The 119,990-nt window shown below is 38.0% G+C and overlaps 1 protein-coding gene across 7 annotated transcripts; it reads right to left on the reverse strand.

Annotated features, from left to right (window-relative positions):
• Window positions 1-201: 201 nt before the first annotated feature.
• Window positions 202-82,974, reverse strand: SNCAIP (synuclein alpha interacting protein). Of its 7 annotated transcripts, XM_062599795.1 has the most exons (12): window positions 82,634-82,771; window positions 48,012-48,114; window positions 42,455-42,527; window positions 31,795-32,657; window positions 29,963-30,142; window positions 27,105-27,218; window positions 21,451-21,576; window positions 17,400-17,569; window positions 10,891-10,983; window positions 7,301-8,363; window positions 5,488-5,558; window positions 202-790 (listed from the first exon to the last, which is right to left on the reverse strand). In XM_062599795.1, exons 2-12 carry the CDS (start codon window positions 48,066-48,068, stop codon window positions 709-711), a joined length of 2,892 nt encoding a protein of 963 aa, XP_062455779.1. In that variant the 5' UTR covers window positions 48,069-48,114; window positions 82,634-82,771; the 3' UTR covers window positions 202-708. The 7 variants fall into 7 exon arrangements, with proteins under 7 accessions (XP_062455779.1, XP_062455775.1, XP_062455773.1 ...); XM_062599791.1 differs by lacking the exons at window positions 5,488-5,558; window positions 82,634-82,771 and adding an exon at window positions 82,914-82,974 and having other exon boundaries at window positions 701-790; XM_062599789.1 differs by lacking the exon at window positions 5,488-5,558 and having other exon boundaries at window positions 701-790.
• Between the last annotated feature and the right edge of the window lie 37,016 nt (window positions 82,975-119,990).

Here is a 119,990-nt window from a genome sequence, read left to right on the forward strand (position 1 = left end):
GCATTTATGCATTTTTTGATTTCTTTACATTTTAAACCTGTTAAATGACCATTAAACATTAAAGAAATTCTTGACCCAACCGATTTTCTGTACTTAACTCCTGGTGCTGGATACCATCTCACTATCTCCAAAAAGAACACCAAAAAGACCAATAAACCATCTAAAGCTATAGGGAAGAAAGAATGAAATATGAGAAGTATCTGCATTCAGTGTGTCCTATTAACACTGTCTTTATTTCCTTTATACAAAAAAATAGAAAAAACAACAGACAAAACATACTAGAAAAAAAAAAAATCAATGCTTTTGCCTTGGTCTCATTGAGGAGCTGAGCAGGCAGAGTCCTGGCTGATACTTTTACAGTATCTGTCATTGAGAAAGGGAAATAAAGAAATATGACACTATATCCATGCAATAGAGGAAGTACAAAATGTGTTCAATGGCCCAACAAACATTTTGGAGGGTTGCCTGTGTCATAACAATTTTCAAACCATTACTCTTGCTCACCCATGCCTTTACACAGTACAGCTTACAAACAAGTTACATATACACATATATCATAAAAAAGTTTTGTATACGATCTAACTGCTACAAATTAAGGCATCCTAACAGTTTGCTGTTTTGCTGGTGAGGGGTATGTCTCATATTAGTGTTTTTCAAAAGGATATATCTCGGGCATTTCAAACAAAGTGAGACATCATGAGATGTGGTTTAGAGGAAGAACTCCTGCAGCTCTGGTTCTTCAGGACTTTGACTGTAAGATTTCTGGCTTTTCCTATTGATGTTATCATGCCTAGAGAGAAAAAGAAGAAAATTACTCATGGTAACAACAACGATATAAAGGGATCTGTCTTGCTTTTATTTACTCTGCTTTATCCAGTTTGCAAATTTTGAACTTTGAATTAATCTTCTTCTCTGGGCTTATTTCTCTAGGCATGGTACACATAGTACACATTTCTCAATACTGTAGATTCTTACTAACTTTCTTTTAGCTACAATTCTGCAATCAAAACTGGAAAACCACCGGAAAGACCAGGAGCTTTGTGAGTGAAATCATGAATCAGGACATTGTCAAAATGTTCTGGTAATGGGTAGAATGCACAAAAAATTCCTAGATCCTTTAGCGGAAAGTAACAAAATGATGAAAAGATTCATTACAACTAAGGAGTTGATTTGTAACTGCAAATGAAGGGAATGAGTGATATGCAGGCCTTAGTTTATATGTCTGCTTAAGTAGAAGATGGTGGCACAGGCAGTAGGAAAAATAGCAAGCAGTAATTCTACTTAAGCTTTTTTGAGGCAGGGCCTGTATCTCTTTCAACATTGTAATTTAGGTAAAATCTTAATTTAAATCATTAAGATTTTATTAGATACACAGATAAAGATCCTTCCTCTATATTGTATCTTCATTTCCACATCATGCAATTTTTTAAAAAAATCTACTGTTTGTGACACAAATCTCAGTTTTCCAGTTAAAGTAGAAAAACCAAATCCTGATCATTTGTAACATCTAAGTTCTCATCTAAGTTTTCCCCAGTTGTTTTCATAAGTCCTTCTTCTGAATCTCCGACCTGTTCCCTAATCTTCCCTTTCAGTGAAGGATTTTGGAGAAAACATCTAGGCCACAGCAACTTTCAAAATGGTTAAATGTCTTATTTTTAGCTATTACTGCTTAACAGCAAAACTCCTACTATACAATCATGGCTAGTTGGTTTGTTGTTGCAAAGGATAGATCTTGCAGGGAGGTTAAAAACCCACAGCAAAGTGTAAGGGGTATGTCTATAAAAAGCTTGCCTGAAGCTCACATATTTGTGACCCTGATTCTTGTAAACCAGATCGCTTTAATTTATGCCAGTCTACACTCACCACAAATTGCTAAATATCCACAAAAGACTGATACTTAGTATGTTTAAATAGACTTGTGGTTACTCCAGGATTTAACAGGAGCTGACCTTCTCAGAGACTGTACTTGCAGATCCAAATAAGTGGGCATGAGGCACCATGAGTGGAGTCTCCTCCACTCATCTCAATTACTGTGGCCTGTACACTGAAAGTAAGCGCAAAAGACAGAATTGAGTTTCATGAGGTAGAATTGGTAGAAATTAATTAGAGGAAGAAAATCAGGAGCATTTAAATGTTTCCCACAGTAATGTTTTGGCACTTACCATGCATTGCTGTTATCAACATTATATTTGAGTGTTAACTGTGGAGCTCTATTAAAGGATGGTTTGTAAGGTTAGGACAATTTCATTAACTATTGGGTTAGCTTAGCTTTGCAGTGCTGCAATACATTATGGGTGAGTCCCCATAGCTCTATCCAGGTAGAGGCTGTACTGGCACTCCACACACCCCACTTTGCAGCCCTATAGTTGCACCATGATCTTTAAGAGAGTTGTTTCTAGCTACTGCAGATATATCTCTAGGTGACAACACAGAACAGACATGTCTTTTACAACTGCCCCCTCTGCCTGTTGACCTGAGGAAAATACATTAGTAATATTACTAATTACTAACCAAATTTCTAGTATCTGGTGCCTGTGCCACCAGATAAGCACTCACCACCTCTTTACACAAGTGGCACTGAAATATAATCATAAGAGTTCACAACAGAACTACTATCAATTGTCTGGAACAAGGCCTAAATTATTTTTATATTGATTTTATACTGTACTAGTTTGAATCATTAAAATGTTATTAAGAAAAAGATCTTGTTTTCTAGCACACAGATTGAGATCAAAGTTGTAATTTATTCAACACTAGATCTGGCAGTGGAAAATCTGTTACACTAGACCCATTTATTATTTTAAGAGTGTCCCCGTTTATTATCTGACAGAATCCTGATGGCAAATTTTGCTGATTGACTCTGAAGTATTAGACATCTTCAGCTGTTGACAGCTGCAGCTGATACAAGGTTTTGTACTGTTAAGGTGAGTTAGTGCTCACTTTAATGTACTGCAGATCTGAAATGATTTAAAGTGTGGGAAAGAACAGTTCACTGTTCTTTCACTTACATGTAAGATGGAAATAACTACAAACATTTGTTTGGAACTGTAATACACAAGAAACTAGCAAATCTTTCCAAAAGAGGAAAAAATATCCCAACTCATCCTCTACAGCTCGCTCTTAGCTCTTATAAAAAATACGGTGTATCTAATTTTAAAAGGATACTAGAAAATGTAATATAATTTTCTACTATTAAGCTGTGAACAATTTGAAAAAGTAAAGTATAAGACCTCAAGGTAAGTATTTTGAATGAAGAAATAAAACAAACAAAAGAAATAGAAGCTGAACAAAAAACAGCTGGAATCTGGTGGACAAAAATGTCATTTGATTCCAGGTAGATTTCCTATAATGCTTTCAGATTTCAGAACTTGCTAACAAAATCCCCCATATAAGAGTTTGAGTTAAAATAAGTTTGGGACTGTATCCCGTAGTATAACCCATCAATACAATCACCTACAATGATTGTAGATGATTGCAGAAAGCTTCTTTTTTGAGTAGCTCTGAAATGATAATTACACAGTCTCCCCAGACCATCCAGAGAAAAATTTAGACTGTGTCCAGGGACTTGTAGTGCACATGATGGCAATGTTTTTCTAAGTTTCACAGTCTACAGGGCAACCACTCCTTTTGCTCATTCAAAAACCATGAAACAGACTAAAAAGTATCACAAAAGCTGGCTTGGAAATTTTGGGAACATTCAGGTCTGTGTTCTGACTTTTGATGACCACAATACATTTTCCATTTTTACGTGAATTTCGGAAATCTAACACTACACTGTGTTGCACACTATTTGCTGACTTTTGTCCTAGTAAGAGAACCTCTTCAAGCTGTGCCCTCACTGTATCCAGCGCTCCTTGTTTCCCGTTCCCTTCAGAAAGCCCCAGACTGCCCTGCTCAACCCCTTTTCCCCTCTCTTAAAGAAGAAAGAAAGAACAGATCAGGCACATACTTGCTCTTGAGATACTTTCTCTGCCACCACCTATACCAGTCCTTTCACTTTGGGGACGACTGGCAATTTCCCTTAAACTGACTCTCTCATTTTCCAAGTGCTCCACTGTCAGGGGAACACCATGTGGAGGAGCAGGCTGGGGACATGGTGGTTCAGCTGCGCCTGCCAGCATGGCTAGAATGGCAGGCCCAACCCCGACCCTCATTTTTCCAGCAGGCGATTCTGAAAGCTGCAGCCAGACCTGCAGTATCTCTTACAACGAGAGGTAAGAGGAAATGCCGTGCTGCCAGGGACTTCTCACACAGGAGGATTTACGTGAAGCTACATCCTATTACGAGAACTGGTTACATCTGTGAGATGGTTCTAACATATGGATGAGATTAATGATCTTGTATCTCCCCACTGTTTGGATGGAAAACTGGGCCTTTGACCGGAGACCACTCACAGATGCCACATGGAACTGCTCAGGTACAGTAGTTTTCTGCAGTGGAATTTCCCTGTATCTTTAGGAGAGAATGAAAACTCCAGAAACCTCACAGTTCTGTATCTGGTTTCACATACACTGTGTCAATGATTTCAGAACAAGACTCCCTTTTGAATTATGAAAATTCATAAATGTACCAAACACAAACGAAAATGTGTTTTAAATAAGGGAAGTTCCTGGCATTAGAAAACAAGTGAGTAAAGAAATCTCTTAGGCATTTAGAAAAGAATAACTTGAAAGTGATACAAGCTCCTGAATTAGAGAATGATTAATTTAAAATTTTCTGCAGAAGTACCTTCAAATGTATAGCTTTAGTGTGAACAGTTGTTTTCAAGCTTTATGAAAGGATTTACATCTCAGTTTAACAGAAAAAACCCTATTATCACATTAATTCTGGAATTGCTACAGTAGAACAAAAGCGACAGAGAAGCATTATAAAGCATTTGCTTATAAAACAAGTCAAGTACTGTTTTTTCCAACGTGTCTTTATGGATCTTGAAAGACTGGCATTTATCCGCCTGATACTCCCGATGGAATATATCTAAACTCAGGAGATTAAACATAGTTAAAGTTAACAGACTTTTTAACTTTAAAAGTCTGAGGGAGAACAAGGAAAATGTGCAAAAATAGGAGAGCACTGCACTTAAAGAACAGCATTCCACCTCACGTTCTTTTTTGTACTCTATAGTTAGAGAAGAACTGTAGTGTTTTTGCTCTCTTCATGAGAGGAAATTTAATTTCCACTCTCATCTAGTATTTGACTTCCATTCAACAGAGGCTGAATACCCAGCCAAAGTGAGCTAAACTCCTTGGTGAATTTATGACTTTGACTACTTTTTATACATGCTTAGAACTGAACTCTTGTAGCCAGTTCACTGGTGACATCAGCAAAAATCCATCATAAATTTCTATTTTCCTAGGAATTTAAATATTCATCTATTTTCTCTTGTGCATCAATCAATACTACTATTCAGCTATGAGTAATTTTAGCAAACATGCAATTAGAGGAAAAAAGTGACAGAAATACTGAACTTCACCATGCATAAGCACATACCAAGCATAGTTACACAGATGTTCTTCATTCAGCGTGCTAGAGGAAAGACTGGTGTAGATGAAGTAAGGCCCCTAAGGAAGTACAACATACAAATCGGTTGAAAACATGCAAAGAGCTTAACACATGCATAATATGGAAGTCTATCAAAACATGCAAATAACCACTGCAATTTTTTTATTTTTGAAGTTATAAAACAAGGCTAAATCTGTTGTTACCTCTTCAAGCTATGTGCAGGGGTTCTTTGAGTTGGTATTAAAGTTTTCTTTTTTCCCCCTACAATTTTGAGGTTTGGCAATAGCAACATGCAAATGTGGCCCTTTCATAGGTAACATGCATTTTACAGTGCAAGTGTCAATACTGTTAAGATTCGCTCACCTAGCTCTTCAAACTTCTTAGGGCGTCTTAGCTTATGAAAGCTATTTATGAGCTTACTGCCTATCAGAACATCTTTGAAGACAGACTGCCTTGCATTCTACCACTAAAAAATACAAATCACCCTTTCAAATAAATTTGCTGTTATATTATGAAAATATTTCTATGTTAAATTGGCAGTTCGTCTAGACAATCCATGAGTTATTTATAGGCTACAATCAGCAGCCCGTATTATGATTCTTGGTAAACTTTATTAACTGCACTTCTACTTCAATCTAGCTTGTTTGGTCTGCTTTGAAGTATTAATTTCATTTAACATTCTGGTATGACACTATTCTATCCACAGTATCCATTAATATGGAACACTTTCACTATTTTCTAATTTTCTCTTTCCACTTTTTTTTCCATGCTCATTTTATCTTCTCTATGCCTAAGATTTTCCTGTGTTTTTCTCCCACTACCTTGTCATACTTTTTACAGTATATAATTCACTATTCCTCCTCCTTCTCTTGGCCTGCTTTATGTTCTCTTTTTTTTTCATCTTGAAATTATTCCTTCACTTTCATCCACCTCTTCCCTCACTTTCACAGAGGATTAAATGATACGCCACTCCCTCTCACTCAATTCTTTATTCTATCTCCAGACATTCACACTTCTCTTTGCCATATACAAGCACGCTGTGGTCACAGTACTTCCTACCTCTATTTTCATTCAACATCTCTTCCTTTCTCTTGCAAGAGATATTTGTTTGGAGTAGTTTTTCTCCTTTCCTTGGCCTCCCAAGAGAGCCAGCCTTCTGACTGGAGCAATCCCTCTATTGTGATCCCAGAAAGAGCCTTGCCTGTGGTAAGGGGATGATCCAGCTTCAGCACATGTTACTATAGACCACCCATAGGTGGTCTGCCAAGAGCAGACTGCATACTGTGAGGAGAGGATGTGCAAAGGAGATTGAGTACTGATAGCTTAGGCACCTAGGGGATGGCTGTACCTCCCACAGAAGCAGGAAGGACCTCTTCTGCTATTTTTCCTATTTATATTCTGACATCTATTTTTATCCTGTCACCTTCATTGGTCATGGCTACAGGACAGGGCTAGTCCTTCAGTTATTTACTCCCCAAAAATCCCATGGATTCAAGTCTGACATTCTCACAACACTAAACATTCATTCCGGGTCAATCACATCTTTGTGGAGAGCTTTTGATAGAGAGCAAACATACTGCATGCACCAGAGCAGAGACTCTGCATACAAGCAGCACCTGCCTCTCCTTGAAAAAGCCTTCCAAAATTAAGACAGTGGACTGGCCTTCTACTGGTCATATACAGTAGAGCGTTTGTGGAAATCCTCTTGCTATAGTAAGGTAGGAATAAGCTGCTCTCAAAACTATTCATTATTTAAAAAGAAAAGAGAAGAAAAGGCTCTTCCTCCTTTTAGTGCACTCACTGTCTTGTTTCTTCCTTTTACGGGAGTTGCTGGATTTCCCTTGCTATCTGCTGTCTTCCTTCCTAATGAAGTAAAAGGCAGTGTTGATGAGGTTTTGATTAGGTTTGCTGTTTGACAGTTGTTGTTGTTATTCTGGTTACCACTCAGTGTCTCCATTATGGATCTAAAGGTTCCAAAAGGTCTTTTCAGCTGGTCCCCAACTGGTTCTCCAGTGCTAGGTGGTGCCCGCAAAAGTGCTTTACCCCGGTCTTTATCCTTTTCCTCATTCAGTTCTGTCTCTGTCAGCTCCACCTGCACCACAGGCTCCTCAAAGGTTACTCTGAGTTTCAAATTTTGGGAGGTTCTGCGCTTTGAAGATGGAGACTTGAGGGCACTTTTAGGGCTTGTGGCAACCTTTTGAGCAATGGCACTATCAGAGCTGGATGGAGAGTTGTCTCCAGAAAACTGGCTCTGAGATACAGTACCAGACTGATACTGGGATTCACTATCTGGATCGCTGCTCTCTGAAGTAGGGGAAGGACTGTGGCCATCCACAGACTTAGAAACTCTGATACCAAAAGGGAAGCGGCGCCCTGCTGCTGAAGTATGTTTCTTAATCATCAGATGCAAACTTTCTGTGCTCTCAACACTTTCTACTATGGGTTGAGGCCTTGGTTTGTCAGTTCTTTTCACAGGAGTGTTCTTATGGTCCTCAGAATTAGCTGAGTCTGTGTCAGACTCACTGAGAGATCTCTGCATAAGTTGCCTCAGTCTGGCTAACTTCAGCTCCCTTTTCTCTGGCAGAATCTTCTTCACATTCTTGGAGGAAGCATGAGCATCCTGAAATTCCAAAGAAAGCTTTTCCTGCATACAGACATTTTCAGAGATTTCCTTTCCCAACAACTGGCGTAGGATTTTATCCGAGTCCTCATCTTTTATCTTGGCCCGAGTGCGGCTAGAAGTTCCCAGGCTGCCAAGAATCTGAATCCCATCTTGGGTGTTCAATTTACTTTTTGGTAGAGACAATTCATCTGCTTCAGAAGGTTTCCACTGGGGTTTGCCAGAAGCAGGAGATGATGGTGAGCTTAAAAAAAAAGGGGGAGGAGAAAATTTCAACACCACAGGCAAATCAATGAACATACAGAATGTGAAACTGCCATTTCCAGTGTTCATGTCCATCCCAGCTTATTGTTACTCGTACTCTTCATCGTTACTCACACGGAATTCATTATTTTGATGCTAGAGTGAAGACTGCAAAGAGAAGGATATAATCCTGCTTCCATTCCTAACTGGGATTTGAATCTGTTTCTTTATTTTTTTTTTTCCTTGAAAGAATACTCCTTAAAACCAAAACTTAGAATGGTCATTTCAATACCAAAGATGACTTTCTGAGGATGGTTTTAGAGAAACTATAATTTCTTATTTCTATGGGGGCTAGTATGTTTTAAAAGGTTGGGGGGGGGGGGGAAACCCACAGACATTAAAAAAAAAAAAAGGGCAAACCAAAATGCTCTACTCTTCAAGTCACATCATAATACAAAAGTAGTTTATTCTAAATGCAGTAAAAATACCAGCTGTCTGTATAGCAGCGATTCCATATATCTTAAACTTCATCTGGTATTGATAATAGCCATATAAGACTACATAAAAAGTCAGGGTCATTCACACTCAAAACCTTTTCAGATATGAAATACTGAAAGCATGAAAAAGGTGACATGAATTTATTTCAGTACTACTAGAACAATAAATTAAATTTAGAACTGCAAATGTTACAAAGTGAGGATACAGCAGTCTCAAGTCTGATTCGTAAAGAACGTAAATTACAGAGCTCAGTTCTTTCCCCATGACATACCTGAGAGCTCGTGAAACTCCACATTCTTATTATAAACTGCCTTTCCTCTGAGCAAGGGTAAAGTGACAAAATTAAGGTTAGTGTGAGCCACTAAATCCATGAATCTCATTTCCTCCCATTTCCAAGAAAATTCTATTCTGAAGAGTCCATAGTTACAACAGTATACAAAATTCACATATATCACTAGCCACTTCAACTCATTATGAGCTTTTTTTTATTGTGGGAATATATGCAAATCAAAATGACGACACTAAAGAGTATATATGTATCTAGAAGCAACATAAGAATCTAAACCTATTAGAAGGGTTAGATTCTATTATATCTACTGCTGTATCTTTGCAAGATGATCATATCCACGAGTGAATTCTAGCTGGGAGGAAAGGCAGCAACTAACTATGAAATCAAGCTAAAATAACATAATACCACTTTCAAACTAACTCATTTAATTAAAAAGGTGTTGAAACCTACCCTTCCACAGAAATAATGAATGATGAGAAATCACCTCACCTTATCCAATACTGAAAGTGAGTCCTGGAGCTCACCACTACTCAGAGACAAAATCACCGGAAAATTTCAGCCAGCAAAAATTACAGAAACCAAACAAGCTGCAAGACAGCATTTGGTCCCATTATCTCTGTTAGGCTGGCAGACAGGGAAGACAAAGACCATGAGTCTACAACTCTTCCCAATGTGTTTTTTTACTTTAGCAAGAGTTTGGATTTGTTAGTCAGTTTTCAGTCTTTTCCTAGCCCATGCTCCTCTGTATAAATACATCTCTAAACCCAGTATCTTTATTTGTCACCTATTTCTGTAATGATTTGCATTTGCATGAAGCACTGACAGATTTACTTCAGAAATATGGAGCACTTGCTTCCCATAGCGCATGAAATTTAATAAAAATGGAACAGAAAGCAGTCATTGTTCCTACACATTCACACTTGATGGCCCAAAGCTCAGACCACTGATGTCAGCAGGAGCTTTTGTGTTGGGTTTATACTTTAACACGTATTTGGCTCCCTACAACTCTGAAACAAGGAAAAACATGGTATCTGTTTTCTAGATGAGAAACTGAATTAGAAAATAATGATGAATTGAGTCCTGTTTGTATGAGTTACTTTTCCCCTTTCAGCGTCTGCTTGAGATTGCTACCTAGAGTGAAGTTGTGTGCTTACTTGACTTACATACATCACACTGGAAGTTTATGGTAGAATCATTTAGGCTCCAGTCTTTAGGTTACTCAGTTTGTGTCTTTATCTGGGACTGGTACTGACAATATAAATTAAACATAAGAATTCTGTAGCTTTGACTTTTTATACAAGCTACTACAGGCAAAATTTAATGAGCATAAGAAGTCTTATTAATCTGAAAGCAGGTTTTGTTGGTAACTGGCTTTATAAATTACAGCTGGCAGGAATATATGGTGGACTACCACAAGGTCAAACTTTACAATTTTCCTAGGGGTTTCTATGATTCTCTGCTATTCATCTAATACAAAATATATTCTGTTCCACTGTAAATCTGATTTTTACTCTTCTGGGGAACAGGGACTATTAATTTCATACTCAAAATGTCCAATATTTATACAACTTCATGCACTGTCAAATTCTAACAGCTCAGCTTCAAGTCCACAAGGTAAAAGAAACAGACTTACTTTGACAGAACACATTTACTATTCAGACAGGTCACAGCTTCTCCTGAAACTGCTCAACACCAGGAAACTGCTCAAATCTAAGATATAGTAGAATTCCAGTCACGTTACCTTGGAGTCGTGGGCACTGACTTGCCCTCTGAACGCTGGGCTTCTAAAAGCTGCTGCAGTTGGTTCTGCAATGTCACACGTTCCACTGTCTGCCTGTAAAAAAATATAAGATTGTTTAACCTGTATCTTAAAATTGCCAGCCTTAGTACAGTACAGGATAAATGATACCACTTATTCAATTTCATATTCAAAAGAGAAGCTCCATTCACCTATAATTTAAGTAGGAAATAAGATAGAGATTTTAAATATTAACATAAACAAAGGCAGTTAGCACTCCTGTAAGTTGTCTCTGAACCCCTGTGCATTGTGCAATCACTGTACAACATCATCCGAGAGCTGCTTATTTACCAAGAATTATTTATTACACTACACACAAGCATAACTGTGGAATTGTAAGCAGCAGTTTGCTGGAACTGAATGACTCACAAAAAGTAGTATCCCAGAAACAAGCACATCATGTCAGAGTGAACTTAAGGTCACTTGGTTCCTGTTCAGTTCAATAAAGGAAGGGGAGCGGGACAGATTAAAAAGCCTCTTCCCACATTTGGTGGATGTCCTTTACTCAGTTGAACAATGGCTCTCAAAACTGCTCTTTTTCTCACTGCAAATGAACTCAGAGAGGAGCTTTTGCGTGTTGGGTAGCCATGGTCCAATCTATCTCAGACTGCAGGACAAAGCTAAGTATGTCCAGACACAAACTGTATCTGCTTGCTGCACAATCTTATCGAAGGTCCTACATGTGCTCTGCACCCACCTTATATTTAGTAGTGTTTAGATACTGCAGTTTATCACTTTCAGTGTGACGCTGTGATCTACGTTCAACAATTTTAGAAAGCAAATTTAGAAAGAAAAAGATTATATTAGAATTATAGAATTATAATTTTAGAAAAAAAAAAAGTTCTAATAGGTATTAACTGGCACCAGAATCTAGCAGAACATAATCTTATCAAGAGGCTAACGTATCTATAAACACAAAAGTTAACTTGAAAAATGTTCACTCAGTTTAATACGATTATCTTCTGCAAATCTTCAAGTACTTCTACGAAAATAAATGAATAAATCAATTTGCCACAAAAATTCTCCCTTTTCCTGCCTCATCCAACGCTGGCCTTCCATTCTAACATGTAACCACCACTTCAGCTTGTGGATTACAACAGGTAACATTTATTCATTTTGTGATATATTTTAAGTTCAAGCACCTCTAAATACTGTACAGATACAAGTACTGGGAAACTACTGGAAAAACAGAGACTTCCAGCTTTTCACTGCTGTGTACATCCTGTCTTTCACCTGGAATACAAACAGCACATTTAGTTTTACTTGCTTCGCTGTCTTTCATTTATGGATAAAGTTACATTATTCTGAGTGAGGCTCTGATTAGAAAAAATGACCATGTGAAAATAACTTTTTATCTGTTTCTTCCAGTCTCTGCTTCTGTTGCTGTAGAAGTAATATGTTTCAGTACTTTTAATCTTATTAGACCTGCAGAACTAATATAGTTCTCTGACAGTGAGCTGGATTCCTTCCTAGCTCACATACCATCAGCAGAATAGTTAACTAAGTTCCAAGCGCAGAGTCTTTATAGCTGGCAACGTCAACGCCAGAAAGAAGCCAGATGACTTTTTAGGCTGTGGGTTGTACTCACAGGGCTGACAAAAAAATAAACATCTTTACTTGTAAAATATCAGACTGGGTCTGAAAAGTACTAAAGAAATAAGAGTGGGATATTGACATACTGCCTTGCCATTACCATTTTGAATACAACCATGCTTTACATAGATCTTTCCTTCAATTTTCCTTCTTCCTTCCTCTCGCCTACACGTTCCCTTATACTATTTTAAAATCACTCCTACCATCTGTCAGCATTGGCTTACACTGTAACTCCCCAGATACCCTCTTTTGAGAGCCAGGGAAATTTTTATTTGAGATTAGATTGTGATTCATTTTATCTGTTTCACTTGCCTTTTATGATTTCCTCAACATCTATTTCTGTATGACTAAATAACAAGGAAAACTAACAATTATATATAGTGAGAATTAATGTGAAACATAATTCTTCCAGAGAGGTAGATAACAGGTTGTTACACCTTTAAATGTCTGACACCTCTTCTAATGAATTGCTGCCCTTATTCTAGGTAAATATTTTATTACTCTGTGAGAATTAGTTTCTTCCATTTTCTCAGTTTGACCATTTAGTATGTATTTTCCAGCACGCAAACCCACACATCCTTCCAGCACAATCCCTGAAGAAATATTATATCCATACATATATGTAGTGTGTGTGTATATATATATATAAATATATTATATATATGGATATACTATATATTATTTATATACATATAAAATATATATATATATATATCTAAAATAACATTGAACATTAATGCATCATAGCTTCTTGGAACAGCAATATTGCTAAGTAATAAAAACAGACAGATTCAGTACGTAAGAATATCACTGTAGTTTTAACGGTCAGATTTACTTTATGATATTTAATGTCCAAATTCTGAAGGTCTGTCTTAGTTTATATAATGTTCCCACAAAGCACTATATAAGAACCTTGGCATGTCTCCTTAGAAGACCCAAGTTTGCTCCTAATGAAGTCAGGGAGTTCAGTCACTGAACATGAAATATGTTGAGGCACTGGGCACTAATGAAATGTCTTTCATGGTATTCTGACTTACTGCTTTGTCTGGTTTCAAATAAAACAAACAATGACCACTCTATATAGCTGAAAATAAAACAGCTCACCTAAATAAATAAGATATAAACATTGTAAAATTTATACAGTTTCTTATTACACTTTTATATAACTATTATTACTGCACAAAAAGAAAAATCAAACAATATGCACACACCATATATTACCATTATAATCATTTTTATTTATTCAGGTATTTTTATAGCTATTCCTATAAAGTTTCAAGATAATTATGGATTTTGTATATAGACTATAGAAAAGTAGTACAACAGAGAATATTCAGCCACTTTCTGATCCTCATCTTTTGACCAAGGTTTGCTTTGATCATTGGCCTGCTAGAGATTTTGGCTTTATAGTGTATCAAAGAGATCACTAAGTGGCTGGTTCATTTATTGCTTTGCACATTCAGCTGCAATCCTTTGGGAATAAAGGGAGGATGGTCTGTGATCAAGTGGCATTGTAAAAGAAGTGCAGAGAAGCATTATTTTATGTCATTGGTTCTAACTGCATCTTCTCAGGCCAGGAAAACCTAAACAATACTTAGTATAGTCAGTGATGAAAAACATGTATTTGTGTAAGCAGGAATTTTCAGGTCTGGTATCTAAGGTTTTTTTAGATAATAAATATGCTACTGATGAGATCAGCGAGGGAATAACAAAAATTTTAAGACCTACGGAGACCTCAGGAAGTGAAACTGAAGCCAACATTTTACACAGGCTCTGTGAAGAACTTGTGTCACTGTCTTGGGTATCCTCTTTAGTTCAAAAAAATCCTACTGAATTGACCAAACCTCTGTACTTAGCAAGAGAGGCAAACCAAAGCCTTTATTCTAAAGCCAGTAACAGCAGCTTTTGTGGACTATTTTTCTTTTTACTTAGGAAAAGAATTTCTTGGTTCTCCTCCTCTTGCAGAGCATGGTCTCAGTTCATTCTCTTGTGAAGATTCAGTGGAACATTTCTAGCTATTGTGTTTTTCCTTCTCTCAAATACCAAGGCTTTTCCCTCTGAATAGAGACATAGACCCAACTCTAAATGTTTTGCTATACGTTTTTTATATCTTTAATCTGAGTTGCTTTGCATCAGAAGCCACAAAATGTGAACCTTCCATCGGATTGTAAACTTACTGGTTTTGTGCCTTTTTTCAGGAAGAGCTCCAAAGAGCTTGACAGACTGGGGTAATTTCTCTCTAGAACTGTTCAGTGTTGCATTGACGGCTAGAAGAGCTCATAAAAGTATCAAAGCAGCACCCCCTTCTTTGTTTTAGTGCCTTTAAAGGTAGGTGTTGTGAGGTCCTAATCTAAGGTAGTTTGTTCTGAAAGCAGTCTTGATGTGGGCTTTCCTTAAGGAAAGCATGCTCACGTGTGATGTTGCTCTAGTGCAACACTGATGACTCATCTTTCTGTGGGGATATACAGTGCTACCAGGTAGAAGTCCTTATGCCTGGCTGATAAGTACCCCCAGGAAAACGTCTGAAGACAGCTTACATGCTCAGCTTCTCTAAAGCATTTCTCACATTTAAAACAGCTGAAGAAAGATTGGGAGGCAGATCAGGACTTACTGAGTTGTCCTGAGCAGTCAAGTAATCTGTCATGATCCAGCCATAGCTTCTCCGCCTCTAGAACAAGATCCAGAAGTAGGTGGAGAAAATATAGTAAAGCCAGCACAGCTGCCCAAATCGGAGCCTTTCCAATGCCGTTTAAAGTACCTTAAACTGTAGATTGGTCTTTTGCCTGTTGCCATATGATGCTTTGGGGATCTTCAGAAGTGCTAGGGCCATTCTATCTTCCTACTACACTAGAGGTAAGACTCCTTGAAAAACTTTGCCAATTGCTTCCTTCAGGCCATGAGTACATCCTTGAATTTTTATGTAGCCCTCTGATGGGGCTACAAAACAGGGCAGGAGACTTCTTTCACTATCCTCTCTGACTCCTGAGCATAGGCCTCCGAACGCAATGCACAGCTTCCGTTAAGAGCCTACTTGGGGCCTGAGGCTGGTAGCCAAAACAGCCATGCAGAAGCTGCTCTTTCAAGCAGAAAATAGAATATTTCACTGCCTCAGTAAACTGCAACAGGGCCGCCCAAGAGACACGCACAGCCCTTTGTCTTCGTAAGAGAGGGAGAAAAGGCAGCTGCTGCACTTTGCAGAACTAAAGCTGAAGCCTGAAAAAATAGGCTGCTGAAGGGAAGCAGATATAATTCCAGCTGAGACAAGCAAAGGAACCCATGAGGAACCAAATAAGAATCATTTAAATGACTTCCTATGCTTGTAGTCCAAGAGATGACAGAGGGAGCTTAAAAAGTGTTAATGCTCTTGTCAGGAAAGTCAGAACTAGGCTCTATGTCTATGGGAGCCTGCTGACTAACAGAACAAGTCTTTCTTTTTCACATGAGAGGTAACAGTTAAATATCGAGAGAACACTGTGTAGAACTGAAACATGGAAAACTCATGGTTGCCATTTCTACTTCTCATTTTTACTTTTGCTAAGTTATAGGGAATAAAAATCTCATTGGATATTGAGATGAGTCAGGTGCTGACATAGGCTACTTAGAAAACCTCCTATGCACTTTTATATGGGGGTGTGTGTGTGTGTGTGTGTGTGTGTGTGTATACATACATATATATTTTTTAGCAAATGAACCAACTACAAAATATCTGGTACTTTTAAATGTCTAGTCTGACACAGTGTTCACTTAAACCATCAAAATTGTGAAACTTAAAATAATTTCAATTTCATTGTTTCATATTTGTGAAAGTTTAAATGTAAAAGAAGAGTGAATCAGAGAAAATGTTTCTATAACATAAATGCTTAGAGGTACCTACAAAAACAGGCATACTTAAATGTAGTAATGTACTCTATAATGACAAAGGGAGCAGATTGCTACTACATATTCTTTCTGTTGTAATACAGTAAAAATACATGCAGGTTTACAGCAAAAGTTAGAATTATTATTTTCAAGTTATGCAGTCTGCAATTCTAAAGTTGTTCCAACCACATGATGCTTTCATAAAATGATATGGTTGTTACAAAACATGAGATTTTCAAAAGCTATTTTCACGGTCTGTGGTAGTCAAAAAGCACTTGATCATGTCCTTAAGCAGGAACCAAAAGTTAGGTTAATGCAGATGGTTTCCGAGAGTTTCATCTTATGAGGTAATAGACATGCTCAGTCACAATAACTGTATCCACAGTAAAAGCAAACAGTTGCCTATTTAATGTCTCAACCTACCAGGTTCTTTATAGATCATTTATTAAAAATCATACTAAAATACTCCAGCCAGCCCCTATGAAGAAAAAATACAACACAAACATTTCCTGAGTAGCCACTGTGGGCTTTGGGAATCTTCCAAGTTCAAACAAAACTTCCAACTGCTATTTCCATCATTCCTCCCAACATCAACACCCAATACTTTAGCTGGGAAGAGCCACTCACTGTATATAATATATAAATGCATGCCATGTGAACAGAAAATACGATTAGCAAAGATGTGATTCCAAGGTATTCAAAGGGGAAAAGGGAGAGGATTGCTTACATATATACATATAAAGACAAGGATATTTCACACATACCTTCCACTCCCATTCCTTTCACATTCACAGCAAACTGCCACCAAGAAACAGCTGAAAAACTGAACTGCTAAGGAGGCAAAGGAGCAAATAGTTGGAAATGGCAAAGAGTCGAGAAATAAGGGAGAAGTATGAACTGTCAAATAGCACATGTAGAGAGAAGGTACACTGTTGATAAATTGAAGAGAAGGGACGGTAATGTTTTCCCAATGATCTCTCTGTTAAGATTTAAACACTTACTCCTTCAGTTGCTTAGTTAGCTTCACAACCTGAGAGGCCAATGACATGCAAGTTTCCACAACCACTAAGTAGCGGGAACACATGGTGTGTCCGTGTCGCTCGGCACTTTGTGAGGGTTTCTCTCCCGCATGGTTTTGCATAGTGACATTTGCTCCATATTCAACCAATGTCTGTTAAGACACAGAAGGCAACATTGAGAGCTGTAAACATAAATCAGCTGTGATTTTTGATCAACAACAAGAACTGCTAGGCCCAGAGCACTCCTGATTAGAATGTTTGAAAACGCTGGTCTAAGCTGATCATTTTTAAAAATCAATCGATCAACCAAGTCTGCATCACCCAGAACTCCCAATGCATACCACCACCAAAAAAAAAAAAAAAAAAAAAAAAAAAAAAAAAAAATCTATCATCTATCACTGAGGTGCAAGGCTAGCACAGCAGAGTGTGCTGTTCTTTCAGATCATTATTAAAAGACTATTTGTCCTTCCTCTGTCTTCTCTGTTCAACTTTAATTAATGCATTTTCTGCTAATTTGATATGTAGCATAGCATGACTTGTACCATTCATACTGTGATGGGGATCACCAAATGAAAACAGAACACATGCATTTTGATTCTCCATCGAGCTGTAATAATACATTTTTTCAGGTGAGCTTTCCTATGTATGACTGAACACTGTGCTAACTTTGCACATGCTGATGCAAGTACAGGAGATGCAAGCAAGTGCAATTCAGAGGACATCCATGCTAGATAAAAATCAAGGTCCAGGGAAGCACCAACACATTGGTAGTCAGTTTTTAAATGAATGGTGCTGAGCTGTAAATGCTTACAAGCTCTGGTGTCTGCTGTTCTGGGGATTTCTAGACTGCAGCACACTGCAACACATCCTAAGAATCTGAATTTAGGAATGCCTTTGCTACGATATTTGCTGACTCTTTTTGTGGTTTAGCTCTCAATTTTCTACCACAGCAGAATCCCTGTGTTTAAAACAATCAGCATACAGGTCTCAATGTCCTGATTCCTCAGCCAAGGGACATTTGGAAATGAAAGGTATGGCACACACTTTCCAACAACTCCAGTAGGTCACAGAGCCACAACTTCCTTTTGTAGGAAAAAAAAATGTAGAATGATATTTTTTGATGCTGAAAGCTTTGTACTTGCTTGGCTTTCCCCATTATCTTTTTAAAAGATCCTGAAATATTTGTCAGCATCCAGACTTTAGGTGAAATAAGAGCTCAGTCTGACATACACCTCTGTGGTACCTGTGCTCCTACTGGAGAACCCCAGCCTACATCTAGAGGTCTGTTCAGGTTGTGAGCATGGCATTTGGGTGACATCTGGGACTTGAATCCAGAGTGTTGTAAGGGAAAAAGAAGTTCTGCCAGGCTGACCTCAAGAGATGCAATAACTGAAATAAGATTTCAAACCAATCCTTCACTTTTTCTGGTTAGTTTGTAATGATCTCTGTTATATACTATTTGCTTTACTGTAGTGCCTAGAACAGGATTTAATTGTACTCAGCAATGTTCAAATATATACATCGCTCACAGCATTTTGGAAAAAAATGCTGAACAAAACCCTAATGTATCCAGCAACTACAGCATCATTAACATACACATATACACATGCAGGAGAGAAAGAAGGTGGCTCAGCTCCTAATTGACCTATCCAGGCAGAGCCAGGGGGTTGTAGTTTGCCTACAGCTTGATGTGGCTTTCTTGACTCAGAATAGCAGGCACAAAGACATCTGCTGACAGGAGAAAGGAATGGTAGTCTCTCTTGTCTACTGAATCTGTATAGAAAGAAAACTTCAGAAGAGTCTTGCACTGCAGCTCATGGCAGCAATTTGGGGTTAATTTGCTGGTAAAGAAAAGCAGGAAAGGGAGGAGTTATGACCTTGTAAAAAGCAATACTGTAATTCGGAAGACACCAAGAACGTCACTTGCTCATAAGAATAGTGAATAAGAGGGCCGAGGGATCACTGAAAGCCCATGACACTACCTCCTCTGTATTGCTACCTACACTTCCCCTTCTTTATGGCTTTTCCTTTTTACTCATTCTTCACTGTGCCTTGTTTTAAACTAGGCTGTTAAGCTCACAGCAGGCTTATTTTATTTCACAGCACAACAGAGTACTAGCTGCACTTAGCACCCTAAGGTGTTAAAGTGACATACAATAACTGAATATTTTTGCTGTGTATAGTTATTTTCATGATTTACTTCCCATGGCTTTGCTTCACCAACACAAAACGCTAGTTGTTGGTTTTCAAATTGATCTACAATAAAAGTTGTCACCACTCTGTTTAAAATATTTTACCCATTTCTCCTTCAAAATCATTGTACATCTTGAAGAGACACTGTAAAAATTAGTAGCCCTACACACAGATCTGCCACAACAGTGCTCTCAACTATTCCTTCCATCCTTTTTTTTTTCCAACTGGTCATAGCAATTGTCTGGAAAATAGTAATAAAAACACTAGCTTTAACACAAATGTGCTGATTTGTTTACTATGATTCTTAGAAGAGTTCGTTCAGGATTTCCAGTATTTTTGACATCTTCAAAAGAAGATGACAAAGACAGACTTCCCATCAGTTGAGAAAATGTAAAGGTGCCATGTCCTCCAAACCCATGCAGCTGTTTTCTTCTAAGTCTACTCCTTCAGCTCAGTTATCACCTATTTTTCTTTCTTTTATTGTGTGAGACTCAAAACTGGTTTTCACATAGTCTTCTCTGTATGTCCAAGCATATAAATAAATTGCCATCGTAATAAGCAGCTGTGCATCAGTAGATTCAACGTAATATCATGCATAAATATTTTTCGCTCTCTAAAAAGGTCAGCTAGCTGGACTTGGCTAGCTGTATTTCTTTTAAGATTGAACTAAAAAAAAAATCCCCTGCATTCACTATGCTCTAAGAGTTACTGTCTATCACTCATGTGCAGCAATAAGTTTAATATGTTTATCTGCACTCTCAAAGTCTCTGTAAATATCTGAGGTCTCAGACTCTCAGAATTACCACTGCTTCTTGGACATGTTTTCTCTCCCCTCTTGACTTAATCCCACCTTGAGTTCTTTTTCCTGGCTTTCTGCCATGTGGTTATCTACTCTTTTCTCTGTTCTTCTATGATGACTACCTTGTTTCTCAAGTATCTTTCTGTTAATTTTATTACACCCAAGTTAATTTTATTATTATTTCTTCTTTACTTTTCAAAGTGATGACAACAACAAATATTGAAAAGTATTCCTGAGAGTAATGATTCTTGTGACTCCCAAAATAATGGGTACATCCATGTTGTACAATTCAATGCAAAGTAGAAATGCTTGACCTAGCCATCCAGTTCAACTCTGTAGCCTTTTTGGTATGTCAACGCTGAACACTGGTACTATACAGGCAACTAAACTAGCTTTTTCAGATCCAACTCCTGAAAGCACTGTAGCTGTATTAGCCTTTTCAGCAGAGCAAATTAATCATTTCAGCAACTCTGTACAACAGAACTGTTTTGCTCTCAGTGATCAAAGTTATTCATTGAGAACTACCAGAAATCACTGTTACACTGTATTTAGTACAGATATATTCAAAGGATAAGGATGGCTTGCTCAAAGTAGAAATCTTTTAACATGGAACAAACCCTATCTGTTAAGACCTTATGCCAGAGAGCTGCAAATATTTATAAGAAAAAGAAACAAAGAAAGTGTCAGAATAGTAAGAGGAAGTTGGTATCAAAGTACACATATCTTCTCTGGCAGCCCTATTTTAGCATAAAGACATACTCATTGGCTACTTATGTATGAACAACATAATGACATTTTCTTCTTGCAATGAAAAGGTTACTTTAGATTTAAAACAGTAAAACTGAGGATAGAATTCAAAATATAGAGCTTTTTGGCATTTCAGTCCCAGTTCCACTGGTTTAAAGCTTTTTCTTCTGGCAAATTTTAAGGTATTAGGGTATTTTTCCTACCTCTAAGGTCTTCCATATTTATTTTAAAGGTTGTTAGGATTCAAGTTTGACTGAAAGTAGATCTCTGATGCAAACATAGCTAGTACTCTACCTGTATGCATCCTAGATAGCCATGCTGAGCAGCTACATGAACAGCAGTATTACCATCCTGATCAACTTCATCCAGCGAAATCCCTTGTTCTTGCATAAACTGAAGAAGCCACAGAAGGATCTTCTCCTAGGGAGAGAGGAAAAGAAAAGTCACAAGAAGTAAGAAATAACAAAGAGTTAAACATACTACAGGAACACTGGTAGCATCAACTGTTAATAAATCTGTCCCATATTTCCTATTATAAATCATTGCTTTCAATCCCTCTTAACTTTGTTAGACTTGGTGTTAACATGGGCCAAACTCTTGACTGGATCTTTCAAGGATATAAGTAAAAATACTTCATTCACTTTAATAGAAGACATATTAGGAAAAATATCTGCACCGTAACACATTCAGACAACTGTGCATTGAAAAGCATGAGTATCCACATGTTGGAGATGAGATGTGAGGCAAAACAGACTGCAGGTCAATTTGAAAATCTGCCAAAATTTGGTGAAAGTTCATAAGCTCCTTCAAAAAACTGCAACAGGAGCATGCACAGAGATCACAGAGCTGAGCAGCTAGATTCTTCAAAGCTATTATCATGTCCCAGCTCTGGGCTGTTGTGTAGGAGGAGAAGCAACAGAACTAAAAGCTGGAAATCTATCTATCCTGCAATCTTTATGCATTCAGCAGCGGACGACATGCATGTGCCTGCACGTCAAGAAGGATGGGGAGACTTGGACCACAAACTTGCAGGCAGAAGCCTAGGAGTCAAAACTGAGTTGAGGGAGAGGGAGAGAAAGGTGTACAAGATGTGGTGCAGGAATCTACAATATCGAAGAAGCACCAGTAGCTTGGAACGGGAAGAAGGAATTAAATTAGATGAGGATCTGGCAAGAATCTAGACATAGATGGGAAAGGTGACTAGGACTGAAAATCTGGGGAAGAGGAATTGGACCAGAAAAGAAGCTGTTCGCAGAAAAGAATTATGATCAGTCAGAAGAGGGACTGTGAACATACACATACCCACAAGAAGGCAGACTTTAGATTTCCTGTGCTTATTTCTTATTTTCCACAGTAGGTTTCTTCAGAAAACTATTCTACTCCCTACCCTAGCAAGCTTCCATGCTTCTCTAGATTAAATTTGATTGTGCCCTTCTGAATGTGATACATACTGAAAATCTATAATAATAATACATGCATTACATAAAAACATGAGTTCCCTTCGATGATAACCAGGTGTGTGCCTAGATTTTGCACCTTAATAAAGAATAAACTACTTTCTATCTCATTTTTTTAACCTAAACTTGCATTTTTTATCTTCAATTTATATCTTTTTAACATTTAATGCCATTTATATATTTATTTATATCTGTCATGTGCAGTACTGACTAGAAGCTCTAACTCCAAATGGTTTTGTAGATGCTGCTGCTGGCAAACATCAGTGCAAACAATTAACCTTAAGCACTTCAGTAGTTTTAGCTCTAAGTACATATTCACACATAGGAAAATGTGTATGCAAGCCTAAGAGTCTCACAGCTAAACAAAACAGTGCTGAAACGCAGCATCTCTAGGATTTTGAACAGTAATCACGTAGCAAAGAGAAATAAATACGGGGAAAGGAAGCTTTACCTATGTATCTTGGGCACAAGCCCCTTCTTGTATAAAAATAGCCATGAACATTTTCATGTCAGGGAAAAGAAGACAGGACCTCAGACTTTTTAGGTCTCCTCCAAATTATTCTGCCCATTCAAACACCTTGATATCCATTCACTACTTCAGATGGTTAGCTCTGGAACTTATCTTTTTTGAATTTCCCCTTTAACAGTAGTTCTGGTTTTATTACAGGGTAAAGGGACAGATACTAATACTTCTCCTTGGCTGAATGCCAAATATAGCTGAGAGCCAGCACAGAGAGATGCCTTCAGATCACAGATACCTTTTAAAATACTTATGAGCAATTTATAGAGCTGTCAGTGTTGTAAGCCAGCAGTGGAGAAGGATTATGCTATTCCTATGAATTGCTGTTACGTTTCAATAATAATTAAAAAAAAAAAAAAGCATTTTAGAGAAATTTCTCTGTAGAATTAGAAGACAACAAAAGCTTTGAAATTATATAATATGTATTTCTTCAGAATATAATAGGGATCAAAATGTTGAGCATGGTCTGTAATTTTATGACCACAGTCAGCATGGAACAAATTATGCTTTATAGTCATTTATCTTATCAGACACAGAAATCAAGTGCCTGGATGGCTACCTGCAATCATCTGTCTTTGGAAGTGTTTGTGCATCAGTCAGTCACAGGCACAACTTTACAGAAGGGAGGAAAAATTAGGGAGAGGTAATAACTTGTGTTTCACTCAAATGACTACATTTTCCCACAGATATATCCTTGACATACATAGGGAAAATTACCATTTTATTTACTTACATATAGGAAAAATGAAAACTTCACATATCAAAGGATATATATCCATACTACATATTTGTAATAAAAGTGTTCTTAGATACATTTTCATCAACTCCATTTATTTAAACAAAATGAAAGATAGTAAGAAAATTCATTTATAAGATTAAAATAATGGAAAATTATCATGTACTTGTTATGCAACAGGAACTGGCAAGTTATTCAGTACATTTAATAATTTTAAGACTTGCAGTTATCGTATATTGTAACTGTGATTAACAACCCACTGGCATATTCTGGATCTAAAAGTCAAACGTCCCCAAAGAGAAGATTCTAGAAAAATATCACAACATGTTATTTCTGTTTTCGGACAGGTTGCAGACCTCAGCTCTCACAGCTGACCTCTGGAGCAGAAAGAATATTTAACAAAAAGCATTTTTATTATTAAGTGGACTACAAACGGAAGGATTAGCATGGCGAAAAGCAGTGACTCTACACCTGATCCTAGCCTCATTACTTGATATTGATCATTGATATTGACTAAATTAGCTCCCTTTCCCAGTAGGTATTAGGTTTTCTGAATAGAGGACTGTGGGGTGAGTATAAAAGTCACAAAATATCCCTACAAAAATGACGTTGGATAGGAAAAAGCAAACATCCTGAGGTGCAAAAAAGTGCACTGTCACGCATTTGTGTGCATGACTGCCACACGCTCCTCCCCATTGCAGCCTCCAGCCCCTACACCACTCCCAAGTGGCGAATAAAATCCCTCCTAAGCCCTCATCAAGCTGCAGCTCTGGTTCCCTCTCCTGAAGCTTTAGGCTCACTGGTGGTCCAGAGGCAACAAACCCTCAGCACTTCCCATTCTCTCTAACATGTGCAGTCCTTGCTACTGCAGCATCGGTGTTGCAAAGAAACTACATCCCTGGGAAGCTCTTAGTCAGGACTTACTAAGCTCACCTGGGATTGCAGCACCACCTCCTTCCTATCACATAATGCCCATGCCAGACATAGCTGGTCTATGATCTGCAATACATCAACAACCTACACCTGATACAGGAACTTCCATCAACGCCGTTTTTCCTCCATACCCTTCCAAGGTTGCACAACTCCATAATTAAAAAGAAGCCGCTGCTAGGAGGTATGCAGACCAGGCTGCAGGCTGGCAGTAAGCTCTTCTCCTCACCCACCATATGAACTTCTACAACCCCTTCCCTGATGGAACAAAAGCAAATGAGACAGAGATGAAGAAAAGAGTATTGTCGAGCTAAATTTGGAGTCTGGCCATGGCTGTGGTTTGACTACGATTAACACAGGAGCTTTGATATAAGCTTCCTTTTGTTGCCCATACTAAATTATATTTATGGAAGAAGAATATGGCATGTATGCACAATGCCTGGTGAAATAATGGATGGGCTGACTTTGTTAGAAATGACTGAACAACAGGGCTTCACTGTAAAAATAATACTCTTGTAATTCTGCCAAGATCAGTGTTTACACGCATTATTTCTCGCATAAGTAATAGCAGAATAAATTAAACCTTATAGGACAGCACCAACTCTGCATTCAAATTTCTCAACAACTTTTTCTTCATACAGTTGGATAAAATAGTCTGGCTTCCTTTTAGCCTCAATATTCTTCCAGGTCTGCAAGATATTTAGGGATTATATACATATATATGAAAAAAAAGATAATTGACAATGCATGTGAACTTTCTTTGGCATTCAGTGAACTATGAAAATTTGTCAGTAATTTTTATACCATCTTTTTAGATTTCATGGGTGGCTGGTTGTAGCTGGTGTTTCTTAACTGGTGAAGCTTCCTTCCTGCTCTGAATAGAATACAGTTGCAGCGTGCCAGAGATGTTCCTGGCAGCAGGCACAGTAACTTCACTGAATTTAGTTTGTCTAAATATCTTTAGGGATGAGAGTAAAATTAGGCTTACTAAAATGAAAACATGAATGTAAGTCCACATTAAGCTTTCTCTTCCAAATTTTCTTCCTAATAACAAACACTCCTTTCTTAAACCCACTTCTGACCAGATACCCAAGTGCCTTATATTCAGTGTTAGATTTACAGGCCAAACTTGTCAAAGAAAGGGCAGAATCAATCAGTATCTCCTGCAGGGTTCTAATTTGCAACAGTAATGTGCACAGTAGGTAGGAGGTGGACAAGGAACACAGGTCTCTGGTCACTGTGTGAATGAGGGTGTCTGTGTTGCCTCAGGAAACACCAGGAAAAGGGGATGACTTCCAGCTCTCCAGCCTTCCACACCTGCCTGCTCTCCTTCCCTCTCCCTCCAGTAAATCCATTGTTGGATAGGACCAACAGCTAAAAGCAGAAACATGCCACGATCGTTGTATGACATTTAATAGGACAATCTCACTTGCACAGGGAAAAGAAAAAGAACTTTCTTAAGATGAGCTACATTTTGCTTTTTCTCTCTTCACTGGTAAGAGAAAAAAAATAGCATCAGGTGAGAAAGTGGCTCATCCACCAAAGAGATTACAAAACAATAATGGATCACTATTCCTTTCATGAGATCTTGGAGAAGATCCTTTGAAGAGGGGTTATTGCGAGGTCTGTTTAGGAAAAACAGATTTTGCAGGAAGAGAAAGTGGTGCAATTAAGTGGCGTATGTTTCCCCAGATGTTAGCAAAGCAGTGAAACACTGAACTTTTGAGGTTTCTCATCATTAGATTTACAGATAGGTTAGGTGCGGACCAGGATTGGTTTACAAAACATTTTTATATGTAATTCTCAATAAAACTGGCTAGAGCTAGACAGATGTTCAAATTTCACCACATTTCACTTCAGTGCCAATATACTGAATTCCTAAACTGTCACAATTTGCCAAAATTATTTGAGAGAATTCTCTCCTGGAAAGGGAATGTGAACCATTCCAGAGTGTTTGATGATTTTCTAATGTCGCCAAGAAGTCCTCCATGGACGAAAATGAGACGATTAAACTCCCTCAATGTTCTTCGAGTGATAGGTTAGCCTAATATGCCATCTAATCTTCTCCTTGTCATTACCTAGTTTCAAAAAAAAATGACTTAAAGGAGAAAATACTAAAAAAATAAGTAGATTAAATAGGAAAGGGATCTTGCTTTCTCGGAAGTGTTCTAGATCTTCTTACTTTGAAGTAATTACAAACACTTGCATTTAAAAGCCACAGAATGCTTATTTGGCTATAAAGATGTTTTTAATTGAAATTGTGGTATGAGCATATATCTGTAAAAAATGAGAATGAAAGCCATACCTGACCATAGCAACCTGCATAATGAATAAGGCTCGGGTGATCTTTTGAGCAACTTAATTCTGCAATAGCTTCTGTTTCGCTCACCATCCACCGAACGCACTCCAGCTGACCATTCTAAATAAATAAATAAAAAAGAAACTAAAAAATTCCACCTGCTTCAGTTCCAAACACATCTATTAAACAGAGAGAGGTTTGTTAGAACCACTAATGTATTAAAACACTCTAATTTGTTTGAAAGTTTGTTCTTTTATTTGCTTTCAAGTAACACACTTGTTTATCCCACTGTCTTGGATCAAATATAGCTTGGTTATTGATATTACTCTGTCAGTTTAAACTTGCCCTACATTTTCCCTCCTAAAAGTACAATTGTGTACACATATTGGTACAGAACCTTTGCTAAGTAGCACCACAGGGGACACCAGTTCAAGAGACAGCAAAATGGTATTACACACTGTCTACCCCCTACTCTCAGATCATTCAAAAGAAAACATAGTTCTGCTTCCATCACTCATGCAGCAAGGTTCAATGATTAGATGAGACCATTTGCTGGGCCAGAGTGAACAGGCTTTCTCCCTACACACTAAAATCTTCACTGTTTACTAATTAAATGCATGCTCAATTATTACCATGTATTACTTGTAGTATCTGAACACCTAGTCCTCATGGATTAGGACCTAACTGTGGCACTGTACACAAACAAACAAGAAGATGGTTCTTGCTCTGAACACCTTTTACCGCCTGGGCCCAAGATTCCCAAGCTGCCGTGCACATTGGTAGTAGTGCGCAAGTTACTATGAAGCGGGATGTGGATGCTGCACAAATAGATGAGCATTTTATTCAGAGTATGCTTGAGGCCCAGTGTAAAGGCAAGTGCTTTTATCAGCTGCTCTTGCTGCTGTACTGTCCCCTTTCAGTGACGAAAAAAGCGGTTTACCCATTTACCTGGGTAAATGCAGTTTGGCATAACCACATTCTGGCCTTCTTCTACTTGACTTTTCTATGGTAATTTTCATAAAGGCCATGTTATTCCTTACAGTTAAAACAAATGTTTCAAGTGCTTGGAAAAGACTTCACATGGGTCAACACATGAAACGAATAAAGCTGTTTGCATGCATAAAATGAAAAAAGATATCTTGGGAAGGAAAGAAATTTACATTTCAAGTTGATTATTTTAAAAATGAGGAAAAGAATGTAATAAACATTAACCCACTTTAAAATGATGTGGGAAAGAAAAAAATGGAGTAAAATGTTTGGCATTTGTCTTATTCCTTGCACATATACCATATGCATAGACACACACCACCACTTTTACTTGAGTGTCCTCTATTTTTCTCAATTTCAAAAATGAAGTAAAACAACAAAAACTACTATGTTCTTTTAATCACTCTAGAAAAACCCTCATACATCAAATCCGGGTTCAAATATTAGTTAGTACAGGTAACTTTATATATTTGTTGTTTTCCTCTGTATTACAACTGAGTAAAATCTTAGGGTACTTTTAAAATTAACATAATGAATTATCTACTAAATAACACAATTTTGCTAATTTACAGAGGATTTTCCACAGCCACTTTAAATAAAGTCAATCGTAAATATAGCAATATGACTGGCCATAACGCACAATTTTTATAAACTCTAAAGGAACTCTTTGCCTATTGTTAAAAAAGCCAACCTTTGGGGGGAAAAAAGATAAATATATGCTACTAGCTTATAAATACCTCATCTACATAGGTTAAAAAAACAAGAGAGAAAAACATTTCCAACTATAGTTATGCTCTAGACTGGCAGACTGTAGCTCTTCAGATTGGACATAGGCCAGAATACTGAAGCTAAATGAGGCATTTTATGCCGTATTTTTTAACAGTAGTTTGGTAGTACAAACCAGCTAGATATCAGTTTAATTTCTCATTCATACGGCCTGTCCCAGGGAGAAAAAAAAAAATTATACATATTTCTCTATATCCCTGACTCCTGCCCTAGGCCACTATGTCACTGGAATGACTGTCACCTCTCAAAAGATAAAAATGGTTTCTCACGGATCGAAATCCACCGGTCGTCTACCATTTTCTACAGTCTTTCCAAAAAGAAGCAACAATTAAAAACCCTTAAGAAACAGAAACACTTGTTTCTGCTGCCTGCTGAGGGAGAGCATTCAACCGTTCAGTCTTACTTGATGAAGACCCAGAATCAGTTTGGTTAAAATCTCAGCTTTCTGGTACACCACTAAATTTTACTATAACACAGCATCATTGTACATTTTCCCATTTTCCTACATAATAGGTCTTCCTGTAAGTTTGGGCATTAATTTTTGCAGTCTATGACAGGTTGTTCTGCAAGATACAATTTTTAACTTTGATGCAATTGCTCTAGACTCCCAAGAAGTTTCTCCTTCAGATGTGGCACACTGACAAAAACCGTTGTTAGAAATGGTCAAAGTATTACAGGTTTTGCAAATACATTCTCGTATTTGTTTTTCAAGGTTATATACGTATTTTAAAAAACCAAAAAATCCCAAGAAACTGTTGTATCATCTAAAGAAAGAATTAAGTCTGAATTAAACAAAAGTTCCTTGAAATATAACAGTCAGTTAAGTGACTTAAAAGTGAACGTATTTGCACAGAGAACAACATATGAAATGACAGTGGTTAACAACAGACATCGTATCTTGCAGAGTAATGTTAGTAAAGAGTAAATAGTTATTTATGTGGTACCAGTCAATTGCAGAAATGTTCTTTCTGCTCTAATTTAACAAAACACTTGAAAAACAACATTCTGTTGGATGTATTACTTACAGTCATCACAGAAAGAGTCTAAATCACCTTTATGTCACATTAGAGTAGAGAGCGAGACTAAGTTACCTTTATTGCTAACCCAGCTGGAGTTAGTTGTTCAACATTTCGTTCATTCAAGCAGTCTTCTCCCATCAAGGAAGTAAGATGTTGCAGACATTCTGCGTGTCCCTGTGAGGCTGCTACATGCAACAGATTGTTGTCATATTCATCATGAATCTTATCCAGATTATCTGCTGCTAAGTGTGGCTGTTAAAAAAAGAAATGTTTAAAATTTCATTATATCAGTTACAATTAGAGATAAAAACATACACAGAACATTAAACCGCACTGTCCAAGATATAAGCCAAAGATATTTTCCTATAGGCATATTCTTTTATAATTCTCAAAACTAAGAGCTTTTCACTTCCCTAGCTGCTATTAGAGAAAGGACAGAGAGGAAGGATGCCTACTGGCTTGATTCACTACGTATTTTTTCTCTTCAAAATGAAACTGCCATATAACAGTGCAAGGTCTTGTGTAGCTTTACATCCCTGTACTAGTTTGTTCAACAACGTAACTGCAAAAAAATCCATGTTTTTATAATTTCTGTGTACTTTGCAGTTGATTTCTTTCTTTTTCGGCATTATATTGATGAGTAATTGAACAGAAAACATCCATGACTCCTAAAAAAATTCATACTTTGCACACAGTAAAAGCAGCAGCTTGTACTAAGTACAATCTAAAATGTAGTTAAAACAAGACAGAAGACTTTTATTTGGTAGCTTGCTTGCATAATAAAATTTATATTATAGTATTCTCTTGGAATATTGAAAAAAGTAGTATACAACCATGACCTCATACATTATTCCTGCCCAAATCTAATTTTAAGACAAAAAAAGTGGATTGAGAAACTCCAGAAAGGAAATAGAGGAAGGAAGACAGAGTTAAGGAGTAACATTGATAAGGTCCTAGAATACTGCAGACTTGCCAGCATACAGCTCATTCAGTTTACCTCACTCAGAAGTTTTGGCCTGTTCAGAAAAAAAAAAAATATCTATCTACCTATGACAACCTCATTTTTTTAAAAAATCCCATTTTTAGGTGACTTTTTTCTTCTCTGTTTTTTTTCCTTACTGAGCACTCTAACATACTCTTCTGCCTCTGTCTAGACTTTGAATAAGTCTGCATTTGTCTTTGCTGCTGTTAATAACATGCCTTTGTGCCTGAGCTAGCTGTTAAACAGAAAAGCTGAACAAAAATCTAACAAAAACAGTTCTTACACACACACTGTGTTTCCAGCAGCCCTTCTGAGTGGAGATCACATGCTCTGCATCATTGTGCTAACTCGCACCTCGTTACTTTGGAAACAATCATTGATGAAGCCTGATCACAGCACTAGACCTAACTAAAAACTTCATTTGGGTCAGAGGCTAAGGAGGCTTTCGAGAGAGCTCCTGCCTGAGAATGCTCTTGCAATACACCAACACCAACACTCCTGAATAATAATCAGGATACAACAGAAGCCCTTCTGTTCCCATGGTCAGCCTCTAAATAGCAACTGAGGTAAACCACCAATAACTGAACAAAGTAATCCACAAATGTTGTGAAAGGCAGAACTCAATTAAGACTTAAAATTCATATTCAAATGACTTCAAGCTTTAAAACTCTGCATTTTGTATGTATAAATTTAATGCACTAGCTAGCAATCTTGTCCATGTTTACATGAAATGAATATATTGTTTTTGCTACATATTTCATTTAAAGATGAAATCTTGTTGTTTGGAAACCCACATGCTCAAATTCTAAAGGACAAATAGAGCAGCAGTACAAAATATGCACTTCATCAGCTTTGCTGGCTTTATCAACTACATCACTGAAACGTCTTACTTTACATGGACTATAAAAAAGACAATACTTACTAGTAACGATATTTGGCCTTCCTTTACAATGTTTAAGATGCTCTTACTTTTTTTCACCTCTTCATTCCTCTCTTCCAGGCCCCCTGTGCTGCTCCAGTTCATATTCAGTTCCTCAAGCTGCTTGTTTTCTGCCACTGCAGTCTGCAGGTGAAAAGTCCTCAGGTGGCAGTTTGGCATACTCTTCTCAGTTTTATGAGCTTGAGGATCAACAGATGCCCTGCTGAGGAAGCCCTTGCCCTGGGCTTCAGATTCATGGACGGAGCTACACTTCGCTAAAGGCTGGGAAAGCTCCAATTCTTCGGTTAAATGCTTGTGTTGCTCAAGGACAATGGGCTGCGTTTTTCTCAGCTGAGAGCCTTTCACAGGGGACAAAACACAGAACTGTGTCATGCTCGTGGGCAAGTTCTCTGCATTCCCTGCAGAGCAGCTCTTTCCACTGAGACCGTTCACTGTTGAACATACACCCAGAAGTTTTTTATCAGGAGTCACCTTTGTAAAAGGAATAAGTTGCTGACTTGACTTAATGTAAGGCACGTCCAAAATTTCATCCATATCCAGGTCATAGTGCTCGAGCTCCCCAAGCAGAACAGGAGGCTCGATACTTTTATTTTTAAGGCTCTCTCCTTCTCCTGGGCTCTGGTCATCGTTCGGAGGTGCAGACTGAGTATCGCTGCCTTTCTGGTATTCCCCCTTCTGGTTCTTTTGGTCATCGCTTTCGTTGTTCTCGGAGCTTTCTGGCTGATGCTTTAATGGGGAAACCCTCTTCACTGGTCTGAATTTGTTGCACATATCTGCAATGCCTGTTGGTTTCTGTGCATTTCCAATAACAGCTGAGACCCCACAGTTCCAGCTGGTGCTGGAAACTAGAGGAACAGAGCAATGGAATTGAGAACTGCTTACTATTACATGATACAGCATCTTTAAAGATAAACCCGGACAAACATTACAAATAAGAATTACATAATATGCTGCATTCACATCTAAGAAGATTTAATGACAACTCTATTACAACAGCTGAAGAACTTGACACTGCAGAAGAGTTCTTCAATAGGAAGGAAGTTTCTTACAAAGTAGTTTTTAATCAAGTAATGGTCACCAGTAAGAGCCTAGTGGCATGCATGCTGGCCTTGCCAGACTATACTAATTTGCCTTCTGCTATTTTTATCCCATGGAGATACATCAGAAGAGTAGGATGATTTTTTGGGATGCCAATAACAGGATGGGTCAGAATTCTTTTTCCTTGAATTTTTTATAGTGGATTTGTTTTAATAGCAGCAACAATTATCTTTCTCTTTTTAATAGCCTGTGTTCTCCAGAAGATGGATTTTTGTTCCAAACACCAAAAAACGTGTTTTCCTCTGAAAATTAAACCTAGTTAGGTATGATGTCTCATTTTCCACTTCTCTGTACCTTGGGCTTCTTAGTCAGACTTTCCACCCCATAATGTACATATATACACACAGGTGCACACACACAGCACGCATGCTCTGGAACTTCCAGTGCATTATCTCCAGCTCACTGCAGGATATAGAGTTCAACTAGGGAATCTGAATTGCACAGAAGAAAGGGAACTCAATGCACCTGAACGCTTACTCCTTTTGAACTTTTGCTCTTTCAGAGTCCCAGTTTATGATATTCATGATCTCCATAATCAGCAGCACACAAGCAGCTATTTCAGCAGGGTGACTCCAATAAAACCACTAAAGCCCTTAGGCTCTTTTTCCTTTTTATGGCCCTTTTAATGTATACCAAGACTTCATGCATTCTCAGAGTCAAGAAGACAATTTAAACAGCAGATTTATTACACATGCTAAATACATATCAGTGGGATCTAATTTGCGGTCAAAAAACACAATTTGCCATGACCACCTTTACCTTATTTCAGTAAAATATTAATATTTGAAGCGAAAGATCAGTATAGCTTAGTAGTTACAATGGTCTGAATGGTCTGAAAATCACCTTAATATTTTTGAAACTGCTTAAAAGCATATTTCCCCAGAAAAGAAATAAAAATTGTAATAATAAATGGCATGTAACTTAGTGGGCCAATACAAAGAACGCACTGTGCTGACTTATTTATGCATTGTATAAGATTCTAGGTTCAAAGCCTGCACACTTATGTTAGTTTTATTTACATGTGAAATTTTTTCCAAGTGATATAGGGAAATGGATACCATATGTTTCCCAGCTGTTTTGTTCTGACAGGAACTATTAAGCACTCTGTATGGAAATGAATTCTGCCTGAGTTTTATGAAAACACTGCTTTCAACACAGGGGTCTAGACAAAGAAAAAGTCATCAACATTTTGTTTGTCGTCACTTTCTTTAAGCTTACATTTATTCTGCTGCTAGGCTGAACAGGCTTTTTCCACTTTCTAAACACATTATTTACATAAACCACTGATGATAAAACTGTAAAATTTGGCACTGCAAAGAAGCAATGACCTTTGTTACAAATCTGTCTTTGATCATAGCAGTCATGTATTTCTCCTTTCTTTCATTACAATTAGAGTGGAGTAAGGCACTGCCATTTCTTTGTTGCTTTTCTCCCCAACATGTTGGTGGAGCAACTCTTTACAAACACTGGTTCTAGGAAAGCAAAATGGAACAGTGAAAACAATTAGCAATATTTTTATGAACTCAGGAACACACTCTCTGCTTAATTAGGATGATGAATTTACAGTGCATTTAGTAAAAGATTGGAATATGGCATTCAACAACATAGGCAGTAGGGAATAATGCGAACCGAACTAATAGACTCAATCCTTCTTTGAGCTGTTTTGTGCTCCTCGGGTGCTGTATATGCTGCACCCAAGCTTAGGCAGTTTTAGTATGGTTCCCCCTATAAATAAGATTGAGACCATGGGCCAGAGTGGAATCGGGCATGGCTGAAATCCTGAATCTTCTCCACTCTGCTTATGCATGCTTGTTCCTGAGGAAGCAGAAGCAAGCAGTGCCTATGTCCTCAAAAGCACCAGCAGGGCAGAGGTTGTTATGTGAGTAGTCTTTAGCAGCTACCCCAGGGGAAAAGCCTTTTGCTCATCTCTCCACACCTACGAAGTCAGGCAGGGGCCACTGAAAGTCTGGGTCAAATAAACACTGCTTGACTCCTTTATAAACAACAGCATAGGATGGTCTGTGTTTAAGGCAGGGGACTAGAACCTTGGGCAGCTAGCTTGATTCCAAAGTCTGTCAAATACTACTGATACTGTCTTGGATGAGCTACATTGCTTCTGTGCACCAGTATCTCAAGTATGCACTAAGGATGAGAGACTTAGCTAACAGGCATGGGATCATCCAAGTACAAAGAAAGAGGAACAGACAAACTGAGGAATTTTCACTGACATTAATAAAGAACTATAATGCTCTGATGGAGCTGAGGTGGCAAAGCATTTCCTTGACACTAAAGAAGAGAGTGTCCAATAAAAACCTGCAAGGATCAAATTTACAAAAGTAGTTATTGACCATATATTGTGCTCTCTGCTCTTAAAGAAGGCAAAACACAAAAAGGCTTGTAAGGTGTATTCACAGGGTTTTTCTTCTTCTTCTTTTTTAAATGCATCTTAGAGCTGCTTTGGCGCAAACAGTTTAAAAAGGGGACAATTAGGAAGCAACTTCTCTGGTGATTTAATTGCTTCATCATAACATTTGATTTTAGAAATCAAAATTTATCCACTTAGAACTTTCTAAAAAAAAAAAAATCTTTATAACATGTTTCCCATGGGAAGGATTTGCTCAGTTCTGAGCAGTCTTCAATGCCATCTCTGTATCCATGTAGTGGAAGGGTGTTGGGGAGCATTTTATGTGGTACATTAGTGCCTGTGAGTAATTATGAGCGTTGCCCAGCATCAAGATAGTCATACACAGATGAAACTTTACCCTTGTGACAGACAGTTTCTGTGATGCTTACAGTCTAAATGCTCAAAAGCTAGAATATCTTTAAATAGTCCTGAGCATAAATGAAGATAACAAAAGACTCAACTTTTACTCAGCTCAACAGGAAACATGCAACTGATATTCTTTTCTAAAGTGCATGCAAGAGGTCACCTCCCTGGCGAAAGGATGCAGTAACATCCTTTTATTGCTAATGGCTTCATGAAGTTCTCAGCATTTGTGACACAAACAGGAGGTGGCAGAGGGCTATATATCATGCATCAATACCATGATGAGATGAACTGGAGATACTGAAAAGTGGTACAGAAAAAGATGCTGCCATGCAAGATCTTCATGGATCCACCTAACAAGGAATTGAGAACTATTCCCAGTCACTGTGCACTGACCGATCGTGGTTCTGAAGGAATGGTCAAACTAGTAATTGTGCATTTCTGGCACCATCACCATGGACTCATTTAGGTTTAAACTTTGACCAGAGTTCTATAGTCGCGATCACTGCTGCTCAACAACTGGGCCATAAAACCAGCAGCAATGCAGGCAGGCAGCACAATGGATACAAAGATGTGAGCCAGTTGCAAATCAGCTGGCAACTGAGTCATGTTGTACTGCTAAATCAGATGGCAGCTACACAGCAATCTTTAATAGGAATGAAAATGAGTATCAAATCACTCCAGTTCTTCCGTGGGTTAGATCTGGCAAACTATTGCTACGCTGTAATCCTCACTGAAATCTCTAAGCATTTTTAGCCTACTATCTCTGTTCCTTCTCAGGATGAACAGCAGTATCTCATGGTCAGCTGTGCTAAACCACTGTTCAGGAGGAAAAAAACAGACGACTTTCCATTATCCCAACAGCTATCAGAATCAATCATCAAAGCCATTAATGCTGCTTCTGCTCAACAGCCTGATCTGCCTCCAGATTGGACTACCTCTAAATTCTCTGTATTTCAGCCTTTGTTTTCTGCAAACTCCATACCTGAGCAGTCACAAACCAGAGGAAAGCTGTGAGTAATGGAGAACAACATGCTGCTTGGGGCCTGGAGCTGACAGCCAGTTGCAGAATATAATGAAACTATCTGCGGCTTTTATAATGCCTAACAGATCTTTCAAATGTCTATGAATCTCTGAGGTTGAGGCTGAATCATGTTTATTTCTTTTTGACAAGGAATTGGAAGCGTTAATTGCTTCCCTAATTACACTTCCTCAAAATAACTAAGTTGCAATGTTTTTTATTGTAGCATTCATTAGGGAGAACAGGTTCTTGGGCAACCTGATGTAACCAGACAAGATGGCCTTCAAACACCCCTTCTGATCTAAGTTATTTTATGATTATAATGTAACCATCCTGCAAGAGCATAACCAGTTTGCAAGCGGAAGCAAGACAGCAAATAACATGTGAAACATGCAAAGACATAAAAGAAGAGGCTGAGTGAAGGCATTCACTCTAAGAACTTGTCAACACGTACCAGGAAATCTTCTGGTACAAAACAGTGGGAGATATTCCACACCATTGTTGAGAACACAGCAACGAGCTTCTTTGCTATTTAGGCTTTGTTTGTTTAGAAACAAGAGCAATCTCTGTTAGACTGGCTCCATTGCTACTAAAAGATGAATGGATTTGAATGACTTTCTTCTATCCGAAACACTTCTTCCTTGTTCTAAAATTTCCAGTCTGTGGGGTTTACTCCACTCTCCATCATCATTAAAGCAGCCTGGGCTTAGTAGTGACAACTGTCTATGTCTATAAAATATATTTTTAAAAACAGTAATTCACTGCATAATCATTTGAAGACTTGCAGCAAGTATATGCATAGTTTCACATGTTGAATTTTATTGTCCTTCAAAAGAAATGCCTGACCTTCTTCCTTGCAACAGGACTTTAGTAGAGCCTCTTGAATCAATTAAGACTTGTACTCATTCCAGGTCCGTTTAGAGTGCTGTGATTCTGACTTTGTTTACAGACACCAAGGTGTTGTCTGCGCTAGGGAAGTTTTCAAAAAAAAGTTCCTCACACTTTTAAATGCTGATTCATCTCCAACAATGGCAGCAGTATTGGATCCCCAGGAGATGGAGGAAGGGATGTCTTATACACACTGGCAAGATAATGAAAACCAGTTCTGACTATCTTTCTATTTACCATTTAATTAGTATCACTGAAATAATATTTAACAAATTTAACTGAAGGTGGCACTGTTTTACAGTTTTAATATATTAATAACTTCCAAGAGTACTTCTGGTTTCCTTAAAGCAAGTTCTACAGCATGAGAATCTGAACCAAAGAATGACCCTGCACAGAAAGGAACAGAGTAGGTCCCCTTTTATAAGGGAAATTTGAAGCCTTTATAAAGAAAGAAAGGGTTAGGAAATGACAGCAATGGGGATAAATAGTAATTCGAACTGCAACTTTTCCAGGTGATCCATATATTAATAAAAGGCTCAACAAATGAATCATTTTCTTATTTTGCCTTGAGGAAGAACACTGTAAAAGGTGTCATCTCTAAAACAATGAATGTAGACGAGGGAAAGAAATTTTCAAAATGGACAAATTGAGGTCTCCCAGTTCCAGACTGGGGTTACCCTTCTCCAGACTGATCTGGGGATATAAATGGGTACCAACAAGGGATGTTCTAATGAAAAAAATCAGAAGAGCTCATCGTGGCACATAATGTGTAAAACAGAAAGAGCAAGGATGCGAAAACAAGTTAGGAAAAGAGTGTGTATGGCTAGCACAAGTTTCAATGCATTCCTAATTCTAATTACTGTTTTTTTCTGAGAAAATCCTTCAGTCTTCTACAACCTTTTCAGAGTCTGGAACTACCCAATGAATTTTGTATTGCTTCAGATATTTACCTGGGGCATATTTGGAAGATAACTCTCAGAAATCAATGCTATACAAAATTCTGACTCCAAATCAAAGCTTTGTTTTAAGTTATAGTTAAAAAAGAAAAAGAAAAAAAAAAAACTACCAAGAGCATGGGAGAGGAATTGTGCGCAATCTGAAACACTGCAGAATATACAATTATCACATTCACTAATTAATTTTTCCAAATAGGAAAGCAATTGTCTAAATACTTTTGTGAACCACAGGTAATTCAGCAATTAATAAAGAAGTGCAACAGGGTATCTTCTGGAGACCAAAAGTGAACTTTATCAACATGTGAATAAAGATTTCAAGTAGAATATTGTCCTCATTTGAGGCATACATTCAAATTACAACCAAAAGTCATCCTATGTGACAGAATATACCTTAATGTAATGATATGGTTCAGTGAAGCTTGTTGAACACAGATGTCCTGAACCATTTGTTCAACTGCCCTTAGCAAATCCACCCAGAAAGCAAGTAACCAATTTCATGCTTAGTAAGAAAGGCAAAAAGAACTGATTTCTGTTTCAATTCATCATTCTATGTTAGTCAATACTGGAAACCAACAGATAGGCTGGCTAGACATTTTGTTTCAGAAGAAATAGGTAGTTAGATCCATATTTAAGTCATATTTAATCTGTATTTATGATCGTCCTTAATCACACATTATGGTCCATGTGAGATGAATAAGCTAGAATTTGCCCTACATTTTTCTCCAGCCTATAAATCTTGCACCTGGTAAGCTGGGGGTAGTGAAAAACATACTTTGATCTCAAGAATCCCTTGGAATTTTCCTGAATCAGAATTCCTATAGCCTAGGAAGATCACAGAGAAGTACTGAGATTGTATTAACAGCACAAGTTTCATGCAAATCTTGTAAAGAAGTGAGGAAGGAAATACAGCACTTTCCCACTGCCACAGATCCTCAGTTAGTCCAGCCCAGGAAAGGGAGATGACAATGTGAAGCTGATAGATATAAGCAGAAAGAGGGATATGAAGGGAAGTCTTCTCTCAGCCTAACCTCTTGTTGTTCAAAAGTAGTAATTTGACCAAAAATTACAGGCAGAAAGAAATGGGGGGGAGGGGGGAAGAAAAAAAAGAAAGAAAGAAAGAATATGTTGAAAAGTCTATGTGAAATCTATGAGAAAACACACTGACTGGTAAGCATGGGCATGTTTGCCTAGGATTAAAGCAGCTTGGAGCAATCTGAAAACAATGTAGCCTAACATTTTCCTATGTTACTAACATATTATTCAACATTTAGATGAGATTTCAGGGCTATTTACTAAACTTTGCTGTGAACAATGAATAATAAGGAACTCACATTTTCAGCAAGGTAATTAAAAACTAACTAAACTAACTAAAAATAACTAAAATTCCACAAAGAGCAGCTATTAGGCTTAAATCAGTTCAAACAATCTTGTGGTGAATATGGTTGTCTACATATTCATATATATATTTAAAGATAAAGCTTATTTTTCTGTATACTTCTGACCTAATTGCCTTAGTGAATTAAATATTCTTTAGAGACAAACTTCTCAGAGATTGTTATTTTTTTAGGCTATTAGAATCTCTACTTATGTAGTCCTACTACTAACCTATGCTTAACTTTTAGTTCACCTATAGAATTCTTGGATAGTTCTACTTCCACATTCTTCTCTATTTTAAAGAAAAATACATCTTTTAACTAAACAGAAGAGGGTATGAAGTAGAGGGCTGGACTACTTTATGGTAAAACCTCTGAGCTGCTCTACATATAATTATTTAAATTGTCAATGTAATATAAATATACAAGTGCCAGTCTGCCATGCATACTAAGGATTTATGATAAAATTTGTCTTGATCAAAAAGAGCATACAGCAACAATAACTTTGGGAAAGCACTTGATTCTTTTTTTAAATGGTCCACGATATGCATCATTTTGGCTACATCAAAGTCAACTATGAAAAAACAGAAGACGGGAACCTTATATAGTGTTGATTAATGCAGTTCGACTGATATTTCAGTGAAGTCTGAGCAGGGATGCAAAGTGATACCTTCCTGTTCAAGAGTGTATATGTTTATTCAGTGATAATTAGAGTGAAAAAAAATAAATTTTAGAATGATTTTCAGTTCACCAAAATGGGTTATAAATAGAAAGAAAAAACACCAGATTTTAGTACTATTTTCAATTTGCCAAAACTATTATCAGTGCTAAAAAGTCCTTTTTTTGACTCAGGAATTTTAAACAAAGCTCTGAAGCAAGTTTCGTTGGCAGGCTCCCTGGTGCTACTACTGTCTTCCAGCAATGCCTGCAGTTACTTCTCTCAGCTGCTCTTCAAAGCAACAGATGAATGCAGATGTAAAAAATAATCACTGGAAAATGTCTGACCGCAGAGGGGATCATGAAACAATTGAACAATGGACAGTAAGTTGTCCATGTCCAAGGGTCTTTTGGAAGAGCTCAAAACCAATGCTCCATCCTTGCTCTTGACTTGCTTTTTAATGTAAGGATAACCTCTGCAGTTTAAATAAACACTTCTTCAAAACAGAGCAGACTTGGTTAAACTGCCACTCAGACAGTCATCATAAAGAACAACCAGTAAAAAATGGCTTACTGGTTATTTTTGCTCTCTTTCTCCAGTTCACCTTGCCCTTGGAGCAACTGAGCCAATCTGTTGCTTTATCTCATACTGTAGAATCTACATCCCATCAGCACGTAATCAGCCGTTCAAACAGACAGGTAGAGAAAGTGAGTGAGGAGGAGAGAGAAAGAGTGCAAGTGAGGGCACAGAAACATTGGGGCAGAGAACAAAAGAGGGGGAAAAAGAAATAGATCAGGCGTCTTCTCCCTTTCCCCTTCTCTGCCTCTCTGCTTGCAGCAGGTAGCACTACGTGAGCAATCGCTGCCCGCCCCTGTGCAGGCGGTAACTTTCTGAGCGTACGCGTTAAGGAAAGCTTCACTTCCCGTTATTCCCCAGGGCAGTGGCACAGGGCAGCGAGGACTTAGCCTTTAGTGATCCTGGCAGAAGTAGGAGCTCTTAGAAAGTTTCAACTTAGTTACAAACCTCGGTAATTTACAACTCTCTGAAAGGAAATACAGAAATAAAAGTTGCCAAAATACAGCAGAATTCTTACTTCCCACGAACTTCAGGTCTCGGGTTTCTGTTATAAATGTCTTAGATTCAACAACATTAATGAAGTGCAATTAAAGCATCAGATGAAAGTACAATAAACTTTTCATAGCTCAACAAAAAAATGTGCCCCTCTCACCAATTCATTTTGGTTCATCAGAAAGGGAAAAACAGAAGAGGGTTAATCTGATTTACAGAACAAAAAACAACACTGAATGCACTTTTTGTCGGGGGGGGGGAGGGGGAGCGGAAGGGAGGGGTGTCCCCAGCTGGTTCTCATCTCTATGCCATGATTCTTCATTTAGTTTACACTATTAAACTCAAAAACTCTGCTTTAATCTTAACTATTACAGTATGCCTTAGAGTAGATTCTAACATGTAGCATCCTTGATAGAGTTTCAGACTCTGGCGAAACATCATCCCTCAAACTAGTCATAGCCATATGGGTAGTAGATGTATCCAACATTTTTTCATTGGCGCCTACATTATTACGTCTTGTCACCAATGGTTTCTCGGGTTTTCAAGTAAATTGTTGCATATACTGTGGTTTGGAGCTGCTGCGATGAAGCCCTACATTTATCTGTATAAAGCCAAATCCTTTTTTGGAACTTTTTTCCTTCTAATGAACTAACATCTGTTGGGGAGAAAAAAAAAAAGTCATGTTTCCAGAAAGCTGCATAAAAAAGAAAGAAAACAAAACAACAGAACACTGCCAAGAAATAATTGCTGCCAAGTTGAACACAGTTAAAAGCAGCCTAGAAAACGATGGGTGGACAGAAGTGGGCATCATACCTGATCTGTCTTCATTTTGTGAATCACACCGTCTACATAATTCTGGGATGGTCTTGAGAGAAGTTATGGAATACTGAAAGAAAGGCAAAAATGTATATAAAATAATTCATCTAAAAAGGTAAAAACTAAGACTTCAAGTGGTTCCAAATGTCATGGTCATAGTCTAGACTTACCAAGTTGAGGGTACCTTTGTCAGTCTGATGTTATTCACAAATGGTACAGAAGAAATCAGGAGGCATTGGTCTATACAACTGTGTCCCACCTCAAAGGATATCAAATAGGCTTTCAAAGCTACAGCAAAGCACCTTTCCACCTCAGATTTCTCTTTCCTGTAGATTACCATTGACCAAGTCACAAATATCCGTTACCTATCTGTTCCCTCCATGAGATGCATGGATATATCAAAGGCAAGAATAACTCTAGGCTAGATAGTAAACAGACTTGGAATTCAAGCCTTCACAAAGCAGTATGTAAAAGTAATGCAGAATATTTTCACTTTATAGAACTGATTTCAGTGTGCTGCATCTACACACACATATCAGGCCACAGGCTCCTTTCTCCAATCTAGGTTTTATTAAAGCAAACTTGCATTACTGCTTTTATGTGACAGATGCACCTGATATTGATCAGTATGTTATTCCCTGAAATCACCATTAAAAGGAAAAGAACAAGGATGGCATACGTTTATTATGTATTTTTCCTCTTATAACTTCTGGAATAACCTGTATAAGGCACATGAACCAGTGCTGTAAAACTACAAATTCTAACATAGAGAAATTAAGTTACTTAATACCAAATCTTCCTTAATCTAATGCTTAAGTCTTACAGAAACTTTCACTTAAATAAATGAAAATCATTATGTGTGTGGGAAAAAAAAAAGAGTCAACAGCTTTGCATATATGAAAGTATTAAAAATAGTACTTTGGAAATAAAAACAAAAAAGCATCTAGGATTAGCACAACCAAAAATTTTTAAAGAATATATAAAAAAACATATAGTTTCAAAGAAGCAGGTATTTTTAAATGACATGCTGTTGACCAGTGATGCAAAACAACTATACATTAAAAACGTCAGCTTTCCACATGCACAAAGAAAAAGGTCATATATTGTTCTGGCTTTCTGTTGACAGTTCATTATTCAAAGTTAAATTTGCTTCTAACAAACAGTTGGCAATATACTTCAAAATAATATAATGTAAACCTCATCTGACCTATTGCAGAAGTAATTTACTTCTCTCAGGCAAGTGAGTTTAAGACAGACTGTTACTCAATGGATCATAGTTATTCAGCCTCAAAAACTTCCAATGCCTTTTTTTCTCTTGACAGCCTGACTTAGAGAGGTATTGAGAAAACTCAGCTATGCCAGTAAGAATCTCTCATAAGCATTCCCAGTATCTAACACTGAACTTATTAATTAAAACGCATAGCCGCACTCCACAGAATGACTCAGTGTCTCCAATCCCCATTAAACATGGGGCTGAATATACGGCTGTGATGACTGCTCTAAGATCTGACAGTCCAAGGCAACAAACAGCAGAAGAAAAGAGACAGAGAGATAGATGCTACTAAATACAAATTAGTACAAGTTAAACACACACATGCACAAACACCATGTGCTTTGCTTCACTGTGGTTATTGTTTAATAAAGATTGAGCTGTTAAGCTATACATCTTGCTGTTTCAGCACAATGATTCAGAAGGCAATGATGAACTGGTCCAGCCAAGATCCTTAAGAGAATCCAAGGCACATGTCTCCAAGGAATATGGTAGCTTCGTAAGACCAGCTGGTACAATTTAAACTATTAAACAGTGTAATTCAATTAGAATTAGGCCTTTTGTACTCCATAGCTATGTGTTTTGTCAGGCACCCTCAAAAGCAGAAAGCCATTTTCCTTTCTTTTTCTACACTTTCCCAGAAGAACAAATTTTCTTTCTGCTTCAATTTTGCATTAAAATATATTCAGTTACCAGCCCCATCACCAACTAACAAAAATCTACTGAATAAGTAACACATTTGATTATGCATTTTAATCATACTGATTTGATTTCATTAACAGATCTCCTCCTACTCACCTCTGTCCTCAAAAGGCTTCTGTACATATACATTTCTGTCATCTGTATTTTGTGGTCAAGACAGAGAACTGGCTTTCAGTTGAGACACTATAAAGATGCCAGGAAGCAACTGAAATTACTCTTTAAAATGAACCTTTCCCAACCATAAGCACAATCCTTTGCCAGCTCTTCCCTCTGTAATTACTTTCTCTCATACTCTAGCTTTAGTTCCAAACTCAAGTAATGATTGCTAGCTTTTCTTCAGGCCAAAATTTCAGGCTTAACAGGAGTATCACAAAGTGACAGCAAGATGTAGAAATCACAACCCTGGTACATCGTTTTGGTCTCACTGCCATTCAAATAGCATTTTAATTTAATTATTTTCCACTTTTCAGTCAATAATCTTAAATTATTTTTACATACAAAATTAAGCCCCATTTCTCCAAAGGGATATTTATTCTATTTAGCCCCACTAGAGTAACCACATCAAAAAATTTAGGGCCATGTCCCAAGGCATAAGTGACAGTGTGAGAGAGAAGTACATCAGATTGGTTCATTAGTCAATGCATATTCTGCTTTCTGCTATTTTATAAAAAATATTTTGTGGTTGTTGGTGGAATTCAGTAACAGAAGTAAGAGTTTCTTACGAGGCTAACACTTTTAAGAGCATTCTGGTTGTTGTTTGGGGCTTTGGTTATTTGTTTCTGTTGGGGGTGGTATTCCTTTGCTTTTAAAGCATGCCTCCAACCTGACATTACAGTAAACCTCTTAGGAACATTTTAAGGTGGAAGAACAGCAAACAACAAACAAGTACTTGAAATAAATGCAGATAATCTGTTTTTCTTCAACAAACACTATCATTTCAGGGGAGAATTGAACTTCTCTCCTCAGACAAAACATTGCTAGTTGTGTAAACTGGACTATAGAATTTGAGTAAATAAAAATGTCAACCTTTTAAGACAGTTCTCAGATTTTAATATTCTGAACAAGTTTAACACAATATATGATAAAGAAAACATCAACCCCTAGCAAGGCCATTCCACAGAGCACTGCTCAAGTGCAAGGTACGCTTGTATCCAAGAAATTCCAGAAAGTTAGGTCCAGTCCTGTACTGCTGTCACAGAGCCAGTCTTTCATTCACACAGAGCTATTTGAATAATCAGAGCAATAACCTATGAGCTCAGCCCTGAACAGTTTACAAATATCTAGCATCAGAAGACCTTGTTATGTCATTTGATATTACTTCTGTAAAGCAATAAATAAATATAATCTTTTTAATTTGCATAATATGCAAGTGCAAAAAAGATCCTGCAATTCAGCTGAAAGATTAAGAAATCAGGTAGCTATAGCACCACTATACAACCTATAAGCAGGGAAAATTTTAGGTTGAAAATTAGAGCAGTGATGGGAAAAAGGGGGAAGTTTAAAATATACTTATTTTTCAAGTGTATTTGACATCTAAAGCAGTTTACAGGTCTTAATGTTTGTATTTCTTCCTTTGTGTGAATAGCTACTGACTCATGAAGAAATTAAAAATATTCAGCTCAGTGGCTTAACGTCACTATGAACATGTTATTATTTTTGTGTGATGTAAGCAACAGTCCCATAAACCTATTCTGTCTAAGCTACACTCAAATCAACCGTATCAGATGCACAGCATCATCTGAGTTTGCAAAATAAGCATCTTGTTTTGAGAAATGTGCAGTTTCATTTATTTATGTACAAATGCAATACTATTTAAAACCAAACCAAACACATTTAAGTCTCTATTTGCCTTTTAAAACAGATCCTGGTCTATTTTCTATGATTATTATATTCTGGTCCTTTTGGCTTAAACAGCCTGCAAGTATCAAGACTAAGATAGTGGCTGCTTTCTAATGCACATACTTTTTAAAAGTACATTATTATAGCAGTCTTCTTGATGCCATTATTTTTAGTCAATACTTTTTTTTTTTTTTTTTTTTTTTTTTTAATGGATTAGAACCAGAGGGCTAACAGGAACAATTTAAATTGCTACCACCAGTGCTGTGTAGCTGCTTAACAGTAAAATGTGAAGGCCAGGTATCTGTATATTATATACACTAAGAGATGAGTACAGTACTAGAATAACCAGGAATTCCATTTTTAATGTTGCTTCTGGCAACAAATCGTTTTTTCTCTAATTGTTAAAGGGGAGAGTAAAACTGCTACTTCTATAATTTGTGCTAGTTTTTAATTCAAGGTTCAGCATCACATCAGAGAACCACTAGCTAAAAGGCAGTCTGAGTTGTTCAGCAGAAGAGTGAGTAACTTAAGCCATCAGTATGCAACAACAGTCACAATGGGAGAGACATGGAGAGGTTACATCTATTATGTTTTATAGTTTTACAAAATTGAGTATAGAAACAGATACCAAGACATGATCTACCATATAAGAATGATAAAAAGAAAGTTGCCCAGAATAAGGTATCCTCTCAGGATTGGCTCATTGTCTTGTAATATCTCGGGTATTTGCCCTATTCCTCTTTCATAAGAATTCAGTGTTACAACAGGTAAAAATTAAATCTTCTCCAAAAGGAATCCATCCACAAATAAAGCATCTGGAATGTTTTAAAACAAATCAAGCGTCCCAAATGCTAAAGTGAAACAAGGTCCTTTGTTTAAATATATATATATATATATTTATATGTGTGTGTATGTGTGTGTGCATGCACGAACAGGCGTGTGTGTACACATGCAAATGTGTGTGTAAAGAATGTAGGGGTAGATAAGGGCATACTGTCTTTGACAGTAAACAAGACCTGAAGATTGAATTAATAAAGTCTGATAATGGTGGATTTAATTTATGTATTCAAGTCCCTAGTTAACCAGACACTGAACACATTAGCAGAAACACTGGCAGAAGTATTAAGAATAAGGGAATACAGTGTATCAGTGCTTCCTATAAGAAACACTAACTACTAACTTACAAGAACAATATTTTTGCTTACAATTACAGTTGCTAGGTGTAATACTAGGATCAGTCCTGTCTCTGAATCCCAGAAAGTCTTTCTGCCTCTCGCTGCACTCAACAAAGTCACAAGTAGCTACATCACATCTGTTTAGAAAATCTTGCTGGACTTGGGAGATAGTTGATGTGGGAAAGGGCTGAGTAACAAATTATATGAAGGGGGAGCAATTCTGAAGTGAGAGAGCAGAAAGGTATTTACTATGGAAATGCTTTACAAATTAAAAAAAAAAAACGGGCAAACTATCATTTTGGTTAATGTAACTCATTCAAGACAATAGAGTACATAAGCAATCCAGAAACAATACTGATTTATTAATTAGACTTGCAAGCAACTTTCCAAGGTCACAACAAACTTCTCTTACAAGATGACTTACTTTTATTCTGGATTCAAACTACTTAAACTTTCCCATATATGAGACAAAAAGAAATCTGGCTTCTAATAAGTACTGTTTGTTGATCATGACTGAGACAACTAAGACTGTTTCAACTTGAATTAATAAAGTAAGGCTTGGACTTACCGATATATCATCACTAAAATCTATTTCATCCAAGTCAAGGTATTCAGGAGCTTCCATTATTCTTCTATGGACATTTTGGCTAAGTCAGAACAGTAGCAAAGACCTAATTAAGAAAAGAAAAAAGGATTATCTACTAAAGAGTCAAAAACACACAAATGTTTTAACAGAGTTATTAGAACATTGAAAATACTTAATTTACACAGTAAAGTCTTTCATGACTTTATCTTAAAAGCTAAACATGATTTATCTCCTATAATCTGCATACCTGAAGAAGTCATTTCAATTATTAGGGCAGGATAGCTATGTAATAATTAAACTGGAAGTCAAAAAGACTTGGTCCTTCACCACTCAGTCCTCCCAGAAGTTCAATATAGTCATAAACATCTTAAGTTATTGAGCACCCTCATCTCTCATTGACTTGCAACTATACATATACATATATATATATATATATATACACACACACATATATATAGATAGATATGTATATAAATGATGTCTCTTCTCCTACAGATACTATTAGTTTACTGGCCTGATTGCAGCAGTTTGTGTTACTACAGTTCAGGAAGGCAGACAACAGAGAAGCATACTGCCCACAAAAAGTACAGTCCTATCACACCTCATCTACTTCTCCATGCAAGCAGACCAACATGCAATGCAGAGTATCCTTGAGTGGGAAAGAAGGTGGTGCTTCACAGACAGATGATTTCCTCTTTCCTCAGTCTGCAGCTGCACCTCCCCCAAAAGAATAAGGCAGGATAAAGCAGAAGTATATCTATGTGCACTGATTCTCAGGACTCTTCATGATTTCCTTACAGCAAAGGGAAAAAGAGAAAATTCTACATGGGAACAAAGCAGGAAATTTGACTGGAAAATTCAATATAACGAACTGAATAAATCGGAGCTTAAACAATTCAGAAGATCAAGGACAGTAAAACATTCATTTTTTAAAATCCTAACCAGAACAAAGGCATGCATTATCACTAAAGACAAGTACAACAGCAGGGAAAGTTGAAAAGGAAGCTATTTTAAAGTTAGCTGATAAAGAAAGACGATGATGCATTTTTAAATAACGTGAGGCACTACAGAAGTATTTAAGTATTATTATGGAAGAAAATTAATCCTTCTAGTTCTTGTATATAATAAAAGGAAATGCCTGAAGAAAAAAAAAAGCCCCACTTTATTCACATGACAACTGGCAAGAAATATGTTTATGAATAATGAAAATTCAGCTGTGCAGGTCTAAACAATATTATTGTATGAATCACTAATATGTGGTTAAGAATGCCCTAACATAAGGGTTTTGAAGAAAATACTTTTCTGCAGGTGTTGCATTCATTGGCAGTGAAAACCTCAATCATTAATCTCCTTCATAGCACCCTCATCCAACCACAGAGCTGGTCTTAAGACAGCTGTTCTTGAAAAGCTATTAAAAGAAGACTTGAGAAGCACACTCAGTTTTACACTGCAAAAGCTGGAAAAACAAATCTTTATTTATCTTCAAATTACTGAAGATAAAAGATTGTTCAGTATCATTTTCTCTTCAAATGAAAAAAAAGAAAGACTTTTCCTTAATGTATTAGGATATTTCCCCTCCTTGCAATGTAAGGAGTAGCTGGGGAGGAAGGCAATGTGTAAGAACAACCTCATCTACTTATTTTTGACTCTCACTGTGCTGGTTAGATTTGAGTGAGGCTGCAAGAAGGGAGATGGCTACAAAAAGGAAAAAAGAACAGTGTAAAGCTTTCACTCCAACTTTATATGAGAAAAAAAAAAAGTGGCTTTAACGTGAACCTAATTAGAAACTGTTCATTTTGAACAATCCCCAAATACTAAGTTTAGAGTAGACCACTATAATCACGACAAAATCCTTGCAGTGAAAGGAATCGGTGTTCTGCTTTATGAACAGAAACATAAAATTTCTGTGTATTTTAAACTTTGTGTTTTAACATGCTGTAATTGGGTGACATTATCGCTTACTTGTGGTAAAATACTCTGTCACTTATACCATCACAAAAACTAACAACCAGGTTGCTTTTGCAAGCAGGAGGCCTGGGCAGGAGGTGGGAGATTCCTGCTTTGTTTGTATGTGTACCTATTCTGTGCTCATCATAAAAAAAAAATCTCCCCGCTATTGTCAACTATTTGATAGTGAGCAACTTAAGAACTGAAACAAATTTTTGCAGACCTACTAAAATTTTCTCTACACTACAGATGAGCAGAAGGCAAGGGAATGGGGTGAAAATTAGTATGGCACAAGACTGCAAGGACACGCTTAACGGTGTTTGCACAGCACACTACACACCTCCCTAAAATCTAGCCAGCTTTGTTCCAGAGAGCAGGGAGAAATAGGAAATGCGACTCTGGTATGTTGAGTGATAGCTGTGCAAGCTGCTTGATGCAGAAAGCGAAGGCACGACCTTCAAACAGAGGCTAACCCAAGGACACAGAAAGCAGTGTACGCAAGAGTAACCAGGTTGGAGAAATGGGGACAAAAAAGAATGCACAGAAGGCTACTTTATTCCCTTGGGGGTAATTATATCACCATAAAAGTAATCAATGGGCTTCCACAGAGAACTTATGAAAGGAAAATTTCTGAAATCTCTTAACTATGAACATTGTCATCACCAATATAAAATTTCAGTATGAACAAAAGTGACAAAGTTGGGGAATGGTTTGAAAAAGAGTATTTTTCAGAACTTGCTTTTCCACTGGTTTAAAAAAAATGGAATTGTTTAGGTTGGCTCAATCAAATAATAACCGTGCTCATAGAGAACTGAAACTTAAGAAGGAACTGAATTGATACCCTGCTGTCCAGAACTACCTAGAAACAACACGCCATCACAAATGATGCCAGTAACAACTGCAATGAGAGAAGGAGCTTCATTCTCATTTTAGGAATTCGATCATCTACATTAGAGCAAGAGGTTCAGATAGCCATAATTTCAGGTCCCCATCATTTTAAGTAATATTATTTAAGATTCGTCATTTTAGACTTCTGTATGCCTCCGACTGTAGGAGTTGAGACTATTTTCACCAGACAGTGTTTTGTGGGATAATGGCTTTAAGTTCACTTTCATACCGCTGTCTCGCTCTCCAAAAAGTGAATATATAGTATTATCCAATGCACTAAAACACAATAAAACATAGAGTCTCTGCAAAAAGCAAGCACATTTGTTGAAACATGCCCCCACAATAAGCAACTTGGGCAGTTATCTTTTTTTCTCTCGTTGAAATCACTTCGGTGGGGGAGGAGGAACAGATCTTCTTAGGGTAACACTCTTCTTGAGGTAGGCTCTATAGCTCACCAATCTTGCTAAGTGTCCCCCACAGACGTAAAGACCAGCTGCCAGTTTATCACTGCGACTGTTGACACGACCTCAAACTAAGTCAATTTCAGAAGTAAAATAAACGCCAACCACATATGTGCTGTCTTACACAAGTTCCAGGATTTCAGAATACGCCCTCCAACATCCCACCAGGTGGTACACACATGAAGTTAAGAATGAGAACCAAAATACCAAAGTCCAAAAGACATCTATGGACCATACCACATGCAAATAGCTTGAAAACCAAGCAGAGTCACTTCACCGAATTTGAATTTTTAGCTTGGAATTTTAACTGGAATTTAACTGGAAAGGAAGCATGGCTTAGTAACAGAAGCAGACTATGCCTGGTTACCATAAATTTCAAAATTTCAGAAGATTTCATCCCTTCAAATTTAATATTTAGTTTCATATTGAAAGACAAAATACACCTCCTCTTGTATACCTCCTAATAGGTCTCAACTTCAAATGACCTAATCATTGAGTTTTATTACATAAATAAGCAGAAACACAATAAAAACTCTCTCTCAAGGTACAGAAACAGTTACTGTGGTCAAAAGCTGTTTCACACCTTAACCAATTCCGATTGCAGGTGCTTAGCCAGCCACGTCAACCAGTTTAAACATTTGTTTTTCTTTAAAACTTCAGTAGGTTGCACAGCCTAGTTAACTTCTACTACTAATTTAAATATAGTAATTTGAGGCTTCGATGCAAGTTTGCTGGATTTCAAAAATAGGTTTTTTTATTTTTTCAGGGAGGTGAGATTTTTTGCAAAACCCAATGCATTTGAACATGTGCTGGTGATTCTTTGTTTAAATGAAGGCTGCCTGCAAACTCCAATTCTTGTAATTCATTGTCTCTGTGAGGTTTTCAGGGAATATGAAGAGGTAACTTGACAAAAAGGGCAAGCAGTAAATACATGAAAGATTTGCAACTGCCTTCTCCCTTTGATGAAGAACGTGACCAGAACAGTCTCATTTTCCTACTGCTTGGCTAGAAGTCAGGAGCTGGCAAAATAGTCATCAGTAGCTGACATAATGACAATTAAAAAATGGTAGAAGGAAGAAATGCTTTAAAGAACTTAAAAATTCTGCAACAGTTTTTCCACTGAATATTTCCTCTTAGCTGTTAAATTTGCATTCTCTTCCATTGGTTGGTGCTACTGAGTATACAAGAAGCCACAGAGGCAAAAAAAAATTGTGCCTCCATCAGTGGCTGACTGCAGGATTGCATTTCACCTAGTGATGCACAAAATTCATCATGACAATCATGCAACACTGCCTCCCCCTAAATGGTATCTTCTACCTCCTGAAAATATAAAGACCATGTGAAACAAAGGCCAAAACTCTGAAGAGAAAACTGGTTACCAACACAAATACATTTTCTCTATGGAAAATTTCTCTTTTTCTGAAGACAGTCTTCAGTTATATGTAAAGAACAGGTAAAAGATTCATACATTTTACTCCCTAAAATATGCTTTTCAGTCTTTTCTTGATGTGGTGAAACTGGACAACACCTCAGAGAACAAATACTACAACCAAATAAGATCTCTCATGACCATACTTGGAGTCTTATTCAGGAGGTGCACTTCTTGATACAATTTAACATGGTAAAAACTACGCTACATATAATGCAAACCATATGGTGAGGGTAGTAGTCAGAGCTGTGATTATTTTGAGAGCTTTGCAATGGTTGAATCCAGCATATCACCAGAGGTATAAAGAAACTGAACAGCATTTGCAAGCAGATCATGAGCAAACTGGTCAAATTTAAGATAAAATTAACTGTAATTAAACTTGCAACTGCTAGCAATGGATGACAAGAGATGAACAATTTACTTCCAACATCAACATCAGAGCAATACAGATTATTTTCTCAAAAAAATGCTAGCAGAAACTTCTGATATTTACCTAAGCAAAGCTAGATGTTAAATATTCTGTAAAATTTTCATCCAGAAAAACGTGTTTCCTGTTTGGCAATTCAGCCTGCAGAAAGAGATGCACATATACATGTATTTATAAAGGTAAAAGAAAATCTGTCTGCTCATAGCACTCAAAGCTGAAAAGAAAACCCTGTAATACTTCATCCATACGTATTCAAGAAAAAGTATTTTTATTATTGCATGACATTTCCACTAGGAAATCATGAAGAAGTCATCCAACTAAAAATTAGCACACAAATGTGGTAATAGCAGCACTGGTATAATAATGTCTTGCATATGTTATATTGTAACAGATACTAAATAGTGATCAGATTGTAAAACAAAGCAAAACAAAAGAAATTATCTTTCTCCTTTTCAAATACAAGCTCTGTTCTTCCAAAACATAGCATCTCCTCTGCTATCATTCTTCCCAGCTAAAATTGATTTCTCTGACCTGAAATCTTGTTATTGACAAATATAAAATTAGGTGAGTGGGGAAAAAAAGAGCAAAGCAATTCACAGTAAAAGGGAAAATGAAGCAATGACATAATAGGTACAGAGAACAAATCAGAATTTCTGCAAAGTAAAAATCCAATGTAAACTGATGGCACGCACTATGCACAGGTAAAATATTTTTCACAGGGTTCTTTCTCAAGCTAAATCAAGCCTCCAATGTGGCTCAACATAGCCTCGCAAGTAGTCGTGCCAGCAAACCCAAGGGACTGCTGTGGGGGAGTGTGAGGATGATGTGATGTGGGACCAGCAGAAAAGCCAGTTCCACCACTGATGTTGCACTGTGAACCTATGGCCATAGTTTTAGCCAGGCTCAGGTACTTAAGGCAGTAAAGGGCCATACTGATGAGCATCTAATCTTTGCTGATTAACCTGAGTGAATGAAAACACTGGCATGACAGGCAGAAAGCAAATAAGCACCAGGTTCAGTTTCTTGCTCTGTACAAAGTTGTGGGTTTAAAAATAAAGGGAGGGGGGGCATAACTGGATTGCAGTGACCTATTTGTAACAAGGATGCAGCGAATCTGGTAGCTTCAAAAAATAATCTGATCCAGTATCTCAGTCAAGAAGAGTCTCAGTGCTGGACAGGAAGGATTAAATCTGCAGAGATACACAAGGGAAATATTTATTGCGCTCCCTCGCCCCCCCCAAACAACTAATCACTAGTAATTGAGAATATATCGTTTTAGTTATTTATGGATATATACACCACAGAAACAAACAAAAGATCAATTGTCAATTAAATATATACTTCAGTACATATTTAATCTTCAGTCACCCTAAAGAGATGCTGATAAAGGCCATGTAGTATGTTAGTTTTGAGATGCAGAAAGTATTACACCAAAATATTTGGGGATTTACTTAAACTTTCAATCAAATATAAAGTAAATCAGATGTAAATATTTCTATAGTAGTTGACAAAAGGCTAAGTTACCTTAAGTACACATGTGCAACAGTTGAATAATCAAGTTTTAAGCTTTAAATCCCAGAACACCGTAATAATAATGGTAGCCTTTAATTAAGGCATAACATTACTTTTTATGATTACAGGTCTGAGAAAAAGAAATTGCCTTTTCTTAAGCATCAGATGCTACAGTAGCTCAGTATGAACAAATTTCACAGGCAGAAAGGAAAGACTTTACTACTATAATTTCGGTATGCAGTACAAAGCAGTATCAAGCAATGCTTGAAACATGGGAAGTGTCTGAGTTTTATTCCATGACTAACATCAAGAAATATTAAGAGCATAAAACCAAGTTTGTTCCATTTCAAACAGATACAACAGTGCAATTTTTCATTATGTTAAATCTATTTAACACACAGTGAAAAGCTCAGCACCCAGCTAAAATCCACAGTTTAGGAAGGCACATTTTCTGTCAATAACTGAAAATAACTGGGACGTTGAATTCAATTCCTCCATTCCTCCTCTCCCCCCACTGTTATAGTGGAGTTCTACCAAAAATGTATTTGGTACTGTAACCCTAATTTGCTACACAGAGTAAGAAAAGCACTTTAATATATTCAGAACCACTACTATCCTTAGGAAACAGTCAAGATACACTGCTGATGTAAGCAAGAGAGCTTGGGCAGCAGGTCCTAACAAAACTAGTCTGAGCAAAGACCCCCTCCTTTCCAGCTGCCATACACCATCTTACTGCTTTACATACTCCCTGGTGTTCATCTGTGCGCTATCTTACACCAAAAACTACATGTTCTTTGGGACACGGATCATATAATGGCTCATTTGTCCAGCTTCTCACGTAAGTCTGTTCCCTGTCTATGAACAGGGCTCCATGTCACAAGAATAATCCAATTAAACAATAAATATGCTGCAAATTCGCTGCAATAGTCTTTGGAAAAGATCGTATTAGAAGCTTTGCCAAAGATCCACGTAACAATTGAAAAAACTTTATTCATCAAATAAAGATGATAGCTCTAGAGGCCATAAATGCAGAACATAAAGATGAAGCTGCAAGCTTTCTATGCTTTTCATGCTGTCTCTTTATGTCACATGCATGAACAATAATTTTTCTACTATAAATACATGTACTCTTACAAAACCCTACCTTCTCATTCATATTTACATTCGCTTTATTAACACCAAGGGGGAAATTACTTGCGTTTAATCAATACATATTCAAACAGATGACTTGAGACGGCAAAGTGACACACTGCAGCTCAAACTGGCTATTGAAGGACTCCCTTTAAGCTTTGGGCATTCAAATAAAATGACAACCTGATACACTGTGACACTATTTTGACACTAATAAGTCATATGAGGGTTTGTGATACTCTAATGCAGTCTGCAGTGCTCTGTTCAGCCAATTTTGTTACCTTCTAGGGCTCCCAGAGCCTTTTTTTCTAATTATGTGAAATAACATTGTTTCTATTACTTGTCCCACTCAATGTCTGGATTTTCTCTCACTGACTGAGCACCTCTTTTATACCAGTTTGTTTTATTTACTTTTCTTCCTTTTATATAAGCCAAAAATAATACATCATGCAAAGGAAATTATCTGCCCAGTCAACTTTAAAATACAAAAATATAAAAGGGGGGAGGTTCATTGGGAAAGGGAAGATATTTTAAGGAGCAAAGATGAATTTGAAATAACTATTTATTGTAAAAAAAGTGAAGTTAACAGTGAGACTGAAAAATGATGTGATTTATTTCAGTGAAGGAATGAATTCTGAGACTGGGATTACCTTATCCCTTATCACGTTTATACAGAAGTTTCCCTGAGTTCAAAAGTTTGCAGCAACGATTTATAATAACATAGTACTTCTAGAAGCAAGTCGAAGAAAAAGCACTGCTTTTAATCAACATACAAGTACTACAAGTTATACTGATAGGACAGGAATAGGGAATGCAAAGCACAAAGTTGTTCCAACAATCAAAAGATGCCATTTTTAAAATATAACTGCAAAAGAACCCCTGCATTACGGGCACGCAGAAACAATCCATCCACAGCCCTTGAAAGACACAAATACTGAGCCCAATTCTGTTCCTAATGAAGTCAATGCACATTCAACACTGGTTTTAGATGAGAACAAAGTAATTGTTTCCGGCTGAACAGAGATACACCTCGGCCAGTCATCTACGTAGGCCTCAAGATTGCAGATTTTTCCAACCTTGACCATAAAACAACTTTGGTTCAGACTCCATGGAGTCTTAAGAGAGATTATTTGAAGAAGTCACGTGGAGGTAGGAAATACTACGTGGTTTACCTGTTTTATCTTCTACTGTCATGAACTGCACAGAAAATCCACCACAATTTGAGTTAACATCAAGTATTTTTAACAATAACAATGATTGACGATATGCAGTCTGTAAGTACTCTGTATGTCAGGAGGCACAGAGTGAGGATAAAGTATGCCCGTTAAGAGTCAGTTCCTCACGCATTTTTATCACCCTGAATAATACTACACATAATTTACTTATTTCAAAAGCAAAGTATAACTTGGAGGATGACATCTGAATTTCACTAGGGTACATGAAAGCTTTGCCATTAACTTCTGTGTGCCTAAAACTATCCACCTCGAGGCAAGGAACATCTGGCTGTTAGGAGGTGTTTTCCTACAGTCTCCTCTACTTGCTTTATTAAATATTATTCCATTTAGTGCTCTCGTGAACAAGCATCTTATATCAAAAAGCGCCTAAATTTGTTTCTTCACTCCCAAAAGAAAACAACCTAACAAAAAAAGGAATCAGCATTTAAGGCTACTGAGTGGTATGCCTAGCTGAAAAGTTGTTTGCACTGTAACATAGCTATGGAAACATCTGATAAGTTCACTAAGAATAACTCTGAATTTCTCCTAATAAGTGCCATCCTTTCCACTCCACAGTTTTGTAGTTCCTTTGAGATTCAAGCATAAAAAAATTGGATTCAAAGCATTAAGTCAGAATGCATGCACTTGAGTATTCTGGAAGTGGGCCTAGAAAAATAAACTTGTTTGTTTTAATTAGCCTTGAAGGAGAAACCTTTGGAATTGGAAATTAGTATTTGTTATCTTAAACTGTAACAGCATACATGATTCAAGGACTGTACAAAAGTTAATGCACTGTCCTTGTATTCTCAATGAAACTATCAAAATAAATAAGAGGTCAGTGATCTGTTTGAAGACTGACCTTTGATTTGCTCTTTTTGATTAATTTATGTTTGTACTCCCTTCGAACCACTACAAGGCTATTCATTGAAAATACGAAACACACCACAATAATACAGTAATATGCTTTCTTCATTGTACTCTACCCTGTAAGACAACTTCTTTCAGACAGGATGATTTTCATGTCAACTGCGGAAGCAAAAACTATCCACAAACTTTCCCAGTAAGCTAATTCTTTCTACATTCCTTAAGATCACAAGTGTCCTAGACATTCTCTGCACATGTAGAAGGGAACAGATGACTGTTGCCTTTGACATAATCCCAAGCTAAACTGTAAGGAAGCATCATTTACTTCAGCTTCTAACAATCTTTAACTTTTGCCTGAGATCTGGAACATGGTCTGTCGCTGCCACTGCGACAGCCAAAGCAGCAGGAGAGGCAGTGCTTGCACAGTGGTACAGCTCCTGCCGAGCGCACCGCAGCAGTGCCCTTTCCTCTCCTCTAGGACACGTCATTCTACTACCTGCTCACAGGGACCACAGAGCACCTTTAAGCAATAATTTCTATAAGCTCATTCCTTATTGAATAATTCTCCACCGAAAAAGCCGACTTCCCTCCGAGGGAAGATAAAATGAAACAATGCACTGTTCATTTGTCTCAGCAATCTTTTGTTAAAGCACACCAAACTAGCCAAATGCAGAAAATATCCTGCAGTTTTACTTAAGCTGCTTCCATTTCTACTTTCATTTCACGTACTAAGCCACTGACTATCATTTCCTGCCAAAGGCTCATCCTATTTGGGCATGGTGGCCGTTCGCTTCATTCACTTAAGAAAGGTTTTTTAAATGGTAATGAGCTGCTGCTTCTTCCTTTAACAGTTTTATGATTATATATTTAACATAATTAATGATGTTAATGATTACATATAAATTAACGGTAATATATAATTTACATGTTATATTTAATATTAATGGTTTATATATGCACTATATAAGTACCATTTTATATTTAATCATGTCATTTTAAACTAAGACTTGTTCCCAAAATGAATTTGTTCAGCCTTTTGTGACAGTGTAACACTACGACGACAAAGTGATTCTACTCAATATGCATATACTAGTTTTCAAATTTCTGCTACAGCAGAAATACTAAGCCTCCTTTAAAAATATCTACATGTAAATTTAAAATTAACTCATCTGGAGATAGACAAAGTATTAAAAAAAAAATACTCAAAATATGACTTCATACCGTTCAGCTATGAAAGGGTCACTTCCTTCCTTACAAAAAGTTAGCATCTTCCCCACGAAAATACACTTTTTCTCATATGAAACATTCCAATGCCTTCAAAAAGAAGGATTCATGCATGGAACAGTGCACTTACAAAAAATTTTAACCCTGAACCTTGATTCATTAGAATATTTTTTTAGTCAACAAAAATCAATTTTCAGAAAAGTGCTACTTTCTCAGAAGGAAAAAGTGGGGAGGGGAAGGGAGAAAAAAAAAAAATCAGAAAGACCTTTCTAACAGCTTTATATACCCTAAAAAATAACCCATGGACTGAACAACATTTTCCCCCAAAATATCACAGAATCGCTCAGGTTGGAAAGGACCTATGGAAATCCAAATCCCCTGCATAAAGCAGGGTCAAAGTAGTAAATAAGTTAAAAATATTTTAAAGGTATAAACAACAAGGAAGAAGAGTCATTAATTATGATGGAAGAAGACAACAACAAGTTAGCATTTTTCTCTGAGAAAAAAAATATATACACACATTGGGAAAACATCTTATGGGTGACCCTTATTAAGGCTGTGAAATAAACTACTGAAGAAATAACAGAAATCTTGATGTTTGACACATTCCAAATTAGAGCAGAAAATGTATCTGAAAATACTATGTAGTGTACAGCCTACATAGTACACTGATGGGTGTATGTTAACCATTACTGCTTTCTCTAGTATTCTATATTTGCTATCTTACAAATTTAATACTTTGCTAGCTTATAAATTTATGTGAAATTGAGAAAAAAAGTTTACATTTCAAACACTTATTGAATATCATAATGCTAGTAATGTAGAATATCCAGTACTGATAATTAAACTCAAGGCAGAGATGATCACTGATTTTTCATCTTGTATACATTTCTACAGATTGGCATGATTTCACTGCTTTTTCATTTTAGTGTCCTGCTTTAAAAATTACAGTTTTTTTTTTAACAGAGAAAAGAACAAAAAGAGACAATATTGCTTAAAGCTTTTTAGTCTTTGTAGAAACAGAAATATATATTAATTGTTTGCATAAGCATCAAATAAACAAGCTGCAATTAGGACATACTTATCATTTCATTATGCTGCTCAATATGACCAAGATATCCTGTTTGTTTTGCCTGTTCAAAAAGAAAAAAAACCAATTATTAATGAAAGCAACCTTTAACAGCATTTCAAAAGGAAGCTGGTGCTGGTAAACACATGTTCTTATGGGAAATTGCCATAATCCTGACTATATCCCAGCAGGCTCAGAAAATATTTCTCACACAGTTCCTCCTATAAAATCTAGAACATATGTATGACAGACTATGTTTCACATCCTTTTAAGGAACTTGCTAGATTAATAAAGAGAACACAACTCTTATGTTTCTCCTGGAAAGTATGCCTCTTCCTACACGTATTCTGCAATATGTTTCTCCCCTATTTGCATGATTTCTCCACTTTCCTAAGTCTGTGAAAGAGCCCCTGAAAGCTCATCTCCAGACCCCCCCCCACACACACTGACAGCACCTTAATGTAGGCTACTTATGCAGTATAACCATCACATAATCCATTGATAAATGCATTTCACTATATTTGTGTCATTAAGCTCTTACCATACCTTCCAGGGCAATTATTTGAGAATCAATAAAGTTGTTATTCTTTATGTGGTTGCTAAGAGGTTTTCAAATTGATCTTACAGTTTTTTTATTACTATTGACTGAGATGTCAAAAAGAACACAAACAGATCAACACAGCTCCTTTACTAATTGCCATTCAGCTAAATATCTATAAGCCATTAGGGACATATAAAAGTCACAAATTTGTAAATAGGGAACACTCATTGTGAAAAATTTTTTAAACTTCTGCCACTTGCACAATGTAGATCACTTACTGCAATCTAAAATGGACAGCACGATTCCCTCAGTTCCTAGATATTTTTTTCACTACTTCTTTTCTGAGTTTTCTTCCTCTAGAATCAAATAAGGCTACTCAGTTAAAAAAAGGATGAGATCACACTAGACATGGGAGCATTCTGAATACAACCATAGAAAAATGAATATGCAATAACTATTCTGAACTTTAATTCTAAATATGTGGTCCTTGAACATACTTGATCTACTGCAATTATCAATAGATCTTACATAGGAATACAGGAAAACCAGAACAAGTAGCAGTCGGAAATTTGCTAAGATTACTTACAGTACATGCTGTCTCTGAAAGAGAACGTATCAACTCTTCTCATAACTGCTTTTTCCAAAACTGTACTGCACACCAACAGGCACACTTCACAGTCTTCCACTCACTGGAGCAATACTAACTTTTACTATTTGTGTAAGTTTACATCCTGTGTTTAAAAGGCAATAAAAATAAGGAAATACCAGGAAGGGGGATTCACTCCTGTTTTATACACTGCATAATTTACTATCCTTGCAAAAAATGGATGTAGAACTCTTCCATTCTTACTAGTAATTTATTCTCACTTACACTTTGTAGAGGTGGAAATAGCTGCAGAAGATACAGAAGCTACAGAAGGGGAAGAAAAAAAAAAAATCAGACCTTTAATGGATGTACAGAAATTTAGAACTGATGCCCTCAATGTCAAGGCACCACAGATGGTATGATCAACTTTTATACCAGTGTACTTTTCTTCACCACATGCAAAAACAGTGCAATAGCATTTATGCCAGTGTGTTTTCCTTCACCGCATGCAAAATAGTGCATTAGTATTTGGATACTTGTTGGCCACAATGACTTGCTACTACAGTTCAAAACTAGACCACTGCTAGTCCTACTGCTAAATTTTAAATCTATCTCTTGGGTTTAACTCCACACTATAAATTATTAGAACAAACAGTCAGAAAAACTTATTATTCCCATTTCTGTTACTTTCCATTCAGGATTGTATTCTCCAGACACTACTCAGACTCTTCTGTTCCATTACATGTGACTCCCTTAAAGCTAAGATCTTAAGTGCTCTGCCTAAAGGACTCCAGCTACTTCAGTGGGTGTCACTGTTAATTAAGGACAAATGGAAAAGAAATGAAGGAGCCAAAAAGTGGCCTTACTATCTGGAAAATCACCAGTATGGAGGAACAAGGGTGACAACAGTAGGAAATATTGGAGGAGGATAACAGGAAATGTTTGCAGCTGAGAGGAACAGGCAAGTGCTTCTTGTTCAAGCATATCATATGAGGCAGCTGAACGGTGCAAAAATCGGTCTCAAATGGAGGAAAAAAGTGGGATATTGGTTTCAAAGTTTTGAAGGTAACCGATAAAGAAAAAAGATGTTAGAAAGGATGAGCCTTTCAAAATTGTAAAAGTAGCATTCTAATTTCTTTTTAGATATCCTATTCAAACTTCCCTGAATAAGGAATAAGTCATAAAGGTATCCAACTAAATAGTGAGCTAGAGAGTGAGAACTAGGTAGTTTTACAATAGAGAAGAACAGACAGGTTCTTCATGAAAAACCAAAAAAAGGACAACAGAGATATAATTATGAAGTGACAGATTTGCAAGACTAAGTGTTCTTCCTCTCATCAGTAGCTTAATTTTCCCTCTACAGCTACTACATTTCAGCTCCATGCAGCAAGGAAGTGCGCTAAAAACAGATGGCTCTGATCTCTGGCAAGTGATAGCTGATTCCAAATTCTAGTTCCTACCTAGCCTCTGGCCTTCACAAGTAAAATTATGCAGCCATATCACACAGGAGGAGCTCTGAAAGGGAATGTGATTTATGTAAACTATATGCCTGAGTTGCTTATCACACAGAAAGCTCTCATCATTGAACTATCATCTTCATTTCCAGTTCTCCCAACTCCTCCACCTCCACTGAGATAGCCTGCACTGCACTCTTGAACTCTTCTGCAGTAATGACTATTAGGCCTACCAGGAACAGCTGTTATGTTTAGTACAATCTGTTGACAGCAATTATTGAAAGCATGTATGTCCAAATACCACAGTCTCCATTTTTTCCACTAAAGATTACAAGTAACATTTCTACTTCTAGTCCTAGGAGGGCGTAAAAGAACAAAATAAGAAACTGGGAATACATCTATTTACTGAGGAAAAAAGTCTCACTGAGAACATTTGGCAGACAACAGCTTAACTTCACAAGCAAATATTTAGTTATCCGCAACTGACAAGTAAGCAGAAACATTGACTGGTTAGATTTAGTTCAAAATCTGGGCACATAATTAAGCATTAATGTTATAATGTTTAGTTTTTAAGTAAACAATATTGTCATAGGAAAGTTCATGTTTGTGGATAGTAGCACTATATAATTTCTAGTTTTATTAACATAATTTTCTGCATCTATAAAACACATCATCTGTTCTGGCATGTGACCAAAGTACAAGTGTAGTCTCTTTACTGGAAATAAATGCAGTTGGCCAGGCGATGTTGTAAGACAGTTATTCAGGTTTTCCAACAAAGAAAAATTTCTGTTACTACCTATTTTCCCCACAAATATACTGAAACAAGCAACAACGCTCCAGGTAGGATCTATACGAGTTCCAGCAAGAGACGACAGCTTTAATATTATTCAGAAAAAATCAGCAACCATTGCAGTTAAGACATTATTCCTTTTAAACTACCCCAACCTCTTCCATTCACCTGTTGCAAGGTAAAGGAGGCATTACATCCAGTAAGCAGTGAGGAACAAGGATTTCTTGGCTCATATATCCTACTACACAGAAAGAGTTGCCAATCCCAGAATTTGCATTGTGGAATACTGCAAAAGAGTTTGCGAACCTTATCTGGTCCAGGATGTTCATATGGAGTTTCAATTCTACAGATGATTCACTGATCTTTATCATAGCTGTACAGCCTGGAAGAGAACTCAGGATTGCAATGTCAATTCAGCACTTAACTGCTACCCAAGAACATGATCTTAGGTGACTTATTATCTAGCAAATCTCTCTTCCAGTAAGTATGCTCTTGCTAGTCAAAAGTCAGTTGTAGTTCTTATGAACACTCTCAAAAGATGAGAGACAAGATCTTACAATTCATGAAGAACCCTGGGCGGGGCAAAGAAAAGAGTACTTAGTCTGCAACTCTCACAGCCTCCTAATTGGGTATTCAGGGTCACATAAAATGTTCTTTCTGTTACCACCATTAGTTCTTTCTTGTGAATAGTCACAATATCATAGAGTTTTTCTATGTGAACTATACCACACATCTTGGACTGAATAAGTGTTATTCAGACATACTTTGCAGGATTCGCTTTAAAGTGATTTATGGTGGATTCAGAGGAGTAACACAGGCAAAGGAATTCTGAATCTGGCTAAGACTTGAGATTCAACATAATTTCAATCTCTACCAGCCAAGTTCTGAATGTTCTGACAGTTTATGAAGAATTCTAGTCATTTAAAACAGTGGCTGTTCAAGTACTCCAAGACCCAGCACAGTCACAGGTGCAGATGAGAAACTGAGTTTTGTAGCAGTAACATCCTCTGTGGATTTGTGGAAAAGCACGTGGAAGCAAAGGAAGTGCAGCCCCAAAAGACCTGGATCACATATATACAAGTGAATGCCTAACAGTGGGATTCACAATGATATACATGAAGAACTACCACACTTCTCCTGCCATGTAATTAACACTCTACTCTTTAAGCTCAGTTGGAAACAAAAAGCAAAACATAGAAACATGAGGCTCTATCTTTGAGGAATCATGCTATACAAAAGTGGACTGATCAGACAAACTGCAAGAAAAGACAATCTTTAGTACCTCTGCACTAGGCATGACCTATTTTTCCCCGTAAAACCTGGGACTGAGTAGGAATTGCAAGCCACACACAAGTTTTCCTCCTTTTACCTGGTGGGAGTAGTCCCTTGATAGGAGAGCTGAAGACTATTCTGTGAAGTTAGCACTCCTAAACTCCTCCAGGGAACTGGGTAGAGTTCAACACTGCATCCTTCCTGTCCATACACTTGGCCTTTTTGTCTGCAGCAGCCAGGCACTATGGGAGGAAATGTGTGAGCTGTCATCTTTCACTCATGCAGACCTGGAAGCTGGGTGAACATACACAACTGATCTACAAGATGAGCTAGGAAGTACTACTGGCTACAACAGTTTGAACACAGTGCAAATATTCTATCATTGCAATGTTACAGAAACATACACCTTAATAAAAAAAGAACAAGGCACTATGGAACCCTGGGCATGGATTCACTCCACCTCATTTTAGGCAACTAGGAAGTCTCCACGAGGAGGCTAATCACAGGTTTGTTCCATAGTAAGTGTAAGAAGGCAGGCATCCATAGATAATTCAGCATCCATAGATAATTCAGACTTTAGGTAAGGTGGACTGTTTGCTCATGGTGTCCAACTATTTGTAGTTATCTGTGATAGAGGAGACCTATATGAGTTCTAACTTAGGCATCTCAGTTAAGTGCAATGAATCTGGACATCATTGCAAAACACGATATGCAGTCTGAAAGGAAAAATCCATCTAGTTCATACCAATTCAGTATCATAACAATAATAATAAAAAGCTGTTACATTTAACATAACAGAAAATTAGTATCCATGAATATACAATAAAATCTAGAATTGTTTCCTATAATTCAATTCTTTCTTTTGAATTTAACACAAAGACCTTCCTGTGAAATCACGCTAGAGATTGCCTTCCTTCCCCCCTCGCCCCTCCCTCCCTCCCCCAAGAAAAATAGGTAGTTTACCAGTTGACAACATGATTTTAACAAGGTCGCCAGATAGAAAAACACTTCAATGAAACTGGCTGGTCAGGTGTTTTATGTCCAACTTCACATGGAGTTCTGATGTGAAACTACTTACTTCATGGCTGAACTGTAATAGTTTCATATTTAATACATCATAAAAAAGTTTGTTTCATATGCCTCTCAAGTCAGTAACTCATCACAGAAGTTATAATTCATAAAGATTATACCAACTTCACTGAAGGGACTACTTGACTAGATTCACACAAAGAAATCCCTTTACTACTAAGGGGCTTATGGGAGAGTTTCCATAACAGATTAGGCATATCTGTAGAGCCATAAATGTTAAAGATAATAATGTGTCCTTCTAACTGACAGATTCAAATGCTAACAGAGGCCATCACCAAAATACTTACTAAATCACATTCTCTTCTGTAAGATGACTCGACTTTCCATTTGCCTGAAAGTTACGTAAGACTTGTGCAAATTCTCTAAAAATATAGCAGGACCATTTAAACAGTTATTTCCATGCTGAAGAAAATGGATCTAATTAAGATCCATGTGGTTTTTTTTTAGAATCAGCTGGCAGCCCACTATGACAGAAAATAGTACTGACTGTTTGTGTATAAAAGGAAAATAGGAACGCACGTAACAAGCAATTCTACTGAATACCATGCACTACCTTATATGCCACAGAGCCTACACTTCAGATTGACAGTGAATAGCTAAAAAGCACTGGCTGCTAAGTCCACTTACTGGACAGAAGGACAGCATTGTCAAGTCAGTAAATCTTAAAAACTGAACTCAGGGGCAGAGAATTGAGACCCTAAAAGTCGTGAAATGTATGCGCTTCCCAATTCAGATCTTTGAAAAACTACCTCTGACTCTAAAGGAAAGTAGGTGCTGATTATCCTTGTATTTTTGCCAAGGAATGAAGTAGCATTTCTGGCATTAGCTGCATTGGCTCCAAATCACCACCTCTCTCAGCCAGGACAGGGCACTTCGGCGTATTCCATAGGGTGTGTGTGAGGGATGCAATAAAAAATATAAATAAATAAAAAAAGATGACTATCTTTCCATTAACATAGAACTAAATTTAGTTTTCAGAGCTAGAAAGGGAATGACTTTCTTCCCTCTGTGGAATTATGGTGAGGTAAATACAATATTGGTTATTTTTTTCAGTTTCTCTGTTTTATGGAAGCCATTTCCCTCAAAGCAGATCGTGTATTATGCAGCCATCTGGGAGCCTCATGTCTAGAAAAGATTATGATTAGCAAATTTTTGCAATTTTTTGTAAATACTGAAATTTTTTAACCATCCTGCTTGGTTTAAACTACTCTTTTTTTTTTTTTTTTTGGTCTGTTGGTGCCGGTGAAAATTGTATTTTTCACACTGCAGTTGCAGATTTGGAACTCACTTAGGGAACATTACATTACACTATACCTGTAGGTAAAACATAGTTTTCACTTTCTTCTCCATTACAGTTATCAATCTCTGTGTTTTTAAACTTAAAAAGGAAGAAAAAAATAGATTTGTTCTTGGATCGCAACTTCCTGTTTCAGGATCACAAATCACAGCAATGGGTTGATACTGCAATCCCTTCTTATGCAAGTTCTTGTAAGATTGAATTTATGATTAATCACACTGCACTGTCCCAATAAAGCAAGCTCTGAAATTGCAAGACATCAACAACGTGTAAAGAGCAGCTCTGTTAAGAAGGTCTACGAGAGGGTGTTTTCTTTTTTTTCACCCTTTGCTTAAAGTGACGAAAATACCTGAGGGATATGAGATCAATGAATGGTCTAAAATTAAACAAAACAACTGAACCAAGGAAAGGAATAATTAGATTCCTATCAAGCTATGAATAGGAATACTAGAAGCACAATCTGGATCAATCAGTAATAAATAGAACATGCGTTACAGTGGGATCTCTGCCATTAATGTATTTTGAAGCAATTAACATACGAAGTCTCTTGTTTAAATTGGACAGCTAGTAACTAGTCCATTGTACCTCCTATATGCTATGAAAATATTTTCTTAAACAGAGCTACTCAAAGAAGTCTTCAAGTACATTTGTTTTGAATATCAGTAATTTAATTACAACACTAAACCTAGGTTAAAATAATACATTCACATACAGATCACAAGATTGCATATGACAAAACTTTCCCTGGAAAATTGTGATTGAGCAGAAACATCAAGAATTAACAAATCTGTACTTCAGTCATTTTAGAAGTGTGAACTCTGACCCCAAAATCTTCCTTAGCAAAGTAAGCTTAAAGATATCCATCTTTTTTCTCTATTTCCTGTAGAATTTTAGGGGAAAAAGAAAAAACCTACCAAACATTTTATTGCAAAATGAGAGTCCTTGGAGAAAATACACATACAGTGATATCTGTGATTACTAGAAAACAACCACTGCAAAATAAACTTCTGATTTTACGAATGAACACGCAGCAGCTGAACTAACAAAATCAGATTGAATGCTTTTTTTTAAAAAAAAAAAAAAAAACATTACCTCTTATACCAGTCAGACACAAATTTTATTTCATGTCACCTATCTGGACTACTTTAAATATCAATAACAATGCAGAAAATTCATAAATGTGAATCCTCAGGAGGGTTACATGCATCACTGAGAAGAGTAAAATGAACGGTTACACATCTGCAGCCTGAACTTTAACTGAATACAGGCAAATTGTGAATGCGCATTTTTCAAATGATTGCACCTATCATTTTCCACTGACTCATGTTTGTTGGCAGAAATGAATAATACATTTTAATACAGTATAGAGGTTCAACAATCACAAATATAGACAATATATATGGGTATATATCCATCTTCTATACGTACATAATACTAAAGCCATAGGTTGTCATCTGTTTTTAATACTAAAACACCAAATAATTTATAATGCAGAACTGTAAAATATATATAGAACACTGCATCAATCATGTACAAGTGCTGTCCAACAGTTCTGTAAATCCTCCATTAAACTTCGATTTGAGACTGAACCAAAGACTTACATGGATCAAGTCATGGTTGCTTGGACCACTGAAAGAAAGACATAAAATGCCTGTGCTATTTCATGTCAAGATTATTTGCAGTTCACTTTATTATTTCAAAGAATACTAGTGACTGAAATACAGTGCACTCCACATTAAAGCCAATGCTTATTCCTTTTCCTTAATTCAGGAGGCAAAGTACTAAATGACAATTGGGAGATCAGTTTACAGTGCTCCTAAATTATTTGACACGGTCTGTATCCTGCTAATGTAAGCAAAGAAACAAGAGAGCTTTGTGCAGCTATTTAACTATACTGTCATATAAGAAGGAATTAACTATTTGAATACTAACAAAGTCTTGCTTCACATATACTCATTTCCCATCAAGTATTCCAGCATGATTCCATTATAAACCATTAGTCAAAACAACAATCACTATTTGTCCTGTATGGAATATGTACAAAAAAAACCCAAAGATTCAACCCCTTTATCCTGAATGCTGCTGAAAGCACAGACCCCAGGCATGACCTAAACACACTTCATGATAACCTAAAACTTTACCAAAGTAAAGAAACACCACTTGAGAAGGTGTATGCGAGTGTACACACTATGCTTGTATTTACTAGAGCAAAAAATTGGAAACATGAATTCTGAGGAGAATAACACTGAGAAAATTAATGGTCATTTACCATTTCCAATCAACCCGAGAAGAAACTGATACATACGGACATGCATGTTATTTTGCTTTAACCACAATTTACTCCAGGTACAATTTGAAAAGTACTGTGCCATAAAAGTTTTCACAACTTCTAGAGTATTTTGGCAAAGGTAATGAATATTCAACATCTGTAGCACTATTACAAGTTCATGAACTACAGAAATAAAAAAAAGATGCTGTCTTTGGTAGCCTAGTTCTCGTGTAAAAATCCAAAAATAATACACCCTTGTAATGGCATCCACGAGGAACCAGATATTTGGCCCCAAAATAAGACAGAGCAGCAAAGGGCTTATTGCAACTACTACTACTAATGCAAGCTCCAGCACTTATGCTAGGATGAAATCAAGCATAGCAGAGCTCAGTCTTTCCAAACCATGCACTGGTTTGGGAGGAGGTGGGGAATTCTGTGTCAAGGTCTCTAATAAAGCAGATGTGACTCACTGAGCTCATTTTAAATCAGAAACTGAGGTCTCTCACTTTTCCACTGAATCAATGACAACACCATGTGGGCAGTGATCCTTCAGAAGAGGCATCTATTTACAGTAAAACCATTTCAGTTAATTCATAGCATTTGACAGAGTGCTGGTTTGTAAATACAGTGCTGAAACCCTTGCTTTGGTCTGTCTGCTTAATGCCATGCAATGGCTTTATTAACTTTATCTCCTACATTGGCACTGATCAGAGAAACAAAAGTGAAATTAATTTAGTCAGTATACCACCCTTACAAATCTTCCTAACTTCTTGCTTCAGAAGAACACATTTCATCTTTAACATTTGTTTCAATGGACAAAGTAATCTGAGATATCTTTGCTCAATATATTTTGAATGTGATAGCATCTGTTAGGTCGTGTTTTGTTTTTTGATTTTTAAGATCAAAAAATAGCACCTTTCAAACACTTCTCTGCCTTTTTCATTTTCCTCATTTAAATTCCTCAGTCCAAATTCAATAATCATCCATTAGTATTTCAACACCTTGTAATCCCACAGTGGTTTGCGCAATTACGTTTAACGATATCTTGGGAAAGAACTAATGCCAAATGGCATTCGCTTAAGTTTATAACATTCAAATGTTGTATTAAAAGTTAGTAATTTAGAACTTGCCTCATTTACATTTACTTGCCAAAACATATATCCTGCATTTACTCCCATGATGACTTTTTGCTTCAAGTTAACTTTAATTACAAATTCAAGGGAAAAGTCTTACACAATTAACACTCCTCACAAGAGTCACAGTATGTCAGGTGTATCCACCACTTGTGTAAAATCTTGTCTCCCTATTCACATGTGAAAGGATTATTTCTCTGCAACATGACCAGGGTCAAACCATTTTCCCTTTTTGTGCTCAATATTCTATTATCAAATCTTCACCCTGCCCGGCTTTCTTTCTTTTTTTTTTTTTTTTCCTTAAAAAAAAAAGTCAATAAAATTTGCTAGATGGTTCAATGGATGAATTCTAACAAGCAAAGTAGCAAAGTATACGGGATACAAATTGAAATACTCTAAATCTCAGATTGTAACTTCTCAACAAAGTAAAGTGAACCATACTTATACTCAGGATCTGAGGCATTGGTGAATAACCAGCAATAGATTTTTATTCCGAGTGAGTTAGCCTCAGGCAGGGCACATTATGAAGAGCATATGTCTAAGCATATTGTGGCCATGGGCCAAAAAAAAATAACTTGAACTTAGAAGTTCTTTCATAAAAACTTGTCACGCAGAACAGCCCACTTTCATTTGAGACTACTTAATGAATTACATACATGTGGTTATATTCATGTATTATTACAGGTATATTTTAAAAATAATGAATACTATTAAAAAGCATTTAAACAATTTTACTGCACGTTAAATTATTCACTTTTTTTCATAATTTGTCCTGGCACTTGACCATTAACATCTATGCAAGTATCTTTATTTTGATAAGTATTTTGATAAATTTAAAATGAAGAAAGAACAAACAAGCAACTATTTTTCATCTGGTTTTATAGACAAGCCTATGGTTTTTTTGCTATAACTTTTTAAAGTGTAAACTATGGTAAATTTAAACATTGTCAAAAATAAAGATAGCAAGAACTTTCGATTCAGTTGAAGTTTAGTGGAAACTGGAAAATTTAGTGACAAACAGTTAAATTATTCCTGATTTACATCTGTGATACTGAGATCAGAATGTGGACTTCTGAAATTCATCTTCTTTTTAATTACAGAAATCAGAAAAGGACTGCAACTGAACTTCTGCACCTACACAAAACCGTACCTTGTAGAGCACTGGTATGTTGGTATTTGTTTTAAACAATATAAGCAGCAGATATGACTCACTATTAGCAATTAATGGTAGACATATTAATGCTCTAAGCAAAGGATGGGATGAGACTGATGGTAGAAATGCTAACTATAAAAGCAGTAATTATTTTAAGCTGTGATTTTAGAAAGTCCTGTCTTGGAGACTCCTAAAACACTTTACAAATATTAGATATTTGAAACTCAAAGAAATAAATATTGCTACATCAAAAACGAGAAAGATATAAGATTTATGAATATAGGGTATTCCTTTGTTCATCCCTTTGTCCTTGTGATACAGAATCTAATCGCATAATTGCATTTTAGTGTTTTACAAAAGGATCCCTGCCTCATGTAGGGCACAATCAATACTACTTAGAAAATTAGATTGTTATTTCTGTTTTTTTTCCCCTCCCACCATCTCACATTTAGCTAGCTTGTATTATTAATTTTATTCTATGCAAGCCATACACTGAATGGAAGATCATTTATTTCCTCGCTGCTTTTTTCAAGGATGCTCATCTGTATTGTCTGGGTGTCTCAGAACTATTCACTAATTCATTCATAAACTCCATTACAAGATAAGAAAGTATTATCATCCCCATTTAGAAAATAGAAATGGAAACACAGGAATTTGCATGAAGCCTCTGAAGGACACAGGAGAAGTGTGAGGATTAGAAATAGCATATGAAGCACCTGCGTATCTGTCAATATCTTTCTATTGATTACTGCCATGAGTGCGAGTCAGCTCTCATTGACTTCAGCTGCGGTTATGAGTGTTCCTTTCTTACACGTATCAGATGAGGCACCCCAAATGTGAAAGCGCACACTTTTTATAGATACCAGTCACACAACTGTTTGAGTTGCTTGCCTAGTATTATACGAGGACATCATCACAGAGGCAGGGATATTAGCTGGTCTATATTGCTTTGCCTGTATTAGTTAACGTCAATTTTTTTTCTCTTCCCACTGTTGCTTATTCTGTTATCTATGTGCTTTCTAGCACTATTTCCAATGAGTCAAGGCCCCCTGCTAAACATCCCTGACCACAATCAAACCTGCCAGAAAGGGAAAGAGTAAAGTCAGCATAAAGTTGTATGGTAAACTAAACCTCTCCCATTTTTTAAACTTAAGAGTACCTAACCTCATAGCCATTATAACAATCTTTCAAAGCACTTATGTTATTCCTGATAGCAGCTGTTTTTCTTCAACAGTTTGATCAGCAACAAGACACAACGGGTTCTCCACTTCCAGCACATAATCAGCTTTCAGCCTATAGCAGAGTCCTGTGGAAAGGCTCCCGTAGCATCACAGAGGCCCACAGAGGAAACTGAAGAAGGCTAAGTACACACAAGGAGGTAATCTCTGCAAACCTAAGTCTGAAGACCACGGATATTAATGACTAGCTCACAAAAACTGTCCCATATCCAGCAAAAGAAGTTTCCCATAGAATCTATCTGCAAAAAAAGGTGGAAAGTAACATTACAGGCTTCAAAATGTTTTACCAGTTATCTGCTTCAAACTATGAAGGTGCTGGAGCTGTTTAAGAAAGGGCCAAGACATTTTTATAATGAAAAGCATTAGGCACTGTTAGATCTCCACATGTAAAAAGAATGTTGCTATAGAGTATCTGCTACTCCAACTTCCTAAAATCTTTTATCTTTATTTTATAGGTGAACAAATGAATAAGTTATTTATTCAAAAACACCCAGTGAAACAATCAAGCTTTGTAGCTATATACTTGCATTCTTGTGCTGCGTCTAATGTACTGTTCTTTTTTCTCAGGAGGGTGTAAAGCTCAGTCATAAAAGATACCTTTTTAAAGAATAGTTTAAGGAAAGATGGGGGAATATTTTATTTATTTCAGTTCATTTATCTAGAGACAAAATATTTTCTTGGCAGATAAGTGAGCTGCAACATTCCATCAGACTGAAAAGCTCAGCTTCACCTTCTTCTTCTATAAGATGTCTAGTGTCACAGAAACATATGCCTTGTTATAGACTATTTTGTATTTTTTTTTTTTTGTTTGAAAATAATCACATTTATGCGATGTGTTTTTATGGCATGAAAGCATTTGCATGAATTCATCTTCCTATGCCCTAACTTCATTTTCTAAGTCATTTTTCTATCTTGTTTTTGTTATTTAACATGAAAATCACACAGTAAAAGAATTTTATACTCAATAGATCTTTTCAGACTATATACTTAAAAACAGATTAGCGCTTTTTTTTTTTTTTAAATGAGGAAGGGAAGTGTACTTCCAAATTAAATATATATATATATATATATATATATATATACACACACACACACACTAAAAGCTGATGGGGAAGTGTACTTGCTGTCATCAAACATAGCTGTTTGCAACACAACACCTTTATCATAAGCATACCTCACAGACAGGACTGTGGAATAACTCGGTAATTAATCTGACTGACAAAGTAAAACTAACCCTTATTCCACAATATACAAACAAACAAAATATATCAAGAAAAACTCTTCTTAACAGTGAAATGTAGAAAAATACACAGTAACTTCTCTTAAAAATAAATACAAATCCTTTATTAAATTTGAGCTGTGCTTTAGATATAACAAATATGCTTCATATAAACTCACAAGTAGGCACATTACTGCCCTTTCTGATATTTCTCACATAATTTTGCAAAATTTTTCACATAAGTGTGCTCTAAAATGCTAGCTTTATAACACTGCTCAGTCAGCTTGGACTCTTACCTGGATTTTAGCTTTTACAAAAACTTGTGGCCTGGGTTTGAAGGTTCTATAATGCAGAGCTAAATTATCACACTGGGAATAAAGATCACAACATTAATTTTGCAGTAGGAAATGGCCAGAAATCTCTCCTACACTCTGGCACACTTTCTATAATTCTGTACAAAGAAGAGATGACAAATTTCAGCATAAACAATTAAGCTCACTGGAAAAGAAAACTAAATTGTCTCAGTGCACAGAACAAGAGGTATACGCTCAAACACAGGCCCTCTACAAACAACATAGTGGAGAAGCAGTAGGCAATTCACAAAATCATGAATTGATTTCAGCACATGTAGGAATCTCCATGTTAGTGCTAATTTAGATAGTACAGTTAAAAATAGCAGTGAAGACAGATGAAAACAGACTTCAACATGGCTTAACAATCTGTCCAGCAGGCTCGGACAGCTCTTTCTTAAGTCTAGGTTGGCATGTCTTCACATCACTTATAGATTAAAGCTAGTATAGATCTATCCACATGTGCTGCAGTCATATCTCTCAACTGCGGTGTACCCATCCAGAGAACAGTGCTACTGCAGCTATAGTCATCTAAAAACTGTATTTGCAAACAGAAAAGCTTTGGAACATACATGTAAAGCATATGGGGGACCTGATGAAGAACATATGCTTGAGAGAGTGTCCATTTTAGTAAACTGTATCAGCTGGGCTAATTCCTCTCCCTACACAATTTGTTTCCTTGTACCCCTAGGGAACACAATAACAAGCACTCGCCTTTTCTGTGCAGATTCACCCAGCCAGGCCAACTTAACCTGAAGGTGCAGGCACTGTGACTCACACAGCTTTAGTATTACACTCTGCAGGCAGCTGGAGGTGACTGTGTTAAAGGAAGCGTAAATGGCACTCATTCATCTTCATGAGGCGCTAATGCTGTATGCCTAAATCCTAATCTAAGCAGGCACATTATTTATCTACTGTTTCAAGGCCAGTTGTTTCAGAAGAACATCAAGATATCAATAATGTCTTTATTCACTACTGTTGTTAATAGGGGCAGAACTTACTGTGATGCAGCAGCTGATGGTAAGTCTTTTAAGTTCAGGACTTTACCTCCAAATTTATCAAATTTGGATCAGCTTCAAAGTAAGAAGAACCAAAGTCTCTTGCAGCTGTGAAAATCGTTTCTTGCATATCCTTGCCTCCCCATCCACTCCCTCACCTTCTCAAACACGAACATCATTCATCAGTGATGCAAATACAGATTAGCAATATAAAAGTGTTCAGCACATGGCAACTTTGGGATCAGTGCACAACACCCAAGTATCACAAACAGAACAAACAGCAGCAACACTGAACTTACTTTCTTATATGGGAGAGTACCAGTTGGTCTGGACTACAAGGAACTGCAAACACAAAGAAGCCATAGAGGCCCCTCAACCACGGTTTATCACAGTTTGTCTACAAAGTGACAAAAAGGATTTATGCACATTCTTAAACTGAGTGTGTACCGAATGATTTGCTCAAAGGAGATTTCGTGTGCATTTTGCTAAATCATGACCAGAGCACAAGTTCAGAAGGAATGTAGTTCTTCAGCATCTTTAGATACCTTAAGAGGAGAATATAAAAATACACAAGCTAGTTTTAACCCAAACAATTAAAACTCTGCTAGCAATCTACCCACAGCAGCCAGGATTACATAGGGGCTAATTACAAGAGGAAGAAGCAGGCTAGTGAAATACAGAAAGTTCTAGGAGTAGTGATAAGAACCCCATGCTTCTTTCTTTCCACAGAAAGCCTAAATGCATGCACAGTCATGCTCTGCTGAGCATTTCAGACCTGGGCACCTCAGCACATGATCACAGCTGAGAGTCCAGACACTCAGGAAATGCTATTCAAAGCATTCCATCCAAGACCTGATTCACCAAGTGCTTTAACAGGGAGTGCAGAAAGGCAGTAAGTTAAGTCATCCACTTGGGGAGCATCACAGAAGAAACATTTTCATTACATTAGCAAACAATGTGCTTCATTTATGACCCTCAAAAACAGGGGTGTAAAGAGGTGGGTAACAGTTTATTAATTATCTCTGTTCAGTCTTGGAGAATGAGAGCTGTATGTGCCAAGTATAGCATAAAAATCTGACTTTTCAAAGCACTACTGAGTAGTTAAGGTAACTGCTAAATTTGGGTCCTATTTACCAAGTGCGGATTCATAATGCTGAACAATAAATGACTTAATATTAATTCCTGAGGTCTTTGTGCTCCCAAAAGAGCTCAGTACAGAAATCCTTGAAATAGATATTTGTAAACAACCACCCTGAATCTAGAATTAAAGAACCAACTTATCACCAAAAGTAGTATCACTACCATTTACCAAAAATACACGATACACTAACACAGATGAAGATTAACCAACATAAGTGTATATGCTACATGCATAACCTACATGCACAAACTACATGCATAACCTCCAGACTTTAACTTTTGGAACTTTACCATTCACTCTGTAGCAGTATATCACAAATTTATTTCTTTTTTAACCTGCAGCTAATCAGTTTGCCAGTGTCTTTTTTCCAAGATCTGGACTGTTCACTCATAATATCTATTACTGTTATCATAATTAAATTTTTAAAAAGTCAGTTCTTCTTTTCCTAAGGATAACTCAATGCACCATACACAGATAACTATAAGCACACATACAGAAAAATACAAACAAACTCAGCCTCCTGAAAATTATGCCATCAAATTGTTTTGAGCAAACACTGCATCAAGATGTTGTAGAACGTATCACATACAAAAGGGCAGTGAATAGCTGAAGCCTTCTTTTCCTAACCTGTTGCTTATTTTGTGGGTACACCGCCTCTCATTATTCACACCTACCACGGCCCATTAATTGAAACATGAACAATGTCAGCAAAGGGATTGAGGCAACCATGATTCTACAGATACAGAGTCAAAATCATTGATGGAGTTTAAGATTACAGTACTTATTCACAGTTGCTTATATTTAGCCACTATAAAATTCCCTTACCTCTAATTTAAAATCTGGTTTACATTAATAAAAAGCAAGTAATTAATGATGTAAGTATATCTCCATTTCCTGGTGATTCCATTTTGTAATTCAAGATAAGTTTTTTGCCCACGTCCTAGCAACATGCACAAATATTATACTTTATCCAGTGCTCAAAATACGAGTTTCCAAAATGATACTATTCTAGTACTCAATATAATTAAAGCACATACCTTAAGAATATCTGAATATATAAGAGGAGAAAAATCCCAGCTGATTATAGTTAGTCTAAGCAAAACAGAAGTGTGGGTCAAAGAATACATGGAGTTTGTTCACCTTGCTAGTACTCTTTTGCTTCCAAATGCCCTACATTTCCAAGTTTTGTTTTCCTTTTAAAAATGTAAAAAAAAAAAAAAGTTATAAAGGTTATAGAGAACATTTACATAAATTCTAATAACTCTCTCATCATGCTGGCAAATTTAATATTGAAAAACTTGAGCCAATTCTTAAGTAATTCTTATGCTCTCCATAAGTTTACTACTGTTACTACAACTGGAACTCCCAATGTAGCATACTAAAGGCAGAATATTTACAAAAAAATATTATAAAACAAGTTGTATTTTAGTACAAAAGAACATGAGATGTGTACATGAATGTATAAATATGTCAGTAGTTACATTTTTTTAGTCTGGGTTGTTTTAATGTATTTCCTTAATACTTGAGAAAAATGCCAGCCATTATGGCTAGATCCCGCAGAAGAATTACATGGGTGAATAATCCATGGAGCAACATAACTACAACACAATCTTGTGCATAGTGCTGGCATACAGGTGTGAGAAAGCTATGCAGCACAACCTAGTTTCTATTCACAGACATAAACAAGTTTGCTAAAATGGAGGAGTTGAAAGGAAGTGTTAAGTTCCGGATAGTAATTTCATTTTAAAGGGTAAATTCCAGATTGATAGAAAAACAGTAATACGGATAGGATATGTGTGTGTCCACATGCACACAGGAAGAACAGAGAGTTATCCACTAGGAGAGGCCCTGCAATACATTGTACTGAGTTTAAAAGATAAGCGAGACAATGCCTTTTTCTCCAATGTAAACAAAGAAAAAATAATGCCAGCATTTTGAGTGCAAACAAGAACTGGTGGGAGGAAAAGGAACATGGTTTGCTCTAAGCACTTCCTTTACAAACCTAAGGCTACATTTTAGCTAGGAAAACAATCGCACTTTCAAGTGTTATTCAATTATTCTTTACAAACTGAAAATCCACCAAATTCACATTCCAAATAAACTTCTGTAAATGCTCCTTAAAATACAAAGTGATACGCCTAATGAATGATTATCCAAACTACCAAACTATGAAAGCTAAATTGTACTTTTCTTCTCTTTGGCAACTGTAAAAATCTTCATACCTGTGAAGCACATCCAACTTCATCTTAAAAGATGAAATTCCAATTACACCTTAGACAGGTAAACAGCTGGTGATATTTCTACTACAATTCTTGATATACTGTTTTTCTCCCTCAGTTAAAAATTCTCTCGGGACTTTAAATCAGTAAGTTATCTGATGTATACGTTCTATTTTAATGTTTCCAATAGTTCCATTGTGCATATAAATCTACTGTACAACCACATTTGCATTTAAAGAGAATTCCCTTGTGTTTATTATGCACCTGCTCCATGTAAGCCTATCTCCTCTGCCTTCTTTGAGAGACAAAATACATTTGCCAGAAAAAGTGCAACCCTAGACACAACCTTCCAAGTCCTCTTGCTGATTATCTAAGAAAATGTGTTTATTTCCTTTAATTTAGTTATGGTCCTCTTTTGACAACAGTTGATAACAACAACTACATTCCCTTCCAAAATCTCATGTTTAAAAAATGTTGAAAATTATATTTTTTCAACTTAGTAGTGAAATTACACATTTCAACTCTATAAAAGCACCGTATTTTAAGTAATACATGGTAAAGCATTGGCTGAAAAATATAAGTTTTTCTTTACTTAACATTAACTAATGTGGCTGCAGGAGGAAGAGGATAGAGGGAAGAACCTGGTATTTTACTTTTGTCTGTACCCTGAAACAGATGTATGTTTATTTTAATAAAGTTGAAATCAAAATGGTAGGTTCTTCCCTCGCACAGGGCTGCTTCTGGCTCAGTGCTGCCACAACTTGCTAGTATCTCTTCAGTGCCTACACAGTGTCTACCTGCACATCTCCATCTCAGAGGACAGAAAACTAGAACGAATGCACCGGGCCTGCCATGCTTTCCTCTTCCTGTTTCAGATCAGAGTATTCAAGCAGGACACAGATGCTGAGGATGTGGATACAAGAGGTCTAGAAAGTCTTGGAAGAGGACTGTGTGAGAACAAAAGCCGTAACAGTGCAAGCAGTATCATACCTCACATATATGAGGCAAGAGGTGATCCCAATATACCACAGCCCCCTTGTGCTACAGAGCTCACCATGGGGACAGGTTTTAGCTCCATAAAGACCAGACAATTGGGAAGCAGAAGGGCAGTAAGAGAGACTTCACAGATCCTTGAAACTGTTGATGTCTTCTCAAAAATGATTACATAATATGAAGACACTTGGTGCCACAGTGATACTGTTGTGGGTTTCAGATTCATGAAAACAATAAATGAAAAATCACTTAGTCCCCACACTCAAAGGAGGGACTGCATCTTTAAAGACACCACTCAGTCACCTTGTCCAACAGGTCTATCTTTTTTACATGCGGCTTTTTATAAACGTAGAAGCAGTTTCAAAAAAAAAAAAAAAAAATCAAGTCATACTTATTTACTATGTCTCTTTCTCTCATTACAGAAAAAATGTTGGTAAGTTTCTGTTTAATATAAATTTACTACCTATTATATGATCTGCTTATCATAGAATCATTGAATCAGTAAGGTTGGAAGGGACCTCTGGGGATCATCTAGTCCAACCTCCCCACTCAAGCAGGGTCACCTAGAGCATGTTAGACAGGCTTGCATCTGAAAGACTGCTTATCTCCTTATTCTAAAAGGCCACTTATAATAGTGTGGCCAACTCACTCAAGCTAGGACTTCCTAACAAGCCAGTTCCTGAGAGTATCCTCAGATTAGGAGATTATTCTGCACTGCCTGCTTCCTCTGAAGTGGTTCTCTTTTATCCGTCTTTTGGCCAAGCTACAAGCCACATTTGCTTTCTACAGCACACTGAGTCAAGGACGCAGATTAGAAACCATAAAGATCTGAAAGATGACTGAACTGCTGGATTATGATGTAGTTAATGACTGGGTGAAAAAGAACAGCCTGTTTGTTTAGGTCAGTTTTTGACGTGAGAAAATGTGCAGAAATGCAATACACTACAACTTACAAAGAACACTGAAAATTATTCCTTTTTACACTAGGCATGGGTGCCATGCCTCTGTGCTAACTCAAGGCATGTGTATAGGAAAAAATATTACATAATATCGGAAGCACAACTACAGTGGTGAGATAAGGGTTTTCTGACAATAAGTTACCTCAAACTAATTTTCTTATTCACATAAAAAGTCTTTCTGAATGTGTCTTAACTCCTTCTTGAGGGATACCTCAACTCTGCTCTTAAAATTAGATTTTCAGTTTAGATGCAAAAACTTCAGTGTGGCCCCAGATACAGCGCGCACAGGCATACTCACACCCTTAGCAGCATTAAAGAGAAAACTGGGCGGCTTACCATGTTACCAGGCAACTCCACAAGCTATTTGCAAGGGATCTTCAGCTGAAAAAGCTCACATCTATGAGTGGTAATAAGGTGATGGATCATATTATTTATGGCTCCTTAGGAGTATATACAGTACACATACTTATTGGCCTTGCTTAGGGCAGGATCCCATGGAAGTCAGCAACAGTACACTGTACAATGACTTAAATACATGCACATAATTGAACATAATTACTGGTTGCAGGATCAGAGCTATTTACACAAGACAGAAAATCCTTTTTATTTTCCAGTGCTATGATCGAATCCCTCTCTTCAGCTTTTTAAAATCACGAATGGGTCCAACAATCCTGTGATTGGCTTCAGAATATTTTTTTTAACTTTTTCTGGTTACTTTCTGTGGTTGAATTGTTTAGGTATACAATGAGGCCATGCTTCCACGATTTTCTATGGATTCATAAGGACTGGGAGGGGAGGGTGGGTTCCCTTTTCTTTCTTTTTTTTTCTTTTTTTTTTTTTTTTTTTTTTTTGGAAAAGCAGTTGTGACTGATTAATCTGTCTCTTAAAGCTGTGGCTTTAAGCCAAACATCGAAAATCCCATGAGGTGATAACACTGACAAAGAAGCTTGATCCTATTTGGGAACTAGTCTGTATTCAGTACAATCAGGTTCTGATCCTAAAGCTTTTCTTCATATAAAATGCATTTGCTCACATAAAAAAAAAAAAAAAAAAAACTCTCACTGACATCAGTATGAAAAAGAGAAAAGAGGTTTGCTCTCTCGTGTTGCAAAAACATACTCCTGGACTGACCACAACGTAGCCAAAAATGCAGTTTTTCTAAGAGCTAACTTAGTATTCGCTTACATTAACATTTCTCTGCAGTTATAAGCAGGCAACTTCTACTTAATTCTCTTTTAAATTTCAATATGCGCTAGTGAAACACATACGGTGCTTAAGGCTATTTCCCCACTAGGGACGTCTGGCTCTGAACAGAACAGAAATAAATTTGCATCGGCCTCAGATTTCACAGAGAAGCTGCACTAGAATGATTTTTACAGTGGCACTTCGCAGAACTGACATCATGTATATACTTAGCCCTAATAAAACCCCTCACGTTCAGCCCTGATTTCACCGGGAAAGCACTTCCCCGGGGCCGGCGGCAGCGCTCCCCCCGCCAGGGGAAGGGGCGCGCTCCCCCGGCCCGGCCGGGCTCCCCCTGCCGCCGCCGCCGCCCCGCGGGAACCGCCCTGACAGGAAAAGCCGCCCCGGGCACCAACCCGCCCCGGCCCGGCCGCCAACGGTCACCGCTGCCGCCGCGCCCCGCGGGGCTGCGCGCCCCTCCGCGGGCAGCTGCCGGGGGTCCCGGCGCGCCCCTGCCCGCCCGCCGCTACGCAGCCAGCAACCGCCCCCCCTCACCTCAGCCCTCCGCGCAGCGCCGCTCGGACGCGGCCGCTGAACCGCCGCCGCTGGGTGATGGAGAAGGGGAAGGACCCAGGTGCCGCCTCGCGGCTGCCTCCCGCCGCCGCCGCTCCCCTCCGGTGCGGGGCTCCCGCAGCGCCCCGCTCCGCTCTCCGCTCCCGCGGGCGGGCAGTCCCGCCCCTCCCTCCCTCAGCCCCGGCCCCTTCCACCGGCGAGCGGCCCCGCCGCAAACTTGGCGGAGGCCGCCTGGCTGGGGCTGCCGCGGAGCGGGACTCACCGCGTCCCCGCCGGCCGGGCGCTCCGCGGGGCAGCGGGCGCCGCTCGCTCCTCCGGCGGCGGCGGCGGCGGCGGCGCGGGGAGGCGGGGGGGGCAGGACGCCGGCGGGGGGGCGCGGCGCGGCTCCGTGAGGCGGCCGCCGGCTGCCTCGCTGCCTGCGTCACAATACCGCCGCAGCCATTCCGCGCTCCGGGATCTCGGGGCGCTCGGGAGGGCGCGGGGGGCGCCGCCACGTGACCGGCGCGCGGGGCGCAGCCGTTGGGGCGCGGGGCGCAGCCGTTGGGGCGCGGGGCGCAGCCGTTGGGGCGCGCGCGCGCTCCCCGCCCCGCCCCGCCGGGCCGCCCCCTCGCCCCGTGCTCGGCGCGCTCCCCCCGGCAGCGGCGGCGGCTGCCCCCGAGCGGGGCCGGGGGGCCGCAGCCTGCCTCGGTGCCTGCGCGCCGCGCTCGGGGCTGTCGAGGAAGCGGCGCTCTCTCGCTTTAAGAAAGGCACTTAACAAAACGTGCTGAAAGCGGTAGGTGTATCCCCCTGCGCTGCAATTTGTTGGCAGCATCCCACGCGATTTTTATACGCGTGTAAAAAGCCGCCTCAAACATGCGAAAATACTACGCTGCTGTATAAAATATTAAGCACATGGCGCTGTGCTGCACTAAAAATACCTGAAAATATTGAGCTCCGTGCGCTCACATCTGTTTAGAATAAAACCTTGCTTTTTTTCTTTTTTTTTTCTTTTTTTTCCTTCACCCCCCCCCCCCCCCCGTCGCCCCCGCCCCGGTCTCCTCGAAAGCCTGGAGCGCGGGGGCTGCGGCGGGAGGTGCGCACCTGAGCGGGGAAGCCGGCGGAGGAGGGGACCCTCGGCGGTGCTGGAGGCTCTTTTACGGGCGTTTCTCCGCCTTTTCGTAATTCAGCCTTCTTGTGCCGTGTTTTCACAGCTTTTTTTTTTTTTTTTTTTTTTTTTTTTTTTTTTTTGCCTCGTGTTCTTATGCACGTTTTCCATCTGCCTCTTAAATGTTCCCTTTTTTATACCTTTCCTTCTCTTTTCCCCTCCCCCTGTTTTCTGTGCTTTTACATTTCAAAAGATAAACCAGAACCTCTTAGATTGTCTGATAAATATTGCAGAGATTTCTCTGCAAATATTGCAAAAACCCCGGAGATGCGAATAGTGAATTAAAGTGAATTTATGCTAGTTTGGCATTATGGACAACTACTGTCCACAGACCAAATGCAGCACACCCAGCACTGCTGCAGGTATGCCTAAAACTATCAGCTCCTAATACTATTTTGGGTAGCAAACTCAATGGGGCTCTGTGCTTCCGATAGGGATTTGTAATGAAAGTACTAACCATAACATGGCTATTGGGCATAAAATGGCAATTGCTAACTCCCACTTCCACTTAATCCTGGGACACAGTCATCACACAGTAACAACCTCGACACACTTTTTCATCTGAACCCAGAGACTTGGAGATGAAAGGCAACACAGTACTCCATGATATTTCCCTCCAGCTATCTAGGCACTGCAACTTCATTTATTTTCAGATATTTTTCAGCTCATTTGATACACTTGCCCAAAGTGGAAACACTGTTATATTTCTTTCCTCTTAAATTGCATTTTTAACGTGTAAAAAAGGAAAACTGAATGTAGATTACAGTGAATCTGACCATGTACACCAGGAAAGTGTACAGGGAACACCACTATCTTAACCACATAAAAATGGTCTACGTTGACTGAGGTTAAAAGGTTTATTTTGGAAATGTCTTTTGCTTTTATGTCTTTTGCTTTTATGAAAGAGTATATTTGGACACTGCATATTTCACACTTGTACTTAGATGCAGATTAAGTAACCATTTGGGGTATTTGTAATGCATTTGATTAGGTGGTTTTCTAAAGGAATGTCGGTCAGCTGTGTGCGATTAAATGGTTTGATAGGAATACAGGTCAACTCCAGAACACAATGTCATATAGCAGTATGGCCTGCTTGAAGAACAGCATTGATGAAAAACCAAAACGAGAAAAACGTGGTTTTAATTTAGAGGCTATAAATACCATCCATATGCAAATATAGCCTCTTAGATAAAAGCCTGCCAAGTGTCTTTGTATGTGTTGCATATGATAGGATCTCAATTAGAGCTGATAACCCTGTTTATATATCTACTTCTGAACTCACTGCTGGAAATTTTGTTTGAATAAGAAGTGCTGATTAGGCTATATGCCTGTACAAAAAGTAAATTATGATATACAAGTTCAGTTCTTGTAAAAAATTCAGGATGTGTTTTTACTGCCAGTTGCATGGTACCATCATTATTTTTGCCTAAAATCACTGGACATTAGTTTTGTTTTTTCATGTGCACAAACAGTGCAAAGTTTTGTTGAAATAGCTGAGTCTTCTCATCTATAACCTTATTTGCAAAGGAGAAAGACAGATTGAAAATGTGTTGCACATTGTTTTTCTAGAAAGTTTCTCCAAGATCATTTCACAGTTTTTGAACCTCATTTTCCCCACCTGATGCTGCTAAGGCTGGTATTTGCATAACTATAAAGCTTGTGGTTGAAGGCATGCAGGAAAAGTCAGATCCTTTACAGACAAGCAACACTTTGCAGAACTGAATTCTGTGGCCCCTTGCCAAGTGCCTATCACAACAGTCCTTCCACTGATGTTAATGAAAGCAGGGAAAACTGTTCACTAGTTTTGAAACTCTTATGAGAGGTGACCTTGAAGCAGATTTAACAGCAAATGCTGTACTGCTTGATAATACTGCCCATGAAAGCATGAGCGTATTTCAGTTAAGGCATGAAGCCCATATAGATATGTCCTGCAAAAGTTTTGCTCTTCTTGTGCAGGACCAACTCCACTTCTTCCATATTTTTCCTGGAAATGTGCAGCAATCCTGAGGCAGGAAAGGTGATGGAAAGGAGACAGCTGGATCTTGAAGAGGTGACCCCAGTGGAGTGCAGTACATGGCCACTTTTCTTCAAGTGCAGCTTGATTACAGCAAGGTTGGGAATCAGCGTTCTGTTGTACAGATAAACAGCTGCTAAAGCCCTAGGGATTTTCAAGTACTTCATATACAAGAGCAGCCTGTGGACTTCCAGATGGTGACCTAGGATTGCTGGGGTATGATATCTCCACTAACGAACATCACCTATGGCTCCATATTAACTGAAAGCTAGCAACTACTGCGTGTCTGCTGAAATAACAAAGAGCAAAATTTTAACTTGGTCATATGATGATCTATGATGACTCACGGTCATTTGGAGCAGTCATTGTGGCATTTAAATGTTTTCTTTAAATAAGATCCCATCCAGCTTTGAGGCTCAGTAAGAATAGCTACCATTCTGAAAGCACTGCACTATTTATGTACTCATTTCAAAACAGTAAGCCCAAAACAGGTGTATTGTTCCTACCTTCACCTTCAGTTTCTGGGCGGAGATAAATGGGACAAAGATCCAAGTTAACCTTACATTAAATTTCCAAGAATGAACCCCCAACCCGAGTGGGTTTTTTCCACCTTCATTTTTTTCTATACAATATATCAAATGTTTGTTTGTACTCAGTACTGTTTGGAAAGACATTTCCATTCTGAAAAGCCTGTAAACATACAGCAAATACATGTACAGGCATTGTTCTGTTTGATTAAGAGAACAAAGAAAACGTCATAAGCTACTAGAAGTACTGACTGGCAGTTGTTTAGCTGATATTACAACAAACAGTCTCATTTCATGAATCTGATGGTAGACTTATTTTTCACTATGTAATTGCTACATCTGAAGGAACCATGAGACTATGTATCTGAGACTGCAATAAAAATGAATTATTTTTCTGCAGTGTTTTTGTACTATTTTTCATGTTGTTCGTAATGTCTGAACCTGATCTGTTAGCCACACTGAGGCAATCTGCTGTCAATAAATTTCAGAGAGCAAGAAGCTGCCTTGAGAAGAACGCAGGGTGAATCCCCATTCATTAGGAGAAATGGGATTAAGAAAACCTGAATAATTAATTTGAAAGCATCTTTTAATGCATAGAGCTTTGCTTCTGGGATTACGCATGAAAGTATTTTCTGCAATCTTAAGAGGTCATTTACTTGACAACTACCGTGAGGGAAGAAATCTCAAACCTGGGTTTTATTAAATGCTTACTGACTTGATATATTCTGTTGTGTGAATCATACAGAGAATTTCACAACATGATATCCAAGCTCCTGCTCATACATTTAGCAGAACTGTGCAGGAAAACTGAACATAATACATATGGCTGAAAAGCTAGCACAAGGCATTACTGGATCAAAAGGTCAGAAATAATTATCATAATCAGCTACTTTAGCTTCTGGCATAAAAGCCCCAAATTCCTGTCTGAACTAAAGAATATTTTCAGAAAGTGATCTAATCCTGGTCACTACACTCCTAACTACATTGTTGTAATGGATAATTAGCTTCACTGCTAGATTATGTATGCTTAGTCCAATTTCTTGCTTGGCTCTTCGAGTCAAACTTGACACTGACTTTAGTTACACCTTTGCCTACAGTAAAAACAAAACTCTGTTCTCAGGAATTTTCTTACCATTCATATATTTCCAGTATCTTTTCAAGCCATCTTTCAAAAATTTTTTGGATAGATAAGTAAAGTGTTCATTTGAACTCCCTGAGACTGACAAGCCTACAACTTTGAATTTGTGAATATTTGAAGTCACAGATTTTCATTTGGAAAATAAATCTTGACAAACTGGAAAAAGTTTTAAGTGTGGTCCTCAAAAGAAGTTACAGTCTGTAATATATCTCCTTTCTTCTATTTGATTACTCTGCTAGCTATACAAAGATCACATGTAGATATAGCCGCACAAACAGGTTGCCATAAAATAAACTGACTGGACCCCGGATTAACAGATTATATTCTCTACTCAGTAACTGCCCTGGTGCAGCTTCTTCTCTCTCCAGTCATAAACCCAGATTGCTTACTATGGGAATGCTCTCTTGCCAAGGGGCAGGTGGGCTTGCATTTACCGGAAGACAAGGGCACGTACAGACGCAGATCTTGTAAAGCAGCTGGATCCTGTAAGTTCCTGTATTAGTTTATGGCATCTAACTAGCTCGTGGGAATTCCTTCACTTAGCAACTACGTTGTACCGGGAATACATGTGCAGTTCGTTGTCAACTGTTACACTCTGCTTTCCTCCCATCCTGTATGTATGACCTGCATTCTTTGATATGACCTAATTAGAGAAGAGAAACAAGGGGGAAAAAAAAGGAGGAGCTGTTTCTTTATATGACTAGATTATAAATATGTTGTATGGTGCCAATTTAGAGGCAAGATAAGAAGTCAGAAGTCTCAGAGTTTAAGTAAGTTCAATGTTGATTTACACATACCCTTTTCAATTCAGTAGGACTATGAATGAGTCATTAGAGGAAATCCTGACTCTGCAACACATTTAATTGGATTAAAACCAAACAGTGTATTTTACTTGGGCCTTAAGCAAAAGCTGTACCATTATAAACCTATTTTAAGTGCTAGAAGTAAATTCTAATCATAGTAATCCTACAAATTAATGTGAAATTTTACAAACGCTAATCAATAATAAGCCATTGCTAATTAAACTGTCTTGGAGATGCCCCAGTTAATAACATGATTCTAAGATTTTTTAAATATACACTTAACTGTTAATCACTTGACAGAAGGCTGTATGACCTGAATTAGATCAAAGCAAGACATTTCAAACAACCTTTAAATAATTGCTCAAATAACAATATGGACAAAAATCTGGAGAAATCTCTGGAAAACATCTGATTGTATAATACAGGCCAAGGAGAAAGGCAAAGGAAGACCTCTGGACTATTTTATAATGAATCTCTATCCAAGAGAGGAGGACTATTTATTATTAAAACGGTAGGGTGAAAAAACTTTAAATTCAGGAGTCAGTCTGGTACTTCACTGCTGAAATCAAGAGTTCTGCAAGCAGTCCAGGGTAAGCAGGTTGGGGGTCACAGAAACAAGAGGAGCAATTTTTAAATGGTGAAATAGGTGGCTCTTTTCTCTTTCCTAGGCCAACCGGATCTCAGACAACACACACACGCATCTCTCTGTCTATCTGTATGAAAGGAACCTGTCACGCTGATAGACAAAAGTAGCCCCTGAAAATCAGTTCTTGGTAATAAGCACCAATTCTTTCTCTCTCTAAATTCTCTGTGAATCACCAGAAGACAGAAGGATTCTTTGTTGAGTTAGCCCACAGGAAGACACTTTAAGCAGTAGTCTGCATTGCTTCTTATGTAAAGATGCTAATATAGTTACGGTCACTCTCATAATGAGCCTTTCTTAAACAATCTCTCAAAATGTTCGTGTCAAGGTCAAAGATAATATATTGGTAAAAATAATAAGAAACTTTCAACAATGGCATGGTAGTAGATGGAACAGCAGCTGCATGGAAGTAGAATAGAGGCTTTCATGGATAAGCATCAGCCAAGAGCCTATGGGCGCCTTCACTAGAGATGCTGCTTTCTCCCAGGAAGCAGCCAGTTCACCTGTAGCATCATAGAAAAGGCAGTCTCATTTTTGTGGTGACCTGTCGAGGGTTTTCACTTCCCTCAACTGCTGCCAATATCAAGGTGCTTCTGAACATAATCAGAGCTCTTGTCAAGAAAAAAAAATAATAATAATAATTCCAAATCATATGAGCTGATTCAGCACATCTACGCTCACCAGAGCTTACTAAAACACCTTCCCACCTGAACTTCCATATGATAAGATCTGAAATAGTAATAAGAACAAAGAAAAGCACAAGAGAATCGTATTTTCATCTACCATAATTAACCCAGCAAATTACAGATTTTTAAGTCAGGACTGCTATACATTCCTAGTGAATAAAGGGAATTATTTTGTGACTCTTCAAACTGACTTAACCTAAGTTGACTACTTGATGGCTACAGAAAGCCTTTCTTCTTCTTGCCTAGAGGCACTTAAAACCAACATCTTTTCAGATAGTATTTTCCTTTGGCTTTGTTTCATTTTGCTGTTGTTTTCCTTCTCTGTTTTAATTATTTATCTGTTTGCCATCTCTGATATCTAGTTCACAGCTACTTAGAAGGTCTATGAACTAAAGAAGAAATAATTCAGGCTCTTTTTCCTACAACTCTGCCATTGCTGCTGAATAATAGGTAGGCCTATTTGTTTGCAATAAATCACTTGTAAAAAATCACAATTGTAAAATCTTATTGGATTGTGGTACTCTTTGTAAATATACTTGACAAGCAGATAAAGACTGGGGGCAAAATAGACCAAAATCTAATTAAGAAACAACATGTTGTTCTCCATAAAGAAGAAAGCATATTTTAAAAGCAAAAGCTCAGTTTAAGTCTAAATTTACTCCCTCTGAACTCAGAATAGCAATTCTTCTGACATGGTCAATGATACAGGATTTAATTTCTCCCTCTCCCTACACACAAACATGCAATTATGAACCAGCAACATCATGATCTGGTAATTACCGTCTGAAGTCATCATTTAGTTGTTCTGATACCAAATAGGGTTTCTGCCAAAGAAAACTTTGTTAGTTATTCAAATAGCATGCACTAAGCATTCAAAAGACTTTGAAAACTCAAAACAGCAGACATGTCCCAAGAGATTCACAGCTCGTATTGTCAATCCACCCTCCGTCCCATGATCGTCACTGTGATTTACAAAAATAAAACCAGAAAAAAAATATGGGCCAAACAACAGCTGTTCAAAATTGGCATAGCTTTTTGCAGTCAAGGAAGAATGACGCTGGTTTACACCAGTGGAGATTCTATCTCTGATGGTTCATTTTCTTTCTAATATGTCTATAAGGATGACAGTAGCAGCCAACAATAATGCATCTTATGCAGTGTTCATATTTTCTCTGTCTTTATCCTCTTATCCTTGTGTACTACATTAAAGTTCTTTTTCTGTCTTCTCCAGATGCATTTCCTTTTCTCCTCCTCTTTCCTTTGTGGTTTTTCCCTTGAGCTATTACTGTTACTTGAACTGGTAAAGGAATAAATTCCAAATTTTTCTCCAGAAGAGAACAGATTAATTTATGTGAATCTCTCTTGGCAGAGTGTTTCACACCCATGGGCCACCATAGAAGTACCAGCTTCCGCTCTCAGTGACAGCTTCGTTGTTCTAGATTGTCCTTGTGGTGGTGTGGCAGAGTAATAAGAGGAACTCCAGAATACGCAGGCTGTTGAGAACTTTGAAAATCAAGACACAGACTTACATTTTTTTTCCTTTGTTTATCTCTTTGTCATTCTAGAGCAATGCATAGGAGCTTGAAACTTGTCAGCTGGCAGGTCAGAATTTGCCCGACTTCCAAGGAAGCCTTATGTTAATGCCTAGCTGGTGCATTGCATACAATTTCTCCTCCCAGCGCAGGAACTGGAAGCTGCATAACCAGACTGTGCCTGTGCTGTGGATGCACTAACCTAGCAGATGGCTCCTCAGGAGCTGCTAGCAGCTGGTGTAGTTTAGAAATGCCTTTTGGTCGCTTTAAACCGTTTGGGAGCTGGCAACCAACACACAGATCAGGCTATTCAGCCCTCCTCCCCACATACCCTTTTATGTGATTGCCAAGTCAAAATTGAATGCCTCAGCTAATCTGAATCAAGAATTTGGAGTTTAACCCAGAAACCTATTGGATCAGATGCTGTATCTGAGTTTGTTAGGTCCCTGTTTTACTAAGATAGGCTGCCACATCTTTTACCCCGTGGAAAATTATTCTAGGTCAGATATGGTACAATGCAATAATGAAGAATGGAAGCTCACAAACTCATTGATCATCCTAGCCAAATATCCATCTGCCAAAACAGGATGTCTCCTGGCCAGCCACAACGATCAAGGTACTCTGCCAGTTATTGCTTTTATGATATCTAGTAATAGTAAAACATGAAAAAGCCAAGTCTGAAGTCATCCAAAGAGTCACTTTTATCATTTAAGGATGCTAACAGCAAAAGCAAAATGTAAACAATAGTTCAAACACTGGAGACCATGAAGATAATAATGAATTAAAAAAGAAAGGATTTGTAAATTTTTAGAAAAAAATAGACAAAACTAAAAGCGTATCTGTATCCTGACACTGGTAAGTGCCAGAATCCTGCATCTCCTTTTGGAACCACTTCACTTAGAGAAGGCAATGGAATGTACAGTCTCAGCATCTGTCAAGGTTAAACACCCTGAGTTCACACAGCTTTTCCAAATGCATGCTGGAACATGAAGGCAGGCAGAAACCTGAGGGCAGAAAAAGAAGGACTAATGAACAGAGAGAAATAGGAAGTACTGATAGCAAACTTACAGACAGAAGAGGGATTATACAGGACATTGAGTGTAAGAGGGTGAAAATTTGATTATGACATGTAAGAAGGTGTGGAAGACAGTCAGCAGATCCAAAGAGAAGATAGGTCAGAGCAGCGTTAACTGTTAGTGAAATACCTTAAATGAATTTCAGTCATATGGACTAATTACAAAAGGTATTGTTCTTTCGTTGGGACAACAGAAAGTAGTGCCCAAATGGATGCCCAAGTGACATTTATAAGTAAAGAAATTCATGTGTTATTTTCATCTGTTTTTCATAGATCCAATTTTGTTCCCAATGTCAAATCATTGTTAACTGTCTATTCTAATGTTGCATAGAAATAGCACGTGTCCCTGGACTGCTGGGATAGCTTTTCAATGCCTTATTGACTTTAAGGAAATAATAAAGCATTCCAAGTAGTTGGACATGAAAAAATTCTGACCCAGCACCGAGGTGCATATCTAAGACATTGTTCTTTGCCTCTCTAAGTGTTCTTTCAGCCAGCTGCTATTCTACATCAAATATCCCTGACCCAACATATGTCTTCCATTTGCTTTATTTGCTCCTTTATTTCCAGTTCATGTCATTCTTTCATATGTAACACTAACCAAGAATAAACAGCAAGAACCTAAACAACAGCAGCATCAGTAAAAAACCCAAATCCTGTATCTAACTACGTAGGTAATTCTTGTCCAAAGGAAATAAGAAATTTACTTGCCACATCTTATTTCTCTGGGGTGAATGTGATCTATTCATCATCCCTGCTCTCCTCCCTCTTTCTTTAGTTCTTTTTATTTCAATATCTCAGCTGAGGAAACTTGCATTTCCATACTTTAATTCCATATCTATCCTTCACTTCCCACATGGTCAGCACAATGATGATATAGGAAATAATGTCAAAGTATGTATTCTGCTTCAAGCTGAATCTCTGTTTCATTCTAACTGCACAGTAGCTTCAAGACAAATGTATTAGAGTGTTTGGTGAACATGATGCAATGGAATGAATTTAAGTTTTTATCCTGCTATGTCAATTACTACATCAACAACAGACAAGGCAAATTCCTCATATTTTTGAACATATATGTCTATTGGGCAGTGCTGTCTATTGTTACTATTTCTGAATTAGAGTCAAACTGTATTTCCAATAAGTAGTCAGTAATATAGAAATTATTACACATCTTGTGAACTTCCTCATACACTGAAATACTGTTCCATAAGATAAGTAGATGAGGATTTAGGGTCAGAGTTATGGTTGCCTACCCAAATCTTACTATTTTTAAGACTTCAAGAACAGTAAGTATACAAAAGTTTTTTTGATTTTTCTTTATCTATAGTTAGTGAATTTAATTCACTATTTCTGAATGCTCAAAGGTGATGGAAGAGTTTGACTGCAATGAAGAACACAGGTTCTTCATTTCTATTTGTTGTGAATGAGACACCTAACATCATAATTCCATCTTTAATAAGGTATGCAGCAGGTATGGAGCAATCCTACCTCTCAAGGAGTACCTACTATTAATTTTATGTTCTTAATTGTTGTTTGCTTTGTTTTTTTTAATACAGCTATTCTGAATGAACTACTTACTGTCACTTCATACGTGGGTAGTGGTGAAAAGAAGTGGGTCAACTAAGCTAAAAGAATCCTATTCAGTGAGACTCTTCTCTCTTTTTTAAAGGATGTTACAGGACTCAAAGTGAGCTTTTGAAAGTATTGCAAACTCCCATTCAGAGTAAAATTCTGGCTTTATCAATAAGAAGGCAGAATTTCCACTGGCTTCACTCAGGTCAGGATTTTACTTTCAAAGACGTCACATTTCCATATTGCAGGAGTCAACTCATTTGCCACTTATCCTGTGTTTGCCCTTTGCATCTCCTTAGAGGCAGACTCTTAAAGGTCAGATCTGGCTTCTGAGGGAGACAGAGTGCACAACACTGCTAATATAGGAAGCCTTTTATTTGATGTAATTCTATACTTCCATAATGAAACGGTTCTCATTGTTTAAAATAACAAGATAAATTCAAGTTTGTAGGAATGGAGTTAGACTGCAGATCAGTCCTGAATGTTCAGATCCCTCAGTTCTGCTAGACAAACAGTTTTAAAAACAATGCTTTATTTTACAGTGGAATTTAAGCCTGGACTCTTTTTTTTTTTTTTTTTATTTTATTTATTTTTTTATTAGTTTAGTTTCAGGCAAGCCATTGTATAGTAACACAAAAATAGAGATAGCTGATGGAAATAGACACTACTTTATTCCACGAAGCTGTCATTCTTAAAACCATGGAGTAAGTTCATCGCTATTCTATTTTTTTCTCTCACATGCCTTTGATGTGATTGCCCATTTTCAGTGTACATAATGCAGCCTACAATCTCACAGAACAGAAGCTATAAATATCTATGATGTGCCTTGTTTAGTCAAAACAGACTGTTTAAAGCATGTATATTTGCACAGCTTAGGAGAAGTAGAAGAAGAGTGGGTGTTGTTCAAAGAGAGTGTTGAAGAAATGCTGACAGACTTTTAACTTCAGAGGTATTAAGGAGCACTGCCATGGTAATAGTATAAGCTGTGCTAACAGAGTCTATAATAGGATCAAGCTGCATAAACCTTTCTCCTTATGCATGAAAGAACACCTTTATAAGTCAGTGTTTTTCTCAGTTATAATCCTAGAAGTTCAATTCGTGAAAAGTTTATCATATGAGATTTTCACTCAAGAAGACTAGCATAGTCTGAAAAGTAGGGCACGAGGAAGATTTATCAGTTCATGTTAGAACATGAATACAACATTCTTTTTTAAAAAAGAAAATTTTGTGGCAAATAAAGGACAAATCACATCAACTTGCTATTCTGGTGTGGTAAATTATATATGTACATAAGAAAAGCAAACTCAAGCACTTGTACTCTAGGGTAATTAAATCCTAATCGTTCTGTGCATTACATAAATTGCTATTGGGGGTGGTGAGAAAGGGAAAGAGGAACAGACCCCTTCACCCAAATATTTTGATTCCACTGAGTGTATTGAACTGTTGAAAGCAAAGCAGAATTTACATACTTCCTGGCCAGCTATAACAACAACAACAAAATGGCATGCTCTGGAAAACAAAAAAAATACAACAATGGAAAGTTCACCTGTCCCTTGTGATCACCGCAGCATGAATGAAAAGCATACGTTGAAAATATCCAGTAACACTATCCAAAAAGTCACTCGTATCTCTCACTATGTTCTCCCATGAAATCTGATTCAAAGTAAGATCCTTGAAGTACACAGTCACAGCTACGTTCTTAGCATAGAGAAGAAGGGCTCTCTATTAACTGGGCAATGCAGAAGACTGAAGGGATAACCAACCAGAGTAAGCAGCACACAGGCAGGAAAATGATGGAGAAGACACCAAGTAAGACATGGATTACAGAAGAGCTCAGGGTGAAGTTAGACAGTTAGACAGACAGATGGAGGTAAAAATATTCACAGTGCTATTTGTGTACTATTCTTTGGTATCTGAAATAATTCTAGATGGAGCCATGGAAATTTCATGGGCAAACATATTCGCTATTCCTGTCACTCACTTTTTCCTCATGCCTGTAACTGGAATGAGTATGGCTCTTCCATATTTCACAACCTAAAACTCTTTGTTTCTAGAGATCTTTGACAACTTCTCTTTGTAACTTAAATGTCTCCTGTTACTTTCTCATTTACTACTGAAAATTTAATGTGATCTATTTTTTTTCTTTAAAGACTGCCATGTTATGTGCTTTATATCCATACAACAAAGGTGAGGAAGATTGCCTTTCCTATGCTACTGGCAGAACAATTTGCATTATTTATTTATAACAAACAATTCATCCTTCAAATTTTGCTCTCTTTTGTTGGTGTGAATTTCTCATTAAAAAAATCTTTGTGAATATACTTACTGTTCAGGCAGTACCTAATGTCAAATGTTTTGAAGGAAGATATTACAGCCAAGAACTTACCAGTAAATCAATCTCTTTGAAGACTGCTGTAAGCATTTGACAGCCACAGTCTGATATTTGAGTTACATAATCAGTTTTGTGGTATTGTCTTTGTTTTCAGATGTTGTGTGACCATGTCTTTTATATTCATTCACAGAGAAGGTTAGAGCATTTAAGTGAGAAAAAGTAGAGATAAAGAAGTACCAGAAAGAATAAAGCATGCTTTTCTTTGGCTTTTTTCCTGCAACATACTATATTCTATCCAATTATGTGGATATAAGAATCAAAAGCACCCTTCTCCTTCTCAACTGAGAGAGATAGAAAGCAGTGAACCACTGAGAGTAAAATTAAAGAAAAAAAGCTACAGACAAATGTAAATTAACTTTTCTCCTGTCACATTCATGGAAATAGTTACTCTTTATTGAAGATATTTGGTCATTTTTGAGTGAAGCACTCACCAATTTATATGTTTCTTGATTTATCTTTTCAGTGCCATGCCTCTGGCCAAAGACTAGGGGTAGACTATTGCTATGTGTCATATTGCTATGACGGATAGCACACTTCACTGAACCTTCGTATCCCTTCCTCTGCTTCTTCTGCTTAAAATACACATATCTACAGCTACCTACCTATATGTCCAAATCACTTGATCTGGAATAGGGATTTCTCAATAGCTGACAAGCTTAAAAAAGTCTTTTTATTGACCTCCAGAAGTCTCTTCCAACTCGAATTATTTTCTGTAAACCCTCTGCAATGTTCAAATGGTTTCCATCTGTTTTTTCTTACTCCTGGGAAAGTCTACAATGGAATAGTTGCAATTTCTTAAGGCTAAAACTCCCAAGTTAATGGCAAAAATTAGGATTAAAACTCTGAGTTTGATTCCGAGAGCATGTCTGTATGAGAGGCTTTAAGGAGACCAATACTTGCTCTGCTTACTCTGGATAGCTGAGGCTATATTGTGCTTTGGCATGGCAGTGGGCCGGCAAAACTCTCAGCAGGTCCTACTGAATTAGTTATAGCACTTGACTACCACCCACAAAAATCACTTCCAAATTGGAACAGACCCATCTCCATCTAGCTTGAGGCACCAGCAGAAGAGTTTGCACCCATGCAAGAAGACACACTTCTAGCTTCCTTTCTAACAGATAGTACAACCATCTTCCATTTCCAGCTGCTATCTATACAATACTAGGTCATGACATTGTAAACCTATAGTTAACATATATAATATATGTTTTTAAATATATGTTTTTATTTATATATGTATGTGTGTATATATATTATGTATATATACATAACATATAATTAAAGTACACTTTCAAAAAATGCAGCTTATGCAATTTTAATAAATTTTTTTAATCATAATACTTGGTAAAAATTAGTTCTTATCTTGCACTTAAAGAAAAAGAGAAACTATTTTTTTAAAAGTTTGAGTTTGGGTTAATGATATTTTGTGAATTCTGAGGACCATAATGATGAAAGTGGTGAAAAAACACAACAGCAACTGATCCAGCTAGTGCTCACCTATTCCCTAAATGATTATCCTGAAACCATTTCATTATTTAGGACAATTGAGAATTCCAATGTAGCTCTTGAAATTGAAATTTATGATTAATAACAATAATAACAATAAACAATAAATGATGCTCTCTGGCCACTGGGAGGCCTTGTCAGTTTAATTTTATGCCATTGCTATACTATTTAATGTACTAATCTCAAGGATTCCAGTTCTGAATATGTCACTAGTGCCTCTGTGGTTGGAAGCAGAAGTTTCTCCATGGTTGTATCTGACTTTTTATGAAACTAGCAGTGTTTGCTTTGGTTTTGCACATTCACTCTTGAATTTGAACTTGGTCAAACTACGCTGTCAAATTAACTTGGTCAACGTATGGAATGAAAATAACATTTTATAAATTCATTCAAGAAAGGATGGTTGGTCAGCCCCCCTCACTCCTTTGTTCTTTGTACAGGTCAGTTAAGTAGAAAATTGATTCCATTTATATAACAACAACATTCTAGTGGAAAATTATCAGTGCAAGTTGCCTTTTTTCCATGAAATTTTCATGAGTTTTACATGAACCTTGTTTTATAAGAAACCCAAATAGACCTCACTTCCTAATGTTTAATATACTACTCAAAAGTTTAATTACCTAATAAATTTAATTGACTTCTGAATTTTCTAATCCAATAACAACAGCAAAAAAAAAAAAAAAAAAAAAAAAAAAGGAAAAAAAAGGAAAAAAAAGTCACTGGTATATTCATAGAAGGCAGAACTTAAGAGTTTTACTCCCAAAGCCCTATTTTGAGGACTAGTCCTCTGGCCAGAGGTGAGGGATAGATTTCTGTCTCACATGAGTGGCTGAGCAAGTACATAAAATGGATTGTTAAACCAGAGGCCTCCACTCCCCACGGGCTAGTCTCTGCTAAAGTCTTTTCACATGGCAGAGAGAAAGGAATCAGTGTCTGGACTTCCCCAGTTCCTGCAAAGGTGGCAAGGCTTTCTACCAAGAGAGAATGAGCTCAGCAAGATAGTGTCTATGAGCTATTTCTGGCCTTTTTAGGGCCACCCCGTTCACCTTCTGTGTTATTTGCTGACACTATTGTTATAAACTGGGAAATGCTGGCCAATAAGAGTATCAAATAAAGAACAACTGACTAATAACCAGTCTGGATTAGACAGAGCCAAGGATACTTTGGTACTCATGGATTCAGAAGAAAAGAAAATGGTTAGATTCAGATTGTGTCCAGAAACAGCAAGCTTTGTTAGAATTCCTGGGGGAAGGGGAGGTGAGGGGAAACCACGTCCCTCTGCTCTGCCTGCTTTTGTACAACCTAAATTCAATCTGTAAGAAGGAATGAAATAGTCAGCACTTCAGGAGCTTACCAAATAAATTACTAGTGCCATGTCTAGTTGTAATTATGGGTCAGTTCTTAATACTGTTATAAACCACACATTCCTGGGCTTTGCAAGCACTTAAAAGCATATTTTACTCTCTTTGGATAAAAGAAGCTGCCATTGGCAACAATAAAAGAAATGCAGATTAAGTTCCTTAGTTCTTACTATGAAATGATGCTTTTCACTATTTTAAAATAAACAATTCCCCCAGCACACAAGCTGTGTGCACTCACATACCACCTATAGTAAGCTGTTTCTTGTGACAGTTTCAGCTACATTATGGAAAAATTCAGTGACATACTGTATCACAGCACTGCACTGACAGCTCTCTCATGGTATCATGTCTGGAGAGCCTGATAATAATATCAGAGGCAATGTCTCATAAAATGCACTCGTCGTAATGGCTCCACAGACATATCAGATCCAAGGAAGCTGCAGGCAGGATATGGTGTCAGTAGCAGGGGCTTTGCTTTCTATGGATATCACTGATCCTTTTGGATTTTGGAAGTGATACAATGTCAACAGGAGTTGGTTTTGCTTTACTGTTAGTGTTACTTTCAAAAGTAAGGAAAAACTACAGCAATTGAGACAACTACAACTTGTCTCCTTTAAACCTAAAAAAGCAAAACCAGGTTTAATTCACGCTAGGTATTTTAGTATGTATGCTACATAAAATTACATCCTAACTGAGACACTTTCAGTACCAGTTATTATATTATTTGTAAGCTTTTACTTCCTCTTCACGGTACTCAGCTCATTCTTATACTGATACTATTTATAGTATTTTAGCATCTCTGACCCAGCACAGACCAGAATTCCCACTGTGCCGCCAGCTCAGGGACAGAGCCATAGATATACGTGTACAGGATGAGAGGGGAAGAAGAGATATATGGGGTAGGAAGCATGCAGTAACAGCAACAGCTTTCTGCCGTTGCCCTGAGGCGCTGCTTTCCCCTGAGGTCACTCACCCTTGCAGCTCAGCCAGGGAGGTAGTGAGCAGGGGTCCTTCTGGGGTTCTCCAGCTCCATCAGACGCTGCCGTTGTCTCTGGGGAGGGAAGGGTGAAAGGTGCTTGTTAGACCCCCCAACATCTCCAGCTTGATGAGGGCTACTCCCCTCTCAGGGATCCTCTGCACAGCTCTGGCCGATACCCCTGCTGCTCCCTCACCCGGTGCCACAGCTCTGTGTCTGTCTCTGATGTCTGTGGCTGCCCACCTACTCCTGGTGTGAGGCAGCCGCAAGCTGCGCTCTGCCCTACCCGCGATGGCTGCTTCGATGTTCTCTCGAGGGGAAGGATCTTTGCCTCCCCGCAGTTCCTTAGTGCTGTACACAAAGTGAAACACTTAAAAGAAGATAGATCACAAAGCCTTTTCTAACCTTCCCAGGTCGCACAGTGGTTGAGATACTCCGAAGGGAGCTGTTTGTTTCCATCCCCAAAGGCAGAGGAAGGGATTGAATCTGGAGCTGCTGTATCATGGTGGACTTTCTGATAATTGAGCTGTCAGGAAAAAGGATGCTGTTAAGCAGCCCAGCCTGAGATATCTTTTCCCGTTTTATTATTTTTTAAAAGTACTCCAAAATGGAAATCCATTGTTCCTGACAATGTCTTTACTTTCTTTAGCCACAAAACCTTGAAATATTAAATACTGAGTATGAGGGTTTTTTGGCAAGCACACTCAAAATATTTTGGCCTTTTTGAGTTCATCTATTTTAGGTCCATCCAGGCCATGACGATATCAAATCTTGACTATCATTCTCAGCTATTAGAAGTAGGGTTTCTGTGATAAGCTGCAGCAGCTTTAGAACTATTGTGTCAGTAACCTGACACAAAGTAGCTGCAGGACAGAGGAAATCAGCCAGCATATCTTAATGATAATTATTGCAACATAGAAGATAGTATTTGTTAAATCTCGCTACGCGATAAGATTGTAAAATTATATTTTACAGTGAGTTCTCTAAATAATTACACAGTAAGTCTAATTCTATTTACATAAAAATGTCATTGCTACTCTAGGGAAAGACACTAGTTGGAGCAAAGATATGTCTTGTAGCTTAAATGAGGGTCACTGCAATAATTTAAATTCAAATAGCAAACTTGGAAATGGTTTCCAAATGCAGTTTCTCTTTGTGAATTATTTTCAAAATAATTATTATTGAAAGTTTGCAAGATGCATAATCAGCCACAGTTACAAAACTTATTATTCATCTACCACAAACAGAATGTATCAAATGTGACAGACTGATGTAAGTGCATAACACTTCATATACAGGAAATATATCATGACTTCGATTGTGCTGACATTTGCTCATGGGTTGATGTCTCAACAGAGAGAGAGAGAGAGAGCGTCAAAGAACTGAGTCCCTAGTAGACATAAATTTAAATCAGAAGAGAGGGAAAGTTAAAAGGAAATAATCATTTGGATTGAACAGTGAAATTAGGTACTTTCCTTAGAACATTTGTATTTTTATTTTTGTTGATCCTTCTTTCTTGAAAAATGATGCTGTTTGGTTTGCCCTCTTCACTGAAAAAAGGACAGTGTGCTTTTATCCCTTGGAAACCAATATGTTTTGGATAAACATTCTAAGATAGCATAAACACTGTATAAGCATAAGAGAGATACAAGTCTCATTGCTTCCAAGCTTCTAATGAATACACTTTCTATGTGCACTGGTAAATTAGGAATATAAAAAAGCCTAATAAAAAGGATGAAATCAGAACTATATTTTACAGGCTGGTGTGAGTCACACAGGGTACTGGTGCATTGGGAGAACACCAAGACAATCTTTAACTACTTCTTCTTCCTCCTTTGCTTTTGAGAAATATTCTTTCTGAAGCTTCTTATTGTCCCACAAAACCATCTTAAGAGAGACCTGTATTTTACATTTATTTCATATTGCATTGACTCTTTTGTTTGTGTTTCATTACAAAGCACTTTAGGGATTAAAGCTGTGCATTAAAGCATCACCAGTTTGCCATGAAGGAGAGAAAACTAACTCACATGAAATATGTTAGGCAATAAAGAAAAGAAAGGAAGATTGATCAAAGGTACTGGAAAATCTCTTCTTGCATAACATGCCAGAGAATAATTAATATAACTCATATCCTTCTAACAAAGGAGAGGGCATGAAATTCTGTTTTGATTTGGAAGGATGAAGAGGTGAACCGGTGCTCTTAGAATTTGTGGTTTAAAGGAACAAACTACTCACCGAGGCAAGAACTCACTCCATTAAGCCATCCGTCAAGCTAAGTAAGTCATCTCTTTGAGGCAGAACAGTTGCAGCAACTTCTAAAAGCCTACTTGAAATGATATGGCAAAAAATATGGATGCACCCAAACAAGAATTTGAGCCTTCAGAAATACCCAGGCTATGGGTATTGTTTAGCAGATCTAAAGAGTTGCTTCATTTTGGCATTTATTAGTGACACATCATAACTTTTTTGTGTGATGATCCAAGATTGTGTTGCAACACTGTGCCACAGAAGAAAATGACAGCTGCTTCCCTGCTAGAAGTACAGAATATTATTTTAATGTCCACAGAATAATCATTGAATACAGTACAAGTCAATTAGCTATGCCATGTAAATGTCCCAGAATCTTTTGGCTCCAACAAATCAACAGCAACATTTTTATTAGTTTGTACAGACAGGATTTCAGCTCTAGTTTCTGCTGCTAAGACTGCACGAAGGCACAAGAGATACAAAGATAAAATGCAAGGCCTTAAAGACTGGAAAAGGTCATTCCAATGGCTCCAGAAAGTGGCTGGCTTTTAGTTTGTTATGCTTTGTGGCTAACAAGAGCAGCGCTGTGAACTGAACTTATGCAAGCGATCTCTTCATTAATACGCATGCCTGAGAGTGAAATAACATCACTTGAGAGGCTAAGTAGCAGTATCTTGTTTGGAAACTGAAGCACTACGTTTTCTTAATGTTACATGGCACACTAGTGACAGAGCTGAGATCAGACCCTCCTGGAGCGCTTCAGACAACCAAGACTCGGTCTCAGCAAACATTCTTTTATTTGCTATAGAGCTTTTGTCCCTGATTTCAAACTACGGTATCCCTTCCCAGCAACAGCGTATCTTTCATGTTCAAGCAGAACAAACAAGAAATGGAGTTTGTATTGTAAAAAATAATCCACTCAAGAATGATAATCTTTTGGCTACTGATCTCTTACAACTTGCCAGGTTCACCCAGTCCTTGTTTTTGATACAGTCCGTTCTTGTGGTATTTCCTGCCACTGTGTATCAGCTTTTAAAGAGTGACACATTTGTGCTGCACTCATAATTGTTTGGGATGACCTTTCAGACAAGGTAGTAAATTAACTACCAAGCAACCTCGAAGATGCTGAAACAAAAGTCATACAAATACATACAAAAAGTATTTCATGCACGTTTGTATAACAAAACATGTATTTCATGTCCTTAGAGCATTTTTAAAGTACTTTTTGCTTCCTTCCCTTCTTTGCCTAATAGACCCACCTACATAAACACACACACACAGAGGCACACATGTATGCCACTGTTGTGCATTACATTATGCTATACAGAGGGATACCTATTAAATCTGGAAGCTGGGTGATTTTCTGTTTGGATATTTACTGGCTTTTAGTAATGATTGATTGATAAACAATATATATTTCAGGGAAACATTTTATGACAGAAGATTTTATTTCTTCTTATGAAAGAAAAAATATTTCTAAAGCATTAGATTGACAATAGCAAATAATACTCAGTGTTTATCTGATCCCTTTCATTTAAAGTTTTCTAAGTAGCCTGCAAATATTAAATACATTCATGCTATACACTACCTACATTTTTGTAAGTATTATAATTCCTAGAATGTTTCACAGATACATAGATTGGAATTCAGAGGTTGTGATATGGATAAAGATAAAAGGCAAGTGTTTGGCAAAAGATTGCTGACAATTTAGTGTTCTTAATTTCCATTCTCCTTCTCAACTGATATTCCATATTTGCAAAATACTTAATTGGCTACCACTTGTAAGATCCTAACTCTGCCCTCTATATATCTCTAGACTTTCCTTTGTCCAGGAACTGTTACAATGTTGTTGGTCAAAAGTTGGCATTACCATCAGAGGATAAGTTTTGTTCTGAAAAGTATTTTTCAGTGATTAGGACACACATATTCAACATTCTAGTGGAGGAAAAGGATGCATTAAAAAAATTTATTAGTTCTCTTTTGGAACCAGTTTCAAATTTTATAGCCATTTCTTTTGTCTCCAGATTAGAAGCCTGACCTGAGGGCTCTCTTCCAGTGCTGGGTCATCCGAAGAACACATGGAGAATGCCTGACTTTTGGACACAGAGACTAACTGATGTTTGTGATGATAGAAAATCTGACTGAATAGTGACATACTGGCTTTAGCACGAGGGCAAAGTTGAAGCAGCAGACTGAGGTGGGTGTCAGTTCTAAGGACACCTGGTGAGTAAGTAAGTGAAATGTCATCTCCCTAGAGGGGATTCTTGCAGGGAGGCAAGGGCCAGTCATTCTTCCCCTTTAAAACTGGTAACAGCTCTCAGAAGTTAGGCTGGTTAATTCACTCCTTTCTCCAAAAACTGCAGCTGCTCTTCCTGGCTTCCTTAGTCAGTGGAAAAGAAGGGAATAAAGGAGGACTGTTGGGAAACGCTACTACTCCAGTATCTAGTAGATTCTTCTTCCCTAAAGTGGGTTTCTCATTTTTTCAAGTGCCCAGCTTTCTGAGAAGTTTGTTACTGTATTCTTGTAAGCAGAATCTGTGGGGCTCTGCACTGGCCCTGCCTGCCTTCTATTGCACATGGGAACCACATCCTCAACTCCTGTCCTCAATAGGGGAATGGGGCAGAGGTTGGGCAAGTTTCCTTTTAACTTGAAGTGTATCTTTCACCACCCTTTAAAATAATGCCCAGCTTATGGTGAATTGTGCTGTCAGGATAAAAATGAACAATTGCTACGCAGAGTAATTGCAAAGCAGACATTTTCTTATCTTTGGCATTATTGCACAAGATGTGCAGTGTTTCCAGCAGTAACTGAGAGCTTGTAGAAGAAAATAATCAGGTGCATACAGGAAACAATGGAAATGTGGTCATCTTCGATTCTATCCAGTTTTTAAAAGAGGATGTATTTCTTTAAATGAACCATGTGTGATTTTGTACTGGCTTGCATCAAACTGCAGTATGTCACATCTGATATTTACAGTAGTTTATGTACTGAAAAAGGATGAGGTGAATTCAAGGTCAGGAGGATACTGTAAATGCTATTCCTGCTGTTCTCTGGAATCCTGCATGCATGTGTGGGGAATAGTTTGATTTCTTTTTACACTTGTGAATACTCATAGTGGGCCATATCTAAATTGGTGCTGAGCACCTGCAGACACTTGCAGGTGCCAAATAGCTTCCCCTAATTCTTTTCTGCTCCATATTAACTATATGAACCAAAACCTCAGAACAAACTCTCCTTCCCAGTCCCAATGCTTAAAATATTCTAGTTCGGACTGCAATTCTGTGGTTCATGTCCATCTCTGATTTTAGCCATTAATTTCTTCCTCATTACAAAACACCTCATGGAGACTGGGAAGTTTGCAGATGTAGTGAGTCAGATGTTTAGGGAGAATAAATACTTGATATTGCATTGCACCACCTGCACAGGAAAGGCAGTCCGGTGGTTATATAATTGACCGCTGTCCCTACGGTGACTGTGGTCTTCTGCTTTTGACAGAATACATGCTACAGCCAAAGTCTGATCTCAGTTACACAAATTGAAATCAAAAATAATTTCACTGTATTCTATGATGTAAGTGAGACCAAGGTTCAGCCTTCAGTCTCTTTCTTTTTTTTCCTCTTTGTTAATATGATATTCCATCAAGTTTTTCATCCACAAAAATTCCAAGTCTGTGGTAGAGCATACACAATGTTTGCACAGAAGATTCCCTCTATCAAGTTTTAGCAATGTTTAAAATACGTCAGTTGAAACTTAAAGCAAGTTTCATAAGATAGATATGGTTAGATAGATAATAAATGAAAATAGGAGGGAAGAGATGAATAGGATGGGCTCAGAGAATGCAATAAAAAGACAAAATCAATACACACTAGAATCCAAAAAGCTCACCTGTTTGCCTGCACTACTAGTAATTCTTTTCCATAGGAATCCTCTGATGGATTTTAGACAATGCAGTACAACACAAGAGGGTCAGGTTCTTAAATATAGCTAGGTTGGGCACCAAGAAACCTGAACATTATGATACTGCACTTAGGACTGTGATTTGGTTTTCCCCTTCTTAGGAAATGTAACCAGTGGATGTATTTCAAAACTGGGGAAGCTCAATGTCTCTTGGAAATGTTCATCTGATCCCTTGTGACTGCTCACTGTGTGATCTCCTATGTGTGGGAACGGCGCCAAGTTTGTGGCAGGGTGTGGATGCTGTTAAGAGCCGTTGTGAAGCTGCACGTACAATAGAGATTGTCACTGTTGCTGTGCGTATCACTCTTGGCTGGGGGGGGGGAGCCAAGCTGTGACACAGCGGTGGCTATGTGGAAGCGTTCTGGGTATGGGAAGCTGCCACTAAAAGAACAAGCTACTCCATGCAGTCTGTGGGTGGTACACAGCAGGGAAGAGTGATGTGGGAAAGCTCTGGAAGCTGCTGACAGTTCCCATACTCCACCCGGTGCAGAGTATCTATGTCCCCCAGACATACGCCTTTCCCCTCCACTGCCTCCTGCCTCCTCTTTCCCTGCATTGGAACAAGTGTTAGCAAAACTGCCTACTCACCTATGCAGTGCTCCTGCTCAGAGCATCCACATAATGTTGGATAGCCAGGGAAAGGGAGGTGTCCATGCCTTCCTCTTACTGGGTGGCCTCTCAGCTAAGCTGTTTTCATCAAAGCCAGATGGTGATGGCAGGCCAGAGTCCTGATGCTTTTCTTCCACAAGCAGGCTGCGTAGGAAGGACCAGGCCCCCAGGCCAGGGAGTCACAGATCGCAAGCAGCACCACAACACACAGCTGGCAGAAGAATTTGGCTTGTCAGACTACGGCATCTTCGTGCGAACAGTTGTCAAGAGTGTAACCTTAAAAAGGATGGTCTTCATCTCTTTCACTGACTGGGCCTCAGTTCTTGTCACAGTCGGCAGCGGCAGCCTGCTCAGAGCTCTGATGCTGCCTCTGGGTAGACTTCTTAACTCTAAAACCATGATCCCACTCTTGGCAGAGCCTGGCTAGAAGGCGGGATCATGAGCTCCCTTGGACTCCAGGTATGGCCAGGACTGGGCCTGGGCCTAAGACAGCCCTCTTTTCTTCTTTTACTTTTTTCTTTCCTTCCCTTTCCCTCTCCTCTCCTCTCCTCTCCTCTCCTCTCCTCTCCTCTCCTCTCCTCTCCTCTCCTCTCCTCTCCTCTCCTCTCCTCTCCTCTTTCTTCTCCTTTCTCCTTTCTTTCTTTTTTTTTCTTTTTTCCTTTTTCTTTTTTCTTTTCTTTTTTCTTTTCTTTTCTTTTCTTTTCTTTTCTTTTCTTTTCTTTTCTTTTCCTTTCCTTTCCTTTCCTTTCCTTTCCTTTCCTTTCCTTTCCTTTCCTTTCCTTTCCTTTCCTTTCCTTTCCTTTCCTTTCCTTTCCTTTCCTTTCCTTTCCTTTCTCCTTTCCTTTCCTTTCCTTTCCTTTCTCCTTTCCTTTCCTTTATTTCTCTTTTTTTTTGAGAGAGAGGAGTAAAATGAGAAAGAAAAAAACCCCATAATTAAAGGTGAAAGAGAAAACAGAGTACCATAAAGCTAAGGGCCAAAAACTGAGAAAACTGCTGTGCAGTATGTGAGATGTTGGTATTTATAGCATGTTTCTGAATGGTTCTCACACAGGTAAGGATATCTCCTGGCTTCCCTGGGCACTTGGTGTATTGAGAAATTATTGAAGGATTCATTCATGAGTTGTAGGGGCAAGTGGGAGTAGATAGAAATACCTGGAGTGAACCAGTCTCTTATTTGTGCATGATTTGTCTAGAGTGTATGCATCTTTCACTCCAAATGCATGAAAGGAACTTAAGTAGCACATATTACATGAGTATAAGCAGGGAATTTGGGTAAATTCTTGTGTTGTATAACTAGGAGCATGCACAACCAGTTCACTCTCCATAATCCCTACTTGCGTCCCCATTTACTAAGACCTATTTATCTGCAACATTATGGAAAACCCCAGAGATTTTAACTGGGCTCTGCATGGACAGACTGATCTGTTAGCATCTGACTTATTCCAGAACTGGTCTTGCAATACTGAATATGATTTTTAATTCCTCAATTTGTTGTTATAGTTCAGAGGACCAGGTTTCTTGTAAACTTCCAAGTTCTGATCGAACAATTTAGCCAGGGTCCAGTTCCTGGAGGTCAGAGTGAGCAAAGGAAAACAGGACTAGTGTGGTAACATTGCACTCCAGCAATCAATTCCTCAACTTTGAAACAGCATTAATGAGACTTGCCTGGCAGAAGCTGTAAGCCTTAACTTATGGCTGGTTTTAAAATACTTGGAGAGTGCTGAATGGAAGGTGCGATGGAAGTGCAAAGTATTATAGTTATTACAGTCTGTCAGATCTCTTAACAGTGCTTGCAGAGTTCCAGAGGCTCTCCAGCACTTTGGTTCTTAATTTCACCCTGGGGGACTCTCCAGTTACTTTAATACCCAGAAGCCCGGAAGAAAACTTCATGTCCACTAGGCTCACTTTCTTGATATATTTCTCTAAGCATATAAATATTCAGAACTTTAGCTCACTTCACAAGAGTAGTTTATGGCTAAAAACACCTTCCTTAAATATATCCTGTGTAACCTACACATGCCTTTTTCCATGAGCTCTTTGTCTGAGTGGGTTTAGAACTAAAACACTCTACTCCTATCTCAAGTATTTTCACTCATCTCTAAACAATGTACATTCATGTACAAAAGTAATTGGCGATCAGTTAACTATCAGGAGACTTGACCTTGCAGTCATACTGAGCTTTTGAAGGAAGCTGATTAATTATAGCTAGAATAAACCTTTTGAAATCTTAACCAGATGAGAATATTTACTCCATGAGACATATAAAACTGCTTAGAACAGCATTTCAAGAGAAATCTCTGATTAAAGCTAATTCTGTCAACTTTCAGAAAACCATTCAATAAAAAGAAAATCTTTGAGGTATATTTCTAGATACAATCTGCTCTCAGCAACTGCAAGACACTGTTCAACCTGAGATTAATACAATAGTACTTGGTAAATCCCAAAGATACAAGAATGATCCAAGGATAGAAAGAATGCCAGACTCTCACACATGGAATTTGCATTATTTTAGTGAATAAAATCACCTTCAGTGTCGAGGGTTATTTTCCAGGCACGTTAGAGTTATAAATGACTAAGTCATAATAATGCTATCGGATGACAAAAGTTTAATGATTTCAAATTACGAGAAGTGCTTATATTGCCACCTGCTGGGCTTTGTCAATCCTCGGGCAAACAAGGCAGACCAGATGGTTCCTATCCCAAATGTGCACAACAGTTTTTCAACCCCCTTGCAAATACAAAGTGGTTAATCATTTCAAGTTGAATGGACAGATAGTGCCGCAGAAAAGCCAAAAAATCAGTGCTAATTTCTCCAACAGACTAATTTTCACTATTTTAAGCTGGGACTAATCTCCAAACATCTAAGTCCTCCTCACTAAACTGACTTGCTTTCAAACTGCTTTCTGTTAAAACGTAAGCAAACCCATTTTTAAGGTGTATGTTTGGTGACTGTTATCACATGTGAAAATATCTGCCTACAAAAAGGGACAAAATGCATTTGACACACTGAAAAGCAGTGCATTCTTGCTGCAGTATAATCTATACTATGAGGATAGGGTACAACAAACACTTAAATAATTTTTTTCTCGAACAGTTGACACCTCCCCTATGCTTATTGCTTATTTTACCTCTTGTGTAGTTACACAAATACCCTAGGGTGCTGTGTGTGCTGCTGTGATTTATACCACGACCATTCCAGTTTCAAACTGGAATCAACTGTATCAATGCTGTTTATTGCTTAGCATCATTTTTGCAATGCAGCTCATCTATGGGAGGCTGTAGCAAACTTGGTATAGAAGTAAATGATGGCTAAAACTGGTAACGGCAAAACAAAATGCTTTCCAAAACACCTTTTCTTTGTTGTGTGTATGACACTCCATAGCTCTTCAGAATAAAATCAATGAAATTTGAGGCACAAGTAGAAAACTGCTGCATACAGGATTTTGCCATTAAAATGTCACATATGCTGTGATAATAATATTCCTTCTTCCACATATATAGTTTTCAGGAAAAAGGTGAAATTAAATTTAAACATGCAATATATTTGGGGAATTTTTGAATCTGGAACTTGTGATAAAAGGAAAAAAAAGATTTTATTTTTGAAACATAAAGCTTGTTTTAGAAAAGGATGAGTCTTCTATTTTCTGCCCTAAACTGTCTTTTCTCTCTTAACCATTTTGCTATTGAAGTAGGAACAAAAGAAAATTTTCCTCAAATTAGCAAAAGATCTAAGCCTAAAAATATTAATCTTTCATTTGTATTTATTTCTCCCTTCTCCAGATCAGAACATTTACAAATATCCATTTAAGTCTTCCGGGAAAATATGTAATTGAAAAAAAATGTTTCGTGTAAAATATGTTTGTCATTCCTCAAAGGGTTCTAGCTTGCTATTGCTGCTAGACTCCATGTCCATTTAGAAGTGCAAAAGGAGCTGAAATACCTAGAGTACTTTCAAAGGAGTTAGGGCAGGTGCAGGTCAGAACCTGACCTCAACAGCAAGGAACATCGTGCATGCTGCAAAAACCACCTGGAAACACATTGTATTAGGCCATCTGGAAAATGATGAGTTTAGACTGCTTTTGTTGTCAGATTTTGAAAATTTGAAATTAGCTAATACTGTAGCCTTTAGCAGAGCTATACTGTTAGTCTGGCAGCTTCAGTTACAAGTTTTGTCTCAGAGAGACAACCTCCTTGTTGGCCTAAGCTGACACATCTGTATAACAACAATGTAGGAAAATAATGAGCAGGTATTGGTATTCTGCTTTTAACACCTGCCATGCTTCTCCTACTCCAGCCCTTCCTTATGACAAGCATCTTGCTCACATGGAGACCACCACTCCCAATGCCAACCAAGCTGGCTCTTCATGACAGTTTTCACCAATGAGAACAGTGAAGCTTTGTCATGCCTTCGTGCTGCTTTTGTCCACTAAAATTCTCTGTAAATGGCTCTGCAAGGGTCATTACATTTTACAGGGACTCTAAAATGGTACTGCAGCTTCTGGATACCAAGGAATAGCTACTTTATATGGTTGTTTTAAACTAATTATCTGCATCATGAGTGTAATTGCACTGCCTAGAGTTTTCAATGCAATCATATATTTAAGTAAATGGAAATATATGACGAAAAGTAAGTTTAAAAAGAAAATGTGCAAGTCTAGCCTGTGAATGACCCAATTAAGTCACCAGCTAAATAACCATCTGTGAAGAGAGGTGTTGCAGTCAGGCTTTCAGCAAGAAATGAACTGCAGAACTCAAATGGTGGATGATACAGAAAGATGGAGGATATAAATTGGACTAAGGAAACTCTCAAGAAACAGGGAAAAGAGAGCAACGGCTGTGTTGTGTTATATTTTGGCTTCAGAGAAGTATGAGTAGATCCTTCCCTGTACCTCAGGCTGGATTGTTGGAACTGAAGAGCACCAGCTATGCTGATGCTAAGGATGAGAACCCTTCTTTAGCTTTTCTGAGTGCTATAAAATCCCCAGGCTTGTTTGGAATGTGCTGATGTTCAGTGTACATCCTAGATATGGCACTTAGCATTGGTGTTCCAGGTTTGGAGTCACTGACCATGGCCTTCAAGACATATGCTATCACCTGATCCCCTCCACATGCAGTTTTTCATAGAAAGCTGAGTCTATCAACATTTGAGAGGATCAGTCTCAGGAAGAAATCAAATTATAGCTCTAATAGGACTCCAGAAAGCTTTTATTGGTTCTAATGTGAAACCTCAAGACATCCATAACATACATGTCCTCCCTGTGAGCAGCACTGAATATGAACTCCCTCTGCAGTGAAGCATTTCATGACTCTACCTTCATTCTTCACTCTTAAAAACACTATGCTGCCTAGCATTATACTTGTCACTTACCCTTCATCAAGCCCACAAGGCATCCTCAGGTCCTGCCTAACGTGTGAAAACCGGTAACTTCCCCCTCAATTCACTCAGCTGACAGTTCTGGACTTGGACACAGCTGCATCTCGGAGGGCATGCAAGCACTTCTCTCCTTTGATCATATACTCACAGGTGAAGTAGAAAGGCCTCTTATCACCCTTGAAAGAAACTGCCTGTTCAGATCACTTCCTTCCATAGTCATACCTTACCAACTAGCAGAGGCTAATCTCTCTGGCACTCAGTTCAGCTTCATAGATCAAAATGAACAGTAGACACTAAAGCAGTAGCAGACATTTTCCATTGACTATTTCAGAAGAATAGAGTTAAGCTCGCCTGAGTGTTTTCCCTTTCCTTTTCAGAAAGATAAGTTTTGCTAAAATGATTATTCTGGAAGAGCTGGAAAAGTTACTGGGTATCTTTAATTGTATCAGTGAGGACTTCTTGTCACTAGTAAATTTCCTGAATGAGATGAACTTACCATACATGCACAGGATGCTTTGTCTGTCAAAGTTAAATATTTTGCACCTCGGTTCTGTGACTGTGAGTGCTTGTTTTTATTCCCAGCTTTGGTTCATCTTTTAAAATTCAGAGCTGAAGTATGACACATGCAACTGTGATCAAACAGCCTCTCAGTCTTCCCTTTGATAAGCTGAACAGGCTAAGTCTCTTTGGTCTCACATCCTTACCTGTGTTTTTCAAGCTACATGTTCTTTTTAAATCTTATCTGTCAAATGATCTAACATAAACATTACATATAAGGGATTAAAAACCCTCCATGTCACTTTGCTATATGAGTTGACTGCATCTACCTTGCCATTTTGTAAAATAAACTGAGTGCACAGGGTGATCCATTCTTTTGACTACCGCTTCTTCCATGCTGCACATCTTTTGCAGTCTGTTGGCAATACACTGGCTTGGAGAAGATACCTCTGTCTGAATGCCTCAAATAAGGCTAAGTGGTGTAGGAAGGGAGGCAGGGAGGAATACACTACAGAGAAACGATGACAGCTTTACAGCATTCTTTGTACACACTTGAATCTGGGCTGCTCTGAGACTGTGGGAGTCTCTTTTACAAGGCAGCCTACCCAGATCATCCAATGGAGCACACTGCTACCAAGGTCTGGTGTGGCAGGCTATGCTCTTATCTTACCTCTGAAATATTACTGCCTCCTCCAAGCTAATACATACCCAGTGAAAAGTGGGAGTGGGAACAGCGAAAGAGGTCTTGGAAATCTGTGTTTATCACAAGCTGCACCAGGAGGTGCCCTTTCTTTAAGCCTTTCTGGGCTCTAGACCTGGTATAAATAGACAGTAGTTAGTATAACTTAGTTTAAATTAGATGTATTACAAAAATAAAGCACAGAATTAACCTGAGTTGGTTTACTAACCAAACAGATTTACAAATCCTATGAGCTAATGTAGGTAAATATTTTTTCACTCAGGGCTTGGGAAAAAAAAAAAACAAGAAAGGCAAAGAGTTACCTGCTTTGCAATCAGGCTCCTCTTTCTGACCAGACTGGTAGCTTTTCTTCCATTTGAAATTGTCTCTTTTGTGTCCAGAGCTCTCTCTCATTGTTGCTCTCAAGATCTTCTCATCCAAACAAAACTTTGCAGTCTGATTTACCTTCCAAATCCAGTTAATTATCTCATGGATTTTTAAAATCCATGATTAATTTATAAATATTCCGTCACAGAATCTTGATAAATTTCCTGTGTTCTTTTAAAAACCTCTGCCTTATTTCTAATATGAGTTTGTCTAGCACCAAATTCTGGTCAATGGAGACTGTTAACCCTTCTGTTATGGTTGGAAAGAAGGATCTGCAATCCGGGTATGTGTAGGTTGTCAGTCAGTCATTTCTTAATCTTTCTGATAAGCTAGTCTGAGCTCCTGGAGTCTCACTTAGCAGGTAGGTTTTCTAATCCTATAATCATGTCTCTTTTAACCCTCTGCAGATTATCAACATTTTTCCTGAACTGCTGCTGCCAGAAATTTTCCTTTTCTAAATAATACAGATTTAGCATGGGTCCCTAGACCTTGCATGCCTTGGTATCAATATTGCTCTGTGCACATCAGTTGAGACTGACTGAGGAACAAGAGAGTAAGATGGCAAGGAACAGCAAATATGAACATAGTCAGTCTCGTCTCCAAAAGGTTAATTATCTAAATAGTCAAGACAGACATAGAATGCAACAAACTGATACAGTGGAGAAAATTGTCTGCAAAGGTCATCACTGTCATGATTTAAATGTTAAGATTATTTTTCCTGGAAATAAGCAGCTAAAGAAACAAACAGCAAGCTTGTCTTGTAAGAAAAATGTAGAGACAAATGGATATAGATGGAATAGGAGGAGGAGGAGAGGAAACAACTAAGTGTGAGAAAGGCATCAAGGAGCAAGGAATGAAGCTCAGGCTGAGGACTCTCTGAGGCGACAGAGAATAGGACTGCAAGAGAGATAAAATCCGCATAGAAGAGAGAATATCCAGAATGAGAAAAAACAACGAAGCTGACAACACCATCACCTTTGCCAGTCTCAGCTGCAGAACTTCCTCAGGCTACTTCTGGGAGAGTTTTCCAGGCTTATAAGCTCTGTCTCTTAGGGGAGCTCATGCCCCCGCTGAGTATTTTTCTTGCATGAATTTATCATCTTGCTCAGTGTGTTACGTCCCCAGATAGATAGCATGAAATCACTTCAGCCCACTTTGGTTGATATAATTTAGAAATACAGAATTCAAGAAAATTTATCCCATTTAAGAGTGAAGCAAAACTAGCCACCTGAGCAGAGAGCAGCCCATAACATACTGATTCAGATGAAAGTCTCTCTGGAATTCCCTGTACCTAGATCAGTTCTTTGAATTCAGTAATAAAAGTAAACTTAGTCCTCAATAGTCCAATTCTATCACTAAACACAAGCCATATAGGCTTGTGTACCACCATAAAAAACTCTAAGAAATAATTTAAGGCACGTACATAGTGATGTCTGCTCTATCCTTTTGTCTTTCTGGGTCCATCCTGTACCCACATCCCACTGTGGGACTTGGCTCCAGTGGGTGTAGAATCTAATTTGATGTTTACAAGACCTCAACCAAGGCTTAAGCATATGCTGTGTCAGGAGGTATTGCTTGGAAGGGTAACTTCTGTACATTGCCATATCTATTCCAGGTTTATGCTATAGATAGAACTCACAGATCAATGCAGATTCTCATTATCTATGTACACAGAGACTTTATTTACAAATCTGTGCTCCTCAAGCTACCAAGTGCAGGTAGTCTTTAAGGAAAAGGGTCCATTTTGTCTGTGTCAGCTACACAGTTTTTGCTACGGCCCTTGAAGATGTGGGGCCTTCTGAGGCTCATATGGTAAATTAAGCACTGTGATATTCTTAAGTTGCCATACTACACCATTTCACATACTCTATTTACTATGCAATATATATTAGTATATACTATGCAGTTGAGAGTTCTTTCATTAATGTCTAGTTTTTGAAGTCTTCGGTCAAACTCAAGATTAACTTGAGTTTATATCTTAATCTTCTGGATTAAGATCTTCAGGACTGCTTTTCAAAGATGTCTGTTTCTTGAATTGGGGTTGGTTCAACTGGTTAACAAACATTAGTAAGGCATTTTGTTTACAGTTTAAAAGTGGATGCTCATTTGTATAATATGATTAAATTTTGCATGTCAACCCATGTTCTGACTTTTTGTATGTTTTATAGATATAATTTCAACTATTAGCAGCACATTTGTAGCAAATTGGACGGAATGTCATAGATATTGAAATACCATAAAATATTTTCCAGCTCTTTTGAGTTAGGTGTGTAGTATCAGTAGGAAACAGGGGGCTGAGGGGGGAATCCCTGGGATAAGGTTTAGTGACAAACAGCCAAGTACAGAAACAAAGGAAGCCAAGTAGCTCAGTTTCTCATTTCCTTTTCCGCTTCTGTAAAAAAAGGCAGCATGATGAATGCCAAGTAATAATGAAAAATGCTTACCAGATCTTAGTTTAACCCTGTTGAAAGAGCAAACTATGAAATGCACCATGAGTGCTTTTCCCACTGCACAAATCTTGCCACAGAACTCACCATCATCACTGGCCCAGGTTATCATCATGGCTGGTAAGCTCAGCAAAAAAGCTCATGACAGAATAACTGGAGATGTGAGTGACAGCCCCATCCTGGTAGTGTTTGAAGTGCAATGATAGGTCACTGTTAGGTCAATGCTTTCAATATGTGATTTTGAAAGTTGTTGTACCAACAGTTTTGTGGAGGTAAAGGGATGTCACATCTTGAATGATTCTGAGATCTCTTTGAGTGCTATTGCCTCCTTCCAAGTTCCTTAAGGCACTGGTCTCACCACCACCTCTCACAGTCCACCAGTATTTTGCCTCTGTGACTCCTGCTTCACAGATCTCACATTGAGTTTGGAGCTCAAAAGCAATCACCTATCAGCAGAGACAGTTATCAATTTGCCAAATCTTCATTTGACTCTGACAAAGGATGACATGGAAGCCATACTTCAGGCTTGTGTTAGAAGGTCCCGTACAGGCATATTTCCATGCAAGACATATCCCCATGTGGATACGTCTATGATTAATAGATGAACAACATGTTGTGTTTATAACTACTCTGCACAGCTCTTCAGGAAGATTTATTGCTTTTTGGGATAACAATCCAGAACAAGACAACTAGACAAGAGGAGAGCTTAGAATGAAACTCAGAACAACCATTCTGAGTAAAATTTCTAACAGAGTTAAAGTCATCAGGACCCTAAACCCAATTTGTAGAATGATATAGGGACTCTGAAGCCTAAATCTCACTTTAAGACAGGGCTAAATTTTTAATGACAAAGATTGCACTGATTGTGTAGAGCGATTAGTCTCTTAAAAACCATCTATGCTCTTGAGGTAAGTCTAAGAAAGTTTGAAGGCTCAGGTAAGGTAGATATAGCCAAAAAGTGCTTATCATTTCTGACAAGAGGAAGAGGGTTCCAAGAAGAGGAAGAGGGTCCAGAAAGGTGGGATTACATGGCATTCATAAACATCCAGTTATCAAGCTACGCAGCAGTGGATCAGTATCTGTAAATTATAACAGCTTCCAGACTCCTGAAGTATATGTTGCCTGCCAACAGCTTCTAGTAACTAGCCCAGTAATGACAGATCAATGCCCCTGATCTTTCCTCAGGTCACATGCAATCTCGGAGCCAAAAAGAGGTGAGACAGTACAGCTCTGGCTCCACCTGGGAATCTCCCCACATTTGAGAAACTAACAAACCTAGATCTGCAGGGTTTACACAGCATCACACTGTAGAATAGAAACTGAACCTTTGACTTCTGAAGATATCCATCTTCAGACAACAGAATCCTCATTCCGAAGATGAAAGGACTGCTGAGGTGCCATTGATTGTTTTGGAAATTATTTTCACCAAAGAATGCTGGTATCTCTCCCAGTTTGAATTAATAGTCTGCCAGAGCTGGGGCCAGGAGTGTTCCTCTAATAACAGAACAATGATATTATTTCTTACTTCACTTATGCAACAAATCACACAGCTTGATAGCTTGGAAAAGAAAAGAAGCTGGTACCCATATTTCATTTTGGTGTGCGTGAAGACATCCACATCATCTGATTTGTGTGAGTGCAACAGTAAGTGCAAATGCTCTTGGAAATGTCCCATTGGTCACACAATAAATAGCAGCCAGCTCCAGGGAATTAAGCCTGAAGGTGAAAACATACAGGAGATACAGGATCTTTCATCATTTCAGGAAGCCTGTACTGCTGGTTGACAACATGTATTGCATTTTGTCATACATTCTGAATAACTCATTGCTTAATAAAACACTTCAGAGTAAGTAAAACAATAACAAAGTGCTCTCTACCTTGTGGAAGTGAGTATTACTGCCTTCATGTGTTTAACCCATTCACTGATGTATTTTGGCACTGATTCTGCTGTGTAACACAATAACATTTTTTGAAATAGAATATTAAAACACCTCCCCCAGTGCATTCCTGTATAATACTTGCCCTTGTTGCCCATATTGGCACTCTGTTATGGTCACATTTGGCACAAAGGACAGGGTAGTATTTCATTCCAGCCATCAGACACATCATGCTTGTTTTGGCTTGACAGAGAAATGTTTTTTCCTTTACCAGGTTCATGACAAAGATGTGTTTCTCTAACTTATACTATTTTTGGCATGTTTGGTTTACTGCATAGAGGATAAATCATGCTATGAGTACCATTCATAAGCAGGAAATGCCTCCAAGAAGAGAGCACTTCTGCGGTGTTTCCTAACAACAGCCAGTCTTTGCTTGTGATCCATAGCTGTATTCCTTTATCAGGGAATATTTTACCTTTAGCAGTCATAGAATCACAGAATCGGTAAGGTTGGAAGGGACCTCTGGAGATCATCTAGGCCAACCTCCCTGCTCAGCAGGGTCACCTAGAACACGTTAGACAGGATCGCATCCAGCCGGGCCTTGAAGATCTCCAGAGAAGGAGACTCCACAACCTGTCTGGGCAGCCTGTGCCAGTGCTCCGTCACTCTCACAGGGAAGAAATTCCTCCTCATATTCAGGCAGAACTTCCTGTGGTTCAGTTTGTGCTTGCTGCCTCTTGTCCTGTCACTTGGTACCACTGTAGAGAGTCCAGCCCCATCCTCTTTATACCCTCCGTTCAGGTACTTGTACACATTGATGAGATCCCCTCTCAGTCTTCTCTTCTCCAGGCTAAACAGGCCCAGCTCTCGCAGCTGTTCCTCATAGGAGAGATGTTCCAGTCCCTTAATCATCTTCAGAGCCCTACACTGGACTCTCTCCAGCAGCTCCATGTCTCTCTTGGACTGGGGAGCCCGGAACCGGGCACCGTCCTCCAGATGAGGCTTCACCAGGGCTGAGGAAAGCAGCAGGATCACCTCCCTCCACCTGCTGGCAACACTCTTCCTAATGCACCCCAGGATATCATTGGCCTTCTCGGCCACAAGGACACATTGCTGGCTCAGAGTCAACTTGTCATCCACCAGCACTCCCAGGTCCTTCTCTGCAGAGCTGCTCGCCGGCAGGTCAGCCCCCAGCTTGTACTGGTGCCTAGGGTTATTCCTCCCTGGGTGCAGGACTCTGCACTTGCCCTTGTTGAACCTCATGAGGTTCCTCTCTGCCCAACTCTCCAGCCTGTCCGGGTCTCTCTGAATGGCAGCACAGCCCTCGTGTGTCAGCCACTCCTCCCAGCCTGGTAGCATCAGCAAACTTGGTGAGGAGGCACTCTGTCTCCTCATCCAGGTCATTGATGAATAATTTGAACAAGACTGGACCTAGTACTGACCCCTGGGGGACACCACTAGCCACAGGCCTCCAACTGGACTCCACGCCACTGATGACGACCCTCTGAGCTCTGCCTTTCAGCCAGTTCTCAATCCACCTCACTGTCCACTCATCTAGCCCACACTTCCAGAGCCTGCCTAGGAGGTTGTTATGGGAGATAGTGTCAAAAGCCTTGCTGAAGTCAAGGTACACAACGTCCACTGCTCTCCCCTCATCTACCCAGCCAGTCATTCCATCAGAGAAGGCTCTCAGATTGGTTAAGCAGGATTTCTCCGTGGTGAATCCATGCTGGCTACTCCTGATCACCTTCTTTTCCTTCTTTTCCACATGCTTGGAGATGACATCCAGAATGAGCGGCTCCATCACCTTTCCAGGGATGGAGGTGAGGCTGACTGGCCTATAGTTGCCTGGGTCCTCCTTCTTGCCCTTTTTGAAGACTGGAGTGACACTGAAGGGC

This window comes from Rhea pennata, chromosome Z (genome assembly GCF_028389875.1).
Source record: "Rhea pennata isolate bPtePen1 chromosome Z, bPtePen1.pri, whole genome shotgun sequence".
In the NCBI taxonomy this organism is placed as follows: domain Eukaryota; kingdom Metazoa; phylum Chordata; class Aves; order Rheiformes; family Rheidae; genus Rhea; species Rhea pennata.

Excerpts from the sequence above, each read along its gene's own strand:
- SNCAIP (XM_062599795.1), bottom strand. The coding sequence starts at position 48,068 with ATGGAAGCTCCTGAATACCTTGACTTGGATGAAATAGATTTTAGTGAT. Across the intron at positions 42,528-48,011 it reads ATTTTAGTGATGATATATCG|TATTCCATAACTTCTCTCAA; the intron begins GTAAGTCCAAGC and ends CCTTTCTTTCAG. Across the intron at positions 21,577-27,104 it reads ATGCAGGTTGCTATGGTCAG|GAGAAGATCCTTCTGTGGCT; the intron begins GTATGGCTTTCA and ends CTCTCTCCCTAG.